Source organism: Cervus canadensis, chromosome 29, assembly GCF_019320065.1.
Source record: "Cervus canadensis isolate Bull #8, Minnesota chromosome 29, ASM1932006v1, whole genome shotgun sequence".
In the NCBI taxonomy this organism is placed as follows: Eukaryota; Metazoa; Chordata; class Mammalia; order Artiodactyla; family Cervidae; genus Cervus; species Cervus canadensis.
The window spans coordinates 27,196,548-27,337,907 of NC_057414.1; the positions used below are offsets into that span (position 1 = coordinate 27,196,548).

Sequence of the window (141,360 nt, forward strand, 5' to 3'; positions counted from 1 at the left end):
GATTAGATTTAAAGATACTAATGACTATTTCCAGTAGTATAGAGAGCAGTGACAGTCCATGCCAAGATCTGGAAATAGAGATAAGCAGTGTATCTCCACTCAATACTCCTAATCAGCCACTTTCAAGAAACAAGCATCAGATGACTGTGTCTTTATACTTTGAAACTTTTATGTGGAGATCTAACAATTAAGATTACCTAGTTACTCCCCGTGTCAGACAATGTGGTAAAAGGATGACTTTGGGGATTTGAAATTTCCAGCTCAAGAACCACATAAATGACTGGAAGCTTCTACGTGTGCCATGCAGACCTTTAGCTCCTCCTGGAGCTAAGGGCTGAAATTGCTGAAAACCAAACACAGAACCTCATACTGTGTATCTACAATTAGAAAAGAATAGGACACTATAAGATGGGATGATAATGTAGGGATGCGGAGCCTCTACATTCTGGAGTCTCCTTTGCTGGTGGAAGAGTCTTCCCATCCCCATAATAATTTAATTCAACAATACTTAATTTCATTATACACATAGCTTTGATAGTTGCGGTAAATAATACCAAATATGAGACATGTATGCATATACTGCCCTTAAAGAGCTGAATCTTCTTGGGAGGATAAGAAATACATACTTGGAAAAGTAATAAGAATAAAAAGCATGGTATGAGTACCAGGGCTTAGGATATAAATAAGAATGATTGGGAATAACATACTTGAGTTGGCCCTTTAAATAGATTTAAAATGAAAGGATTTGAGAACTGAAAGCAATTAACATAATATCTAATGTAATTCCATTTAATAACTGAGAAAACAAACACAGAGAAACTAACTTGTCCCAATTATGATAGCAACTTACTGGGAACAGAACTCTGGTCTCCTGATTTCTGACTCTTCACTGTTTCCTTTGCAACCACTGCCTTTGCGACTGCTAAAAAAAAAAGGAGAGAAAGAGAGGTGAGCAAAGAAGGCCCTATATAAGCACTAGGAGAAATGTACATCCTTGGCATACATACATATGGATGATGATATCATCCGTATCATCAGCATCCTTCACTGCTGATATGTGAATGCTCAGTAAGCAGACTGGTGAAGGGCTCCTATTATGAAGTATCAAAAAGTAAGACTAGAATGGAATGAGCACCTTGGGATGAAAAGATAAGATTAAACCAAACAGAATATTAACAGTCTCAGTCTAGGTATTTTAGATGTTAAATAAGAAATAAAAGTAAGTGCTATATGAATTTCAAAACAGGTCAGATTCCAAAGGCTGAAAGTAATCAGGGCTGACTTAGTGGAAGGGATAAATTGGCAATGAACATTCAAGAGGTATAGAATTTGAGAGAAGAGGATAATTTAGATAAGGTAAGGAAATCCTAGGACCTGAAAAATCAGGCTGAAAAGGCATGATGGCTCAAGAAGATGCAGAGTAAAGAAATCCAACAAACCAAGTAGCTTTGAGGGGACTGAAGAAACAAGACTAACCAGAATGGGAAGCTTGAGTAGAGGGTACCTGGGAAATCAGGCTGAAACGGCATGATGGCTCAAGATGGTACAGAGTCCCAGGGAGGCTGAATGTACTCTGACAAGAGACCACTGCAGGTGCTTAAGCAGAATAACTTAATTAACGTTTTAGACTCATATGGCAATGACATATAGGATGGACTGAGCCAAGAGAATAAAAGGGAAGGCCAAGAGCTATTTTTCTAATAAGAATAATAAAGAATTTTATATACTAAAGAATAATATACAATATTTATAATACAGTGAGCTATTATTTCATAGACACTATGCTAGCTTTTCTCATTTAATTCTCACAAAAACCATATGAAGGAAGTCAAATTATCATCTCCATTTTTAAAATGAGAAAACAGAATCTACATAACCTGCCCAGGTCACAAATCCAGGGAGTGGAGGAGTCAGAATTTGAGCCCAGATAACATGACCCCGTAGCTTACAGTCTTAGCTTCTATGCCATATCCTTCAGTATTATTAAATGTCTCTGAAAGAATCCAAGAACAAAATAATTAGGGCTGAACTAGTGATTAGGAGTGAAAAGAAAATGTAAGGAAGAGATGAGACTTTACAAGGGAACAAAACGACAGAACTTATATTTAAGAGATAGATGGGGATGAGAAAGAGTGAAAAATGATCATCCCATCAGGAGTGAAAATACAAGGAAATGATAATACCATTCACCCTTGGAAATCACACGGGTGAATCCAGAGGGGAAAGATGAGTAGGTTTCAGATATGTTGCATTTGGAAAGATGAAAAAATATCCATGTAGAAATTAGAGTATGCAGATAAGATACATTTTAAAAACTCAGGAGAGAGGTAGGATTGAAATTAAAGGTTTTTGAAATTATCTCACATAAAATGAATAGAGGAAGTAACAAAATTATTTAAGCTCTTTAAGGGGGGGTAGGCAGGGAAGAACCACTCTCTGGGGACCAGCAACGTTGAAAGGTAGGAAAGTGGCAGGAGCAGAAGCAGGATAGGGCAGCCTCCCAGAGTTCAACAGATGAGGCTTTGAAGAAGAGAGCAGCTGCCTTCTAATTCACTCTCTCTTCTCTCCTGGAAGATCTCATTCTCACTTATTCCTTACACTATTAGCCACATACATGCAAGTAAGAAGTAAGAGAGGGCTACACTGAAGGAGTTTGAATATGTCAACAAAGGGCTGAGGTAAGCAGAGATATCACAAAGGAGTGATTAACTTAAGCATAAGTATGTAACTAGTTGAAAGCAATATTTGAATGTACAAAGACACAGATGGGTTAATTAAACCAGTTAGGCTGAATCAGGGAAAGCATCTGGAAAAGGGCTGTGTTACCACCAAAAGGTAAGGAAGCTATGTTAATCTACATCACTTAAACACAATCAGCAAAATTCAGATTATGTGAAACACCACAGGACCAACAACCAGGCTCCTTCAAAGGAAATGCAAGGGAGAAATATGGAGGTGGACGTGTAGAATAAGAGAAGCTTGAACCAATTACAACCAATCACAACCAACCACAACTATCAACCAATCACAATGTGTGAACTGGATAGGATCCTAGGTTAAACAAGTACAGTAAAGGGGAAAAAAAACAAAACTATGCACAAGTAGAAACTAAGGAAATATATTAAATATTTTAGATATGATAAGATTGTGGTTATGCTTTTTAAAAGTCCTTTATGTTTTTAGAAATCATACTGATATATTTATAGATTTTTGATGCTTGATATGTGCTTCAAATAAATACGGGAGTTATATGGATAGTGATATAGAAGTGATGAGATTGCTATTCAATCTCTCAGTTTTGTCTGACTCCTTGCGACCCTATGGACTGCAGCACGCCAGACTTCCCTGTCCTTCACCATTTCCAGGAGCTTGCTCAAACTCATGTCCATTGAGTCGTGAGGCCATTCAACCATCTCATCCTCAGTCATCTCCTCCTCCTCCTGCCTTCAATCTTTCCCAGCATCAGGGTCTTTTCCAGTGAGTCAGCTCTTCGCCATCAGGTGGCCAAAGTACTGGAGCTTCAGCTTCAGCATCAGTTCTCCCAATGAATATTCAGGACTGATTTTCTTTAGGATTGACTGGTTTGATCTCTTTGCAGTCCAAGGGACTCTCAAGAGTCTTCTGCAACACCACAGTTCAAAAAGCATCAATTCTTCAGTGCTCAGCCTTCTTTATGGTCCAACTCTCACACCCATACGTAGATTGGCCAGAAGTTAATAATTGTTGGAGCTGGGCACTGAGGTCATGTAGCTGCATTTTTTCCATATGTTTGAAATTTTCCTCACTACATTTTTTTGAAGATGCAGTTTGCTTTGCCAGAATAGGATTTTCTTCCATTTACTGTAGTTTAGATGACCCTGGTTGTTTTCTTGGCCTGGGTTATGGATTTTAAGGAATCATGGGGATTATCAAATCAGATCTAGACAAAGCTAGAAAATGAAGTGGTCCATCAAAAAACAAGGACTTAGAAGACACGGTTCCACCTGAAATGCGACAGGAGATAGATGCTTCAAGTTATTAAAGGGTTTCAAAGATAAAATTCTAACAAAAAGGACAAGAAATTAATAAGGGATGTGTGTAAGGAGTTTGTTGAATGAGCAAAGCAATGGTTAAGAAAAATGATTCTGTCCACTCTTGTTTCTAAGACAAAGTAGAGATTCAATGCCAATGAAAAAGACATGCAGCGATGAGATGACCAAACCACAAAATGGGATATTTTGTTCATGAGAAAAGAATGTGCGCTAAAGCCGTGTTCAGACACTGGAGATCTAGGGGTAGGGTCATTCAGACCTTTGCAAAAGGACTTCTGCCATCTTCTCCTCTGTTTATTCCTTTTACCTCAACAATCCAAAGTGCACAGGTCCTAGGAAAAAGGTGGTAAGAGTAAGGGATAACTGAAGTTTGGAGGAAAAGGTTAAAGATCATATTCTCCCTCTCAATCCTGAATTTAAGAAATCGTGTAAATTAAATCTGTCACCTTTCTATTTGCATGAGGTGGGGTATAGAACGCTCAGGACTTGGAAGGACAAGTTGCTTTACACAGGTTGCAGGGAGGTGACTGGGACCTTGGGCTGTGAAGACCTCTACCCTTTTTCTCTTCTAGGCCTCACCCTCAAGAATTCCCAAAGCCCTAGAACGTTTTTTTCCCAGGTATGTAAACAAAACAGCACTTAAGGGTTAAGATTATGGGAAGGGAGTAGAAGGAAGCATTTGAGCTTAAGCGAGGGCTGCTTCTAGCAAGGAAGTCGGAGTGGCGGAATCATTTTGAGTCACGTTGGCAAGCGCTGGAGACACACAATGGGTCAAATCAGAGAGCCTAGGAAGCCAGGGAAAGGACTGCGCTTTATACGGGTCTTTATACGGAAACTGCGCTTGTCAGACTCCAGGGAGACTGCTGCGGAGTCGGGTGGGGTGAAGTGGGGAGGAGAGGGCTGTGGAAAAGGCGGAATCGGGGTAGAGGGCTCTAAAAGAGGGAAGAGATTGATTCCCCTGACGTAGACGGAACGTTCAGAACGCCTCTCCCAAAATCCAGCTATCTCGCTGTTCGGTAACCTCGAGAGTTAACCGAGCCTCAGAAGTCCGCCCCTCCCCTTCGGGTCACCTGCTTGGCGACGCCGCGGTGGTTCCGGGTTACGCGCTGGAGCTTGGCGGCGCGCGGACCTCGCCGAATCCGAGCCGCGAGTCCCAGGCCTCCTCCCGCCCGTGGGGGAGAGCCAAGAGAAGATACGCACCAATCAGGATGTAGACTTTGAAGACGTTAACTATGGGCCAATAAGAAGACGGAATGTGGGGCCTGGGGGGGCCGGACTGTTGGCTCTTCGGGTTTAAACCTGGGCGGCCGGACCGTTAACGGCAGCTTGGACGCGTTTGTGGCCGGTAGGCCTGTGTGAGCTGCGGGAAGCTAACTGAAACCTGCGGTGGTGAGATAGCCGCGCCGCGGGACTCGGTGCGGCCGACGGACATCGGCTGGGCAGGTAAGCGGGCACATAAGGGGAGAAGTGGTACACGGGGCCCCCCCAGGGCCTGCCGCCCGCCCACGGCTGTAGAGATGGGGCTCTGAGTAGCGAGGAGTTGGAGTCTCCCTCCTCTGGTTGCCGGTCCCCCGGGCGCTCAGTGCAGAGCCCAGGTGTGCGGCCTCTGGGGGCACGTGTGAGCGGTGCCGTGCGTGCCTCCGGCGCGCCCGAACCCCGAGGTCACGTTATGCTCCCACTGCCTGTCCACTGCCCGCCGGGCGGCTGCCGCGGCGAGGACCCCAGTGGTCCGTCCACCCGGCTCTGCGAGGGGACCGGGCTTTGGGGCGGCGGGACCCGTGCCCGCGGAGGAGTCAGCTTCCTCGGAGGCTGGCCCCGAGCGTGCGAGACGGTGACCACGCCCCGGGCCAGCTGGTGCAGACTCTGTGTTGTCATTGTGAAGGGAGAAACCTCTTCTCCCCTTCCAGTTGGTTTCACCTTTGTCAAATTCTGTATGTTACAGTGCGAGAAACTCTTTGCCTAGTGAGTTAGGATAGCGTGTAGAATTGAAGAACCCTTTAGTCTTGCCCAGAATGAAAAAAAAAAACAAAAAAACTTTCTTTTTCCTGGTTATAAAAGTTATACAGTTTCATTATTTTTAGAAATCCAAGCACTGGTAAATACATACTAAAAAAGGAAGAAAATACTCGCGATTCTGTCAGCCACAGATTAAAAATCAGTGTTCCTATTTGGGTTTACTTCAGATATTTACATGACTGTCAAGTGTATTTGTTTTGAATATAACAAAGCATTTTCACTTAAAAAGCAGATCATGCCTCAGTCCCTAGTATTTCAGGAATAAGACATTTGATCCATATCAAATGGAGACATGCATTATCATTTTTAATGGGGGCATAATATTTCTTGCTGTGGCTCTACTATGCCATATTATTTAACCTGTCCCCTAATGGATGGACATTTGTTCTTCTAACGCATCATCAGAAAACAATATGGTAGTGGTTACTTGCAGACGTATATGTTTGCATTCTTGTCCAGTTTATCTCCTTAGAATAATTTCTTGGAAATGGATTGTGGCTTCGAAATAATGGTACAGTTTAAATTCCGATTCAGGGTGGGAGGGAGGCTAAACAGGGAGGGGATACACACTTATGGCTGATTCCAATACAGCATGGCAGAAACCAATACAGCATTGTAAAACAATTAGAAATAAATTCTGGTTCATAATGCCAGAGTGCCCTCTAGAAAAACTGTCGGTTCCCCCTCCCCCACCCCCCTCAGCAGTACAGAGTGTAAGAGTAAATTTCTCCACACTCTGCCCTGCATTAAAAAATCTTACCAATCTAAAAGGATAACTTAATGTTTTTATTTGCATTATTGATGAGATGGAACTTTTTATGTTTATTAGTCATGATTTCTTTGATAAATCGTCTGTCTTTCGTCTATTCTGCTGGTGTGTGTCACTTTTAATAACTCTCTAAGAGGAATGTGAATTAGTGATTTTTGAACCTGTTATATAATTTCCACTAGTCTGTTGTTTCTTTGGATTATGGTTATCTTTTTTTAGGGTATTTTGTTTTCTTTTGTTCTAATATTGCCGTGCTTGAAGCTACACGCTTCACTTCCAAGAAGTAGAGGAATTTGTTCTAACTCAGCAAAGTTTAGAATCTTAACTAGTGACCCAGCCCCTCTTCCAATTTTAAACCCTTCCCTTCCACTCTTGAAATCCTTTGATTTGTAACTAACTCAATCGAATACTTAATCGCTTCAGGCTTTGACAAGATACTGCTGGATATTTTGGTGCAGATAATATCTGTATTTATCTACAAAATATAAGCTGTTCTAGCATCTGTGTGAAGGTTTCCCTTATAGGTAAGGAGAAAGGATTATCAGTTCTTTACATTAAAAAAGAGAAGAAACTGACAGCTACTTATGGATTTTGCTAAATTATATATTTTATTATTTGCAAACACTTGTCTTCATACACTCAAGAAAAAGTGTGCAATAATTTGACTGCAAAGAAAACATGCTAATCATAGTATAGTACACATGCCATTTAAAAAAAAAAAAATCACTTTGGGCTTTAGTATTGGAAATCCACCCAGCCCAGTGTCCTGTTCCATTTCTGTCCCTACTTTCCTCTGTTCTGTGTTTATCTCTTCGGTAGGTAGTTTTGTATTGCATGAACGTTGAAATGGATGGTGTAATAGTTCTCGCAAAGCACTGTTTTATTTATATATGTAACATATACTTGCATGTTATGTATATAAAATCTTGTTTAAACTTCACAACCTATTGAAATAATTGTTTTCCAAAATAAAAGCTAAGCCCTGCTTTACTTCTTACATTCATTTAGTCCTTACCATGGGTCAGACTTTGGAGTTTGTACATTGTATTATACAATACAGATAATTCTGCAAAGTTACATTTGGGGACTTCTGATTTGCTTCATTTGTGATGATTGTCCTGAGTTTTTTCTTTTTTTTTGTCTTGAGTTTTTCTGTGGCAACTACCAGAAATAGTGTCACTAAATCCTTATTCTCCTAGATTTGATAATACATCTATGTTAACCTTGAAAGGATTTCACTTAAGATCAAAGACCCTGATCCTTTCTCTTTTGCTTCTACTATAGACTCTCCTAAGCATGGCTTTTTAGTTAGTTGCTTTTTGTCTCATGTATCATTTTTTAGAGTGGATTTTTTTGATTCCCTAAACTCTGTTCTTTTACTAGGTTTTTGTTTTTGTTTTTTTCAATTGAAAATTAACGCCAGTGAAAGTACATTGAAATAAGGTAGAAAGTTGAAAAAAATAAAATGCTTTGGTTTGTTCTTATATGTTTAAGTGGGAATATTTTGCTACACTCCATGATTATGCTAAAAACAGAAGGATCTTTACCTCAAAATTAAAGGAGAAAGACCATTTGTGGCTCACATAGCGCTATTAATAGATGGATAAGCTTCGTAAAAGATGCTGTGTTTTATCTACTTAACTCATTTTCACTAAACCAGTTTATCAAATATATGTTTTGTTTTTAAGTTTTGATACTTGAGCAAAGCTCTTTATGAGAACTCAGATGAGTAGTGTCATTTGCTTTTAAAAAGAACAGCACAACAAATCAGATACTTGTGGGTTCTGGTTTTAATGAATTTGAACACAAGGCACAGGTTCCCAGGTGTATGTAAATACATGTCCATTTAAAAATTTCTTCTTGTCTCCGGCGTCGGCAGCGGTGTCGGCTGCGAGTGGGAAATGGCGGAGTACTTGGCTTCCATCTTCGGCACCGAGAAAGACAAAGTCAACTGTTCATTTTATTTCAAAATTGGAGCATGTCGTCATGGAGACAGATGTTCTCGGTTGCACAATAAACCGACCTTCAGCCAGACCATTGCCCTCTTGAACATTTACCGTAACCCTCAAAACTCTTCGCAGTCTGCTGACGGTTTGCGCTGTGCTGTGAGCGATGTAGAGATGCAAGAACGTTATGATGAATTCTTTGAGGAGGTTTTCACAGAAATGGAGGAGAAGTATGGGGAGGTGGAAGAGATGAACGTCTGTGACAACCTTGGAGACCACCTCGTGGGGAACGTGTATATCAAGTTTCGCCGTGAAGAAGACGCGGAAAAGGCTGTGATTGACTTGAACAACCGCTGGTTTAACGGCCAGCCGATCCACGCCGAGCTCTCCCCAGTGACCGACTTCAGAGAAGCCTGCTGCCGCCAGTACGAGATAGGAGAGTGCACGCGGGGCGGCTTCTGCAACTTCATGCACCTGAAGCCCATCTCCCGGGACCTGCGACGGGAGCTGTATGGGCGCCCGCGCAAGAAGCATAGATCGCGGTCCCGCTCCCAGGAGCATCGCTCTCGGTCCCAAGACCATGGTTGCCGCGGTGGAGGTGGCAGAGGGCAGGAGCGTGACAGGAGGCAGTCGAAAAACCGGAAAAGGTCCGGGCGATTCTGAGCCATGCCATTTCTACCGTATGTCTGCTAGAGAGTGTTGTAGTTGATTGACCAAACCAGTTCATAATGGGAATTAAAAAAAAAAAAAACCAAAAACAAAGATGGGTTTCTGAATAAAATTTGTAGTGATAAAATTAAAATTTAAAAAAATAAAATAAAAATTTCTTCTTGTTTCTCCTACCTCTAGTTCTCCTGGACAGGAATGACGGAATGTTTAAACTTCTTGTTCAAGAAAGACTTCTTTAGCCTAATGGTGCTTTGTTGCCTCCTAGATCTTGGTGAGTTTTCTGTGGTTAAATGATGCTTTTAAGTTCTGCATCAACACAAATTCTCTTCGTTGGCTTCTCAAAAACAGTATTTTCTTCCTCTAGTGTGTCACTACAGTCCCTTTTGGCTTTTGTTTCTTCCTCATGGGATAAATGTGGGTGTTCAATGCGTCCCCTACGTACAAAATGCTCGATCCGGGATTCTAATCCTTGGCATTTAGGACGATCCATTAGGGGCTTATAAGTGCGCATTTTCACTCCTTCTACAAAGGCACTGGTCTGCTTCATGACAGAGGGCTTAACATTTCTCCATTCTATCATTCCATCCATCTTTGGTCCTGTAATATATACAGTCAAGCATTATAGTGGATACTTTACCACAACAGAATCACTTCCAAACTCTGTGAATCTCCCTCCCCCACAACCCTGGATAACTTTGGTTCCCATCATACCTGTTCCACAGGGCAGTGCAACAGAGTCCAGTCCTTGCAGCATGCTATACAACATCTGAGTTTTCACAGCATGATTAGCCCATAGTTGCTGAAGGTGGGTAACATTGAACTCCTGAACTTCCCGGTCATAGATCCACTTAATATTTTCAAACTTACAGTCATACAAGACTAAAGGATATTCCACAGCCATGCTAGACAAGAAACAGGATGAGAATACACAGCAGCCATCCAGCAGGTCTTAAAAAACAGGATCAGCTGGCTTAAGAGGAGGGGCGAAATTTTGTCAATATGGAGTATGTAATAGTTGAGAAGATATGACACCATCCCTCATGTTGAACAACTTTATAACTAAAAAAAGAAAAACGCAGCAAACCATGGATCACTTAGTTAGGCTTGATCTACATTATGGAAAATTTCAATTGTAACAAGTCACCTAGAAGTGAGTTGACTTGGCCCCACCATAATGCTGTAAAACTATCTAAGGGGCCTGGTCCAGACACTTGTTACTTACTAAAGGGACAGAACAATGACAGAAGAAAATGAAAAGGTAATCACTGTTACATGTTCATAACGTTCTACAAGTTAGAGTAAAAGCCTCATGAAGGGAGAATCAGAAACTTAGTTTTTTAGACAATGGTGGGGAGAGGAAGAATATTTTAAAATATATTCTAATATATCTAAGGGCAATAGCTGTTTTTTTGGGGGGGGACGGTCTGGGTTTGTGTTTTTAACTTACCTATATTGAGGCTTCTGGGGATTTTTCTCTATGTTCAGCAGCTCATCAATAACCTCTGGCTTCTCCATTCCTTGGCCAATCAGAAAAAGAATAGCCATCATACAGCGGACTTGATGATAAAGGAACGCCTGACCAGTCACTTCAAACTGGCATAACTGAAAGGGTTCTTGCCATCCCTCCTCGGCCAGGTTCTGGCCCACTCGCTGTACTTGAGCAGACAGGATGGTCCTCTGAAAATTAATCACCCCATTGGCTACGTCCATTTTACATAAGTTCCTAAAATCATGTGTGCCAACATACTTCTGAGCTGCATAGTTCATGGTTACAATGTCTAAGTTAGCACAAGGGAAAAAATAGCGGTAGGTCCGCTCAAGACAGCTGAACCTAGCACTGAAGCTAGTTTCTACGGGAGCCCAGGCCAGCACTCGGATGTCTGGAGGCAATACCCGGTTGAGAATGTGGGTATAACGGATCTCTGTAGCCACATCATTGACTTCGTCTTTTAAGTTAAGATCCTCAGAATCCCTGCCCTTTGGAAAGTGAGAACGTAGGTCAAGAGAAATCACCTGTGGAATTAAGAGAACGATATTTAGAGATACAAATAATCTGAATCCTCAGTATGTACACCTAGAATGTATTAGGATTGCTTGCTTTGCAAAACAGGACAATGGCCCTTACCTGTCCAAAGGCACTAACTCCTTTGTCTGTTCGCCCACACCGGTGATAGTTGGATGTCTGCCTGTTTTCTACCAGTCGAGTCTTGGTTAGAGCCTCAAACAGTTTCTCTTCAATTGTATTGCTTGTGTTTTCCTGACTGGCAAAGCCCTGATATCCCCAGCCCAGATAGGCGATCTTTAGAGCTACATGTCTTTGACCGTGAGCACTGAAATCAAAGGCACGCTTAGCTTTCCCCCCAGCTCCTGAAGAATTCTCTCGAATGTTTGAGTCCTTGTTCGTGGCCTGTTCTTTTTTAAGTCGCTTTACCTCCTGCTCCAGTTCCTGTACTCTCTTTAGGAGTTTCTCAGTCTGGATTCTGTCTGCGTCATTTTCAGCCATGATATGACAACCTCGGGAATAAATACAAAGAGATCCACCCTATCTGAAAAGAGAGTAAAGAGACACAGTTTTAGTGCTGATTCCCTTGGTGATGTTGGTATCTATCATTCCATTATATTCAAACAGTATCTAAGATTTAATTTGAGGCCTAAGGGATATATAGACGTTGGATTCTGCCCAGGGATACAAGCCCTAGCTTCATTATTGTGGATCGATCATCTAGATATTATTCTTTTCCATCATGTCTGGTCAATTCACAGTGAAAAAGGAAGGTAGCATCAAACAAAAAATAAAAAAATCCAGCTAGCATTGTTAACATTTAAGTAGTCAGAATTTAGGGGAAATGTAGATTTCAATTGTCTATTATTCATGAGCCGAGATGGTGGAGGATTGATGTCATTGATATTTTTCCCCTAAAACATTTCCTTTTGATGTCTCATTATATTTGTGCTATCTTCCAATCATAAAATCTTTTTATATGGAGTATTATGTCTATGTCAAGTTTCTGCTGCTTTCTAATATTGCAGATAAAATTAGTGCTTGTGGTGGGTGGTGTGTTCTGTCATCTGAAACAGTTCTGTCTTAAAGGTGGTGCAGCTCAAGCTGGCCCAGTGGAAGAAACTTGTCAGTGATTGTACTTCATATTGGAAGTAGAATCTGGAATCAAGATTTTACCCCTTTAAGCAGCTTGATGGCACAAAGAAGGTAATTAAGCATTAAGATCTTTCTAAGTCAAATTTAATGCATGTTCTGATAAGAGATTTCTGTACCTCTAGTAGTTAAAATTGTCATGATGGAAAACTAAAGTCACTCTGGATAATATAATTTAGATATCAGTGTTGAAATTCCTGACGTATTGTAATAATCTGAGGACAACTGTACCTACATCTATAAACTGGGACACTACTAGACAATATTTGACTGATGGTTACTTTACGTCTAGGTAACTCATTTAGTTTTTTGCTCTTTGAGTTTCTATGACAGATACAAATTTAAATGTAAAAAACGAAACTATACAAGTATTAGGAGAAAACATGACATAACCATCTTACAATCTTGAAGTAGGGAAGGCATAAGTAAGGAGCTGCAGAAACCCAAAAAACTGCGACCACCTAAGAATATGTTTCTAACAGCCAAAGGTCAGAAGTTAGAACTGGAAGAAAACTGTAATGATAGTATGTATTTCATATATACTCAGCTTTCATATAAAGATCTATAAGGAAAATACCAGCAACCTGAGAGGTAAACGGAAACAAGCATATTTCATACAGAGGGAAAAAAATCTCACAAATGTATGCAAAGATGCTCAAATTTACTCAATTTAAATAAATGCCAGTATATAGGAGGGCTGTTTCATCAAACTGACTGCAAAGAGGAGAGTGTTTGATAGTATACCACCTTGAAGAGAGGAACGAGAAACAAGCTTTGGAATACACACTCAGTACTTCTTTAGAGGGAATCAGGCAACAGCTATGAAAATTGAGTGCACACATGCCTTTGACCCACCTATTCCATTTCTAGAAATTGAATGTACACATATGCTTGCACAAGTATGTAAAACTTAACAAGGTATTTGTTATAAGACTCGTTTTTAAGAACAAAAATGAAATCACTAAATTAAATCACTCTGGAACACGCTGAATAAATTATGGTATGTCCATACCTTGGACTTCTATATACCTTTAAACAATGAAGTCAGTCTCTTATTTCTGACACTGACACAGCTGGATCACTAAGACTGTTTAGGACTCAAAAGAGTTTCTTTATGGTATAAAAATGTGTATATGAATATGGAAAATTACTGGAGAAATGATAAGAAGCTGCCTTTGACAGTGAAACTTGCTTTGGGTGAGGGGGTGGGGAGTCCTTGCTTTAAACTACATGTATATGTATTAATTTTTCAGCCTGAGAAAAATATCAGAGATACAGGAAATAGTGGGCAGTAGTTACCCATTCTAGATCCAGTCAGGAAACTGGCATTGGGTGTTTGGTTTGGGTACTTAAAGGACTTAAGCATAAGGAGTGTGTGCTTGTGATGGTCTTTTGGATCAAATCACTCTCACAGTTAAAAGCATGGACTCTGAACCCAGACTGCCTGAGTTAGCATTCCAGCTCAACCACTTACTAGCGCTGTAACCTTAGGCTATTTAATCTGTCCATGCCTCATGCTACTCATCTGTGAAAAGGAGATACTAAAAGTACTTATCCCACAGCTGTGAGGATTACATGAGTTAATAAATGTAAAGCACACGAAAACAGTGCTGGGTCCATAAAGTGTCCCTCTAAAGTCCAAGTTAGATAATGTACATGAAGCATTATGCCCCATATCATTAATCTCTTGAGCTTTTCTTATGCCAGAACCCACCTATCCTAGGAGCTACTCAAGGTGGCAGACTTCCAGGCAGTAAAATTGGGAGTGATTAAGAAGAGCCTGGAAATGAAAGCGGGTAATAAACCCTGAGTTGAGTTAATGCCTGCAAAATGACTGCAGCCATGAAATCAAAAGACGCTTGCTTCTTGGAAGAAAAGCTATGACCAAAGTAGACAGCATATTAAAAAGCAGAGACATTACTTTGGCAACTAAGGTCTGCCTAGCCAAAGCTATGATTTTTCCAGTAGCCATGTATGGAAGTGAGAGTGGACTCTAAAGAAAGCTGAGAGCCTAAGAATTGATGCTTTTGAACTGTGGTGGTGGAAACGACTCTTAAGAGTCCGTTGGACTGCCTGGAGATCAAACCAGTCCATCCTAAAGGAAATGGGTCCTTAATATTCATTCGAAGGATTGATGTTGAAGCTGAAACTCCAATACTCTGGCCACCTGCTGGGAAGAACTGACTCATTGGAAAAGACCCTGATGCTGGGAAAGATTGAAGGCAGGAGGAGAAGGGACGACAGAGGATGAGATGGTTGGAGGCATCACCGACTCGATGGACCTGAGTGAGCAAGCTCCAGGAGTTGGTCATGGACAGGGAAGCCTGGTGTGCCACAGTCCATGGGGTCGCAAAGAGTCAAAGACGACAGAGCGACTGAACTAAACTGAGTTACTGCCCCTCCAAAGTGCTCCCTTACTGCCTGTACTAATCTGTATTTTACCACATACTTAACTGTTGTACTTATGACTGTTCTGTTTCACTGCTATAAAATAGTACATAGGAAGGGAATGGTGTTTGAGCTGGAAGTTTATTATCAGAGGTCTAATCAGTGATTTTCTCTTACAGAAGGTCCTTCAGTGTAGGAGAAGCAGTGGAGGAACTTGTGGGACCTGATGGACTAAAATGGGCTGATATGGATCCAGAAGAACGAATGCTAGTAGCCGCTAAAGCTTACACTCATATCTGTGCAGGCCACGGTGAGGGAGATGTCAGGAGAGAAGCCCAGTCCATCCTGTATGATCCCTACAGTAAAGCCTCAGTAACCTCAGGAAAGCGACCTGCTTTTCCTGCACAACTGCATTACCCACACATAGAAAGCAATGCCCCTTCAGAAGCAGTCTCAGAGACCTCCCAAAGACTCCGAAAGCCAGTTATGAAGAGAAAGGTGCTGCGTCGAAAGCCAGGTGGGGAAGTATTAGTGACAGATGAGTCAATGATCAGTGAATCAGAGTCTGGTACAGAAAGTGACATGGATGTCTGGGACTTAAGACAAAGGCTGATGAATCTGCACTTCCAGGAAGACAGGGAATCTCCAGTTGATATTTCACAAAAATTTAGTCTACCACGTGAATACCAAGGAATTTCTCAAGATCAGCTCATTTGCTATCTACGAAGAGAAGAAATAGGCCCTCCAGCTTATGAACAAGACCTGATTGTTGCCAGCCGGCCCAAGTCCTTTATCCTCCCAAGGCTGGACCAGTTGAGCCGAAACCGGGGCAAGATAGACCGGGTAGCCCGCTATTTTGAATATAAACGAGACTGGGACTCCATGCGGTTACCTGGTGAAGATCACAGGAAGGAATTACGCTGGGGTATCCGAGAGCAGATGCTTTGTCGTGCAGAAGCCCAGTCCAAGCCTCAGCATATATATGTTCCCAACAATTACCTAGTGCCAACTGAGAAGAAACGATCTGCCCTTCGCTGGGGTGTTCGTTGTGACCTTGCAAATGGTGTGATGCCCAAGAAACTTCCTTCCTTCCCTCTTTCTCCTTCTTAAGTCTTTTTTTTTTTTTTAAACTAGTCTCTCCTTTCACAGGATTGTTTGCAATAATCTGGTTCTTAGTATCTCTCCTTTTATTTAAATAGAAACAACTAACTCAAAATACCATGGAACACAGAGTAAGGACTTCACCCATCACTGGTCTTTCCTAGATATATGTCACATTGGTATCTACCACTTAACTTCCAAATGACCATCACATCTAGCAGTTGCAAGAAGAATCATGCCAGAAAAACAGACCTAGGCTTTCTGTTTTGTCTTAGTGAGCAAAGCCAGCACTATTTGTTTCATGAACTTGTTACTTTTGGCCAGTGTGAGTTGCTGTTTTTATCATTGTGTTTTTAAAGTTGCTGAGCAGTAAGCTTACCTATTAAAGACTTTTGGAAATTTGTGAACTTGACCTTATTTTCCCTTAAATATTTTCCAAAGGCAATCTCAAACCTAGGTTATGATTCTGCTTCCAATCATACTCTGCACACATACTCTCCGCACCTAAATGAGAGCCAAAGGGAATGAACAAAAACCTGGCCTTTACACACAATCCTACATGAAGGAAGAGCAAGATAACCTTTGTTACTAAAGGAATACAGTAATTCCACTAACCATGTTAAATGTTTTTTAATAGATGCTCAATAATAGCAAAATATCCCATGCAAAGTTCTAACCCAAGTTTTGTTTCACAATTATTTCAGTAATATGTTGCCCTCCGTTTGTCACTTCTGGAATGCCATACTTTTTATAATTTGCCTCTGAGATTTTCTTAGAGATCATGTCTGTCATTTGAAAGCTATTGCCACACTACAACAGAGCTTCAAACTTTTAGCAGCTGGAGCCAGATGCAGACATAACAACCAAAATAAATCTGGTTGTTGGGGTCAAATCACTAACTGAGCTCATCTGAACTCTTGGATCTGTTTGTTCTTCACTTCTGTTCCAATAATACCTAAAACCTGGGGGCTGTCAGGTTTAGCATTTAAGCCAGAAGAGTGACAGCAGAAATAGCTTGCTTGTTCAAGGGAAAAACAGCCATGTAACAAAAACGAATGACCTTGACCATTACTATCTGCTAAAATACATTTTCACTGTAATATTTAAGTTACATCATTCATTCACCCAGTTCCATTGTTAAGCATTCATCAGGGAGAGAAATAATCAGTGGCTCAAAGATACATGCAACATTCACTGCAAATAAGTAGAAACTGCCAACTGTCCAATAGTGAAGTAATTAGACATTAGTCATTGGAAATATATGGGAAGCTAATAGAAAAAGGAAAATTAGATCAAGCATACAGGCCGCACACACTGTCTGACTGCCCACACAAAGCACAAGGAAAGATCAACACACCTAACTCCAGGTAGTGGGATTCAAGGTAGTTTGTACCTCTTTTTAAAAGTTAACACAAACATAGCATTTTTTACATACAAATAGTTAAAAAAAAAAACTCTCAATGGTTTGCCTCTTCATATATTTTTCAAACCCCAATATTACCTACCTTATGAAACCAATTAACTAGACCAAAGGTATTAAACCGGTAGTAAAACATTTTTGGTAAAAGGGAACTGACTCAGTAGTTTTCCCCAGAACGCCAGCTCCCCTCAGGGTGAAGCGCAGTGGTTCTCAAGCAGCTGTGTAATAGGAGGAAGGGAAGTAAAAGTCGCTCAGTCGTGTCTGACTGCGACCCCATGGTATACGGTCCATGGAAATCTCCAGCCCAGAATACTGGAGTGGGTACCCTTTCTCATCTCCAGGGGATCCTCCCAACCCAGGAATCGAACCAGCTGTCCCGCATTGTGGGCAGATTCTTCATACCAGCTGAGCCACCACGGAAGTCCAGGAAAGGGGTCACCAAATTATCAAACCAATGTTCAAATTTGGGGGGAAACTGTTGCCACACCTCCCCACTCCACATACTACCGGAATCTCCACTTCTAACTAATATTTGGTTTCATGAGCAAACGAATTCTGAGGCAGAAGAGACTACACTCCGCGGTCCCAGGGGCCTCAAGAAATCGAAGTAAACAAGCTCCTAACTGCTGCACGTTTCTGACAACTGCTACAAGAAACACCAGACACAAAAACACAGGGTCTTTAGCGAGGTTCCACTTCCATACTCAAAAGAGTGCTCTCCTGAAAAGATCAAGGTACAGAAAAGGGAGCATAGGGGAAATGACAGAAACGTCCATCTGCTTGCCCATCTGTTCGTTCCTCTTTGTAGAACCCAGAAAATAATTCACCCCCCAACACCCGCACACTTACCTTCCGGTTGTCGGCCACGCCGCTTTCTTCGAGACAGGAAGCTGTCACTTTGCGCCGCGTCCTCATGGGAAATGTAGTCCACCTTTATGGGAAATGTAGTTCTAAGAGCCGGGAGTGCAGGTTTAACACTGAAATCTGCCTAATCTTTTGCAGTCCGGCCACCTTCTGGGCACCTCCAACAAGGCATGATCTGGGGCCTGCGCGAGGACAAGAATAAAAGAGAGGATAATTTCTCGTCCGCTAAAATAATAGAACGTTAAATTTAAAGAACCTGACCCGATTTTATTCGTAGTTAAATTAGTAGGAAGCTATCACTGACAGTCGAAACCATTTACAATTAGACTCCACATGAAGGGCTGAAAAGGAATGTGATCGTCCCATAACAAATGACCGAGATATCTGAGTGACCGAACAAGAACGGGGAGTCTTGCTTCAGCACCACGGAGAGATCATAACTAGGATTTTGCACTTTTTTCTAGAGATGCTGATTGAAATCTCAAGATTCCGGTTAGAAAACTCGAAGAAAAAGATATTCTGCTTCTTTTGTCCAGATGTAGCAGTCATTGGTGCAAGAATCTACCCCTGATTGTGCAGGTGAAGGTGGGAGGTGAAGGTTGTACGAAAGGGGAAACAGTTTTCTCCGCGTTGTTTCAGCACGAGGCACGTATCAGAAGTAAGATGAAAATAAGCCGGTATTTGGAAACATGACAGGTATCGAGTAACAGGGACAGTAGTTAGAATTTGAATAACTTTACTTCCTCTCTGTATCTTTCCCATTTGTCCAGTGAACCTCACTCGGTCTGGCTCCACTTTCCTATGCCATTCACCACTAGCCTTTCTGACATCTTGCAACGTAGCAGCAGAAATTTCGGGGGAAGGCGGACATGTGAGTTTGAAGCGGGGTGCGGGGGTCCTGCCCCACCACCTGGAGAATAGTCTGGGGAGAGGGTGGTGGGGGAGAAGAGGTAGGACTCTCGAATCAGTGCGGAGATTCCTGCCGCTTAGAGTCTCCCACGCGGCTGCTGCCTCAGCAGAGGTCCGCCTAACATTCTAACATTCACCACAGAAGCGCCAGTGCCGGATTTCTAACGCCTGGCGCGCACCTGCAGTCGGGTGAGGAAGCTACCGCCCGCCTCCTCCTCCCCGGACCACGCCCCCCGCCCCTGACTCCTCCCACCTCCCCAGAGCTAGGGCGCCTGCGCGCGGCGGGAGGTGGCTCTCCCCCCGCCCCCCACGCCCCGCCCGGCCCCAAGAAAGCCCATTGGTCGCTGCGTGGGGCCGCGTGCTGCCTCGCGCCTGTGACTGTCGCACGTGCTGGGGCCGGAAGCAGGCGTCGCAGCGATGGCGTCGTTATTTTGGGGAGGCGACGCGGGGGCCGCGGAGAGCGAGCGGCTGAACGGCCACGTAACCGCCACCGAGCCGGGGAGGGCCAGCGGGTGGGAGCTAGAACAGCACTCCGGAGGGCAATGTGCTGGGGAGGGGAAGGGGGAGCCCCGGTAGCGGTTGGAGTCGGGTGTCAGGTGGTAGAGAGGAGCTGTGGCAAGGACTTGGAAGAGGGCCACCGGAAGGGAGACTCCGAGAGGAACAAGACCTTGGGTTGGAAAGGGCAGAATGAAGACGCCTGCGCCGGGAGGGAACGCAGCTGGTGGCCCCAAGTAGACCCCGACTTTCCTATTCTTCCGGTTTGACCTCTGAGCCTCCGCTAACCTTCATCTTCATCTTAGCTACCGACACGCTTTCCGGTCTACTTTCCTTTGCTTGTCCTGTGACCCCCAAGGACCGTCCCATTTAGACAGAGGCTTAGGAAGAGAAATTTCACATGCAGGGGCGGCGGAAAGTCTCCTTCCAATCTTAGGGTAATTCATACAGGAGACCAGTTCCTCAAAGGAATCCATTTATACATGACATTGCAAGAGAAACAGTATTGGGAGGGGGAATCTTCCCTTTCTTCCTTCCAGTCTGTTAGGGGGCAGCACTGGGCTGCTTGATGGTTTGCTTCCTAATATTGATTGAAATTTGTATCTTTCAATAGTTTTCAAACCTCATCCACTCCCAGAAGAACCTTCTGGGTATCAAGAGTGCTACCATCCCAAACATAGGTGAGTGCTGTTAAAGGAGATTGGGCTCAGTTCCTTGAAAAAGTGCTGTTTTCCTCATATCCTAACTTTAGCTCCCTTAACACTGAGGGCCCTCCACTACCTTCCCAGTCTTTTTACCCTCTTCTCTGCTGCTTGACCGTTTGTGCATACTGTAGAGTCAGCAAGAGAAACTGGGATAATACGCTAGACGTTTCTGCTTGGCATTTATCTTCACAGTTTTTTTTCTCACATCCTTTTAGATGGTTCTGTTGATAGGATCGAAGAAGATGATGAAGATGATGTAGGTAGGAAATAAATCCATTTGTGGGTATTTACTGGCATTCTGGTTCATGTAATCATGACTTCACAATGTGAATGAATAATATCTTAAGTGGAAAAGAACCATCTTTGCTTCTGTTTTCTTTATGAATAGTGAATGTCAGAAAAAACACTGACTTCAGAGTGGGGATTACCTCTTTAGAGGAAAATTGAAATAGAATATGTAGGAATGGGTTAAGACTTTTCAGGTGGCAAGGACAAAGTAGGTCTGGTGGCAATGGATGTAGGCTTGCTTGAAGATAGAGTCTGGTGTAGGGCAGAGTCTCAGAAACAAAGAATTCTCAGTGCTGTGTCATTCTTTCTAGAACCTTCTTTTAGAAGAAAAATGACAGCAGGAGCAGTTGCTTGATATACAGTTACTGAATGGAAGGAAGCAACTTGTTAGATGTCATTCGGGAGGCTTGACTTTTCCCGTGCAATATCCCCTTTTTAATCCTTGCTTTTCTAGTGGATTTGGCAGCTAATTCACTGTTAAACAAGTTAATCCGGCAGTCCTTAGTAGAATCGAGTCACCGGGTTGAAGTCTTACAAAAGGATCCCAGCTCTCCACTCTACTCAGTGAAAACATTTGAAGAGCTTCGGCTGTGAGTATTTGTGCCTTAAGTGTGGGAAAATGCCAGAAAGTGTAGCACAGAACATACTAATATGCTAATAATGAACCCATCAGATTCTCCTTCATGTTTTAATAATCAGCATTCAACTGAGATGTGGACGTTTTGCCTGGAAATAAAATATTGCTCAAAGAGGAACACGAGGCTATCTGAGTTGTACAATGGCTTGAGAACCTTTCTGATGGTAAAATTTTTAACCTTGCTGTGCTATGGGGGATAGCTAAGCCAGACACAGCCACATTGCTACTCTCCATACCAGAATATAGGGCTTCCCTGGTGGCTCAGTGGTAAAGAATCTGCCTGTCAATGCAGGAGACACAGGTTTAATCCCTGGGCTGGGAAGATCCCCTGGAGAAGGACATGGCAACCCTCTCCAGTATTCTTGCCTGGGAAATCCCATGGACAGAGGAGCCTGATGGGCTGCAGTCCAGTCCGTGGGGCCGCAAAAGAGTTGGACGTGGCTTAGCCACTAAACAGCAATAATGATGCCAGAATACAGATAGCAGGAAATTTAGTGGCCCAAATATCCCTTGGGCTAAGTTACAAAGTTTTACCCCTTAACTTTTTGTCTCAAATTGTATGTAAATAACTTTCTCAAATTGGTTTGTATTTCCTAGGGATTTACCAGTTGGCATTAAGGAAATGTATTTTAACAGGGAGAGTTACTGATGTGGAGAAATCCAAAATCCTGATGCCCTCTTTCTAAATGGGGAGACGCTTGCCTATGATGAAAAGTTGGCTGCTAGTAATCTACCAGTTCATCTACCAATTAAACAGATCCAAACTATGCATGTCACTGTAGTGGAAGTATTCCAGCCTACTTCACTTTATTCTCTTCTGAACACTGGTCATGAGACCAGCCCGCGCCCCCACTCCCCAGGAAAGAGGCATTTAAAATACCAGCTTAGAAGAATGAGCTAATGTTGCATCTTCTTCTCCTAGATATAACTGATATAAGAATCACCTAAATTTAATTTTGTCTTCTCTGAAAATTTCAGTTAAAACAGAAGTTTGTTATTGATTAAAAGGAAATAAATGATAAATATCACTTTTCTTCTTGTATGGAAAGCAAAACACTCCTGGAAAATTGTACTTCTCTTAGATGAGTTTTCCCTTTTTTTTCTCTTTGTTCAAGAGAGAGTTCACCTTAAGGTGCTTGGTCTAAGCTAATAACATAACTTATTGCTTTAGTGCTCCAGATGGACAGGCATGATTGTATATGTTTGAGTGTTGAGATTTAGGTATATTATTAATACATTTCATACCCAGTTGCAAAGTGGCCTAATCATGTTTGTATTTCTGAGACTCCTGATGCATCATAGCCTTCAAGTATTTGATTTCTTTTTTTGACAGCAAGGAAGAGTTACTAAAAGGGATCTATGCAATGGGATTTAATAGACCATCCAAAATTCAAGAGATGGCTCTCCCCATGATGCTGGCACATCCGTGAGTTTCCAGGGAAATGGTGTTACAACGTGGTCATTTTTGGCCTCATACTCGGTTGATGCCCAGCGTCTGCTCTTTCCTACAGACCCCAGAACCTCATCGCCCAGAGCCAGTCTGGAACAGGAAAGACAGCTGCCTTTGTCTTGGCAATGCTCAGCAGAGTTAATGCCTTGAACTTGTTTCCACAGGTAAGGAAAGGCTGAGAGAGATGGGAATGCTTGCAGTGCCAGTGGTGTTTTAGTAATGGGCGGTAGTGCTGCCATGCTGTGATGATATTTAGAATAGATGTTCTTTCTTAGAATCATAGGATTATAGGCAGCAGTACAGGGTAGTGACTGAGAGCACAGTCTTCAGAGTTCGACTGGTTCCAATACCAGCCTCTCTACTTAGCAGCTGAAAACCTTAGGAGAGTTAGTGAATCTTTTGGAGTACATTTTCTTGTTAATAAAAGTAACATCTATAAAGGTGTGGATCACAGTTGTCCACTTTGCCCTTGAACCCTGACACCAAGCGCGGTGCTTGCCCTGTAGAAACCACTCTTTAAACATTGGATGAATGGGTATCTGCCTCACAGGATTGTCTTGCAGATTGAGTGAAATAATACACATTTTTAGCACGATGCTCAACATAAAGTGCGCATTCAGAAGTGATGGCTGTAAGGCTGTAGATGACCCAGTCCCTCCTACTTAATGCAGAAGGAAACAGCTTTGGAGAGGGAGAGGTCGCCTGTGAGGGCACAGTTGTCAGAGAGTGGCTGAGCAGGGGCTGGAACTGGAGCCACAGGAGACGCGGGTTCAGTCCCTGGGTCGAGAAGATCCCCTGGAGAAGGAAATGGCAATCCACTCCGGGATTTTTGCCTTGGCAGTGCCATGGGCAGAGGAGCCTGGTGGGCTCCAGTCCATGAGGCCAGAAAGAATCCTACCTGACGGAGCACCCCGACATGACGAGCAGACAGGAGGGTGGCTGCTTTACACAGTCGCGTTAGTTTCTGCTGTAGAGCAGCGTGAACCAGCCCCACGTGTACATCCATCCCCTCTCATCTGGATTCCTCCCCGTGTAGGTGACCACAGAGCGCTGATTCCCTGAGCTGTGTAGTGGGTTCTCAGTTATCTATTTCATACGTAATACCACTATCCCGCCACAAAGTTTCATTGTATTTCAGAATTGCATAATGGCCCTTATGAATCTTTCTCCTTCCCCCTTATCTTTCTGCCAGTGCCTCTGCTTGGCTCCTACTTATGAACTGGCTCTGCAAACTGGCCGTGTGGTCGAACGGATGGGGAAATTCTGTGTGGATGTTCAAGTGATGTATGCCATTCGAGGGAATCAAAGTATGTACCAGCGAGCCTGTCCTGGCTGAGATACACCTGTATATATTTAAGTCAACTCTTTTATTTATTTATTTTTAGCCAACTTTTAGGAGAAGGCAGTAGCAACCCACTGCAGTACTGTTGCCCGGTAAAACCCAATGACGGAGGAGTCTGATAGGCTTCAGTCCATGGGGTCATGAAGAGTCGGACACAACTGAGCGACTTCCCTTTCACTTTTCACCTTCATTCATTGGAGAAGGAAATGGCAACCCACTCCAGTGTTCTTGACTGGAGAATCTCAGGGACGGAGGAGCCTGGTAGGCTTGCCGCCTATGGAGTTGCACAGAGTTGGACACGACTGAATGACTTAGCAGCAGCGGCCAACTTTTAAATTTCATCTTTTCTTTTGGCTGAGCCCCTGACATGTGGGATCTTAGTTCTGTGACAGGGATCACACCTGCACTGCCTGCAGTGAAGTCTTAATGACTGGACTGCCACGGAAGTTACCCTGGCTCATATTTTAGATCCTGACTCCACCAACAATCATGGTATATTAATACCTTCTCTGCTTTCCCACCTCTAAAATGAGGACGTAATGGCACCTGTATCATAGAGTCATTAACTGGAATTTAATGAAATGATAGAGATGAAGCATGGTGTACACCTCCAGCATGTAATGAAGATCCAGTGCCTGTTAGCTGGTCACTCCCACAGCCAGAACAATGGCTCAGTGCTTTTGCCTGTTCTCTTCTGGGAGGCTCACTTGTTTAGTACAGAACAGCTATTACTGTTTTACTTCTTCATGAAAGTGCTGCATGCATATAGTTTAAAAAAAGTCTTTAAAACACAGAAAATTCAAAAGTAAAAGTTGTTCTTTCTCATCTTTCAAAAACCTATTTCCAAAGACAACTATGATTTTGTTATCAAATCTGTGGGCTTTTTTGTTTTTGAGTGTTGACAAAAAATGGGAGCATTTTTTTTCATACTGTTCCAAAATGTAAGAATCTTAAACATCTTTTTGTGTCAGTGTGTATAGCCTCACATCCTCCTTTGGACCAGCTGAATAACATTCCATCATTTTTTTCATGGGACCTCTTGATGGACATTGTGGTGGTTCTCCGTTTGGGGAGGGTCTGTAGGCCTTTCACTGCGGTGCCACTTTCCTGCAGGACCATGGAGGTGTTGCAGGCTGGCTTTTTAAATGACTGTGAGGCAGAATCAGTTACTCAGGACTGTTACCATTACTGTAAACCAAGAAACTCGGGGACTTCTCCTAAAACTCTGTAAAATCAGAAACCACAATGACCTTCAGGGTTTGCCCTTGGGAAACCAATAGGAAATGTGTTGCCTGACTTAGAATTCCAGAGAGTTAGAGTGGTTTCCAGCTTAGAAAGCCTTCCAACCCTTTTCTCCCTAGTTCCCTGAGGCATGGACGTCACCAAACAGATTGTAATTGGCACTCCTGGGACTGTCCTGGATTGGTGTTTCAAGCGAAAATTAATTGATTTGACTAAGATTCGTGTGTTTGTGCTGGATGAAGCCGATGTGATGATCGACACGCAGGGATTCGCAGACCAAAGCATTCGTATTCAAAGGTAACCTTCACATCCATCCTTTTCATCCTGGATCTTCTGTCCAGATAAGGGATTTCATTTGTCCACTGCTCTTCACTGTCTTTACTGCTTATTCCCCACTTCCTTCTCCTTTAAAGCAGATTGGGTTTTCCTGATTTTCAGGAGCTCAGTGAGCCTTCAACCTCCTGTAATTTCCCACTTCATCTTGTAATCTTGGTTTACTCTCGTGCCCTAGGCTAACAGATGGAATCCATATAGTGGGTCTGCACCAAATTTTGCCAGTAATCTTATATTTGAGCAAAATTCTAAAGAGAATTTATTAAAACCCCATAGTGCTATTGTAAAGACACAGTAACCTGGGGTCATCAGCCTAGTGGTCTAGTCCTGACCTTGCCTGTAAGTTGTTAAGTAAATCTTGTCATTTTGCTAGGCCTCTCTCCCAGGATCCCCATGGGGCTTAAAATTTCAGATTATCAGGCCTAACCTGAACCTTACAGAATCAGAATTTCTGAAGTGGGACTCTCTGTATCACTTATTTTTAAAGTACTTATGGTGATGGTGGTGTAGTCACTAAGTTGTGTCCGACTCTTGCGACCCCGTGGACTGTAGCCCACCAGGCTCCTCTGTCCATGAGATTTTCCAGGCAAGAATACTGGAGTGGGTTGCCATTTCCTTCTCCAGGGGATATTCCCAACCCAGGAATCGAACCTGGGTCTCCTGCATTGCAGGCAGATTCTTTCCCAACTGAGCTACAAGGGACTGTGTTAAATTCAGATAGGATATTGAAAGACTAATAATGAAAACCAGTAATCCCCTGGCCCCAAACCCTAGAGAACACTGTCCATTTGGGCATTAACTGTCATATCTTTAAATAGCAAGCTCGCATTGCTGCTTCTCATTGTATATTGTCTCTTCCGAAGTGGCTCAGTGGTAAGAATCTGCCAGTGTAAGAGACTTGGATTGAACCCTGGGTTGGGAAAATCCCCTGGAGAAGGAAATGGCAACCCACTCCAGTATTCTTGCCTGGGAAATGCTATGGACAGAGAAGCCTGGCGGGCTACAGTTCATGGAGTTGCAAAGAGTGGGACGTGACTGAGCAGCTAAACAACAGCGGACTTCCCATCAGAGAAAGTGGGCATTTAGTCCTTCTATACCACCCCCACGCTCACTTTCCTGTCCCCTCCATGGCCTCTCGGTGGTTGTGTCATAAGAGTTTGGTTACATTAATGGTCAGTATTAATATTATTATCACAACACAAGTATTGTTAACTGTGGAGCATTGAATTATTATATATGTGGGTTTGTTGTTGTATATTTTGGTTGCACTGGGTCTTTATTGAGTTTCATGGACTTTCTCTAGTTGCACTACATCTGCCCCAGGGCTTGCAGGCTCAGTAGTCATGGCTTGTGGGTATGTGGGATCTTAGTTCCCTGACCAGGGATCAATCCGTTGTCTCTCACGTTGCAAGGCAGATTCTTAATCACTGGACCACAAGGGAGTCTTAATTAAGTTTTTTTTGTGTGTAACTTTTCCCCCTGAAGATGCCTTTTTCCTTTTTTGGCTACTATCGTTATGTAGGAACCTTCAATTTTTTTCCCTACCTATTTCATCAGAGGTGTCATATGTCAGTGATATCTCTAGATAGTCAATTCCATCTTACAACTCCATTGGTTTCTTTTTTCCCAGACACTCTACCACACACACTGTCTCTGGTTCTGGCCTGGACTGGCTGCACGCCTGCAGCCAAGGTCATGTCACAGTTCCCCCGTCCTCGTTTACAGCTGTGAGTCTCCCGTCCTGTGGTCCTTTTGCTTGATTTACTGAATGTGCTGGGACATACAGTCCAGTGACTTCCTGCAAAAGGAGGTGGAGGAAGTCCATTTTCTAGCCCGTGCATGTCTGAAAATGTTTTTATTGTGCCTGTAAATTTGTCTCTGAGTTGACTTTTCCTGGATGTGGAGTCTTATCCTAGAAAGCTTTCTCCCTATAAATTCAGAAACAGTGTTGAAAACAGAAAACCTGTTGGTTTTTCTTGATTGTTTGTTTTTTGGTTTTTTTTACTATAGTTAATACTCTGTTTCTGGTGTTGCTACTGGAAAGTTTAATGTCATCCTTATCCCCAGACTTTTCTCTGTGACATTCTTTCTTCTCTAGAAGATTTTGGAATCTTTTTATCCACAGTATAATGAGACTTCTCGGCTTGATTCATATTTTTTTTCCTTCATTGTTCAACACAGATAGCATGTGCTTTTCATTTCCAGAATTTGTGTCGACCAGATCTGGGGAAATTTCTTATGTTACTTCTTTCCCGACAGTGACCAACTTTTTAGGAAGCCAACCCAGTCACAGCAGGGAAATACACACACACACATATATATATCATGTATATATAATAATATAATACAGGAGAACTAATCATGCACATGTGTCATTACTTTACATAAAAATATGTAAAATATATGTTTATTTGAAATTATATATCATTATCTACTTTTCTGTTTAAACAAAACAAACAGTTGAACTAAACTGTGGCAATTGGTAGTAATTCATAGGAGAATTAGTTAAATATGCATGAGAAAAATACAGTAATGTTCGATCTCTGATACAGCAGTATAATCTTATAAAACATGATTGGATGCTTCAATTTTGGAGGCTGTGCTGTTGTATATATTTTTTTCTTTTTGACTCCACCACACAGCTTGTGGGAGTTTAGTTCCCTGACCGGGAATCAGTCCTGGCCCTTGGCAGTGAGACCACAGAGTCCTACCCACTGGACCGCCAGGGAAGTCCCTACTGTATATTCTTAAAATACCGAATTACAGAACTTTTTGTGAAGAGACTGTAAATCCATTAGAACTAATTACACCTACTACCTGTATTTAATGACAGAAATAGTAATGACACTTCGCTTTGTGTCTGACAGTGCTGTTGGATGTTTCTCTTTTCCAGTGTCCTTGGGACTCCTTGCAGTCTTCTCTCCTTGTATGTGGCAGTAAAACAGAATATGGTCAAATGTAAAATTCACTTTGATTTGCAGCTCTGCCATCAGTAAGCCCACACTGATTCTTTTTTTAAAAACTTTTTGGAGTGTAGTACACATGCACAGTTCCTCTACAACGTTGTGTTGCTTTCTGCTGTAGAGCATAGTGAATCAGTTATACACATGGCCACTCTCTTTTAGATTCTTTTTCAATATATGTCATTACAGAGTTTTGAGAAAGAAGGTTGATATGTCCCTCGTAGTTCAGTCGGTAAAGAGTCTGCCTGCAGCGCAGGAGACCCGGGTTCGATCCCTGGGTCGGGAAGATCCCCGGGAGAAGGAACTGGCAAGCCACTCCAGTATTCTTGCCTGGAGAATCGCATGGACTGAGGAGCTGGGCAGGATACAGTCCATGGGGTTGCAAGAGTCAGACACGACTTCGTGACTAAACCAAAACCATGTGTTATTAACAATCGCAAGAGGGTCCTGGGTGTGAAACACGAAATGACTAGGTGGTGAGGGAAAAGCTCTGGAGTTGGCGCCATTGAGAGAAAGAAGGACGAATGTTTGTTCAGTGTGGAATAGTGGTTGGGAAGGATATGCAAAGATCCAAAGGCAAGTTAAAAGGGTATGTTTATTCAAGGAAATCAAGGAAGAAGAGGGCTGCAGATTAATGAGATGAGAAACCAGGGAGACTGACTTCCTTTAGTTGCTGTGGGAGGAACAGTTTAGAGAAGAAGTGAGAACGCTGATTAGGAGGTGCATGGGTGTAGTGTTTAGTATTAGAGTTTCAGTAGTAAAGACAGAAAAATGGAAGCATCTGCGATATACTTTGAGTGAAAATGTACTGACCTGCTAGGAGGGAGAGAGGACTGAATATCAAAGACTCCCAAGTACTTGCTATATGCCACTGGGTAGAAGTATCACTACTCACTGAGGAATCCTCGACGTGTGGCATGAAAAGGGGAGATGATTCAACTCACACATACTACATCTGAGAGTTAAGTGAGCCGTTCTCGTAAAGATGGCAAAAGGGCAGTAAATATGTGACTGTGTAGCTCAGGAGATAAGGCTGAGAAGTCACATTTGAGCAGGGGGAGGGGTGCATGTGGAAGATGACATGGTTTTTTGTGTCAGTCTGACTAGGCTAACCAGTGTCCAGCTAGCTGATAAAATGTTATTTCTGGGTGCATTTGCGAGGAGGATGTTTTCAGAAAAGATTAGCATTTGAGTCAGTAAACTGGGTAAAGAAGATCACTTTCACCAATGAGGGTGGGCATCATCTAATCCACTGAACAGAACAGAAATGTGGAAGAAGGGCAGATGTGCTCTCTGCTTGAGCCAGGGCAGGCACCCAGAATCCTAGTTCTCAGGCCTTTGGACTCAGACTGAACTTTACCAGACTTTCCTGGTCCTCCAGCTTGCAGACAGTTGACTGTGGGACCTCTGGGTGTCCATAATCACATTAACCAATTCAGTCAATCATTCAATCAACCAATCATCAATCCTACTGAATCTGTATCTCTAATACAAATTTTGGTACTGAGAATGGTTCTGCTTAGTCGCTCAGTCGTGTCCCACTCTTTGTGATCCCATGGACTGCAGTCTCCCAGGTTCCTCTGTGCCTGGAGATTCTCCAGGCAAGAATACTAGAGAGGGTTGTCATGCCCTCCTCGAGGGGATGTTTCCAATCCAGGAATCGAACCCAGGTCTCCCACACTGCAGGCAGATTCTTTACCAGCTGAGCTACCAGGGAAGCCTGAGAATGATTTCAGAGGAAGAGCATTTTAAAGATGAGTTTTCTGAATCAGTTCTGATGCTTCTGAATTGGCTCTCTAATTTGATTAGATTTAAAGATACTAATGACTATTTCCAGTAGTATAGAGAGCAGTGACAGTCCATGCCAAGATCTGGAAATAGAGATAAGCAGTGTATCTCCACTCAATACTCCTAATCAGCCGCTTTCAAGAAACAAGCATCAGATGACTGTGTCTTTATACTTTGAAACTTTTATGTGGAGATCTAACAATTAAGATTACCTAGTTACTCCCCGTGTCAGACTGTTGGGGTCCTTTAATGGACCAGAACCTTGTGGTACGGAGTCGATGATAGAAAGTGAAAGAGAGAAAGAGAGAGAGACAAAAAAGACCCGGGGACCTAAGCTCTGATGGAGCAAAGGTGCTTTAATGATTTTTCGATGAGTATATATAGTCTGCAGTACAAAAAACTTCTTTCAGGAATGATAGAGATCAGAAAACCAAATGTACAGCAACTGTTACCAAGGGAACAAGGGGTAATGTTAGTCACAAGGTCGGGAGACAATCCATATCTCAAGAAAGGGGAAGGAGATTAAGCTGTTTTGTCCTAAGGAGAATGTTTACTAAAGGAGACCCAAGCCTGCCTCACACAATGACCTCAGCCCCTGGGAGCAGTGCGCTGTTCCGCTTGAAGAGGGACAAAGGACTCATGAGAGACAGCATGTAGGCATCCTCCCGTCAAACATTCCCTGACAATTCCCCCTTATTTATTTATAATATTTGTAAGAGTTTTGACCATCAGAGTTTGTTTAGTTTTGACAATCTTTGTATGAAGGGAACGGTAGACAACAAATATAATTGTTAAGACAATCACCAAAATTATGGTTTTAGATCTAATGCTATGAGTAAGACTTTGAAACCATCTACGTGGGTCTAGCCCAGATAATTGATCAGCTAATTGTCTAGCTAAAGTTTTTATATCAATGGAAGAGGGCAGATTATTAGAAAAGGTTTTAAATATTTTTTTTGTAATAATTGTACATTCAGAGAGGCATTATCATGTATGTTTTGTAAATGAAACTTGATTTGTTTTCAGTTGTCGGCATTATTATTAAAATGAACAAGAGTAACACAAAATTGAGTAGAATTTCAGTTACATTTTAGCATCACCTGTTTTTGTACATCTGTTAATTGATCTCTAACCCATTTGATGGCTGTTTTTAGTTTTTGTATTTTTTTTTTAATTTTTTCATCTATCTGAGTCTGAGTGGCCCATATAGTATGGGCATCTTTAGTCCAATTTTGAATAAAATTATGTGTCTGAATAGAGGTTTGTAAAGCAACACCAGTGAGAGCAGCAGTGGTGCAAATGGCTATTAATCCCAAAATACTAAAAATCAGCCATCCAATGAATCATTTAGATCGCCGGAGCAATTTAGTAAGCAACCGGGAAGTAAGTCCAGCCATGGGACCTTTTTCTCAGGGCTGTTGGAGATTTATTCGTAACCATAGACTACTTCGAGATCGAAGAATTAAAAGAGAATCATATTTTAAGGAAATAGGGGAGTTAAGACAAGTACATAATCTGTAATTTATGTAAGTTACAGAACATATAGTCTTATTGAATTGTAAGTTTTTTATAGCTATAACAAAAGGAAATGGAACACAGGCTTGTATAAAATATGATTGATTATAGCAAAAGAAATAATTATTATAGCTATGATTGGTCCCTGTGGAATGTCTTATCTAAGTCCCAAGTTTTTCGGTGTTTGCAGCAAGTTTTTAGATGTCTCATTGTTTAGGCCCAATCTGTTTATTAAACATGATTCAAGGACAAGGTGGGGGCCATTTTATCATCAAGCTAGCCAAGAAGTCCTCTGTCATAATGTTTTATTGTAGTATTAGTAACCTTTTATGTTACTTGAGTAATATAATCATACATAGTATTGTTAATATTATCTGAATAGTTCAATAGCCACATACTATGGGGTCTCTAATTGACAATTGTATGATTAGCTATAAACATTAATTTTTTTAGTTTGGCCTGACATTTGTCTCAATGAACAGGAATATATTTAAAGTTTTTATTAGTAAACCTTGGCATGTTGTTTTTTGTTCTTTTTCTAATTCTTTTTCTAAAGTTTTAGTAGTATAAACATGGTTTACTGACAAAGAAAGGGCAGTAAATAATCTAAGTAGTGTCCGAAAATTTTTTTTGGAGGCAGGACGAAAGCCCAAGTTTGTCGACTAACGTTAATACATAATTTTGTTGGGCCCATACATAAAGGAAGGACTTCATAACCTAGAACGATATTAATTCGTTTTTCTTTTTTTTCAGGATGAGAGGGCCCCTCCAGTTCCAAGGAGGGGGCATATGTGTTGACTCATTAGTGGATGTGATTGGTTTTATATCTGTCTATTTTACAACCTACAATAAAAAAGGGGGGTTAGGTATATAAGCCCAGTAAGTGTGATCAATCAGGTCAGCCTGAGCGGGGGAAGCAAAAGCAAGCAAAGCAAGCATAGCGAAGAAAAATATTTTTAGGATTTTGAGGCATTCTCTGTTGAGAAATCAGGTTTTTAGTTTAATTAGTAAGGGTTTTTATCTGTCTCCAAGTAGGGAGATCATAAGGTCGATGACGTCGAGTGTGGCGTTTTTTGGAAATTTTTAATGTCGCCATGGCTTATATTGGAATTTTTTTTTTTTTTTGGGTTTTTTGTTGTTTCATTTCTAGTCTGAATGTGGGGGTTGAATCTTTTGAAGAGGAAGTCATGTGAGCTCGTTGGATCTATCTGGAGAAATAGAAGCATATCCTTTTTCTGTAAGATTAGTTTTTAGATTTTTATTGATTAGTTAACCCATCTTGATATCAAATGGGCAAAGGAAAGGAGGTGTCTTATAATGTTTTAAAACTTTTTTTTTGTTTGTTTTTGTCAAAACATCTCTTTGTGGTAAGTTTAAAAACTTTAAAACAAATAAGGCTATATTAACAATAGTTATAAAAAGAGAGGAAAGTGATAATGATGAAAACATTTTTAGGAAATATTTTCGTCTAAAAGAAAAAAAATCATTTAGAAATCTGTTTGGGACTGGTATTTGGCTGTGGTTTGTGTTATTTGGGGCAAAGGATTAGGAGTAACCATTCAAATATTTTTTCTTAAGTAAAATTATTGAAAAGGTGATGTAGAACAACTTGACAAATGAAATGTTGTTTACATCTAAATATATTTGACCTTGTCTTTGAAAAAGAAATGCAGCTTAGCAACTGTTGAATCTCACTGTTCAGTGTGTTAAAGAGGATGACTACACTTTTAAGACAGACCTGAAAAGAAGGCAAACATTTTACATTTCTGATATTTTTAGGAACAAATAATCTATTCGGGAAATGGTGTCTTTTTTTTTTTTTTTAAATGTCGTTTTCGCCCTCCTTTAAGAATCTTACACATTGGGAACAGAAATAGTCACACCAACAATAGTTATAGGCTTAAAGACTACATTACACCAGAATCTAGCAAAGTTTGCTCTGGACAAGGAAGACAAAAGTGTTCTTGTGTATTTTTTTTTATTTAATTTTTTATTTGTAGTTACAGTGTGTAATGTGTTTGTCTAATCATGTCTTGTGTTTGTGGACTATAAGGAATGTCTGTAATCTGTTTAATAGAGAATGAATGTAAAAATTGTTTGAACTGCTTAGAAATATAGGCAGAGTCATTGTCTGTTTTTATAGAATTAGGTGTTTTCATTATCGTAAAGTAAGTTGATAGGTGGGTTATAACATGTTGTGTAGTCTTACCTTAGAGAGGTGTTGTCCCTAGAAAAGAAGAATTTGTATTGATCGAGACATGTAAGAGGGAAGAGGAAGAAAGTTCAGGACAATGAGTTACATCAATTTGTCATAAAATTTTCTTTCATTTGTCATAAGCCTTTTTAAAATTTCAGCACTAAATATCTTTAAAAGTTAAAAGGCCAAAACAAAGTATGATAGCATAATAAACAAATATAATGTTTATTTTAAATAAACATACCATACTTTGTGGTTTTTATTGTGATCTACCCAGGCATTTCAACTGCATTTTTTAATATATTTGTAGTCTGAATGTATCTGTTGACCAAAGTTAATTTTGTTAAATATTGTTTTTTTAGAATTTTTTTCTTGTTTCTAATTTGGTTTAATTTGGAGAAAGAACATTTGCTGTAGCTAGAACGACAATGAAAAACTAGTCTAGTAAAGCTTATGTAAATACCACTTTATTTTATAATAAATGTTTTAACAATTAAAAAAATATTTTTGTATTCATCATTTTATTTGCCATTTTTTATATCTTTTTATTAAAAGCATATATTTTACTTTTTTATAGCAACCATGAAATGTCTTGTATGTTAGCATTTTATAGACTGTTGAACATATTTTTCAAATCATATTATATTATATATATCTATTTTTATATAAATATATATTTATATTCATTAACAGCTCAAAATCTCTTCAGCTCTTTTGCAAGAAAAGCCCCTTTTAAGAGTAAGCCAATGTTCAGCAATTAACGCTTTAGAATCTTACTTCATTTGGAAGTGACCCAGCCATTTAACAAACTTCTACTATTTAGTTCAGCACAACTCTACAAACCTAAGTCACTCTAATCTCAAGAGACGGCTCCAGATTATAGATAATAGATCATTTTATCAAAAATACAATTATTTTTAAGAGCTTATTTAAAAGTTTTTATCTCATCTATATATTTGTGTATATATAGATATAAAGAGTTACCTTTTTGTTGACAAACTTAGTTTACCTTAAACCAAGGCATAATAAAAGTATTATATAATGTTGATGACTCAAGACATGTCTCAACTAGATTAACAAATAATTATATTTAAATCACATTCACATTTAAATAAACATTATACCCAACATTGAACACCCTTTAGTTCATGTAAAGCTGAATCTAAATAGAGCTCATTAACTCCACACTATCTAAAAACAAAGACATACATTGAGACATAGATAATTTTAGATACATAGGCATAGTTTTCTGTTTGAAATTTAAAATATCTTTTTGTTTTATTTATTTATTTTGAGCTCCACCAATTTGTTAATGGCTGGAGTCCTAGATAGAGTGGGCTGTGTATCCCAAGGACATGATAAGAATTAACTTAAGGTTTTTTTTTGGCCTATTTTTGTTTCTCAGGCAGAACTGGAGCTCAAAAAAAAAAAAATATTTTAACAAGTTAACCTTTTCTTAACTGTACGTGCAAGAAGAACCGGTTTTGTAATTTTAAAAAGATTTTATTTTCATCAGTTTTTTTTGGAGTCTAAAGAATATCATAGCCATTCAGTGTCAAAAATATCATTTTTTTTGTAGCTATAGTATATTATTAATGATATATGTATGAGGGAATTGTTGTCACATAGGAAGTAAAGCCTTGGCTACAAAATTTTGACAAATACTAGGACTGTTAGGGAGACGGCAATGGCATCTTATGTCAGTACTCTTGTCTGGAGAATCCCAGGGACGGGGGAGCCTGGCGGGCTGACATCGATGGGGTCGCATGGATTAGGACACGACCGAAGTGACTTAGCAGCAGCAGTAGCAGGATTTTTAAGCATATCTTGAGGTAACATAGTCTATTGAAATCTTTTATGAGGCCCGGTATGATTAGGATAAGGGAGAGAGAAAGTGAATCTCTCCCGGTCTAAAGGGTGTAAAGGTATATTTAAAAAGCAATCTTGTGAATCAGTAATAATAATGTGTCAATTTTGAGGAATAGTAATAGGTGATGGGATCTCTGGTTGTAATGTACCCATAGGTTTCATAAAAGAATTAACTTTTCTAAACTCTGTTAAGAGACACCATTTGTTATGTTTTCTTTTTATAACAAAAATAGAGTTCTAAAAAGAGCAAGATTCTTCAATATGTTTCAATTTTAATTGTGTGTGTTTATAAGTTCTTTAGTAGCTTGTAATTTTTCTTTCGTAAGGGGCCATTGCTTTGTCTAAATAGGCTCATAATTTTTTTAGTTATTTTAATAATTGTTTTGTTTGTTAAATGAGCAGTGGCCCCTAGGAAATATGTGGAATGTATATCTGAGTTTGTCATTGTATAAGTAAGTTCTTTCCTATTACATTAAAGGGTACATTTATCACATAAGGTTTTAATGTTGTAGGTTGGCCTTCTGGTCTCTCACATGAGTATATTTGAACACTTTGATAAACTTTTTGTACTTTAGTTTGAGAAATTTTTGTAATTTGGCAAGAGACCTTTTGTACAGGCCAGGATTTGGGCCATAAATGTTTGGAAATAATAGTAATATCAGATTCAGTGTTGAGGAGACCAGAAAATCTTCTACCATTAATTTTGATATTTATATTTGGTCGGGCATACTCAGATACTAATGATGTCCACAAAGATTGTTTTTGATCTGTACTGTCAAACCCATCTGTGTACATTATTAGAGGAATTAATAGAAATGTAAGGTAAAAGAAGTAATTGAGCAATTTTGTCCCCCTTTTTGAATTGTCATAGAATCTGAGATGACATCAGAATTTGAATCTCTCTTTTATAATTTGAATCAATTATTTTAGGGTGAACAGTAATTTTTTTAGAAGTCAGACTAGATCGGCCAAGCAAAAGACCAAAAGTTTGTGGGGGCAGGGGTCCAAAAAGTCCGGTAGGCACTCTAGTAGGGACTGTTTGAGGGTAAAGGAAAAAATCATTTAGGGCTGGTATATTGATGGCAGCACTGCTAGATGTTGAGGGTTTGAGGGAAAAGATAGAATTTGCTCCTGTTTGGAGTTTCTTGGAATAGGTTTTCTATCAATATCAAATTTAAATTTACAACTTTTGGCCCAGTGCATTCTTTTACGGCAGCGAGGGCAAATTTTTTGGTATTTTATTAGCCTTCTTAGGGCAGTCCCTTTTTAAATGATTTTCATCTCCACAATTAAAGCATCCTTTATTTTCCTTTCTAAAGGTAGCAGCCATTGCCTCAACCAGCATTTGCATCTTTTGAGTTTTTGATTCTAGATTGCGACAAGCTTTCAAATAATCAATAATAATCTTAGTCTTACAAATTGCAGCTATAGCTCTTTGACATTTCTGATTTGCATTTTCATAAGCAAGTAATTTCTCTAGCTGCTTTTTGGTTTCTTCTCTGATTATAGTACGGGAAATAGCAGCTTCTAATCTAGTTTAAAAATTAGCATAACTTTTCATTAGGTTCTAACAAATGAGAGACTTCTGAAGTTGTGACTGTTGGCAGAGGAGAAGCATTTGGAGCAGCCGGGACAGGGCTAGTAAGAAAATTTTGAGATATTTTGTATTGTTTTAATTGGGCCTTTTGTAAAGTTTAATCATTTAATTTATATTTATGTAATAAGTGTTCTGTCTGTTGCTGAATATTGGAAGGGCGAGAATGTACCTTGAAATGGCAGAATTACAGCTTTAATAAGAGCCCATAGGGGCTAGAGATCAATTGGAATATTTTTTCTTTGTTTGGCTGCTCATTTAACATTTTTTTTGACCTGGAGCCAAATTTCTAAATCAAAACTGCATTTATCAGGAAACTAAGGATTATGTTCAACTACTGTTTCAAGGCAAGCCTCTATTCATTGCCATGAAGCCAGAAATCCCTGAAATTTAAACAAATGGTGAAGTAAAGTAGAAAAATAATGGGGCTGGCCAGCCGTTTAACCCATGCCTTAGTACTTACCGACCTCAATAGGTCCCTGAGTCACTCCGCCCGATATGCCACGTATACCAGAGTCCCTGTTAGGGCGCCATTTGTTGGGGTCCTTTAATGGACCGGAACGTTGTGGTACAGAGTCGACGATAAGAAAGTGAAAGAGAGAAAGAGAGAGAGAGAGACAAAAAAGATCCATGGACCTAAGCTCTGATGGAGCAAAGGTGCTTTAATGATTTTTCTATGAGTATATATAGGCTGCAGTACAAGAAACTTCTTTCGGGAATGATAGAGATGAGAAAACCAAATGTACAGCAACCATTACCAAGGGAACAAAGGGTAATGTTAGTCACAAGGTCAGGAGACAATCCATATCTCAAGAAAGGGGAAGGAGATTAAGCTGTTTTGTCCTAAAGAGAATGTTTACTAAAGGAGACCCAAGCCTGCCTCACACAATGACCTCAGTCCCTGGGAGCAGCGTGCTGTTCCGCTTGAAGAGGGACAAAGGACTCATGAGAGACAGCATGTAGGAATCCTCCCATCAAACATTCCCTGACATCAGACAATGTGGTAAAAGGATGACTTTGGGGATTTGAAATTTCCAGCTCAAGGACCACATAAATGACTGGAAGCTTCTACGTGTGCCATGCAGACCTTTAGCTCCTCCTGGAGCTAAGGGCTGAAATTGCTGAAAACCAAACACAGAACCTCATACTGTGTATCTACAATTAGAAAAGAATAGGACACTATAAGATGGGATGATAATGTAGGGATGCGGAGCCTCTACATTCTGGAGTCTCCTTTGCTGGTGGAAGAGTCTTCCCATCCCCATAATAATTTAATTCAACAATACTTAATTTCATTATACACATAGCTTTGATAGTTGCGGTAAATAATACCAAATATGAGACATGTATGCATATACTGCCCTTAAAGAGCTGAATCTTCTTGGGAGGATAAGAAATACATACTTGGAAAAGTAATAAGAATAAAAAGCGTGGTATGAGTACCAGGGCTTAGGATATAAATAAGAATGATTGGGAATAACATACTTGAGTTGGCCCTTTAAATAGATTTAAAATGAAAGGATTTGAGAACTGAAAGCAATTAACATAATATCTAATGTAATTCCATTTAATAACTGAGAAAACAAACACAGAGAAACTGACTTGTCCCAATTATGATAGCAACTTACTGGGAACAGAACTCTGGTCTCCTGATTTCTGACTCTTCACTGTTTCCTTTGCAACCACTGCCTTTGTGACTGCTAAAAAAAAAAGGAGAGAAAGAGAAGTGAGCAAAGAAGGCCCTATATAAGCACTAGGAGAAATGTACATCCTTGGCATACATACATATGGATGATGATATCATCCGTATCATCAGCATCCTTCACTGCTGATATGTGAATGCTCAGTAAGCAGACTGGTGAAGGGCTCCTATTATGAAGTATCAAAAAGTAAGACTAGAATGGAATGAGCACCTTGGGATGAAAAGATAAGATTAAACCAAACAGAATATTAACAGTCTCAGTCTAGGTATTTTAGATGTTAAATAAGAAATAAAAGTAAGTGCTTTATGAATTTAAAAACAGGTCAGATTCCAAAGGCTGAAAGTAATCAGGGCTGGCTTAGTGGAAGGGATAAATTGGAGATGAACATTCAAGAGGTATAGGATTTGAGAGAAGAGGATAATTTAGATAAGGTAAGGAAATCCTAGGACCTGGAAAATCAGGCTGAAAAGGCATGATGGCTCAAAATGATGCAGAGTAAGGAAATCCAAAGTTAAACAAACCAAGTAGCTTTGAGGAGAGTGAAGACAGAAGACTAACTAGAAGCTTGAGTAGAGGGTACCTGGGAAATAGGCTGAAAAGGCATAATGGCTCAATGGTGCAGAGTCCCAGGAAGGCTGACTGTACTCTGACAGAGACCACTGCAGGTGCTTAAGCAGAATAACTTAATTAACGTTTTAGACTCATATGGCAATGACATACAGGATGGACTGAGCCAAGAGAATAAAAGGGAAGGCCAAGAGCTATTTTTCTAATAATAAGGAATTTTATAGACTAAAGAATAATATACATTATTTATATACAGTGAGCTATTATTGCATAGACACTATGCTAGCTTTTCTCATTTAATTCTCACAAAAACCATATGAAGGAAGTCAAATTATCATCTCCATTTTAAAAATGAGAAAACAGAATCTACATAACCTGCCCAGGTCACAAATCCAGGGAGTGGAGGAGTCAGAATTTGAGCCCAGATAACATGACCCCGTAGCTTACAGTCTTAGCTTCTATGCCATATCCTTCAGTATTATTAAATGTCTCTGAAAGAATCCAAGAACAAAATAATTAGGGCTGAACTAGTAATTAGTGGGAAAAAGATATGTAAGGAAGAGATGAGACTTTACAAGGGAACAAAATGACAGAACTTATATTTAAGAGATAGATGGGGATGAGAAAGAGTGAAAAATGATCATCCCATCAGGAGTGAAAATACAAGGAGATGACAATACCATTCACCCTTGGAAATCACACGGGTGAATCCAGAGGGGAAAGATGAGTAGTGTTTCAGATATGTTGCATTTGGAAAGATGAAAAGATATCCACGTAGAAATTAGAATATGCATTTTAGAAACTCAGGAGAGAGGAAGGATTGAAATTGTAGGTTTTTGAAATTATCTCACATAAAATGAATAGAGGAAGTAACAAAATTATTTAAGCTCTTTAAGGGGGTGGGGGGGAAGAACCACTCTCCAGGGACCAGCAACGTTGAAAGGCAAGAAAGTGGCAGGAGCAGGAACAGGTTAGGTCAGTCTCCCAGAGTTCAACAGATGAGACTTTGAAGAAGAGAGCAGCTGCCTTCTAATTCACTCTCTCTTCTCTCCTGGAAGATCTCATTCTCACTTATTCCTTACACTATTAGCCACACACATGCAAGTAAGAATTAAGAGAGGGCTATGGTTGAAGGAGTTTGAATATGTCAACAAAGGGCTGAGGTAAGCAAAGATATCACAAAGGAGTGATTAACTTAAGCATGAGTATGTAACTAATTGAAAGCAATATTTGAATGTACAAAGACACAGATGGGTTAATTAAACCAGTTAGGCTGAATCAGGGAAAGCATCTGGAAAAGGGCTGTGTTACTACCAAAAGGTAAGGAAGCTATGTTAATCTCCATCACTTAAACACAATCAGCAAAATTCAGATTATGTGAAACACCACAGGACCAACAACCAGGCTCCTTCAAAGGAAATGCAAGGGAGAAATATGGAGGTGGAACGTGTAGAATGAGAGAAGCTTGAACCAATCACAACTATCAACCAGTCACAACGTCTGAACTGGATAGGATCCTAGGTTATACAAGCACAGTAAAGGAAAAAAAAAAAAAAACAACTATGCACAAGTAGAAAACAAGGAACTACATTAAATATTTTAGATATGATTAGATTGTGGTTATGCTTTTTAAAAGTCCTTTATGTTTTTAGAAATCATACTGATATATTTGTAGATTTTTGATGCTTGATATGTGCTTCAAATAAATACAGGAGTTATGTGGATAGTGATATAGAAGTAATGAGATTGCTATGCAGTCTCTCAGTTGTGTCCGACTCCTTGCAACCCTATGGACTGCAGCACGCCAGACTTCCCTGTCCTTCACCATTTCCAGGAGCTTGCTCAAACTCATGTCCATTGAGTCGTGAGGCCATTCAACCATCTCATCCTCAGTCATCTCCTCCTCCTCCTGTCTTCAATCTTCCCCAGCATCAGGATCTTTTCCAGTGAGTCAGCTCTTCGCATCAGGTGGCCAAAGTACTGGAGCTTCAGCTTTAGAATCAGTTCTTCCAATGAATATTCAGAACTGATCACCTTTAGGATTGACTGATTTGATCTCTTTGCAGTCCAAGGGACTCTCAAGAGTCTTCTGCAACACCACAGTTCAAAAAGCATCAATTCTTCAGTGCTCAGCCTTCTTTATGGTCCAACTGTCACACCCATACGTAGAATGGCCAGAAGTTAATAATTGCTGGAGCTGGGCATTGAGTTCATGTAGCTGCATTTTTTTCATATGTTTGAAATTTTCCTCACTACATTTTTTTGAAGATGCAGTTTGCTTTGCCAGAATAGGATTTTCTTCCATTTACTGTAGTTTAGATGACCCTGGTTAAGTTTTCTTGACCTGGGTTATGGATTTTAAGGAATCATGGGGATTATCAAATCAGATCTAGACAAAGCTAGAAAATGAAGTGGTCCATCAAAAAACAAGGACTTAGAACACACGGTTCCACCTGAAATGCGACAGGAGATAGATGCTTCAAGTTATTAAAGGGTTTCAAAGATAAAATTCTAACAAAAAGGACAAGAAATTAATAAGGGATGTGTGTAAGGAGTTTGCTGAATGAGCAAAGCAATGGTTAAGAAAAATGATTCTGTCCACTCTTGTTTCTAAGACAAAGTAGAGATTCAATGCCAATGAAAAAGACATGCAGCGATGAGATGACCAAACCACAAAATGGGATATTTTGTTCATGAGAAAAGAATGTGCGCTAAAGCCGTGTTCAGACACTGGAGATCTAGGGGTAGGGTCATTCAGACCTTTGCAAAAGGACTTCTGCCATCTTCTCCTCTGTTTATTCCTTTTACCTCAACAATCCAAAGTGCACAGGTCCTAGGAAAAAGGTGGTAAGAGTAAGGGATAACTGAAGTTTGGAGGAAAAGGTTAAAGATCATATTCTCCCTCTCAATCCTGAATTTAAGAAATCGTGTAAATTAAATCTGTCACCTTTCTATTTGCATGAGGTGGGGTATAGAACGCTCAGGACTTGGAAGGACAAGTTGCTTTACACAGGTTGCAGGGAGGTGACTGGGACCTTGGGCTGTGAAGACCTCTACCCTTTTTCTCTTCTAGGCCTCACCCTCAAGAATTCTCAAAGCCCTAGAACGTTTTTTTCCTAGGTATGTAAACAAAACAGCACTTAAGGGTTAAGATTATGGGAAGGGAGTAGAAGGAAGCATTTGAGCTTAAGCGAGGGCTGCTTCTAGCAAGGAAGTCGGAGTGGCGGAATCATTTTGAGTCACGTTGGCAAGCGCTGGAGACACACAATGGGTCAAATCAGAGAGCCTAGGAAGCCAGGGAAAGGACTGCGCTTTATACGGGTCTTTATACGGAAACTGCGCTTGTCAGACTCCAGGGAGACTGCTGCGGAGTCGGGTGGGGTGAAGTGGGGAGGAGAGGGCTGTGGAAGAGGCGGAATCGGGGTAGAGGGCTCTAAAAGAGGGAAGAGATTGATTCCCCTGACGTAGACGGAACGTTCAGAACGCCTCTCCCAAAATCCAGCTATCTCGTTGTTCGGTAACCTCGAGAGTTAACCGAGCCTCAGAAGTCCGCCCCTCCCCTTCGGGTCACCTGCTTGGCGACGCCGCGGTGGTTCCGGGTTACGCGCTGGAGCTTGGCGGCGCGCGGACCTCGCCGAATCCGAGCCGCGAGTCCCAGGCCTCCTCCCGCCCGTGGGGGAGGGCCAAGAGAAGATACGCACCAATCAGGATGTAGACTTTGAAGACGTTAACTATGGGCCAATAAGAAGACGGAATGTGGGGCCTGGGGGGGCCGGACTGTTGGCTCTTCGGGTTTAAACCTGGGCGGCCGGGCCGTTAACGGCAGCTTGGACGCGTTTGTGGCCGGTACGCCTGTGTGAGCTGCGGGAAGCTAACTGAAACCTGCGGTGGTGCGATAGCCGCGCCGCGGGACTCGGTGCGGCCGACGGAAATCGGCTGGGCAGGTAAGCGGGCACATAAGGGGAGAAGTGGTACACGGGCCCCCCCCAGGGCCTGCCGCCCGCCCACGGCTGTAGAGATGGGGCTCTGAGTAGCGAGGAGTTGGAGTCTCCCTCCTCTGGTTGCCGGTCCCCCGGGCGCTCAGTGCAGAGCCCAGGTGTGCGGCCTCTGGGGGCACGTGTGAGCGGCGCCGTGCGTGCCCCCGGTGCGCCCGAACCCTGAGGTCACGTTATGCTCCCACTGCCTGTCCACTGCCCGCCGGGCGGCTGCCGCGGCGAGGACCCCAGTGGTCCGTCCACCCGGCTCTGCGAGGGGACCGGGCTTTGGGGCGGCGGGACCCGTGCCCGCGGAGGAGTCAGCTTCCTCGGAGGCTGGCCCCGAGCGTGCGAGACGGTGACCACGCCCCGGGCCAGCTGGTGCAGACTCTGTGTTGTCATTGTGAAGGGAGAAACCTCTTCTCCCCTTCCAGTTGGTTTCACCTTTGTCAAATTCTGTATGTTACAGTGCGAGAAACTCTTTGCCTAGTGAGTTAGGATAGCGTGTAGAATTGAAGAACCCTTTAGTCTTGCCCAGAATGAAAAAAAAAAAAAAAACTTTTTTTTCCTGGTTATAAAAGTTACACAGTCTCATTATTTTTAGAAATCCAAGCACTGGTAAATACATACTAAAAAAGGAAGAAAATACTCGCGATTCTGTCAGCCACAGATTAAAAATCAGTGTTCCTATTTGGGTTTACTTCAGATATTTACATGACTGTCAAGTGTATTTATTTTGAATATAACAAAGCATTTTCATTTAAAAGGCAGATCATGCCTCAGTCCCTAGTATTTCAGGAATAAGACATTTGATCCATATCAAATGGAGACATGCATTATCATTTTTAATGGGGGCATAATATTTCTTGCTGTGGCTCTACTATGCCATATTATTTAACCTGTCCCCTAATGGATGGACATTTGTTTTTCTAATTTCTTCATCAGAAATATGGTAGTGGTTACTTGCAGACATATATGTTTGTATTCTTGTCCAGTTTATCTCCTTAGAATAATTTCTTGGAAATGGATGGTGTCTTCGAAAAAATGGTACAGTTTAAATTCCGATTCAGGGTGGGAGGGAGGCTAAACAGGGAGGGGATACACACTTATGGCTGATTCCAATACAGCATGGCAGAAACCAATACAGCATTGTAAAACAATTAGAAATAAATTCTGGTTCATGCCAGAGTGCCCTCTAGAAAAACTGTCGGTTCCCCCTCCCCCACCCCCCTCAGCAGTACAGAGTGTAAGAGTAGATATTTCTCCACACTCTGCCCTGCATTAAAAAATCTTGCCAATCTAAAAGGATAACTTAATGTTTTTGTTTGCATTATTAATGAGATGGAACTTTTTATGTTTATTAGTCATGATTTCTTTGATAAATCGTCTGTCTTTTGTCTATTCTGCCGCTGTGTGTCACTTAGCTCTCTAAGAGGAATGTGAATTAGTGATTTTTGAACCTGTTATATAATTTCCACTAGTCTGTTGTTTCTTTGGATTATGGTTATCTTTTTTTAGGGTATTTTGTTTTCTTTTGCTCTAATATTGCCGTGCTTGAAGCTACACGCTTCACTTCCAAGAAGTAGAGGAATTTGTTCTAACTCAGCAAAGTTTAGAATCTTAACTAGTGACCCAGCCCCTCTTCCAATTTTAAACCCTTCCCTTCCACTCTTGAAATCCTTTCATTTGTAACTAACTCAACTTGAGCACTTAATGGCTTCAGATTTTGACAAGATACTGCTGGGTATTTTGGTGCAGATAATATCTGTATTTATCTACAAAATATAAGCTGTTCTAGCATCTGTGTGAAGGTTTCCCTATAGGTAAGGAGAAAGGATTATCAGTTCTTCATATTAAAAAAGAAAGAGAAAAAACTGACAGCTACTTACGGATCTTGCTAAATTGTATATTTTATTATTTGCAAACACCTGTCTTCATACACTCAAGAAAAAGTGTGTAATAATTTGACTGCAAAGAAAATATGCTAATCATAGTATAGTACACATGCCATTAAAAAAAAAAAAAAGTCACTTTGGGCTTTAGTGTTGGAAATCCACCCAGCCCAGTGTCCTGTTCCATTTCTGTCCCTACTTTCCTACTTTCCACCTAGTTTTGTATTGCATGAACGTTGAAATGGATGGTATAATAGTTCTCACAAAGCACCATTTTATTTATATACGTAACATATACTTACATGTTATGTATATAAAATCTTGTTTAAACTTCATAACCTATTGAAATAATTGTTTTCCAAAGTAAAAGCTAAGCCCTGCTTTACTTACATTCATTTAGTCTCTTACCATGGGTCAGACTTTGGAGTTTGTACATTGTATTATACAATACAGATAATTCTGCAAAGTTACATTTGGGGACTTCTGATTTGCTTCATCTGTGATGATTGTCCTGAGTTTTTCTTTCTTTTTTTTTGTCCTGAGTTTTTCTATGGCAACTACCAGAAATAATGTCACTAAATCCTTATTCTAGATTTGATAATACATCTATGTTAACCTTGAAAGGATTTCACTTAAGATCAAAGACCCTAATCCTCTCTTTTGCTTCTACTAGACTCTTCTAAGCATGGCTTTTTAGTTAGTTGCTTTTCACTCATGTATCATTTTTTAGAGTTGATTTTTTTGATTCCCTAAACTCTGTTCTTTTACTAGGTTTTTTTTGTTTGTTTGTTTTTTTCAATTGAAAACTAACGCCAGTGCAAGTACATTGAAATAAGGTAGAAAGTTGAAAAAAATAAAATGCTTTGGTTTGTTCTTATATGTTTAAGTGGGAATATTTTGCTACACTCCATGATTATGCTAAAAACAGAAGGATCTTTACCTCAAAATTAAAGGAGAAAGACCATTTGTGGCTCACATAGCAGTGTTAATAGATGGATAAGCTTCCTGAAAGATGCTGTGTTTTATCTACTTAGGTCATTTTCACTAAACCAGTTTATCAAATATGTTTTATGTTTTTAAGTTTTGACATTTGGGCAAAGCTCTTTTATGAGAACTCAGATGAGTAGTGTCATTTGCTTTTAAAAAGAACAGCACAACAAATCAGATACTTGTGGGTTCTGGTTTTAATGAATTTGAACACAAGGCACAGGTTTCCAGGTGTATGTAAATACATGTCCATTTAAAAATTTCTTCTTGCTTGTCCCACCTCTAGTTCTCCTGGACAGGAAAGAAGGAATGTTTAAACTTCTTGTGCAAGACAGACTTCTTGGTGGCGGTCCTCTCCCAACTCAAGCTGTGGCTGCCTCCAGACGCTCTCAAGATGGCGATCTCTCTGTGTTCCAACACCTACAACAGGCAGAATTGGGAGGATGCGGACTTCCCTATTCTGTGCCAGACATGTCTTGGAGAAAACCCATATATCCGAATGACCAAAGAAAAGTATGGGAAGGAATGCAAAATCTGTGCCAGGCCATTCACAGTGTTTCGCTGGTGCCCTGGGGTCCGCATGCGTTTCAAGAAGACTGAAGTGTGTCAGACCTGCAGTAAATTGAAGAATGTCTGTCAGACCTGCCTCTTAGACCTAGAGTATGGCCTGCCTATCCAGGTTCGTGATGCAGGATTGTCTTTTAAGGATGACATGCCAAAGTCCGACGTCAACAAAGAGTACTACACGCAGAATATGGAGAGAGAGATTTCCAACTCTGATGGAACGCGGCCAGTTGGCATGTTGGGGAAAGCCACATCCACCAGTGACATGCTGCTCAAACTGGCCCGGACCACACCCTACTACAAAAGGAATCGACCACACATTTGCTCCTTCTGGGTGAAAGGAGAATGTAAGAGAGGAGAGGAGTGTCCATACAGACATGAAAAACCAACAGATCCGGATGACCCCCTTGCTGATCAGAACATTAAAGACCGATATTATGGAATCAATGACCCTGTGGCAGATAAACTCTTGAAGCGGGCTTCAACAATGCCACGTCTGGACCCACCAGAGGACAAGACTATCACCACACTGTATGTTGGTGGTCTGGGCGATACCATTACTGAGACCGATCTAAGGAATCACTTCTACCAGTTTGGAGAAATCCGGACCATCACTGTTGTGCAAAGACAGCAGTGTGCTTTCATCCAGTTTGCCACAAGGCAGGCTGCAGAAGTGGCTGCCGAGAAGTCCTTTAATAAGTTGATTGTCAATGGCCGCAGGCTCAACGTGAAATGGGGGAGGTCCCAGGCAGCCAGAGGGAAAGAAAAGGAGAAGGACGGAACCACAGACTCTGCAGTCAAGCTTGAGCCCGTTCCAGGGCTCCCAGGAGCTCTTCCTCCTCCTCCTGCCGCAGAAGAAGAAGCCTCTGCCAACTACTTCAACCTACCGCCCGGTGGTCCTCCGGCTGTGGTGAACATTGCCCTGCCACCCCCACCTGGTATTGTCCCGCCCACACCCCCAGGTTTTGGGCCACACATGTTCCACCCCATGGGACCACCCCCTCCTTTCATGAGGGCCCCAGGACCAATCCACTATCCTTCTCAGGACCCTCAGAGGATGGGAGCACATGCCGGGAAACACAGCAGCTCCTAGCACTCGTCACCGCTCTGGGGGCTCTACGGAAGAGAGGGCGCTTAAAAACCCTAGGAAATGAATCCCGGGATAAATCTATTTTTCCTTCCTTCGTAGTTTCCATGGTAGTGGAATGTATTCAGATGTGGGCAGTTGGAGAATGACAGCCATGATTTCCTCTATGTGTTCTCAAAGGATTGATGGACCTGAAATAAGCTGCCATTAACACATCTGGTTATTGCTATAACATTACTAATAAAACTTAATGCTTCTTCCCCTCTTCTGTATGGGGAACAAGCAACTGGGTGAATTGGAATGTCCAAGGGAGTTACCATCCCAACCATATGTTCATTTTATATCTTCTTTTGGTGGGTGGGGGGTGGGAAATGACCTGCAGTAAGAAAAACAAGCAAACAGTTTTTGACCTTTTTTATGTCCATTGGATGTTTTCCTTTTTATCGTCTAAAAAAAGATTACTAGTACTAACCATTGTAGTAGCAAGAGTGTGATTTAATGCTTCTAAAGTCACACTCTTGAAAGACAAGTAGAAACAGCACCCAGCACAACCCAGATTTTCTCTCTTCTTTCCTGATTTATTAAGGAATCTGGCTGATTCCAAAAAAGACAAAAATTACTTTTCATTCCTGTCAGATGGAGACACAGATTTCATGGAGCTGTGTATCACTGATTAAACCTGGTATTTGAGATGAAATTATTTTAAAGAACTTCCTGTAAAACACTTTAAGAAACTGTGAAAGGAAAAGAATTGAGTGTGTTTGAATGGAAGACTTGTGGCCTACAGCTGGAATGTCAATCTTCAGCATTCACCTTTGTGTGGCTTCAGCGTCTCATTTTAATTTCCTGCTCAGGGCCCGGGATTCTGTTTGGTCTTACAATATTTGGAAATAACTGAATTGTAGATGGAAAAAAAAAATTGTTGTCTTGTATTTTGGTTTTGCAAAATAAAAACAGGTCAATTTTTATAAAAAAAACTTCTGTAGCCTAATGGTGCTTTGTTGCCTCCTGGATCTTGGTGAGTTTTCTGTGGTTAAATGATGCTTTTAAGTTTTGCATCAACACAAATTCTCTTCGTTGGCTTCTCAAAAACAGTATTTTCTTCCTCTAGTGTGTCACTACAGTCCCTTTTGGCTTTTGTTTCTTCCTCATGGGATAAATGTGGGTGTTCAATGCGTCCCCTACGTACAAAATGCTCGATCCGGGATTCTAATCCTTGGCATTTAGGACGATCCATTAGGGGCTTATAAGTGCGCATTTTCACTCCTTCTACAAAGGCACTGGTCTGCTTCATGACAGAGGGCTTAACATTTCTCCATTCTATCATTCCATCCATCTTTGGTCCTGTAATATATACAGTCAAGCATTATAGTGGATACTTTACCACAACAGAATCACTTCCAAACTCTGTGAATCTCCCTCCCCCACAACCCTGGATAACTTTGGTTCCCATCATACCTGTTCCACAGGGCAGTGCAACAGAGTCCAGTCCTTGCAGCATGCTATACAACATCTGAGTTTTCACAGCATGATTAGCCCATAGTTGCTGAAGGTGGGTAACATTGAACTCCTGAACTTCCCGGTCATAGATCCACTTAATATTTTCAAACTTACAGTCATACAAGACTAAAGGATATTCCACAGCCATGCTAGACAAGAAACAGGATGAGAATACACAGCAGCCATCCAGCAGGTCTTAAAAAACAGGATCAGCTGGCTTAAGAGGAGGGGCGAAATTTTGTCAATATGGAGTATGTAATAGTTGAGAAGATATGACACCATCCCTCATGTTGAACAACTTTATAACTAAAAAAAGAAAAACGCAGCAAACCATGGATCACTTAGTTAGGCTTGATCTACATTATGGAAAATTTCAATTGTAACAAGTCACCTAGAAGTGAGTTGACTTGGCCCCACCATAATGCTGTAAAACTAACTAAGGGGCCTGGTCCAGACACTTGTTACTTACTAAAGGGACAGAACAATGACAGAAGAAAATGAAAAGGTAATCACTGTTACATGTTCATAACGTTCTACAAGTTAGAGTAAAAGCCTCATGAAGGGAGAATCAGAAACTTAGTTTTTTAGACAATGGTGGGGAGAGGAAGAATATTTTAAAATATATTCTAATATATCTAAGGGCAATAGCTGTTTTTTTGGGGGGGGACGGTCTGGGTTTGTGTTTTTAACTTACCTATATTGAGGCTTCTGGGGATTTTTCTCTATGTTCAGCAGCTCATCAATAACCTCTGGCTTCTCCATTCCTTGGCCAATCAGAAAAAGAATAGCCATCATACAGCGGACTTGATGATAAAGGAACGCCTGACCAGTCACTTCAAACTGGCATAACTGAAAGGGTTCTTGCCATCCCTCCTCGGCCAGGTTCTGGCCCACTCGCTGTACTTGAGCAGACAGGATGGTCCTCTGAAAATTAATCACCCCATTGGCTACGTCCATTTTACATAAGTTCCTAAAATCATGTGTGCCAACATACTTCTGAGCTGCATAGTTCATGGTTACAATGTCTAAGTTAGCACAAGGGAAAAAATAGCGGTAGGTCCGCTCAAGACAGCTGAACCTAGCACTGAAGCTAGTTTCTACGGGAGCCCAGGCCAGCACTCGGATGTCTGGAGGCAATACCCGGTTGAGAATGTGGGTATAACGGATCTCTGTAGCCACATCATTGACTTCGTCTTTTAAGTTAAGATCCTCAGAATCCCTGCCCTTTGGAAAGTGAGAACGTAGGTCAAGAGAAATCACCTGTGGAATTAAGAGAACGATATTTAGAGATACAAATAATCTGAATCCTCAGTATGTACACCTAGAATGTATTAGGATTGCTTGCTTTGCAAAACAGGACAATGGCCCTTACCTGTCCAAAGGCACTAACTCCTTTGTCTGTTCGCCCACACCGGTGATAGTTGGATGTCTGCCTGTTTTCTACCAGTCGAGTCTTGGTTAGAGCCTCAAACAGTTTCTCTTCAATTGTATTGCTTGTGTTTTCCTGACTGGCAAAGCCCTGATATCCCCAGCCCAGATAGGCGATCTTTAGAGCTACGTGTCTTTGACCGTGAGCACTGAAATCAAAGGCACGCTTAGCTTTCCCCCCAGCTCCTGAAGAATTCTCTCGAATGTTTGAGTCCTTGTTCGTGGCCTGTTCTTTTTTAAGTCGCTTTACCTCCTGCTCCAGTTCCTGTACTCTCTTTAGGAGTTTCTCAGTCTGGATTCTGTCTGCGTCATTTTCAGCCATGATATGACAACCTCGGGAATAAATACAAAGAGATCCACCCTATCTGAAAAGAGAGTAAAGAGACACAGTTTTAGTGCTGATTCCCTTGGTGATGTTGGTATCTATCATTCCATTATATTCAAACAGTATCTAAGATTTAATTTGAGGCCTAAGGGATATATAGACGTTGGATTCTGCCCAGGGATACAAGCCCTAGCTTCATTATTATGGATCGATCATCTAGATATTATTCTTTTCCATCATGTCTGGTCAATTCACAGTGAAAAAGGAAGGTAGCATCAAACAAAAAATAAAAAAATCCAGCTAGCATTGTTAACATTTAAGTAGTCAGAATTTAGGGGAAATGTAGATTTCAATTGTCTATTATTCATGAGCCGAGATGGTGGAGGATTGATGTTATTGATATTTTTCCCCTAAAACATTTCCTTTTGATGTCTCATTATATTTGTGCTATCTTCCAATCATAAAATCTTTTTATATGGAGTATTATGTCTATGTCAAGTTTCTGCTGCTTTCTAATATTGCAGATAAAATTAGTGCTTGTGGTGGGTGGTGTGTTCTGTCATCTGAAACAGTTCTGTCTTAAAGGTGGTGCAGCTCAAGCTGGCCCAGTGGAAGAAACTTGTCAGTGATTGTACTTCATATTGGAAGTAGAATCTGGAATCAAGATTTTACCCCTTTAAGCAGCTTGATGGCACAAAGAAGGTAATTAAGCATTAAGATCTTTCTAAGTCAAATTTAATGCATGTTCTGATAAGAGATTTCTGTACCTCTAGTAGTTAAAATTGTCATGATGGAAAACTAAAGTCACTCTGGATAATATAATTTAGATATCAGTGTTGAAATTCCTGACGTATTGCAATAATCTGAGGACAACTGTACCTACATCTGTAAACTGGGACGGTACTAGACAGTCTTTGACTGATGGTTACTTTACGTCTAGGTAACTCATTTAGTTTTTTGCTCTTTGAGTTTCTATGACAGATACAAATTTAAATGTAAAAAATGAAACTATACAAGTATTAGGAGAAAACATGACATAACCATCTTACAATCTTGAAGTAGGGAAGGCATAAGTAAGGAGCTGCAGAAACCCAAAAAACTGCGACCACCTAAGAATATGTTTCTAACAACCAAAAGTCAGAAGTTAGATAACAAACTGGAAGAAAACTGTAATGATAGTATGTATTTCATATATACTCAGCTTTCATATAAAGATCTATAAGGAAAATACCAGCAACCTGAGAGGTAAACGGAAACAAGCATATTTCATACAGAGGGAAAAAAATCTCACAAATGTATGCAAAGATGCTCAAATTTACTCAATTTAAATAAATGCCAGTATATAGGAGGGCTGTTTCATCAAACTGACTGCAAAGAGGAGAGTGTTTGATAGTATACCACCTTGAAGAGAGGAACGAGAAACAAGCTTTGGAATACACACTCAGTACTTCTTTAGAGGGAATCAGGCAACAGCTATGAAAATTGAGTGCACACATGCCTTTGACCCACCTATTCCATTTCTAGAAATTGAATGTACACATATGCTTGCACAAGTATGTAAAACTTAACAAGGTATTTGTTATAAGACTCGTTTTTAAGAACAAAAATGAAATCACTAAATTAAATCACTCTGGAACACGCTGAATAAATTATGGTATGTCCATACCTTGGACTTCTATATACCTTTAAACAATGAAGTCAGTCTCTTATTTCTGACACTGACACAGCTGGATCACTAAGACTGTTTAGGACTCAAAAGAGTTTCTTTATGGTATAAAAATGTGTATATGAATATGGAAAATTACTGGAGAAATGATAAGAAGCTGCCTTTGACAGTGAAACTTGCTTTGGGTGAGGGGGTGGGGAGTCCTTGCTTTAAACTACATGTACATGTACATGTATTAGTTTTTCAGCCTGAGAAAAATATCAGAGATACAGGAAATAGTGGGCAGTAGATACGCATTCTAGATCCAGTCAGGAAACTGGCATTGGGTGTTTGGTTTGGGTACTTAAAGGACTTAAGCATAAGGAGTGTGTGCTTGTGATGGTCTTTTGGATCAAATCACTCTCACAGTTAAAAGCATGGACTCTGAACCCAGACTGCCTGAGTTAGCATTCCAGCTCAACCACTTACTAGCGCTGTAACCTTAGGCTATTTAATCTGTCCATGCCTCATGCTACTCATCTGTGAAAAGGAGATACTAAAAGTACTTATCCCACAGCTGTGAGGATTACATGAGTTAATAAATGTAAAGCACATGAAAACAGTGCTGGGTCCATAAAGTGTCCCTCTAAAGTCCAAGTTAGATAATGTACATGAAGCATTATGCCCCATATCATTAATCTCTTGAGCTTTTCTTATGCCAGAACCCACCTATCCTAGGAGCTACTCAAGGTGGCAGACTTCCAGGCAGTAGAATTGGGAGTGATTTAAGAAGAGCCTGGAAATGAAAGTGGGTAATAAACCGTGAGTTGAGTTAATGCCTGCAAAATGACTGCAGCCATGAAATCAAAAGACGCTTGCTCCTTGGAAGAAAAACTGTGACCAACCTAGACAGCATATTAAAAAGCAGAGACATTACTTTGGCAACTAAGATCTGCCTAGCCAAAGGTATGGTTTTTCCAGTAGCCATGTATGGAAGTGAGAGTGGACTCTAAAGAAAGCTGAGCCCTGAAGAATTGATGCTTTTGAACTGTGGTCCAAGAGAAGACTCTTGAGAGTCCGTTGGACTGCCTGGAGATCAAACCAGTCCATCCTAAAAGAAATCAGTCGTGAATTTTCATTGGAAGGATTGATGTTGAAACTGAAACTCCAATACTCTGGCCACCTGCTGGGAAGAACTGACTCATTGGAAAAGACCCTGATGCTGGGAAAGATTGAAGGCAGGAGGAGAAGGGACGACAGAGGATGAGATGGTTGGAGGCATCACCGACTCGATGGACCTGAGTGAGCAAGCTCCAGGAGTTGGTGATGGACAGGGAAGCCTGGTGTGCTGCAGTCCATGGGGTCGCAAAGAGTCAAAGACGACAGGGCGACTGAACTGAACTGAGTTACTGCCCCTCCAAAGTGCTCCCTTACTGCCTGTACTAATCTGTATTTTACCATATACTTAACTGTTGTACTTATGACTGTTCTGTTTCACTGCTATAAAATAGTACATAGGAAGGGAATGGTGTTTGAGCTGGAAGTTTATTATCAGAGGTCTAATCAGTGATTTTCTCTTACAGAAGGTCCTTCAGTGTAGGAGAAGCAGTGGAGGAACTTGTGGGACCTGATGGACTAAAATGGGCTGATATGGATCCAGAAGAACGAATGCTAGTAGCCGCTAAAGCTTACACTCATATCTGTGCAGGCCACGGTGAGGGAGATGTCAGGAGAGAAGCCCAGTCCATCCTGTATGATCCCTACAGTAAAGCCTCAGTAACCTCAGGAAAGCGACCTGCTTTTCCTGCACAACTGCATTACCCACACATAGAAAGCAATGCCCCTTCAGAAGCAGTCTCAGAGACCTCCCAAAGACTCCGAAAGCCAGTTATGAAGAGAAAGGTGCTGCGTCGAAAGCCAGGTGGGGAAGTATTAGTGACAGATGAGTCAATGATCAGTGAATCAGAGTCTGGTACAGAAAGTGACATGGATGTCTGGGACTTAAGACAAAGGCTGATGAATCTGCACTTCCAGGAAGACAGGGAATCTCCAGTTGATATTTCACAAAAATTTAGTCTACCACGTGAATACCAAGGAATTTCTCAAGATCAGCTCATTTGCTATCTACGAAGAGAAGAAATAGGCCCTCCAGCTTATGAACAAGACCTGATTGTTGCCAGCCGGCCCAAGTCCTTTATCCTCCCAGGGCTGGACCAGTTGAGCCGAAACCGGGGCAAGATAGACCGGGTAGCCCGCTATTTTGAATATAAACGAGACTGGGACTCCATGCGGTTACCTGGTGAAGATCACAGGAAGGAATTACGCTGGGGTATCCGAGAGCAGATGCTTTGTCGTGCAGAAGCCCAGTCCAAGCCTCAGCATATATATGTTCCCAACAATTACCTAGTGCCAACTGAGAAGAAACGATCTGCCCTTCGCTGGGGTGTTCGTTGTGACCTTGCAAATGGTGTGATGCCCAAGAAACTTCCTTCCTTCCCTCTTTCTCCTTCTTAAGTCTTTTTTTTTTTAAACTAGTCTCTCCTTTCACAGGATTGTTTGCAATAATCTGGTTCTTAGTATCTCTCCTTTTATTTAAATAGAAACAACTAACTCAAAATACCATGGAACACAGAGTAAGGACTTCACCCATCACTGGTCTTTCCTAGATATATGTCACATTGGTATCTACCACTTAACTTCCAAATGACCATCACATCTAGCAGTTGCAAGAGGAATCATGCCAGAAAAACAGACCTAGGCTTTCTGTTTTGTCTTAGTGAGCAAAGCCAGCACTATTTGTTTCATGAACTTGTTACTTTTGGCCAGTGTGAGTTGCTGTTTTTATCATTGTGTTTTTAAAGTTGCTGAGCAGTAAGCTTACCTATTAAAGACTTTTGGAAATTTGTGAACTTGACCTTATTTTCCCTTAAATATTTTCCAAAGGCAATCTCAAACCTAGGTTATGATTCTGCTTCCAATCATACTCTGCATCATACTCTCCGCACCTAAATGAGAGCCACAGGGAATGAACAAAAACCTGGCCTTTACACACAATCCTACATAAAGGAAGAGCAAGATAACCTTTGTTACTAAAGGAATACAGTAATTCCACTAACCATGTTAAATGTTTTTTAATAGATGCTCAATAATAGCACGATATCCCATGCAAGGTTCTAACCCAAGTTTTGTTTCAGAATTATTTCAGTAATATGTTGCCCTCCGTTTGTCACTTCTGGAATGCCATACTTTTTATAATTTGCCTCTGAGATTTTCTTAGAGATCATGTCTGTCATTTGAAAGCTATTGCCACACTGCAACAGAGCTTCAAACTACTAGCAGCGGGAGCCAGATGCAGACATAACAACCAAAATGAATCTGGCCTGTTGGGGTCAAATCACTAACTGAGCTCATCTGAACTTTTGGATCTGTTTGTTCTTCACTTCTGTTCCAATAATACCTAAAACCTAGAGGCTGTTAGGTTTAGCATTTAAGCTAGAAGAGTGACAGCAGAAATAGCTTGCTTGTTCAAGGGAAAAACAGCCATGTAACAAAAATGAATGACCTTGACCATTACTTTCTGCTAAAATACATTTTCTCCATAATATTTTAAGTTACATCATTCATTCATTCACCCAGTTCCATTGTTAAGCGTTCATCAGGGAGAGAAATAATCAGTGGCTCAAAGATACATGTAAGGTAACATTCACTGCAAATAAATAAAAACTGCCAACTGTCCAACAACAGTGAAGTAATTAGACATTAGTCATTGGAAATATATGGGAAGCTAATAGAAAAAGGAAAATTAGATCAAGCATACAGGCCGCACACACTGTCTGACTGCCCACACAAAGCACAAGGAAAGATCAACACACCTAACTCCAGGTAGTGGGATTCAAGGTAGTTTGTACCTCTTTTTAAAAGTTAACACAAACATAGCATTTTTTACATACAAATCAGTTAAAAAAAAAACTCCCAGTGGTTTGCCTCTTCATCTATTTCTCAAAGCCCAATATTACCTACCTTATGAAACCAATTAACTAGACCAAAGGTATTAAACCGGTACTAAGACATTTTTGGCAAAAGGGAACTGAGTCAGTAGTTTTCCCCAGAACGCCAGCTCCCCTCAGGGTGAAGCGCAGTGGTTCTCAAGCAGCTGTGTAATAGGAGGAAGGGAAGTAAAAGTCGCTCAGTCGTGTCTGACTGCGACCCCATGGTATACGGTCCATGGAAATCTCCAGCCCAGAATACTGGAGTGGGTACCCTTTCTCATCTCCAGGGGATGCTCCCAACCCAGGAATCGAACCAGCTGTCCCGCATTGTGGGCAGATTCTTCATACCAGCTGAGCCACCACGGAAGTCCAGGAAAGGGGTCACCAAATTATCAAACCAATGTTCAAATTTGGGGGGAAACTGTTGCCACACCTCCCCACTCCACATACTACCGGAATCTCCACATCTAACTAATATTTGGTTTCATGAGCAAACGAATTCTGAGGCAGAAGAGACTACACTCCGCGGTCCCAGGGGCCTCAAGAAATCGAAGTAAACAAGCTCCTAACTGCTGCACGTTTCTGACAACTGCTACAAGAAACACCAGACACAAAAACACAGGGTCTTTAGCGAGGTTCCACTTCCATACTCAAAAGAGTGCTCTCCTGAAAAGATCAAGGTACAGAAAAGGGAGCATAGGGGAAATGACAGAAACGTCCATCTGCTTGCCCATCTGTTCGTTCCTCTTTGTAGAACCCAGAAAATAATTCACCCCCCAACACCCGCACACTTACCTTCCGGTTGTCGGCCACGCCGCTTTCTTCGAGACAGGAAGCTGTCACTTTGCGCCGCGTCCTCATGGGAAATGTAGTCCACCTTTATGGGAAATGTAGTTCTAAGAGCCGGGAGTGCAGGTTTAACACTGAAATCTGCCTAATCTTTTGCAGTCCGGCCACCTTCTGGGCACCTCCAACAAGGCATGATCTGGGGCCTGCGCGAGGACAAGAATAAAAGAGAGGATAATTTCTCGTCCGCTAAAATAATAGAACGTTAAATTTAAAGAACCTGACCCGATTTTATTCGTAGTTAAATTAGTAGGAAGCTATCACTGACAGTCGAAACCATTTACAATTAGACTCCACATGAAGGGCTGAAAAGGAATGTGATCGTTTCATAACAAATGACCGAGATATCTGAGTGACCGAACAAGAACGGGGAGTCTTGCTTCAGCACCACGGAGAGATCATAACTAGGATTTTGCACTTTTTTCTAGAGATGCTGATTGAAATCTCAAGATTCCGGTTAGAAAACTCGAAGAAAAAGATATTCTGCTTCTTTTGTCCAGATGTAGCAGTCATTGGTGCAAGAATCTACCCCTGATTGTGCAGGTGAAGGTGGGAGGTGAAGGTTGTACGAAAGGGGAAACAGTTTTCTCCGCGTTGTTTCAGCACGAGGCACGTATCAGAAGTAAGATGAAAATAAGCCGGTATTTGGAAACATGACAGGTATCGAGTAACAGGGACAGTAGTTAGAATTTGAATAACTTTACTTCCTCTCTGTATCTTTCCCATTTGTCCAGTGAACCTCACTCGGTCTGGCTCCACTTTCCTATGCCATTCACCACTAGCCTTTCTGACATCTTGCAACGTAGCAGCAGAAATTTCGGGGGAAGGCGGACATGTGAGTTTGAAGCGGGGTGCGGGGGTCCTGCCCCACCACCTGGAGAATAGTCTGGGGAGAGGGTGGTGGGGGAGAAGAGGTAGGACTCTCGAATCAGTGCGGAGATTCCTGCCGCTTAGAGTCTCCCACGCGGCTGCTGCCTCAGCAGAGGTCCGCCTAACATTCTAACATTCACCACAGAAGCGCCAGTGCCGGATTTCTAACGCCTGGCGCGCACCTGCAGTCGGGTGAGGAAGCTACCGCCCGCCTCCTCCTCCCCGGACCACGCCCCCCGCCCCTGACTCCTCCCACCTCCCCAGAGCTAGGGCGCCTGCGCGCGGCGGGAGGTGGCTCTCCCCCCGCCCCCCACGCCCCGCCCGGCCCCAAGAAAGCCCATTGGCCGCTGCGTGGGGCCGCGTGCTGCCTCGCGCCTGTGACTGTCGCACGTGCTGGGGCCGGAAGCAGGCGTCGCAGCGATGGCGTCGTTATTTTGGGGAGGCGACGCGGGGGCCGCGGAGAGCGAGCGGCTGAACGGCCACGTAACCGCCACCGAGCCGGGGAGGGCCAGCGGGTGGGAGCTAGAACAGCACTCCGGAGGGCAATGTGCTGGGGAGGGGAAGGGGGAGCCCCGGTAGCGGTTGGAGTCGGGTGTCAGGTGGTAGAGAGGAGCTGTGGCAAGGACTTGGAAGAGGGCCACCGGAAGGGAGACTCCGAGAGGAACAAGACCTTGGGTTGGAAAGGGCAGAATGAAGACGCCTGCGCCGGGAGGGAACGCAGCTGGTGGCCCCAAGTAGACCCCGACTTTCCTATTCTTCCGGTTTGACCTCTGAGCCTCCGCTAACCTTCATCTTCATCTTAGCTACCGACACGCTTTCCGGTCTACTTTCCTTTGCTTGTCCTGTGACCCCCAAGGACCGTCCCATTTAGACAGAGGCTTAGGAAGAGAAATTTCACATGCAGGGGCGGCGGAAAGTCTCCTTCCAATCTTAGGGTAATTCATACAGGAGACCAGTTCCTCAAAGGAATCCATTTATACATGACATTGCAAGAGAAACAGTATTGGGAGGGGGAATCTTCCCTTTCTTCCTTCCAGTCTGTTAGGGGGCAGCACTGGGCTGCTTGATGGTTTGCTTCCTAATATTGATTGAAATTTGTATCTTTCAATAGTTTTCAAACCTCATCCACTCCCAGAAGAACCTTCTGGGTATCAAGAGTGCTACCATCCCAAACATAGGTGAGTGCTGTTAAAGGAGATTGGGCTCAGTTCCTTGAAAAAGTGCTGTTTTCCTCATATCCTAACTTTAGCTCCCTTAACACTGAGGGCCCTCCACTACCTTCCCAGTCTTTTTACCCTCTTCTCTGCTGCTTGACCATTTGTGCATACTGTAGAGTCAGCAAGAGAAACTGGGATAATACGCTAGACGTTTCTGCTTGGCATTTATCTTCACAGTTTTTTTTCTCACATCCTTTTAGATGGTTCTGTTGATAGGATCGAAGAAGATGATGAAGATGATGTAGGTAGGAAATAAATCCATTTGTGGGTATTTACTGGCATTCTGGTTCATGTAATCATGACTTCACAATGTGAATGAATAATATCTTAAGTGGAAAAGAACCATCTTTGCTTCTGTTTTCTTTATGAATAGTGAATGTCAGAAAAAACACTGACTTCAGAGTGGGGATTACCTCTTTAGAGGAAAATTGAAATAGAATATGTAGGAATGGGTTAAGACTTTTCAGGTGGCAAGGACAAAGTAGGTCTGGTGGCAATGGATGTAGGCTTGCTTGAAGATAGAGTCTGGTGTAGGGCAGAGTCTCAGAAACAAAGAATTCTCAGTGCTGTGTCATTCTTTCTAGAACCTTCTTTTAGAAGAAAAATGACAGCAGGAGCAGTTGCTTGATGTACTGAATGGAAGGAAGCAACTTGTTAGATGTCATTCGGGAGGCTTGACTTTTCCCGTGCAATATCCCCTTTTTAATCCTTGCTTTTCTAGTGGATTTGGCAGCTAATTCACTGTTAAACAAGTTAATCCGGCAGTCCTTAGTAGAATCGAGTCACCGGGTTGAAGTCTTACAAAAGGATCCCAGCTCTCCACTCTACTCAGTGAAAACATTTGAAGAGCTTCGGCTGTGAGTATTTGTGCCTTAAGTGTGGGAAAATGCCAGAAAGTGTAGCACAGAACATACTAATATGCTAATAATGAACCCATCAGATTCTCCTTCATGTTTTAATAATCAGCATTCAACTGAGATGTGGACGTTTTGCCTGGAAATAAAATATTGCTCAAAGAGGAACACGAGGCTATCTGAGTTGTACAATGGCTTGAGAACCTTTCTGATGGTAAAATTTTTAACCTTGCTGTGCTATGGGGGATAGCTAAGCCAGACACAGCCACATTGCTACTCTCCATACCAGAATATAGGGCTTCCCTGGTGGCTCAGTGGTAAAGAATCTGCCTGTCAATGCAGGAGACACAGGTTTAATCCCTGGGCTGGGAAGATCCCCTGGAGAAGGACATGGCAACCCTCTCCAGTATTCTTGCCTGGGAAATCCCATGGACAGAGGAGCCTGATGGGCTGCAGTCCAGTCCGTGGGGCCGCAAAAGAGTTGGACGTGGCTTAGCCACTAAACAGCAATAATGATGCCAGAATACAGATAGCAGGAAATTTAGTGGCCCAAATATCCCTTGGGCTAAGTTACAAAGTTTTACCCCTTAACTTTTTGTCTCAAATTGTATGTAAATAACTTTCTCAAATTGGTTTGTATTTCCTAGGGATTTACCAGTTGGCATTAAGGAAATGTATTTTAACAGGGAGAGTTACTGATGTGGAGAAATCCAAAATCCTGATGCCCTCTTTCTAAATGGGGAGACGCTTGCCTATGATGAAAAGTTGGCTGCTAGTAATCTACCAGTTCATCTACCAATTAAACAGATCCAAACTATGCATGTCACTGTAGTGGAAGTATTCCAGCCTACTTCACTTTATTCTCTTCTGAACACTGGTCATGAGACCAGCCCGCGCCCCCACTCCCCAGGAAAGAGGCATTTAAAATACCAGCTTAGAAGAATGAGCTAATGTTGCATCTTCTTCTCCTAGATATAACTGATATAAGAATCACCTAAATTTAAATTTGTCTTCTCTGAAAATTTCAGTTAAAACAGAAGTTTGTTATTGATTAAAAGGAAATAAATGATAAATATCACTTTTCTTCTTGTATGGAAAGCAAAACACTCCTGGAAAATTGTACTTCTCTTAGATGAGTTTTCCCTTTTTTTTCTCTTTGTTCAAGAGAGAGTTCACCTTAAGGTGCTTGGTCTAAGCTAATAACATAACTTATTGCTTTAGTGCTCCAGATGGACAGGCATGATTGTATATGTTTGAGTGTTGAGATTTAGGTATATTATTAATACATTTCATACCCAGTTGCAAAGTGGCCTAATCATGTTTGTATTTCTGAGACTCCTGATGCATCATAGCCTTCAAGTATTTGATTTCTTTTTTTGACAGCAAGGAAGAGTTACTAAAAGGGATCTATGCAATGGGATTTAATAGACCATCCAAAATTCAAGAGATGGCTCTCCCCATGATGCTGGCACATCCGTGAGTTTCCAGGGAAATGGTGTTACAACGTGGTCATTTTTGGCCTCATACTCGGTTGATGCCCAGCGTCTGCTCTTTCCTACAGACCCCAGAACCTCATCGCCCAGAGCCAGTCTGGAACAGGAAAGACAGCTGCCTTTGTCTTGGCAATGCTCAGCAGAGTTAATGCCTTGAACTTGTTTCCACAGGTAAGGAAAGGCTGAGAGAGATGGGAATGCTTGCAGTGCCAGTGGTGTTTTAGTAATGGGCGGTAGTGCTGCCATGCTGTGATGATATTTAGAATAGATGTTCTTTCTTAGAATCATAGGATTATAGGCAGCAGTACAGGGTAGTGACTGAGAGCACAGTCTTCAGAGTTCGACTGGTTCCAATACCAGCCTCTCTACTTAGCAGCTGAAAACCTTAGGAGAGTTAGTGAATCTTTTGGAGTACATTTTCTTGTTAATAAAAGTAACATCTATAAAGGTGTGGATCACAGTTGTCCACTTTGCCCTTGAACCCTGACACCAAGCGCGGTGCTTGCCCTGTAGAAACCACTCTTTAAACATTGGATGAATGGGTATCTGCCTCACAGGATTGTCTTGCAGATTGAGTGAAATAATACACATTTTTAGCACGATGCTCAACATAAAGTGCGCATTCAGAAGTGATGGCTGTAAGGCTGTAGATGACCCAGTCCCTCCTACTTAATGCAGAAGGAAGCAGCTTTAGAGAGGGAGAGGTCGCCTGTGAGGGCACAGTTGTCAGAGAGTGGCTGAGCAGGGGCTGGAACTGGAGCCACAGGAGACGCGGGTTCAGTCCCTGGGTCGAGAAGATCCCCTGGAGAAGGAAATGGCAATCCACTCCAGGATTTTTGCCTTGGCAGTGCCGTGGGCTCCAGTCCATGAGGCCAGAAAGAATCCTACCTGACGGAGCACCCCCACATGACGAGCAGACAGGAGGGTGGCTGCTTTACACAGTCGCGTTAGTTTCTGCTGTAGAGCAGCGTGAACCAGCCCCACGTGTACATCCATCCCCTCTCATCTGGATTCCTCCCCGTGTAGGTGACCACAGAGCGCTGATTCCCTGAGCTGTGTAGTGGGTTCTCAGTTATCTATTTCATACGTAATACCACTATCCCGCCACAAAGTTTCATTGTATTTCAGAATTGCATAATGGCCCTTATGAATCTTTCTCCTTCCCCCTTATCTTTCTGCCAGTGCCTCTGCTTGGCTCCTACTTATGAACTGGCTCTGCAAACTGGCCGTGTGGTCGAACGGATGGGGAAATTCTGTGTGGATGTTCAAGTGATGTATGCCATTCGAGGGAATCAAAGTATGTACCAGCGAGCCTGTCCTGGCTGAGATACACCTGTATATATTTAAGTCAACTCTTTTATTTATTTATTTTTAGCCAACTTTTAGGAGAAGGCAGTAGCAACCCACTGCAGTACTGTTGCCTGGTAAAACCCAATGACGGAGGAGTCTGATAGGCTTCAGTCCATGGGGTCACAAAGAGTCGGACACAACTGAGCGACTTCCCTTTCACTTTTCACCTTCATTCATTGGAGAAGGAAATGGCAACCCACTCCAGTGTTCTTGACTGGAGAATCTCAGGGACGGAGGAGCCTGGTAGGCTTGCCGCCTATGGAGTTGCACAGAGTTGGACACGACTGAATGACTTAGCAGCAGCGGCCAACTTTTAAATTTCATCTTTTCTTTTGGCTGAGCCCCGTGACATGTGGGATCTTAGTTCTGTGACAGGGATCACACCTGCACTGCCTGCAGTGAAGTCTTAATGACTGGACTGCCACGGAAGTTACCCTGGCTCATATTTTAGATCCTGACTCCACCAACAATCATGGTATATTAATACCTTCTCTGCTTTCCCACCTCTAAAATGAGGACGTAATGGCACCTGTATCATAGAGTCATTAACTGGAATTTAATGAAATGATAGAGATGAAGCACGGTGTACACCTCCAGCATGTAATGAAGATCCAGTGCCTGTTAGCTGGTCACTCCCACAGCCAGAACAATGGCTCAGTGCTTTTGCCTGTTCTCTTCTGGGAGGCTCACTTGTTTAGTACAGAACAGCTATTACTGTTTTACTTCTTCATGAAAGTGCTACATGCATATAGTTTTAAAAAAGTCTTTAAAACACAGAAAATTCAAAAGTAAAAGTTGTTCTTTCTCATCTTTCAAAAACCTATTTCCAAAGACAACTATGATTTTGTTATCAAATCTGTGGGCTTTTTTGTTTTTGAGTGTTGACAAAAAATGGGAGCATTTTTTTTCATACTGTCCCAAAATGTAAGAATCTTAAACATCTTTTTGTGTCAGTGTGTATAGCCCCACATCCTCCTTTGGACCAGCTGAATAACATTCCATCATTTTTTTCATGGGACCTCTTGATGGACATTGTGGTGGTTCTCCGTTTAGGGAGGGTCTGTAGGCCTTTCACTGCGGTGCCACTTTCCTGCAGGACCATGGAGGTGTTGCAGGCTGGCTTTTTAAATGACTGTGAGGCAGAATCAGTTACTCAGGACTGTTACCATTACTGTAAACCAAGAAACTCAGGGACTTCTCCTAAAACTCTGTAAAATCAGAAACCACAATGACCTTCAGGGTTTGCCCTTGGGAAACCAATAGGAAATGTGTTGCCTGACTCAGAATTCCAGACAGTTAGAGTGGTTTCCAGCTTAGAAGGCCTTCCAACCCTTTTCTCCCTAGTTCCCAGAGGCGCGGACATCACCAAACAGATTGTAATTGGCACTCCTGGGACTGTCCTGGATTGGTGTTTCAAGCGAAAATTAATTGATTTGACTAAGATTCGTGTGTTTGTGCTGGATGAAGCCGATGTGATGATCGACACGCAGGGATTCGCAGACCAAAGCATTCGTATTCAAAGGTAACCTTCACATCCATCCTTTTCATCCTGGATCTTCTGTCCAGATAAGGGATTTCATTTGTCCACTGCTCTTCACTGTCTTTACTGCTTATTCCCCACTTCCTTCTCCTTTAAAGCAGATTGGGTTTTCCTGATTTTCAGGAGCTCAGTGAGCCTTCGACCTGTAATTTCCCACTTCATCTTGTAATCTTGGTTTACTCTTGTGCCCTAGGCTCACAGATGGAATCCATATAGTGGGTCTGCACCAAATTTTGCCAGTAATCTTATATTTGAGCAAAATTCTAAAGAGAATTTATTAAAACCCCATAGTGCTATTGTAAAGACACAGTAACCTGGGGTCATCAGCCTAGTGGTCTAGTCCTGACCTTGCCTGTAAGTTGTTAAGTAAATCTTGTCATTTTGCTAGGCCTCTCTCCCAGGATCCCCATGGGGCTTAAAATTTCAGATTATCAGGCCTAACCTGAACCTTACAGAATCAGAATTTCTGAAGTGGGACTCTCTGTATCACTTATTTTTAAAGTACTTATGGTGATGGTGGTGTAGTCACTAAGTTGTGTCCAACTCTTGCAACCCTGTGGACTGTAGCCCACCAGGCTCCTCTGTCCATGAGATTTTCCAGGCAAGAATACTGGAATGGGTTGTCATTTCCTTCTCCAGGGGATCTTCCTGACCCGGGAATCAAACCCTGGTCTTCTGCATTGCAGGCAGATTCTTTCCCAACTGAGCTACAAGGGACTGTGTTAAAATCAAATAGGATATTGAAAGACTAATAATGAAAACCAGTAATCCCCTGGCCCCAAACCCTAGAGAACACTGTCCATTTGGGCATTAACTGTCATATCTTTAAATAGCAAGCTCGCATTGCTGCTTCTCATTGTATATTGTCTCTTCCGAGGTGGCTCAGTGGTAAGAATCTGCCAGTGTAAGAGACTCGGATCGAACCCTGGGTTGGGAAAATCCCCTCGAGAAGGAAATGGCAACCCACTCCAGTATTCTTGCCTGGGAAATGCTATGGACAGAGAAGCCTGGCGGGCTACAGTTCATGGAGTTGCAAAGAGTTGGACGTGACTGAGCAGCTAAACAACAGCGGACTTCCTATCAGAGAAAGTGGGCATTTAGTCCTTCTATACCACCCCCACGCTCACTTTCCTGTCCCCTCCATGGCCTCTCGGTGGTTTGTCATAAGAGTTTGGTTACATTAATGGTCAGTATTAATATTATTATCACAACACAAGTATTGTTAACTGTGGAGCATTGAATTATTATAATGTGGATCATTGAATTATTATATTATAATATATATAGTATATATAATTATATATATTATATATATATTGAATTATTATATTATATATGTGGGTTTGTTGTTGTTTTGGCTGCACTGGGTCTGTATTGAATTTCATGGACTTTCTCTAGTTGCACTACATCTGCCCCAGGGCTTGCAGGCTCAGTATTCGTGGCTTGTGGGTATGTGGGATCTTAGTTCCCTGACCAGGGATCGATCCGTTGTCCCTCACACTGCAAGGCAGATTCTTAATCACTGGACCACAAGGGAGTCTCTAATTATGTTTTTTTGTGTGTAACTTTTCCCCCTGAAGTTGCCTTTTTCCTTTTTTAGCTACTATCATTATGTAGGAACCTTCAATTTTTTCCCTACCTATTTCATCAGAGGTGTCACATGTCAGTGATATCTCTAGATAGTCAATTCCATCTTACAACTCCATTGGTTTCTTTTTTCCCAGACACTCTCCCACACACACTGCCTCTGGTTCTGGCCTGGACTGGCTGCACACCTGCAGCCAAGGTCATGTCACAGTCCCCCCGTCCTCGTTTACAGCTGTGAGTCTCCCGTCCTGTGGTCCTTTTGCTTGGTTTACTGAATGTGCTGGGACATACAGTCCAGTGACTTCCTGCAAAAGGAGGTGGAGGAAGTCCATTTTCTAGCCCGTGCATGTCTGAAAATGTTTTTATTGTGCCTGTAAATTTGATCTCTCAGTTGGTTTTTTCTGGATGTGGAGTCTTATCCTAGAAAGCTTTCTCCCTATAAATTCAGAAACAGTGTTGAAAACAGAAAACCTGTTGGTTTTTTTTGATTGTTTGTTTTTTTTACTATAGTTAATACTCTGTTTCTGGTATTGCTACTGGAAAGTTTAATGTCATCCTTATCCCCAGACTTTTGTTCTTTCTTCTCTAGAAGATTTTGGAATATTTTTATCCACAGTATAATGAGACTTCTCGGTTGGTTCATAATTTTTTTCTTCATTGTTCAACACAGATAGCATGTGCTTTTCATTTCCAGAATTTGTGTCGACCAGATCTGGGGTAATTTCTTATGTTACTTCTTTCCCTACAGTGACCAACCTTTTAGGAAGCCAACCCTGTCACAGCAGGGAAATACACACACACACACATATATATATCATGTATATATAATAATATAATACAGGAGAACTAATCATGCACATGTGTCATTACTTTACATAAAAATATGTAAAATATATGTTTATTTGAAATTATATATCATTATCTACTTTTCTGTTTAAACAAAACAAACAGTTGAACTAAACTGTGGCAATTGGTAGTAATTCATAGGAGAATTAGTTAAATATGCATGAGAAAAATACAGTAATGTTCGATCTCTGATACAGCAGTATAATCTTATAAAACATGATTGGATGCTTCAATTTTGGAGGCTGTGCTGTTGTATATATTTTTTTCTTTTTGACTCCACCACACAGCTTGTGGGAGTTTAGTTCCCTGACCGGGAATCAATCCTGGCCCTTGGCAGTGAGACCACAGAGTCCTACCCACTGGACCGCCAGGGAAGTCCCTACTGTATATTCTTAAAATACCGAATTACAGAACTTTTTGTGAAGAGACTGTAAATCCATTAGAACTAATTACACCTACTACCTGTATTTAATGACAGAAATAGTAATGACACTTCGCTTTGTGTCTGACAGTGCTATTGGATGTTTCTCTTTTCCAGTGTCCTTGGGACTCCTTGCAGTCTTCTCTCCTTGTATGTGGCAGTAAAACAGAATATGGTCAAATGTAAAATTCACTTTGATTTGCAGCTCTGCCATCAGTAAACCCACACTGATTCTTTTTTTAAAAACTTTTTGGAGTGCAGTACACATGCACAGTTCCTCTACAACGTTGTGTTGCTTTCTGCTGTAGAGCATAGTGAATCAGTTATACACATGGCCACTCTCTTTTAGATTCTTTTTCAATATATGTCATTACAGAGTTTTGAGAAAGAAGGTTGATATGTCCCTCGTAGCTCAGTCGGTAAAGAGTCTGCCTGCAGCGCAGGAGACCCGGGTTCGATCCCTGGGTCGGGAAGATCCCCGGGAGAAGGAACTGGCAAGCCACTCCAGTATTCTTGCCTGGAGAATCGCATGGACTGAGGAGCTGGGCAGGATACAGTCCATGGGGTTGCAAGAGTCAGACACGACTTCGTGACTAAACCAAAACCATGTGTTATTAACAATCGCAAGAGGGTCCTGGGTGTGAAACACGAAATGACTAGGTGGTGAGGGAAAAGCTCTGGAGTTGGCGCCATTGAGAGAAAGAAGGACGAATGTTTGTTCAGTGTGGAATAGTGGTTGGGAAGGATATGCAAAGATCCAAAGGCAAGTTAAAAGGGTATGTTTATTCAAGGAAATCAAGGAAGAAGAGGGCTGCAGATTAATGAGATGAGAAACCAGGGAGACTGACTTCCTTTAGTTGCTGTGGGAGGAACAGTTTAGAGAAGAAGTGAGAATGCTGATTAGGAGGTGCATGGGTGTAGTGTTTAGTATTAGAGTTTCAGTAGTAAAGACAGAAAAATGGAAGCATCTGCAATATACTTTGAGTGAAAATGTACTGACCTGCTAGGAGGGAGAGAGGACTGAATATCAAAGACTCCCAAGTACTTGCTATATGCCACTGGGTAGAAGTATCACTACTCACTGAGGAATCCTCGACGTGTGGCATGAAAGGGGGAGATGATTCAACTCACACATATTACATCTGAGAGTTAAGTGAGCCGTTCTCGTAAAGATGGCAAAAGGGCAGTAAATATGTGACTGTGTAGCTCAGGAGATAAGGCGGAGAAGTCACATTTGAGCAGGGGGAGGGGTGCATGTGGAAGATGACATGGTTTTCTGTGTCAGTCTGACTAGGCTAGGTGGTGTCCAGCTAGCTGATAAAATGTTACTTCGGGGTGCATTTGTGAGGATGTTTTCAGAAAAGCTTAGCATTTGAGTCAGTAGACTGGGTAAAGAAGATCACTTTCACCAATGAGGGTGGGCATCATCTAATCCACTGAACAGAACAGAAATGTGGAAGAAGGGCAGATGTGCTCTCTGCTTGAGCCAGGGCAGGCACCCAGAATCCTGGTTCTCAGGCCTTTGGACTCAGACTGAACTTTACCAGATTTTCCTGGTCCTCCAGCTTGCAGACAGTTGACTGTGGGACCTCTGGGTGTCCATAATCACCTTAACAAATTCAGTGAATCATTCAATCAATCAATCATCAATCCTACTGAATCTGTATCTCTAATACAAATTTTGGTACTGAGAATGGTTCTGCTTAGTCGCTTAGTCGTGTCCTACTCTTTGTGATCCCATGGACTGCAGTCTTCCAGGTTCCTTTGTGCGTGGAGATTCTCCAGGCAAGAATACTAGAGAGGGTTGTCATGCCCTCCTCGAGGGGATATTTCCAATCCAGGAATCGAACCCAGGTCTCCCACCTGCAGGCAGATTCTTTACCAGCTGAGCTACCAGGGAAGCCTGAGAATGGTTTCAGATGAAGAGCATTTTAAAGATGAGTTTTCTGAATCAGTTCTGATGGTTCTGAATTGGCTCTCTAATTTGATTAGATTTAAAGATACTAATGACTATTTCCAGTAGTATAGAGAGCAGTGACAGTCCATGCCAAGATGTGGAAATAGAGATAAGCAGTGTATCTCCACTCAATACTCCTAATCAGCCGCTTTCAAGAAACAAGCATCAGATGACTGTGTCTTTATACTGTGAAACTTTTATGTGGAGATCTAACAATTAAGATTACCTAGTTACTCTCCGTATCAGACAATGTGGTAAAAGGATGACTTCGGGGATTTGAAATTTCCAGCTCAAGAACCACATAAATGACTGGAAGCTTCTACATGTGCCATGCAGACCTTTAGCTCCTCCTGCAGCTAAGGGCTGAAATTGCTGAAAACCAAACACAGAACCTCATACTGTGTATCTACAATTAGAAAAGAATAGGACACTATAAGATGGGATGATAATGTAGGGATGCAGAGCCTCTAAATTCTGAAGAGTCTTCTTTGCTGGTGGAAGAGTCTTCCCATCCCCATAATAATTTAATTCGACCATACTTAATTTCATTATACCCATAGCTTTGATAGTTGTGGTAAATAATACCAAATATGAGACATGTATGCATATACTGCCCTTAAAGAACTGAATCATCTTGGGAGGATAAGAAATACATACTTGGAAAAGTAATAAAATAAGAAGCATGGTGTGAGTACCAGGGCTTAGGATGTAAATAAGAATGATTGGGAATAACATACTTGAGTTGGCCCTTTAAATAGATTTAAAATGAAAGGATTTGAGAACTGAAAGCAATTAACATAATATCTAATGTAATTCCATTTAATAACTGAGAAAACAAACACAGAGAAACTGACTTGTCCCAATTATGATAGCAACTTACTGGGAACAGAATTCTGGTCTCCTGATTCCTGACTTTCGCTGTTTGCTTTGCAACTACTGCCTTTGTGACTGCTAAAAAAAAAAGGAGAGAAAGAGAAGTGAGCAAAGAAGGCCCTATATAAGCACTAGGAGAAATGTACATCCTTGGCATACATACATATGGATGATATCATCCGTATCATCAGCATCATATACATTACATATGTCATACATATATAAGCACTAGGAGAAATGTACATCCTTGGCATACATACATATGGATGATGATATCATCCGTATCATCAACATCCTTCACTGCTGATATGTGAATGCTCAGTAAGCAGACTGGTGAAGGGCTCCTATTATGAAGTATCAAAAAGTAAGACTAGAATGGAATGAGCACCTTGGGATGAAAAGATAAGATTAAACCAAACAGAATATTAACAGTCTCAGTCTAGGTATTTTAGATGTTAAATAAGAAATAAAAGTAAGTGCTTTATGAATTTAAAAACAGGTCAGATTCCAAAGGCTGAAAGTAATCAGGGCTGGCTTAGTGGAAGGGATAAATTGGAGATGAACATTCAAGAGGTATAGGATTTGAGAGAAGAGGATAATTTAGATAAGGTAAGGAAATCCTAGGACCTGGAAAAGCAGGCTGAAAAGGCATGATGGCTCAAAATGATGCAGAGTAAGGAAATCCAAAGTTAAACAAACCAAGTAGCTTTGAGGAGAGTGAAGACAGAAGACTAACTAGAAGCTTGAGTAGAGGGTACCTGGGAAATAGGCTGAAAAGGCATAATGGCTCAATGGTGCAGAGTCCCAGGAAGGCTGACTGTACTCTGACAGAGACCACTGCAGGTGCTTAAGCAGAATAACTTGATTAACGTTTTAGACTCATATGGCAATGACATACAGGATGGACTGAGCCAAGAGAATAAAAGGGAAGGCCAAGAGCTATTTTTCTAATAAGAATAATAAGGAATTTTATATACTAAAGAATACTATACAATATTTATATACAGTGAGCTATTATTGCATAGACACTATGCTAGCTTTTCTCATTTAATTCTCACAAAAACCAAATGAAGGAAGTCAAATTATTATCTCCCTCTCCATCTACTGTGCTATACAGTAGGTCCTTATTAGTTATCTGTTCTATACACACACACACAAACACACATATATATGTATATATATATATGAGAAGCCCACAGTGATTTTTGGTATCAGTCCAGTGAGATATCCTCTGAACAAAAGTGCCCAAGCATAGAATACTTAGGAGCTAGTAGCAGTGATTTTTAGACCTATAAGAATTTCCAGCTCCCTCGGAATGTTCTTCCACTGCATCCGCACACTTGTTTTGGTAGACCAACTATTTGTCATTCAGATCCTTTGCATCCATAAATCCATCATCTGGGTCATCCATGCCTAAAATGTCCATCATTTTCAAACACCCCAAAGTTTGTTAGATCTCATCATACGTGAAACCTCTCCTGCTCAGGAAAAAAGATTATAAACCACAGAAGTGACTTAGACTTGTGAAATTCAAAGATGGATTCCTTACAAATTAAGTAAAGAAATGAGAAAGTCCTCAACTTAGCTGGACTTCGGAAGCATTTTATTTCTATAAAAGGAAAAATAAGTCATTTTTTGCTGCAGGTTTTTTTTTTCCCCTTTTGAACTATTTATTTTGTTTGCAGTATAGCCAGTGAACAATATTGTGATAGTTTCAGGTGAAAAGCCAGGGGACTCAGTTCAGTGCAGTCGCTCAATCGTGTACGACTCTTTGTGACCCCACGTACTGCAGCATGCCAGGCTTCATGCCAATCACCAACTTTCAGAGCTTACTCAGACTCAGGTCTGTAGAGTCGGTGATGCCATCCAACCATCTCATCCTCTGTCATCCCCTTCTCCTGCCTTTAGTCTTTCGCAGCATCAGAGTCTTTTCCAATGAGTCAGTTCTTCTCATCAGGTGGCCAAATTATGAACTGGTTGGATCTCCTTGCAGTCCAAGGGACTCTCAAAAGTCTTCTCCAACACCACAGTTCAAAAGCAGCAATTCTTCAGCACTCAACTTTCTTTATGGTCCAACTCTCACATCCATACTTGACTCCTGGAAAAACCGTAGCTTTGACTAGACAGACCTTTGTTGGCAAAGTAATGTCTTTGCTTTTTAATATACAGGTATTCATTCTCCAAACCTCCCTCCCATCCAGACTGCTGCAGAACATTGAGCAAAGTTCCATGTGCTGTACAGTAGGTCCTTGTTAGTTCCCCATTTTAAATATTTGCTGTGAGTTTTGTTGCAGCCTTTACAGAACACCAGACAACTTGGGTGTAGTCAGTATACAACATCTTCATTGCGACTTCACTTTCATTTTTCACTTTCATGCGTTGGAGAAGGAAATGGCAACCCACTCCAGTGTTCTTCCCTGGAGAATCCCAGGGACGGAGGAGCCTGGTGGACTGTGATCTATGGGGTCGCACAGAGTCAGACACGACTGAAGTGACTTAGCAGCAGCAGCAGCAGCATTGGTCATCAGACCGTTTTGGAGATACAGTGTGTTAATTGTGTTTTACTATAATCTCTTTCTCATCCTTAATTTATTTCTAAATTAGAGATGGACATTGTTTTTGTCTCAAGCTTTGAAAATAGACTAACATTTTAAATCCTTTCACTGGCCAGCTACAATGGCTGGCATCTTGTAGAGACACATGCCCAAGGGAGCACACTGCTTCCATTTCTTCACAGAAAGAAATCTTATTGAAATAAAAGAGAAATCTTATAAGGCTTCTGCAAGTTTGACCTAACAAAGAGCCCCAAAACTTTGGTAGTGAACAGCTCAGTATCACAGGGAAGCAAATTGTATGCCTTTTTAGTAGTGTTGTGTACAAAGGCTGCAGACGTTTAGCTGGTAAGGGCTGTTCGTGTTCTTTGGTAAGGAGTTCACAAGTTGAATGGAATCTGCCAGAATTTATATTTGCTCTGTCTGCTGCCCCTGCCGGGGGTTGAACAGAGGCTGGTTTGTGTTTGGATACAACGTCTAGCAACCTTTTGTTTTATATTTTCTGTGTTGTATAAAAACTTCATAGAAGTCAAGATGTTTTTAAGACTCCAGTTTTTAGTTTTTCCTTCCTTTTGTTTAAAATAAATTAAACCACAGCACTGTCCAAAAGAAATACAATGCAAGCCACATGTGTAATTTAAAATTTTCTAATAGCTGCATTAAAAAAATAAACAGGTGAAATTCATGTTATGAAAAAAATCATTTTGTTTAATTTGACATATCAAAATGAGTGTCTTAACAAGTAACCAATGTTTTATCAGTATAAAAATTATTAATGAAATAGTTTGCATTTTTTTGCATACTAAGTCTTCAAAATCCAATGTGTTCTACAGAACACCCCATGGTTCTTTCCCTTAGGTAATTTGTATAAATTTACTTTTTGGAAGGAAATGGCCCCGGTCTTGGGGTACCAGTCCTGGGGCCGTCTTTTTTCAGATGAAAGATTGTAGTAGAACAGATGGCCAATGCAGATTCTCCTCCAGTCTCTTCTCAGTCCCCCACCCCCTGCCAGTCCTTCCTCTGAATTCTCTGGTCTCACAGGTCTTAGACCTCCCAGGGTTCTGAGACATCCACTGCCTTTCCATCAGCATTTCCCTCTGTAGCACACGTATCTTAGCTTCACCCACCTTCTCCATTGTCATGGATTTCCACCTTGCAAAAATATATTGAAATGTCTCTTCCACCCATTTGTCTTCTTGAATTGTTCACGTTTTGTGAGTTCATATCTTCATCCCTTTATAATCACAACAGTGTGATGTGGGGCACTGAGACCGTAACACGTGGAGTCAGTTTCCCACAATCAGCCCGAAATCAGTCCAGTTGTGTGAAAAGCTCCTGGGGATTCAGGTCCCAGGCTTGAAATAATGTTTGGGGCTGAGCTGTATGAACTCTCCTGTTTGCTTTTAGCACAAAGGACTTTTCCTCTTAAGTGCTCTGTTGTCTTCTCAAAGGCAGTGATTTCTCTCTGGTCTCTCTTCTGTTTTTTTGAAAACTAACTTTTTAATTGATGTTTAACGTATGTACAGAGAAATATCCAAATGGTACGTGTACACTGGGTGGATTATCACAGAGAGGCTATGCTCATGGGACAGTGGATCCAATCAAGACCGAGATCTTTCTCAGTGGTGCTCCAGAAGGTGCCCTGCAGGCCCTCTCCTGTCACCAGCCCTCTCTCCTCCTCAGACTTAGCTCTGTCCTAACTGCTGACTCTGTGGGTTCATCTTCACTGTTTTTGAACTGGGGTATCAATTGTCCTGTGTTCAGTGTGGGTTTAGTTTGCATTTTCCATGCAGCAGCATCTTCCCCTTCTGCACCCCTTTTATTTATATCCAGGTCTTCCCATTCCACATAGACTTCATGTGACTGTTCTTCCCCGCTCAGCAGATAGAACATCTGCCGTTGGGTGATGAGCCTCTGTGGCCTTAATCTGCATGGAGCTCGTGTGAGATGATTGCCATAAACGGCCCCTGGACTGACACCCTAGGCTCCATAAGCCATCTCTCCTAAGGAGAAGACAGGCTTGAAAACCCCCAAGCCCTCCAGATCTCTTAGCTTACCTTCACTCTGGAGCCCCATGTGCAGTTTATGCATTTCCCCAAACCCTGGGTGGGAAGGAGGGGCTGACACGTGGCACTCCGCAGCAGGTGTGGTTTTTGTGTCCACAACGCCCTTCACAGTGACCCTGGAGTAGGAGCAGGGGCGTGGGGGGCAGCTGATGACCGTGGGCGTCCGGTGCTGGAAGCTGCCCCCTGGAGTGGGACAGGCCTGGCAGTTGATGATGCCCTTTTCCCTTCTCTCTCCCAGAGCTTTACCCTCCAAGTGCCAGATGCTCTTGTTTTCAGCGACCTTTGAAGACTCTGTGTGGCAGTTTGCTGAGCGAATCATTCCTGACCCCAATGTTATCAAGTTACGAAAAGAGGAGCTGACCCTGAACAACATCCGACAGTACTACGTGTTGTGTGAGAACAGGAAAGACAAGTACCAGGCTCTCTGCAACATTTACGGCGGCATCACCATAGGCCAGGCCATCATCTTCTGCCAGGTAACTCCACTGGGACTCGCCTTCCTCCTGCCCAGACTTCCGAGCAGATGGGGGCAGGGGACAGTCAGGTGACTGAGAGCCAGGGAGCCGGGCCCTGTGTTCCACACTGTTTATTCATGATGTCGTTCAATTTTCAGAGCAACTTTGAATAGAGATTACTTGTATTTTATGGGTGACACTGAAGTAATGGAATAGGACTTCAATATGACATGAAACAGAGGTCCTCCTCCTTTTATGTTTATTTAAAAACTTTTTTCTTTTTTGGCTATGCCATGCAACTTGTAGGATCTCAGTTCCCGGACCAGGGATTGAACCTGGGCCATGGCATTGAAAGCCCAGAATCCTAACCACTGGAATTAGGATTAGGGCCTCCAGGGAACTCCCCAGGCATCCTTCTTTTAGAGGAACTGCTTCTAACATGTCCCCATTCAGGTCGATGTTTACTGTGGTATTTTCACAGATACCTTTTATCAGGTTAAGAATGTTCTCTTCGTTTCCAAACTTACTCTGAGCAAGGCAGCCACTCAGTTACTCACTGTTGATAGCCCCTTATTTTTCTTTTCATATTTACTTTTTCCCTCTGACGTTGTTCGTGTTCCTGTTCTTGATTGTATTTTTTCACCACTACATGAACACTGTCAGCTCCATGAGAGCAAAGTCTGTTCCACATACCTCCACGCCCCCATCCTGGAAGAGCCCCGCCCAGCAGTGACTGGCCTTGGAAACACACCTGTAAAGGAAAGTGCAGCCCTGCCACAGACTGGCCATGTAACCCTGGGCAGATCACTTAATGGTTTTACGTTTTAGGTTGATTTTTTAGTTTTTTCAAATGAGCTTAGACACCTACTTCATCAGATCATTATGAAAGCAGATGAGCGTGATGTAAGTAAAGGCTTTTGCAAGGTGCCTGGCACACACAACAACTTAATCATCACTGTTGTCGTTCAGTCACTGAGTCGCATCTGAGTCTTTGCAGACCCATGGACTGTAGCCTGCCAGGCTCATTTATCCATGAAATTTCTCAGGCAAGAATAGTGGAATGGATTGCCATTTCTTTCTCCAGGGGTCTTCCTGACCAAGGCATCAAACCCACATCTCCTGCTCTCTTGCACTGACAGGTGGATCCTTTACCACTGAGCCCGTCATCATTCTTAGGTTACCTCATTTTATCATCTGACCACCACAAGAGGTGGACAGAGCATTTTATTCTCTGTTTCAGGGCTGAGAAGCAGAGCTCTGACAGGTTGAGAGGGTTGTGCCCCTTAGAGGCCCGGGGGCAGGAGAACTCCCTGCCACATTCACAGATCTCTCTAGGCCTGAAAGGAAGGGGGAGCAAAACCCCTCTGCAACCCCCGTGCCCCCAGCTCCCATGCCCTGCAGACGTGAGTGCTGCACACACAGTGAGGCTGCTTCAACTTGGGTGTGGTGCTGGGCTTTGATTTTCCTGCAGACTCGTCGAAATGCCAAATGGTTGACTGTGGAGATGATGCAAGATGGCCACCAGGTGTCTCTGCTGAGCGGAGAGCTAACTGTGGATCAGCGAGCTTCCATCATCCAGAGGTTTCGGGACGGGAAGGAGAAAGTCCTTATAACCACCAACGTCTGCGCTCGAGGTGTGTATGTGTGTATTTAAAGTCAAGTTTATTGAGGTTATCATTTACATGTGATAAAATTCACTCTTTTTAAGGATGTGGTTCAGTGAGTTTTGACAAACGTGTAGTCATGTACCCATCACTATAATCAAAATGCAGAACAACTCCATCTCCCCTCAAAATTTCTCTGTGCTCCTTTGCAATCAGTCTCTGAAATTAATGGCCCCTCACCACTACTGAACCAGATCTCTGCCTCTGTATTTTTGTCTCTTCCAGAATGCCACGTAAGTTAAATCACTCAGTTGGTAGCCTCAGTGTCTGATTTATTTCTCTTGACATCATACTTTGGAATTCATCAGTGTTGTAACATGTATCAGTAGGTCATTCCTTTTCATTGCTGAGTAGTATTCCATTGAATGGGTGTACCGATTCACCAGCTGATGGACATTTGGATTGCTTACAGCTCAGGGCTGTTTTGACTGAAACTGTGATAAACATTCATGTATAGGGGTCATGCAGACGTACATTTTCTTTTCTCTTGAGTAAATACCTAGGAGTAAGATTTCTCAGTCATAGGTCAGTGTATATTTAGCTTTAGAGGCAACTGCAGAACTGTTTTCCAGAATAGCCATGGCATTTTGCATTTCTACCAGCAGTATAGGAGGGTTCTAGTTGTTCTCCATCCCTGTCATAAGTGGTTTTGACACTTTTTCATCTTAACTTTTCCAGGAGATGTATGTGATGTCTTGTGTTTCTTACTTGTGTTCCCTAATGGCTAATGATGTTGGTCATCTCTCAGGTGTTTTTAATTTTAAAACTATTGACTGCTGGGGGAAAAAACCTTTGGTTTTTTTTTTTTTTTTCCAAGCAAAGGGTCTTCCTACTTTCCTCACTTCCCCATTGTATCCTTGCCTATACCACATACTCAAACCCTGTTTCCTAGTTTATTACTGGTTCACCCGACAGAGCTGAAGACCTGCCATGAGGGCTGAGCCTGGCATTTTGGAGGAATAGCCGGAAAAAGAGCCTTCCCTTCGGGAACACACCACCTCCTGACCCTTTAGACCGGCGCTGTCCAATAGAAATGCTTGCACTGATAGAAATCTCCTATTCTCTGCTGTCCAAGCCATAGATAGTAGCTTTTGAGCACTGGGAGTGTGGCTAGTGTGGCTGAGGAACTGGATTTTTATTGTGAATTAATTTAAATAGCCTTGTGAAGCTAATGGTTACCATACTATACAGCACATCTGTAGAACCCCAGAGGAAAGGGGGCCCAGATAGCTCCAGAGTCAAAGCACAGTGCAGGGAGGACAAGGATCACGAGCCAGACAGCTTGTTAGTGCTGGGCGTGGAGGTCCCAGGTGAGCCCAGCAGTCTTCCTGGAAACATTAGGTGTGAGAGGTATGGATGGAAGGAGAGAACCCTTGGAAGTCTTGAGTTATTTGTACTTTATCCTGTACGGTTTGGGCAGCCAAGTTCTAAACACAAGTGCTCTGGACATTGCTGTGGCAACCATGGTGAGGATTAGAGGAGTAGGATGTGAGGGACTGGGGAGCCAGTCCAGAAATTATTGTAACAGTTGAGGCCATGGATAAAATTGATGAGAACAGTGGCTGTGGAATGGGGCGGAGCTGGGGCCCTGATGGGGAAGAGAACCTGCAGGGACTTAGCACAGCGGGAGCAGAGAGAGGGGGCTCTCTGGCTTGGTGAGAGCCCCCACCCCCCCCCCCGCCACACACACACACACACTTTGTACATAGTTACACCTCTGTAGAGTTCACTTCTACTGACACTCTTAACCTAGCATCGCAGACATACATACTTACAAACAAATATATGTCAAAGCAGACTTGATTCTAGACTGTCTGTGAAATGAGAATCCTCTCAGCAAATGTGGTTTTTGGATAGCTGGGTCCTCAGGTGTCCTTCCTCTCCCAGGGATTGATGTGAAGCAGATCACGATCGTCGTGAACTTTGACCTCCCTGTGAACCAAGCAGAGGAGCCAGACTACGAGACCTACCTCCACCGCATCGGGCGCACAGGCCGCTTCGGGAAAAAAGGCCTTGCCTTCAACATGATCGAGGTGGATAAGCTGCCTCTACTGAAGAAGATCCAGGACCACTTCAGTGAGTGGCACCCTCACAGTCAGAGCTGTGGACCTGCCCACACTGACAGCGACCGTGTGTCGTCAATGGGCCTCAGGCTCGGGGTTCATGATACAACAGGATGGGGTGGGAACCAGACAGTAGGAGGTGTCCACTTCTCAGTGTCAGAGCTCCTAACCTGAGACAGGTAGAGAAAGACCTGAAAACCAAGTGGAATTAATATAAGCTCAGATTTCTATTTTATTGCTCGTTCTGGGATCTGAAGCAGATTTCACATCCATAAAGAACCGCCGTAAGTAATGAGATCCTGTAAGATTATATTGTGTCCCCAGCTTCCTTTTTTGTCTACATTTTCCTCTTCCCTGTTGTCCCAGTGACCAACTTGGGCAATCCTAAATCCTGAGTCTTGCTGCTTTCCTCCAGCCCTTCTTCCCCTCATCTAAACAAGACAGGCTCTGATAACCTGCTGGGAAGATGGCTGGGGAGCAGGCAAAGAGGAACCCTCACAGGACTCCAAACGTTATTTTTCACCTTTAGGACAGTGGTACTTATCCTCTGTGGGAAGCAAAGTATACTGTCCCTGGAGGAGTGCACATAGGCACAGATGTGGAATTTGAAATATAATTTTAAAAAGTTTGCTTACTAAGCCATCAAGGGAAGTTGGTTAAGCGCTCCTGTGTTAGAATAACAGAGCAGGGATGGGTGTGGAGAAAGACCCATTGAGATTGCCATTGCTGTGGTGATCAATGCTCCCTGTTGCCATCCAGCAACGTCCCCCCCAGGCATGTACACACCCACTTCACTCCCCGTGAACTCGGCCAGGCCCCTTCCCGGGCTCCCCTCACTGAACTCTGGCCTTTTTTTCTGCCCCAAGGTATATAGACATGTATGTTCTCTTGTCTGGTGCATTTGATGCTGTTGTGGTTGGTGTGAATTGGTTATTTGGAAACCTGCCCGTCCTCACCTAATCTAGAAAATGTTCCTATCTTGAGAATTTCCATATGAGGTGTCACTATCTTTAGAAATGTAGTTGAATGGAGTGAAATTTCATTTGGGCCCTGGGATAAGACTGTTCCATTCTCTTTTGCTTTTTTAGACAGCAGTATTAAGCAACTCGACCCTGAAGACATGGATGAAATTGAAAAGATCGAATATTGAAGAAATAACTTTATCATTTAGCTGTATTTTGGTTTATGTGAGAATGTAGGTTTTGAAGGCAATTTTTTATGTTGAGCCTTTTTCAACATGAAGCTGTTACATATGGCAAAATAAATGTCATGGTAGCCTTGGTTTTAAGACCTGAGGTTTTTTTGAACCAAATTGATGTGACGCAGTTGATTCTTTTGAATAAAAAAGTGAGATAATTTCTTACTCCAGTCTCTTCACAGATAAACATCTTTGCGGGGCTGCTGGGATGTTGTGGGATTTAGTTCATATAAAGCACCTGAGTCGGTCGTGCCACCTGTGAACAGCTCAGGGCGCCACGAGATGGCAGTAGAATGTCACTGTTTTGGCATTTGAGTGGTTGACAAGAGCTGCGCCTCCCACCCCAGGGTCTCGCCCCCACCCTCACCCACTTCGTGCACACACCCCCAGGCACAGACATACACTCTTCCCTGTGAGTAGAGGGTAAAATCTTTACAAAGTAAAACAGTTTGAAAGAGAGAACATTTTGCTTCTTTCTTAATGTTTCAACTGACATAGAGAATTTCAAAATATTTTTCTATTTTAGTTCTTAATGTCTTCAAATGAGAGAAGATTTAATCCATCCTCAGTTATTTTATAGTCTATGAAAATGTGGTTTTATTATAGGCATTTCTTCAAGACAGGCAGTGGGGGTTGGGGGAGCCCACCTGCCGTATTAAAGAGGTGACATTTCAGGGAGCTGTTAGGTTTGTTTTTCAGACTCTCGAGGTGGATGTAAGAATCCTAGACATTTTCCTACAGGTCCTGTTGAGATGCTTCTCATTTCTCACATTTACTTCTCAAAAAAGGAAACAGTGGGCTTGAGTAAACAGGGTGGTGGCGGGGAATCAATACTCTCCCAGAAAGCCGGCGCAGGCTTTGCAATCCGCGGCCAGAGTCAGGCTGCCGTTCTGTCACACCAGGTGGCCGCCATCGCCCTTGGGGAGTGTGCCTGTCATCCCAGGTTGGAGGGTGGTTCCCGGCCTATCTCTTCTGGTATTCCACGTGCATGTCACCTGCCAATGTTTTATTCCTGTGGGCAGGGCTCAGACATGGATGAAAATCATCCAACATCCTCATCCTCCAACGTATTCATTGTGCGTCCTATAGGCCTACACACCAAGGAGGAGAGATGAGTAAGGTGTACCCGTCATTTGCGAATTCAGAGCCTCATGGCTGAGACTCCGAATAAGTCAGCTTTCTTTTAATAATGGTCTTTGCTTAAATAAGGGGCACAGAGGAGGGAGCCCCAGCACCATGGGGGCCAACTTCCCAGAGGAGAAGACACTGCATTTCCTTTTACCAGGGAGGACATAGGTTGCAAGATGCCTCCCGTCAAGTGGTACTTAGTACCATCTTGCTGTCACCTAACAGGTCCAGATCCAGTTCATCACCAGAATTACCTGGAGAACTTGGGAGAAAAATGCAGATTTCTTCCCCATACTGTACACAGAAATCCAGACTCTCTTAGAGTAGAGCCCAGAAACACAGTTACCTATCGTAGCCGAGAACAGGTAAAGCCACAGGTCCTTAAGACTGTGTTAGGAAGGGGATGCCAAGGCAAAGACAAATCCCAGGGACAGAATCTATAAAACGTGAAGCTTCTGCCTCTGAAGGTCCATGCATGTTCTCTTTTTACGTGTCTGCCTTCCTCACTGGGCCAAATCAGCTTGTCCACTCAGTACCCAACCCCCAGCACCTAATACGCACTCAGTGAATACTTGTTCTGTTGCATAAATATTCTCTTGCCATTTCTTCGTTCACTAACATCCTTCCCTGATACTTGCCATCTTAGTTTTGAACCCCAGTCCTGTAGCACAAGATGAATAACCATAGGAAGTGTGGTCCTATGGACCACAGGATCGCTAGACCTCTCACTATTTGAGGATTGAGTTGGACTTTGCATCACAGTCAGCTGAGCATTGGGGGTCTCCTAAACAAGACTCTACCACTTCCTCTTCTGGACCCGATCTCTAACGGAGTCTCTACCAGTTACCCTGGCAAACGCCTTCCATTGGGCAGCTGTTCCCACGGTGTCTGCCCGCAGTGCGCATCCTTCTCCTCCCGCTTTGCCCCTCTCCACACTTCCCTTTGTCTTGCCACCGAGGAGGAGGAGAGTCATCCCCGTTCTGTGTACATCTCAGCTGTCTGCACACTGTCAGGTTTGCAAGTCAACATTCCCAAGGCTTGTCTCGGGAGCAGCACCCTGCTCAGAACTGCCAGCAGTCTCGGCGTCCTCGTACCTGGCTGGGCCAGATCGTCTCTCTCCGTGGATGCCTGCCTGAGAGAAAGAGTCCATGGAGAAGCTGGGAATGGCCAGATGATTCCAGCGCATCTGGGAGCTGGGTTAATCAGCTGTGTATTACTTGGCACCAGATACTAAACCAGACCCATTCGGTTTATCTTGGCCAGCTTCAGACCGTGAGCATATTGAAATTCCCGATTACATACAGCAGGGCTGTGATTTCCAGTGGGAACTGTGAGTGAACACCTCACCGGCGGGGGCACAGGTCCTGGACGTTAGGTGATGGATCAGAGACAACCATGAATAACAGGAAAGACGAATGCATGGGTCCTGGTCTGGTAGGATGTCTGACAGCCCTTCCCAGAAGGTGTGATGGCTTTTGCCCTTGAGAAAATATTGATGCTCCCAGCAGAGCTCAGGCCCCAGGAGGGCTCTGGCCACGTCCACATGTGTCGTCAATGGTGGGAAGTCTGGAGGATTGCTGGGGAGATGAGTGGTACCTTTCCAGACAAGACCCTGGGAGAGGAGACAGTGTCCAACCTCGGTTCTGCTTTTGGTTCCCTGAGAGGCTCAGCCTCCTTCCCTTTGACTCAAGGCAGTGGGGGTGGGCAGGTCGGCTAGAGGACCCAGATTTAAATAGCACAACTACAGGCACGGATGCTGCAGTGGGGTCCAGGGCAAGGGGCTCCCCATGGGCCTGCTTGTCTTCACCCTCGAGCTCAGGGCCCTTCCTGCTGAACAGACAGCCCCGCAGGCTGGTGCAGAGGCCACGGTAGTTTCCCCCAAGGAACAACAGAACAGCTGGGTCCTCTTAGCTCCTCCCCCTGCTCCAGTCTCCAACACCTCCAGGGAGTCAGCCTGTATACTGAAGACCCTCATGACATGGTAACCCACAGACCAAGAAAAACCCCAGCCTTGTGCTATGCAGCAGGGAGCACCAGCGCTCAGCCTTGGGAGGAACTCCTGCAGAACTCCCCCTGGCATCTTTCTACGTGTTTTACTCAAGGGCTGAGAGAAGACTTGGGGCTCCCACTCCTCCCTTCCCTCTGCTGACTCCTCCTCCCCCACGGTGCTGCTCCCTCCTCAGGCCAACATTCTCCTTTTTGTTCTGGGCTCTAAGCATGGATGGGGCAGCCGGACCACTGTCAGAGACACTGCCCTCTTCCTCCATTTCCCTTCCTGCTTCCTGTCTCAGTGGGCCCGGGCTGCTGTGACAGAATGCCACCTAGAGTGAACCAAGTCAGAAAGAAGAAGACAAATATCACATATTAAAGCATATATAGCGCATCTAGAAAGAGGATACGATCCTACGTGCGGGGCAGCAAAGGAGACGCAGACATAAAGAACAGACTTTGGAACTCAGTGGGAGGAGAGGGTGGGATGATTTGAGAGAACAGCTTTCAAACATATACATAACCATATGTAAAACAGATAGCCAGTGGGAGTTTGATGTATGAGGTAGGGCGTCCAAAGCCAGTCTTCTTTGACAACCTGGAGGGGTGGGGTGGGGAGGGAGATGGGGGTTTCAGGAGGGAGGGGACACATGTATATCTATGTTCGATTAATGTTGCTGTATGACAAAATCCATCACAATGTTGTAATTATCCTCCACTTAAAATAAAATAATTTCTTTTTAAAAACAAGCTATATATATATATAAAAATACCACATAGATTGGGGGGTGTAAACAACAGAAATGTATTTCCTTAAATTTCTGGAGGCCGGGAAATTTGAGATCAAGGTCCGGCAGGGTCGGCTTCTGGTGAAGTGCAGACTGGTCTGCCTTCTCATGGTGTCCTCACGTGGCCGAGAGAAAGAGACATGCCTTCTACCTGGCGTCTCTAATCCCAGCGTCCCACCATGGGGGCCCCCTTCACTGCCTGATTACCTCCCCAAAGCCTCACCTGCAAATACCATCACGTGGTGAGGCAAGAGGCAGTTAAAGTTTCAACATATGAATTTGGAGTGGAGCACAGTAGGCTTTCCCGGTGGCTCAGATGGTAAAGAATCTGCCTACCATTCAGGAGACCTGGGTTCAATCTCTAGGACAGGAAGATCCCCTGGAGGAGGAAGTGGCTACCCGCTCCAGTATTCTTGCCTGGAAAATTGCATGGACAGAGAAGCCTGGTGGGCTACATACAGTCCATGGAGTCGCAAAAAGTCGGACACAACTGAGTGACTGACACACAGAAGCACCATTATCTCTTTTTGGTGTGGTCTTCCACCCCACCTTTAAACATGAAACTTTTGGACTCTTCTCACAAAATACAGGAAACACACGTGAAATGGGATGATTCCTGGTTAAGAGAAGCACTCGTGTGTCCTGCAAACCCGGGGCAGAGTTCCACTGCCCACGTGGGGCTGCCAGCCCTCCCTCCCCGCTCATCAGCCCTGTACTTCTGGTGCTGAGCTTAGACTCAACCAGAAGCGCTAGGAGAATGAGAAAGATGAGCACGGAAAAGATGGCCTTCCCCGTCTGGTATTCAGAACAACTGAAAGAATTTTCTAAATGAGAGTCTTTATAGATCTAAAAGTCTTTAGTTTCAGGACCTCCCTGGCTGTCTGGTGGTTAAGACTCCGCAGAGCTTCCATTGCAGAGGGCACAAGTTTGATCCCTGGTCGGGGAACTAAGATTCCACATGCTGCAAGCACGACCAAAACAAAGAAAGAAAAATAAAAGGCTTTAGTTTTTAGGGAGAAGCATAGGCAACTATCTGTTGCACTTTAGGGATTCATTTCTTTCTGATAACTTTTTTTTTCTATTCAGTAGAGTAGCCGTGGGTGTCTACATTCCCATTTCTACTATACATTTGACATGAATGGGGATCGTCTCATTTCGTGTTGGTTTTCCTTTTGTTAGGAAGGTGATGCGGTCTCACTCAGTCCCTGAGTTTGTGATTTGTGACTTGAAATCTCAGTGGAAGGAAGCGATTGGCAAGGGAGCCCCGCTTTGTGTGAGGGTTGGGGGTGTGTTTCTGCATAGCAGCCTTGGGTGTGGCTGAGAAGGCAGAACCTAATCAGGCTGCTCTGCGAGGTGGTGAGCTCCCCACTTGCGGGAATATTCAGTCATTCAGAAGCATCTGTCACACTTGTTTGCAATGGACACTGTAGTTCTGGTTCTTGAATTAGCTGGGAGTCAGATATAAAATGATCTCGGAGACTCTACCCATTTTAAAATGCTAAGTTTCCATGACCCCACACAGCAGACCTACACACACACACACACACACACACACACACACACACAGGAGAGTGTGAGCCATGGGAACTTGTACAGAGGAAGATTGTTTCCCATGAGCGAAAAGAAAATGGAGTGGCTAACTTTTCCTTTTAAAATGTATTTACTTATTTGGCTGCACCGAGTCTTAGTTGTGGCACACAAGCTCTTTAGTTGCTACATATGGGATCCAGTTCCCCCACCAGAGGTTGAACCTGGGTCCCCCAGGCATTGGGAGCATGGAGTCTTTGTCTCTGGACCACCAGAGAAGTCCCTGGAGTGAATAACTCTTACCTGCCTTATTATCAGATTTGCCAACTTCCCTGTGTAACCATCTTCCCTGTGTAACCATTATACCTATTTTCATCAGTTTATGCAGAATGTGGATGATTTTTATTTAATATTTATATTATAAAAGCAGACAGAGAAGGAAATGGCAACCCACTCCAGTATTCTTGCCTGGAGAATTCCATGGGCAGAGGAGCCTGGCTGTCTGCAGTCCATGGGGTCGTGAGAGTTGGACACAACTGAGTGACTAACACAACAAAAGCAATAAAACAGCAAACAAAAGTGATGGGGATAATTACCAAAATTATTATAACATTTACTGCCTGGAAATGGTCCTTTTCATCTTAATATGACTGTGGTTGATCATAGTGCATAGATGGTATTGTGTCCTTTTATTTGAAACATTCATTGGAAGGACTGATGTTGAAGATGAAACTCCAATACTTTGGCCACCTGATGCAAAGAGCTGACTCATTAGAAAAGACCCTGATGCTGGGAAAGATTGAGGGCAGAAGGAGAAGGGGACGACAGAGGATGAGATGGTTGGGTGGCATCACTGACTCAATGGACATGGGTTTGGGTAAACTCCGGGAGTTGGTGATGGACAGGGAGGCCTGGCGTGCTGCGGTTCATGGGGTCGCAAAGAGTTGGACACGACTGAGCGACTGAACTGAACTGATTTGAAACATTAAAGTGTTTTTTTCATGTTACTACATAGTCTTTGGAATTATTATAATAACACTGATTGATTAGATTATCCTATCAGGTGACTATAACGCAATGCATATTACTATCCTGGTTGAACATTTATGTGGCTGTCCAGCTTTTCAATATTATAAATAATGCTGGAAATTCCCTGGTGGTCCAGTGGTTAGGATTTCACACTTTCACTGACAAGGGCTCAGGTTTGATCCTAGGTTGGGAAACTAAGATCCTGCAAGCCATGCAACAAGGCAAAAAAAAAAAAAAAAAAGCTGCAGCAAATCTTTCCCATTATTTTGAATTATTTCTTAGAATTAGAGATGTTTATATTACTCCCACTCATTTCACCTCACCTACCCATTTTCATTTCAAAATTGCTTGGTAACTTTTTCTGGTTTACATCTCTTTTAATACAAAGTTCCTTTTTTTAAAATTTTTTTTTGGCATGTGGTTCACTGTTTGAAAAACATCTGTACTGTGCTTTGCCCATTTGTCTTACGAGATATTAATTTTGTCCTTATTAAGTTTGCGAAATACCTGTGTGACTTGGTTTTTCCAAATAAAGAGGTTAACTTTTTACTGAACATATGCTTTTCTAGTTTGCCCTTTTTATTTGTACTATGGCTTTTACACACGAAACTATCTCATTTTCATAGTGAAATAATTCAATAGTTGTATGGATTTTGTCTGCTGGTTCTAGAATGTTGACCCTGCTCTGGGAAACATTCAGTTTTATTCTTGAGTATTATTGTATGATTTTAGCTTTAAATTATTCGTATGATTTTAGCTTTAAAAAAGATATTGGCTGTATTTTCCCTTTTTAAAAAAAGCTAATAATTCCAATGCCTTTCAATGAGAAATCTTTCTTTTTTTCACTTTCTTCTGCTATTTCCTTTATCTTAATAAACTTCTATATACCTCCACACATACAGAAGGATTCTGGGTACTTAATTCCAGTTTATTCCTGTGCCAGTGCTATAATTTTAAGTATTATTGTTATATAATGCTTTAATGTAAGGGCTTGTTCCTCCTTTTGGCTATCTTAATTCTCATCTTTTTAAAAAAATATCATTACCAGTTTTATTCTTCAAGAGTAATTTTAGATCCATGTCCTCAACTTTCAAAAACCCTCTTAATTTTTATCCGTACCCACTTGGCAGTAATAATTTATTTACTCAGTCCATACATTAATTGGTGGAGAACTGATTTCTTTACAATACTGAATCACGAGGTAGATCTTTCCTGTCTCAAAAAGGTCAGGAAGGGCACCTGGAGCCAAGGCACAAGGGGATGGACAAGCATGGCCTGCCCAGGAGGCTGTGACCCCCAAGGGCGGGGAGGTGAGGAGTCTCTCCGAGTGTTCCCAGGCTGGGCCGGGCACGCCCTCCTGCTGACTTGTCTGCCTGAGGGAGCCCAGGTGAGAGACAGTGACACGTCTGGAGGGGTCAAGAGACCTGGCTTCTAGTCCCACCCCCCAAGGCCCCCCAGCTCTGAAATCCTTCTCATCGCTGCTTCGTGTGGGGTAAAACGTGGTGGTGCAGGAAGGTACCCTCTTAACCCATCTTGCACCCAGACCAGTGCCTGCTGCTCGCTCATGCCCCATTCCTACAGGAAGAGCAGGGAAGGAAGGAATGGCATCGCTCCAGCTTATAGAAGAGTTTAGACCCTGCCTGTGTGTTCAGAGTCCCCTCGCCCAGCCATGAGTGTAAACGAAACCGCCAAGAAGCATGTTAAGCTGGGGCCCTGAGATCCCAGGTCTGGGTGGCTATGATGCCCTTCACCTGCAGAGCACATTCTGAGTAATGAAATCCTAGAACACCGATCTAGGTAAGACGTCTTGGCTGAAAAAGGAGAGGTAGTGGACAGGAGGTTTGCCTGGAGTCTTAGTCACAATGATGCTTTAAAAGTTTGCGTGTAGACAAGAAACGTGGAAACAAAAGAGTTGGATACATCACAGCAGGGGTCCCCAACCTCTGGGATCTAATGCCTGATGATCTGAATTGGAGCTGATGCAATAATAATAGAAATAAAGAGCAAATAAATGTAATGCACTTGAATCATCCTGAAACTATCCTCTCCACCCACTGTCCGTGGAAAAGCTGTCTTCTCACGAAACCAGTCCTTGGTGCCAAAAGGGTTGAGGACCCCTGTATCATAGGGCTGGTGAGGTTGTGGGTGACTTTCAGGAATGTGTTTGTTGCTCTCAGTGTTTGCAAAGACTACAAACTCTAAGGACCTCTCCTGGTGCAGGAAAAGCAAAAGCGGTGGTTGGTCCCGTGGCGACTGGGGGTTGGCCAGGCCACATCATTCACTGTCCTTTTCCTGAGTGACTACACACGCCCCTGGAGGTAAGGTTGCTCTGTGGTTGGGGAGTTTTCAAAACATTTTCCAACAGCCTGCCTGAGTTTGCTCTAGTTTAGAAACGTTTGAGGCTGTACCCACAGCACTGAGGGTGAAGTGTGACCAGCCGCCCACCTCTGGTGCGGACACAGCCTTGATGGATGTAAGAAAACCCCCTGGTTCCCCCATTAGAGTTAACCCGCTCCCCGGCCAGATGACCAGCAATGCCTTCCACCCTACTCCCCTCCCCCGAAAGCCCGCTCAGGAAAATCTCTTGAGTTAAAAGTTTGCCTTTCTTACTGGAAGAATTTTTATTAGGCAAAAGCGTTGACAAGTTTGTCATTCCCAGAATCTGCTAACACCCTCCCCCGACTCCCTTCGATTTTTAGTACTTTTTCCCTCCTCATTTCTAAAAGGGGGGAAAACTGTCTCGAACAGGCAGAGAGTTTTATCCAAGGTGTTTGGCAGTGACTCCGTGAGCCGAGAGAGATTTATGTCTCCTCCGTTCTCTGGCACTGCCTGGTGTGAGCTCACTTAAAACAACCGAATAAATGAGTTCACTTTATCCCGTCAAAATGGAGCCGAGGGCGGCATGGTACCCAGCTGGGGTCCTGGGGGACCCTGAGGCAACGTTCCTGTCTCAGTCGCCTGTGCTGAGCTCAGCTGTTTTTATGTCTGTCTGAGATCATTAAAATGAGGTGGGCAGGGAACAGAAAGCCCCGTGGAATTGGGGGCAGGACGGGAACCCCACTTGGAGTCTGGAGGCCTCAGCCAAAAGCACGAACCCAGGGGGTTGGCTTAAAAGGCCACCTCTCCCCAGCTGGGTTTGGTCTGAGTTCCTTGAAGCGCCCCACCCCCAACAGCCCTCCGCCCCCCAGTGTGGTTTCTTCTTGCAGATAGTCCCAAGAATATTGGGTTTCCTGTCTCATGAAGTCATTTTTTTTTTCTTTCCTGCTGCCCTACTACCACTGACAGCAGGCTCATGAAGTCAGGGCCTTGTTGCTCTAAAAAGATGAACGTGGATTCTGTCCTGGGTGGGTTTTCTGGGCCAGGCCTGGGTCCTGCCCTCTCACGTGGGTTTGGGCTCAGGAGCAACCAAGCAGCTGTGTGATTAACCTGAGGCAGAGTGATTAGGAACAGAACAGCTGCCCCCGAGGGAAGGACTGTGGAGCAGAGGGAGGCTGGTCTGCCCATCCAGGAGGGGATGCCCATGTGGTCCCCACTCGCCCCCTAGGCTGGGCTTATGGCTCCTTCCAGAGTCCTGGGCTGCAGCCAGAGGGAGGGAGGGCTTTGGCTTCTGTCTTAGGATAAAGAATCAGGACTGTAACAAAGCCTATGATTTTTAAGCTTTTAAAGATGACAGAGTGTGTCTCCTAGACTGTTAGCAACCTAAAGCTGTGTCTGCCTCCTTAGGAAGGATGGGAAGGAGAGAGGGAGGGAGTAACTCGATCCTCACTAGTCCTGGGAAACCTAAAGATGCCATTTGACTATCAATAGATCAATGGAAAGGGCTTCCCAAGTGGCTCAGTGGTAAAACAAATATACCTGCCATTGCAGGATTGAACATGGGTTCAATCCCTGGATTGGGGGAGATCCCCAGGAGAAGGAAATGGCAACCCACACCTCTCCCATGGACAGAGGAGCCTAGTGGGCTACAGTGTATGGTCTATGAAGTTGCAATGAGTCAGAAACAACTTAGCGACCAAACAACAGCAAGATCAATGGAAAAGAAAGTATGGTGTATATAAATGAAATGAAATGTATCATTAAACCTTGAGAAAGAAGGCGTACCTGTCATTAGTAACAACGTGGATGAACCTGGAGAATATTATGCTAAGTAAAATAAGCCAGACAGAAAAAGAAATAAGAAAAGATCCCTTTTGATAAATGCGGCAGCTGAGAGGTTGTGGTTTCCATCCTGCAGCAGATCTGGCATTGGATAGAGGCCTGTCTGAATCCTTGTTCTTTGCCCTTCCCGCATCAGTATTGCCCAGACTTCAGTCACTCTTTGTTTTCACCTTCTTTGCCAATCTTCACATGACATAGATGTATAAATATATCCTTAAATCAATTTATTTTTACTTAAAAAAATATAACTAGGTAAGACCTACCTGGTGATTCAGTGGTAAAGAATCTGACTGCCAACGCAGGAGACACAGGTTTAATCTCTGATCCGGGAAGATCCCACATGCCTCGGAGCAACAAATCCTGTGTGTCACAACTATTGACCTTGAGCTCTAGAACCTGGGAGCTGCAACTACTGAACCCACAAGCCTCAACTACTGAAGACCACACACCCTAGAGTCTGTGCTCCACGGCAAGAGAAGCCACTGCGATGAGAAGCTGAGCACTGCAACTAGAAAGTAGGGCCTGCTCCCTGAAACTAGAGAAAAAGCCTGTCCAGCAGCAAAGACCCTGAACAGCCAATAAATAAATAAATAAATAAAAGTTATTAAAAATATAGCTAGTTTGACATGCTGGTTATGTTTTTCTAATACTCATCAAAGTACAAATAACTTTAAGATAACAATCATCATCCATGCATCACCTTACAAGCAGCTCAGAGTTCTCCCATGGTTCCAGAGCCGGGGCTCTCAGTGTGGTCCCCAGGTTGGCAGCATTAGCACCGTCTGAGAACTTCTTAACTCTCAGGTCCTACCACAGACCTCCTGCATCACAGAGTCATGGGTGGGGCTCAGCAAGGTCTTTTTTCACACCCTCCAGGTGATTCTGATGCTTCTTAAGCTCAGGAACTATTGCACTGGAGTGAGTGTTGGACCCCTCAGGAATATCCTGGTTGAGTCCCCTTTGCCCCCGTATCCTGGATCCTCATGGTGTCCCCAGGACCATAGAGCATAGGAAAGCCCTGGGTGAAGCACCATATACATGTTAACTCATTAGTTAGGAAAGACAGGAAGTGTGGTATGAAAGAACATCTGCGTCAAGGAAAACACCTTACCTTGAAACTTATACATAAGGATACAAAGAGCCAATGCTGGCTCATTTCCCAGTGGCAGAACTCAGAAGTGATCGGGAACTCCCAGCAAAGCAGCTGGCTCCCCATTGCTTAGAGCATCTCTGTCCAACAGAACTCTGCAGTGATGGAAATGTTGACTAACCACTGTAGGCTGGGAGACAGTTCTCTATGGGTCTTGTATTTCTGCACATTTGAAAGCAGAGGCACTGAATGCCTTTTTTCTGGACACCTTTCAAGAGCATTTATATAGCCAACAGCCTTGGAAGGAAAAGGTAGTGTCTTCCTCCAGAGCAAAGAACTTCGTCTTCCTGCCTGTTGGAAAAGATCCAGGTCTCCTAAACTCAGAGTTCTAGTCCTGTATTGTGATCCACTGCATGTCCACATAAGCAGGTATCTCCGACCCTCTTCACATTGCCCTGTGGGAGTTGGAACTCAGGAAACCAGAGAAAGAAAATGCTGATACTCTGACTGCTGATACTGCTATAAATAATAAAGTCCTTATCTCAAATCCTGAATTCTCATGTCTTCTGCTGGCATCCACGGAACTGGCAGATTAACTTCCTAGCTTGCCACTAGGGCAAGAGGTGAGAGTCCTTGAATTTCTTGACACATTGTATGACATGTGGCTGTTAAAAGCTGGATATGTTTCTAGTGTGACTAAGAAACTAAATTTTTAGTTTTAAATTTCTCCTAGTTTTATTAGATATAATTGACAAATACAATTGTATATATTTAAAGTATAGAAAGTGATGATTTGATCCATTGTGAAATGATGGCCACAATCAAGTGAATTAACATATGTTTATGTAACTTATAGTTGGGGCTTCCCAGGTGTCACTAGTGGTAAAGAATCCACCTGCCAATACAGGAGATGCAGGAGACTTGGGTTCAATCTGTGGGTCAGGGAGATCCCCTGGAGAAGGAAACGGCAGCCTACTTTAGTATTCTTGCCTGGGAAATCTCAAGAACAGAAGAGCATAGTGGGCTAAGTCCCATGAGGTTGCAAAGAGTCGGACACAACCGAACATCTGAGCACGGAGTCGCCTGAGGCCGGGGGCTGCCTTACTGGACCACATTGCTTAGAATGTTCAAGCATCAGCTGGTGTGGCCATTGGTCAAGGATACTATTGATAGAGTTTCTACACTGAGAGTAAGTTGAGACTTAGGCGGACTCTAAGTTAAACTCAACATTCAAAACACTAAGATCATGGCATCCGGTCCCATCACTTCATGGCAAATAGATGGGAAAACAATGGAAACAGTGACAGACTTTATTTTCTTGAGTTCCAAAATCACTGCAGATGGTGACCGCAGCCATGAAATTAAAAGACACTTGCTCCTTGGAAGAAAAGCTGTGACCAACCTAGACAGCATATTAAAAAGCAGAGACATTACTTTGCCAACAAAGGTCTGCCTAGACAAAGCTATGGTTTTTCCAGTAGTCATGTATGGAAGTGAGAGTTGGACTATAAAGAAAGCTGAGCACTGAAGAATTGATGCTTTTGAACTGTGATCCAGGAGAAGACTCTTGAGAGTCCCTTGGACAGCAAGGAGATCCAACCAGTCCATCCTAAAAGAAATCAGTCCTGAATTTTCATTGGAAGGACTGATGCTGAAGCTGAAACTCCAATACTTTGGTCACCTGATATGAAGAACTGACTCACTAGAAAAGACCTGGATGCTGGGAAAGATTGAAGGCAGGAGGAGAAGGGGACAACAGAGGATGAGATGGTTGGATGGCATCACCGACTCAATGGACTTGAGTTTGAGCAAGCTCCAGGAGTTGGTGATGGACAGGGAAGCCTGGTGTGCTGCAGTCCATGGGGTCACAAAGAGTTGAACATGACTGAGAAACTGCATGAACTCACTGAAGTTATTTTCAGTATTTGAGTTTCCCCAGCTTTGGGAAGAGTTGAACAGTGAAGAGCTATCTTTTCTTTTTTTTTATTATATCTAGGGGTGTTTCGTGGTACAAGTGAGAGATGAAAGGAAAGAGAAATTGGGCTGAGTTCAGAGCCTGGGGATGGGGAGATGGTCCTCCTGTAGGCTACATCTCTTGGAAGAGGCTTGGAGGCTAGAGGGAGCTTCCCTGGTGGCTCAGATAGTAAAGCATCTGCCTGCAACGCAGGAGACCCGGATTTGATCCCTGGGTCAGGAAGATCCTCTGGAGAAGGAAATGGCAACCCATTCCAGTACTCTTGCCTAGGAAATTCTGTGGACAGAAGAGTCTGGCAGGCTACAGTTCATAGGGTTACAAGAGTGGGACATGACTTAGCAACTAAACTTACCACCACGACACCTTAAACTTGGAGGCTAGAGAGAAAGAAGATATGGCCGGAGAAGAGGAGCAGACCAGGGGCCCTTAAAGAATTTTCTCAGCTTAGCCTCCCCTTCCCCTGAGCCTGAGAACACCTACATCTGCTCCAGGCTGGCTGAAGGCTCCTCAGGGCCCTTCTCAGCTCCCCAGGCTCCTGCCCCCTCACCTCCCAGCTCAGAACAATCTCCCCTTTGACTGGGGCTCAGGCCCTGCTGACAGGTCAGGTCATATGTACCTAATCAGGAGGAGCTAGGGCCTGAAGGATGATAAATGGGGCTTCTCCTTCAATAAAGTTTGTGCAGAATATTGGAAACAGCTGTGCCAGGTAGTGCCAGAGCCTGTGGGTACCTGAAGGGGGAGGGTTAAGATGGGGGAGCACCAGGGCAAAAGTCTAAAGGGTGCTTTGCTGCCCAAAGGCTGACAGAGCTAGTGAGCTTAATCCAATGCTAGTCTAGAATCCTGGGCTTTGAGAAGAGAGAATGCTCTGGAATCAGAGGACACGGGTCATGGCCAAGCAGATCTTGACTACCCAACAGACATTTATTTGCAATCATTGCTATTTATTTCATAAATATCACACCAACTTCTCTGCAAGTTGCTTTTCTCACCTAACCTCATGAAAGAAAGAAAGAAAGTGAAGTCACTCAGTTGTCCGACTCTTTGCAACTCCATGGACTGTGGCCTACCAGGCTCCTCAGTCCATGGAATTTTCCAGGCAAGAGTACTGGAGTGGGTTGCTATTTCCTTCTCCAGGGGATTTTCCCAACCCAGGGATTGAACCTGGGTCTCCCGCACTGCAGGCAGACGCTTGACTGTCTGAGCCACTAGGGAAGCCTGATGAAAATCCTTCTAATTTGTTTTTTCTTATATTGTGGTAAAATAGCTTCCCAGGTGGCTCAGTGGTAAAGAACCCACCTGCCAATGCAGGAGGTGCACGTGGAATTCCTGTATCTGGAAGATCCCCTGGAGAAAGAAATGTCAACTCACTCCGGTATTCTTGCCTGGAGAATCCCTTGGACAGAGGAGCCTGGTGGGCTACAATCCATGGGGTTGCAAAGAGCTGGGCACAACAGAACACACACACACACACATAGAACACAAAATTTATCATCTCAACCATTTTTAAGTGTAACTTTCAGTCATGTTAAAGTATTCGCATTGCTGTACATCCAACCTCCAGAACTTTTTCATTTTGCAAAACTGAACTTCCATACCCCTTAAACAATTCCCCATCCCGCCTCTACCCCAACCATGGACAACCACCATCCTTTCTATTTCTATGAGTTTGACCATTATAGAGGTATCTAAAGTGGACTCATACACCGTTTGTCTTTGTGCAATTATTATTTTGAATAGCTGCATAATGTTATAGGACTGGTGTGGTGGGAAAACCTACCACAAAAAATGTTATAAAGAATTTTTTGTATCCATAACCTTGTGTACTGGAGTTTGTCAGGGTTTTTTCCTACTCCCCTATAGGATAAACTCCAGAAATGACATGACTATATTAAAGAGATGCATATTTTTAATTTTTATAAATGTTACCAGATCACTTTCTCAGAAGTCCAAGGCAATTCACATACCTGCCGGCTGCATTTGAGCGTGTGTCTCTCCCACATCTTCACAAGCCCTGACCATCGTCATTCTTTCAAGCTTTGCTATTCCAATAAATGAAAGTGTGTCACATCTTAAAATCTGCATCTCCCTGACTATTAGAGATTGAGCATCTTCCCATAAATGTCCTGACCATTTGTTTTGTCCATTTTCAACTAGGTCATTTCTCTTTCTTATTGTGTATGAGTTCTTTGTGTATTATAGATGTTAACTCTTTACTGGTGGTAATTGAAATATTTGCTCCAGTATATAATTTGTCTTTTGATTTTGTATATGTTACCTTTTATTCTTCCAAAATTTAAACATTTAAAATTTTCCTCTATAGCTTCTGGACTTGCTGCTTTGTTTAGAAAAATCTCCTCAAACCCTAGATTGTATAAATATTCTCCTAATTTTTTCCTCATTAAATGGTTTTAAATATTTAAATTGTTTTAAATATTTCCTTGTGAAATTGTTTAAATATAAAAACCAATATTTAAATTGTTTTCAATGTTTAAATTTAAATACATTTAAATCTTTCATCTATTTGAAACTTGGTTTTAATAACTCATGGGGTAGAGAGCTTAACCTTGTTTTGTTTTTTCAGCCAGCCAGCCAGCCAGTTGTGTCTATACAATTTATTAAATAAACTATCCTTTTTCCCCACTGGTTTGAAATACCACCTTTATTCTTATACTATACTCCATATGTTCTTTATATTTCCCAACTGGTTTCTATTTCCATCCCCTGGATCTATTTATCTTGTCCTTTACCTTTAATGTATGATTTGATCACAGTGATTTATAGTTCATTTTCTTAAGGCCACTTTTACCTAAATACTTCTTCACTGATGTTGTTTTCATCTCTAACATTATACAAATTCCTTCCAGCTGTCAGAGCCTGTGAATGTCAGTAACTCTTCAAAACAAACCAGAGTCCATCCAGGGAAGGCTGGTCCATGTGCCCTTTCAGGAACCAAGACGGAGGCCAGACAGTGATATTAGATGCTGCTGCTGCTGCTAAGTAGCTTCAGCCGTGCCCAACTCTGTGCGACCCCATAGACGGCAGCCCACCAGGCTCCCCAGTCCCTGGGGTTCTCCAGGCAAGAACACTGGAGTGGGTTGCTCTTTCCTTCTCCAATGCATGAAAGTGAAAAGTGAAAATGGAGTCACTCAGTCGTGTCCGACTCTTAGCGACCCCGTGGACTGCAGCCTACCAGGCTCCTCCATCCATGGAATTTACCAGGCAAGAGTACTGGAGTGGGTTGCCATTGCCTTCTCTAGATATTAGATGAGTACCAACTATATGATCAGCATTGCTTAGCACTCTGCCTGGCCTTATTAAAAGTGCTTAATGCTAGGCATAGTTACCAATTTAACATTTATTGAGTACCAATTATAAGGCTGGGCCCTGCACTTTGTGTAAGAGATTCAACGAAGTGAAGATCTGGACACTGCTCTTTTTCTTCTCTCGTTTATTTAGTTATTTGGCTATGCTGGGTCTTCTTTGCAGCACATGGGATCTTCAGTCTACATTGAGACATTTGGATCTTTAGTTGCAGCATGTGAATTCAGTAGTGGTATGTGAGATCCAGTTCCATGACCAGGGATCAAATCCAGCCCCTGCATTAGGAGTGTGGAGTCTTAGCCACTGGACCACCAGGGAAGTCCCTACTCTAAGGGTCTCACGTCTTAGGTTCAGACCCATCCTCTGTCCACTGCTTTGCGATGCTGACCTTGGGCCCTGTGAACCCCACTTCTGCTTTGCTAGCTGTTTCTTCTCGGATTTCCCGGTAGGAGCCTCTAAAGGGAAGCTATGGGATGGACAAAGAAGGGTGGGCATCTCCTGCATCTCCTTGCGCCTGTGTGTTCCCCGTATGCCTCACTCCAATGACACTTCTCCACCCCAGCAGCAGCAGGCCCACCCTGAAGCAAACGGCTGAATGCAGTTTGCAGTTTTTCCAACACTGACAGCTTCATCATCCACCACCCACTCCCACACGCCTGCCCCAGAGCCCCAGCACCAGCTGGCAGGTGCCCCTTCCTGAGGTCTGGGCAGCAGCCAAGGGGTCCTTGCTTCCTGCTCAGAGTCTCCTCCTCAGGGGTCTGGGTCCCAGAATCTGGGTAGCGCTCCTTGCCATGTTGAAGGTTCAGTGATTCCAGCCTCTTCCTTTGTTTTCCCAGCCCCTGCCGTTGCCAGCTCCGTGACACCCAAGCATGCTCTTGTGTTACCTAATTAGCAACTTTATACCCAGTTACCAATTCTTTATAGTCAATTCTCTTTTCAAATGACTGATGTGGTTTCTGTCTCCCGCCTGGACCCCGACTGACACAGGTAATGAAGAACTGAAGTTTTCAGAAGGCCGGGGATCTGCTTCCCTTGGCCACCCTGCAGAGTGCTCCCCCCTCCTCCATTCCCAGAATTATTTGGCTGCCAGTTGCCAAGGAGACGGCTGACAATCTCCAGTTGCCAAGCCTCCCCCTGGAGCTCTACAGAGACATTCTGGAAACTCCCTTCTCCTTCCAGCTCCCCAGCCAGGGAACTTGGAGAATCGAGCCAGGTTGGGGAGCAGGGGATTGGGAGGGGGCGGCGGGGAGCAGCCCAGGTCTGAAGATGAAGAGAGAGGCAAAAGCTTTCCTTGAGCCCTGACTTTCTCTGCTGACCTTGGTGCCTGGATCCCCAGCAGCCCTGTCCAGACAGAAGCTTACTGGGTCCAGCCAAGGCTGAGTTCTCCAACCGGGCCCTCAGTCACAGAAAGCTGTCTTAGCACTGTCACTCCAGGCATGATAGAAGCCCCAGCACCAGCTGGGGCAGGGAAGGGCCTGGAACCTCTCTTGGAGAGGACCCTCTACCAAGAGCAGCATTCAAGATGCTCTTAAATCTGGTGTCCTGGCCCAGGCTCCAGGCTATTTCATAATAGCAATAACAGCAACACTGATGATAACAATAGCAGGCAGGGGGGTGTGAATTTCACTCCACAAACTTACATGTGCAAGAGTATCTGTTCCTTTATTTCACTAAAATCAGATAAAGTGGATTCCATTCTGGAGTCCTTGCCCCTCCCAGGGGTTCCCTGAGTTACCAAAAACAGAGAAGCTTCGAACCTCGGGTTCCTTGTGGTTGCTGCTGACCTTGTAGCCTGAGCCTCTGGGGGCCTCTCCACTTCTCCACCCCCAGCAGTCATGGCCCTGACCTTGATCCTTTTCCAGGGACCCGGGGACCTGTGACTGATCCTCAACTCAGGAAAATCTCTCCCTCTCCACTCTACCTCCAAATGCTTTTTCCTTTCTCCTACTCATCACTTCTCATCACTGAGAATACCTAACATGACTTTTCAGTGAATTTGGGCTTCACAAAATTGAGGAAATGCTTACTTTGGTGTCGGGCTTCCCTGGTGGCTCAATGGTAAAGAATCTGCCTGCCAGTGCAGGAGATGCAGGTTCTATCGCTGGGTTGGGAAGATCCCCTGGAGAAGGAAATGGCAACTCACTCTTGGGCAATCCCATGGGCAGAGGAGCCTGGTGGGCTAGTCCATGGGGTTACAGAAAGTCAGATTTTGACTTAGCGACTAAACAACAACTTTGGTATTAAGCAGGTTTTGCATCTGCCCTGTAAAAACCCCTGAATCAATGTGGAACTAAAGACTTGGTTGAAGATGCTTCACTGATTTTGTTTTCGTGTAGGTTTTTTTTCTTTCTTTCTTTCTCTTGATAGCGCGTGCATGCTCAGTTGTTAAGTCGTGTCTGACTCTTTGCAACCCCAAGGTTGCAAAGACTATAGCCCTCCAGGCTCCCTTGTCCATGGGATTTTCCAGGTAAGAATACTGGAGTGGGTTGCCGTTTCCTTCTCCAGGATTCTTAATAGTAGTTGTATTTAATACTTACTTTTTTATTGGGGTATAACTGCTTTACAAAGTTGGGTTAGTTTCTTCTGCACAACAAAGTGAATCAGCTGTATATATACATATATCTGGGGCTTCCCCCGGTGGCTCAGTGGTAAAGAACCTGCAATGCAGGAGAGGCAGGAGACATGGGTTCGATTCCTGGGTCAGGAAGATCCCTTGGAGGAGGGCATGCAACCCACCCCAGTGTTTTTGCCTGGAGAATCCCGTGGATAGAGGAACCTGGAGGGCTATAGTCCATAGAGTCACAAAGAATTGGACACAACTGAAGTGACTTAGCACTCACGCATGCATATAACACCTCCCTCTTGGAAGCCTCCTTCTCATCCCTCATCCAACCCCTCTAGGTTGACGAAGGTATTTTAGAGATACCATTACATCTCACCCCTGAATGTCTTAGTATTCACTAAAAGACAAACAGAAACATTGTCTTATATAAACACAAAACTATTATCACACATAACAAAACCAACAATTTTTCTAAGAGTAGCCTCCTTTTATAGGGGAAAAACCGAGACTTGGAGTTAAGTGACTTGTTTGCTGTTGCCCGGCTAGTGGATGATGGAGCCAGGATCTGAACGCTGATCTGACTCCAAGGTCTGCCCTGGTCGCACGCCCCCTTCTGTACAGTGGTTTTTATGCTTTTTACAGTCCTCTCCTCCTTCACCACACTGTCACAACAACCCCGAGAAGCAGCTGGTGGGCATGACAACCACACTGTTAATCCATCAGGAAATGGAGGCCAGGAGAACGGGGTGTCCTGGGCATAGCAGCCCAGGAAGGGACCACTGAGCGTGGACAAGCAGATGGGAGGATGGCTTGTTACCAGGCAGAGCAGGCAGGGACCCCAGGCCCCAAGAAGCCTCTGTCTTCAGGGTCACACCTCGGCCTCTGCCTCCCCTCCCTTCCTCCCTTGCTCTGTGGTTCTTCCTCTCCACCTAGCCTTGTTCATTTCCTCTCCGGCCTCCAAGGAGCAGTTTACAAAGTGACTAAGCGGTGACCCCTGCTGGACCCTCTGTCCCTCCGGCCCCCCCGCCCCCTCCTCTCAGCCGTGAACTCAGCGGGAGCCGTGTGGACCGCAAAGCCTCTGGCCCATTTCCTCTCCAGCCCTCGGCTCATCTCCTGCGGGGGTCCCCAGGGCCTATAGTTGGCCTCCAACAAAGCCCACGTGGACACACATGGAAAAGCCGTTTATTTCTAGGAGCATCTGCTTTCTCTGCTCCAGCCCAGCTGTCCCCATCCTTCCACACTCTGCTCCTTCCAAGTGAGGCCTGGGGCTTCAACATCAGATTCAAGATGGTCGTGGCAGGCTGGCGAGCTGGCTTAAAACCACAGCACAGAATGAGGGGCCTACAGGTTGGCTCAGAGAAGCAGAGATGTGAGGGAAAGACGGGAAGAGACCAGGCATGAGAGTCCCGTAGCCCCAAAGTTGAACAAGTGTCCCAGTCTGGCGTGATGCTGCCCACAGCAATGCAGAGGTTCCTGGAAAGTGAGGCAGTGGCCAGAAACCTGGAGAGCGGCTGCAGCCACATCACTCCCTCGTCCAGAGCTTGGGGAATGCCATGGAGCTGCCGTGTCCTCTCAGAATGCTGAGTTCCAACCAGCCTTGCTCATGAGCCTGGGTGTGGGCCCCGCAAAGCAGTGGAATCAACACACCCTGGTACATGGTGGCCAGGAAATCAATGTTTACTAGATGGATAAGCAGTGGCAGATTTTATTTTCTTGGGTTCCAGAATCACCGCTGATGGTGACTTGTAGCCATCAAATTAAAAGATGCTTGCTCCTTGAAAAAAAAGCTTTGATAAACCTAGACAGTGTATTAAAAAGCAGAGACATCATTTTGCTGACAAAACTATGGTTTTCCCAATAGTCCTGTATGGATGTGAGAGGTGGACCATAAACAAGGCTGAGCACAGAAGAATTGATGCTTTTGAACTGTGGTCCTGGAGAAGACTCTTGAGAGTCCCTTGGACTGCAAGATCAAACCAGTCAATTCTAAAAGGAAACCAACCCTAAATATTCACTGGAAGAACTGATGCTGAAGCTCCAATACTTTGGCCACCTGATGCAAAGAGCCAACTTACTAGAAAAGAACCTGATCCTGGGACAGATTGAGGGCAGGAGGAGAAGGGAGTAACAGAGGAAAAGATGGTTGGATAGCATCACCAACTCAATGGACATGAGTTTGAGCAAACTCTGGGAGATAGCAAAGGACAGGGAAGCCTGGCATGCTGTAGTCCGTAGGATCACAAAGAGTCGGACATGACTGAGCGACTGAATAACAACAAGATGGATAAGCAAAACCCTAACAGTACATCACTGAGAGAGATATTGAGTCTTCTTGCCAGGGAGAAGAGACTTATCAGTTCCATGGACCCCTAGCCAGCCCAGACGGGACAGAGACCTAGGTGGGCGGGGACCAACTGAAGAAGGCCCAGAGGCAGGGAGCCAGGTGGGAAATGAAGGCACTGGAGGCGGGGGACATGGAGAGAATTCGAGCTCACTCGTGTAATGCAAACAGCAGTGCTATTTCCTGGCGTGCAGATAACACCCGGCACATCCAGCACAGGCCTGTCAATGGACAGGAACTCTGATTACCACTCAGGTGCAGAAGAGGAGGGCTGGATATGCTGTTGTAAATATTGGATGTCTTTCACAGAAATACAGAACAGACTTTTGAACTCTGTGGGAGAAGGTGAGGGTGGGATGTTTCAAAAGAACAGCATGTATACTATCTATGGTGAAACAGATCACCAGCCCAGGTGGGATGCATGAGACAAGTGCTCGGGCCTGGTGCACTGGGAAGACCCAGAGGAATCGGGTGGAGAGGGAGGTGGGAGGGGGGATCGGGATGGGGAATAAGTGTAAATCTATGGCTGATTCATATCAATGTATGACAAAACCCACTGAAATGTTGTGAAGTAATTAGCCTCCAACTAATAAAAAAATTAAAAAAAAAATAAATAAAGTTAGCAGGAAATAAAAAAAAAAAAAAGAAAGAGGGATTCAAAGAGTTTTGCAAAGTTTCATCGGAAGAACTCAACCCTAAGGACAGATGTGTCAGAAAAGCAGATTCCAGTTCAACCCAAACACAAAGAGGGCAAGAAAGAGGCATTGACTGGACCTGCACTGTGGGCTGGGGGTTTACCAGATGCTGGATGTGTGTGTGTGTGTGTGTGTTGGGGGCTGGTTTGGGGAAGATTCAAGTGCATCAATTATACTGGGCAATTCATTTCTGTTAGTTTCACATCAGCTCCACCTCAGATCTTCAGGCATTAGATCCCAGAGGTTGGGGACGCCTACTTTAAGGGTCTCTGATTCACCCTGTCTGGATCCTCACGTTTTCTCTGGATACAGGGGGTACCAGCCACCCTGGGGTCGGTGGCAAGCCCAGATCCCTATTCTCTGCTCCCCAAAGAATGGCTAATGGACGTTCTAATGCTCCCCCAGTTAGGATGGGGGCATCAGAATGGAAGGGCCATAAGCCAACAGGGGAGGGCAAACAGGGGACAGTACCCCATTTGCCCTACCTATCCCCACTACATGGGACCCCGATCCCCAGGAACCATCTACCATTCTACTCAGCTGCATTAGGAGCAAATGGAGGCTGAAGACCCTGTGGAAGACAGGGAGGAACCTCGGCTATGGGTTGAGTGAAGGACAGGGGTCCTTCCACTGTCCTCCGGCCACTGAGAGGCTAAGAGTACCACAGCCAACATCTCTGGGACCAGCGATGCCCTGCCTGGCATCAGCTCTGACAGCCCCGTCCCGGCTGAGCCCGAAGGAACCTAACACCCGACATCAGAGCTCATCTCACTGGGGTCCAGGAATCTCACCCTCCCTCCAACCCTGCCATCAGATAATGGAAAACTCTGACCTTACGTTAGGTTGTCACTCAGAGACAGCTACAGCAGCAGGACATGCTGAGAACAAGATGGGGGAGAGAGAGAGAGCTGGGATTCAGAGAGGCCAGCCTGGCAAGCTGGTGTCCATTCCATCTCCAGGGCCCTGACTTTGCAGGCCAGATCTAGCCAGGAGCTTGAATGTTGGTGCACCGACTATGTGCACCATTCACACGTGTGTGTGTGTGTGTGTGTAAATTGTATCAAGCATATGTACAAAATGAATGTATAGCTTGATGAATTGTAACTCTTACCCAAGACAAGAAATAGGACATTACAAGCACCCAAGAAGCCCCCGAGATGCTAGTGTAAGTTTTTCGTTTATAGTCACAATAATCTTTACAAGAAAGGAGGTATTATTATCCCCCTTTATCTGTGAAGAAACTAACACTCAGAGGCTCAGAAATGTCCTAAAATTTTTCAGTTCATCAGTCAAACCTAAACTCTGGAGTGTGTTCGACTCCAGGGCTCCTGCCAACATTCCACCAGCGTCTCCCCCTGGAACATGAGGAAGACACGAGGGGGCACAGAGGACGTGAACCTCCTGATCCCCGTGGTCTGGAGGGCTGCATGCAGGGGTCCCGCACCGGATGGGTGGTTGGACCTGACGATGTTGGGGCCTCTGCCACATCCATGCTCAGACTCTCTGATTTCATATTACTGAAATCAGGTTTTGGGGAGCGCAGGTCCTCCCCCGGCCTGGTCTCGCCCTCCCCAACTCTGCATTATGGATGGAGTGAATCACCTGGTAAATAATTCACCTGTACTCAGGATGGTGAAGGTAACGGGAGATCTGGGGTGGATGTGTCAGGAGGGCCCCCAATGGCAACCTGAGCCAACTGCCTCCCATCCTTCCAGGGCTGGGCTTTGCTCTGGAGAGAGGGAGCCTGAGAGGCTGGCAGGAACCTCTGCAGGGCGTCCACGCAGGGAGACGGGGCCATGGTGGGTCAGGGGGCCCTGCACAGCCCACTCGGCCTCCTGCTGCTGGCACCCCTCTGCCTTCTGCATCCAGGGGCCTCAGGTGAGTGACGCTCAGTCCGCCCTCCACAGGAGCCCACCCCTACTCACATCCCATTATTTCTTCCCCTTTCTTCCTCAGGATCCTCTTTTGGTCTTGGGTAGCCTTTCAGTGAAGTCCATTGACTTCATCCACCAGCCAGATATCAGCCAGTGTGCACTGAGTGACCTCTCGTGCCAGGTCGGGGCGGCAGGACAGGAGCACCAAGAGTGCTCCACTCTTCTGAACTTTGAAAAGCCACAAGAGCTTGTGCTGAGGGCCACTGTCGGGGTGTAAGCATGATGTGACGTGGTCAGACCTGGGTTTCAGGACGTCCCCTCCAAAGCTGACAGTTTTCAGGGAGCTGGAGGCAGTGGGGAGATCTTTGCAATAGTTCAGATGGGGGATGCTCTTAGTGTCCAAAATAACATCCACGGGGTTGGAAAGAACCAGTTTCTGGATTGAATGCCTTTCTCCTTGACCAGCTGAATGTCAGAATCTTGACTCTGATCCCGTCCCTCCAACTCCACGCCTGTCTCTCCTCTTCTCTCTCTGGGGAAGCCGACAGCAGCGGGGAGAATCTGAGGTCAGGGATTAGGCAGGGCTCCAACCCCAGCTCCTCCACGTACCGTGTGGTTTTAGACGAAGTGATTTCATGTTTCTGAGTCTGGGGAGAGTATGCCGTGGTTGTTATGGTGAAGATCAGTAGGTGATCAGCAGGGGAAGAATTCAGGGCAGGCACGGTACAGGGGGCACTCAGTCAGCAGAAGCTTGTGTGAGGGAGCCCTGGGGCTCGGTCATTCTCCGAGGCACTTATCTTTCCTAAGTTTGCTGAGGCTCTTTGCAGCATGCTGACCACCAGGGACAGAAGAAGAGGGTGCCCAGGCAGGTGTGAGGTTGCCTGCTGGATCTGCCTTACCCATCACTGCTGTCTACTGCCTGGTGGACCGGAAGCTCCATGAGGGCAGAGATGGAGGGCTCGTTTGTCACGGTAGCCCATGCCTGGCCCGGCGCAGGCGCTCCAGATTAACAGCTGATGAATGAATGGGTGCTGGGTGGGCTGACGGCAGGCTGGGATCATCTTCCCTTTGCTGCAGTGGGTCTGGAATCCCCTGGAGTCCTTACGCAGACATCTCCAGAGCCTGCGTCACCAGTGGCCACTTATACCTCCTGATCTTCGGGGGTCATTGTCTGGCCGGTCATCAGACTGACTTCCAGATGGTTGTTAAAATACAGATTCCTGGGCCCTGACACCCTTCTCCCAGCTCCGGGATTCTGACAGTCTTCCGAGATGAGGCCCAGGAATCTATATCTTTATCAAGCTTTCCGAAAGGCCTAATGGGAACCTCTGCTCCAATCCATTCCCTGATTTCAAGAAATCGCCTAACCCACCCACCCGTACAGCACAGACAGACAGGAAGCTCTGTGGGCCCCTCGGAAACCGTCTTCTTGTCCTCCAAGTCCAGAAGGGCTTATGCTGCCTTATCAAACTCTGCCCAGACGGCCCGCCCTGCAGACCACCGATAACAGAGATTCTGGGCGAGGAAGGGGAGCAGGAGACCTCAGACCGGCCCCGACAGTCTGCGTTGCCTCTGTCTCCAGGGCAGCCCCATCTGACCTGAGGAGCCCCCGAGGAGACCTCCTCCATCCAGGGAGAGCGAGGCAGTTCAGTGGAGCTGGCCTGTGGAGCCCAGCCTGCCCCCCTGGGGGTCTTCTGGAGCTTCACTCCCCTGATCTTGATGATCCCCCAGCCCGCGGCCGTCTCCAGTGGAGGGGAGTGCAAGGTGGAGGCCAGCGCCTCAGCTCTGGGGGCCGTGAGTCTGTGAAACAGCAGCTTGGTGCCGTGGGAGCTGCAGGAGGGGGCCCGCGGCCACTTCCCGTGCCAGGCCCTGCGTGCGGCCAGCGGCCAGCTCCACGCCACCGACTCCCCCCTCGCTCTGGCCGGGCTGGGTGAGGGGCCTGGCCATGCTGGGTGAGGGGCGTGGCCGGGCGTGAGCTGCTGTGCGTGCTGCTTGGAGTCTATTTGCTCGTGCTGCCCATTGTGTTCTGCTGGGCTCAGGTTCTATGGGGCCCTCCTCTTGGGAGCAGGGGCACCTGGGATCATGGGAAGGGATGCTCAGGGGCCTGCCAGCAAGTGCTGGGCCACTGGGCATGGCTGGGCATGGCCTGGGTCTGCAATAACAAACACAGGGCCTCTCTTGCCTCTGGCCAGTGCCCGTATCGAAGCCTCAGGTGCGGCTGAGTGACCCATCCCCAGTGGAGGGGGCCTCCTTAATGGCCACGCGTGCAGTACGGGAGGGCACGGAGCCTGTGACCTTTGCCTGGCAGCATCAGGCACCCCGAGGCTCTGCAGAGGCTCTCATGGGGGTCACGAAGCGTCTGATCCAGCTGGACCCCATCAACCGGACACACCTGGGCTGGTACACGTGTACTGCCCACAATGGCGTCAACCAGCTGAGCAGTGACGGAGCCTTCCTGGATGTCATCTCAGCCACAATGGCCGAGGGGGAGGGGTCAGGGCTGGCACCTACCTACCCACCTGGGCTTGGCCTCCTGACACATCTCGGGACCCCCAGGAGTACCCTAGCCCTCCAAGAGGCTCCAGTAGGCGGGAGTCAAGGCATTGTACCCACTGTTGTCAAAGATGGCTCTAGTAAAAGGCATTTTCACCTTTTCAAGGTTGAGGGTCCCTCTTCCCAGGAAAATGTGCATATTTTCATAGTCAGTTTACCCTAATTTCAGAAGTGGCTCAGAAATTCTGCTTTTGACCAACTGAACCCTGAAGAAACAGGGAGGGAATTTCAGTGAAGAAAGAGGGTGGCAATTTGATCCTAAGTCTGAGGCTGAGAGGTTGCAATTAGAAATCAGAAACTTGTCTTGAAAGCGCACATAGCAAACAAAGGATTAGAAAGATCTCCAAAACAAGTGAGGAAAGAAGCAGCAATCTGTACATAAGTGGACCGAAGACAAAAATAGTTATATCAGTAAAGAGAACACATGTAGCTAATTAACTTCTAAAAATTTTTTTCAAAAGATTTTTTTAAATTTAAAAATGAAATCAGTGGTTTGTGTGAAAGATGAAGACTAGGATAGTTAGCGCTATACTGTCCAATAGGGTAGCCACTGTGTGACTTTGATCTCCTGGGATGTGGCTGAACCTGAGACGTGCTCTGAGTGTAAAATGCACACTAGACTTTGAAGATTTAATCTAAAAATAAGTATGTATATCTTTGCATATATATGGGCTTCCCCAGTGGCTCAGACAGTAAAAAATCTGCCTGCAATGCAGGAGACCTGGGTTTGATCCCTGGGTCAGGAAGATCCCCTGGAGAAGGGAATGGCAACCCACTCCAGCATTCTTGCCTGAGAAATCCCATGGAGAGAGGAGCCTAGCGGTCTACAATCCATAAGGTTGCAAAGAGTCAGACACGACTGAGTGACTAACACACACACACATCCATATATATATTTATATATACATATATTTATATATTCATCAATACTTTTTAAAAATGATTTTTGAATAATTGTACATTATTTATTGATTTATTTTTAAAAAATTTTGGCCATGCCACATGACATGCAGGATCTTAGTTCCCCAATCAGGGATCAAATCCATGCTCCCTGCAGCAGACGCACAGAGTCTTAACCACTGGACAGCCAGGGAGGTCCCAATATTTTTTATGTTGATTGTGCATTAAAACTATAATATTCTGCGTGTATGTGGTTCAACAAAATATTATTAAAATTGGTGGTTTTTTTCACTTGGTTGGGTTTAGTTATTTTTCCTTTCTAAGATTTGGAAAATTTAACACATGTGAGGCTCACATATACCTATTGGACAGTGCTGGTCTAGCATGTTTAAGGAGTTAGGACTCTGCCTAAGGATGTCCACTAATGATAGTGGCCTGTGGAGATTGTCAGCAGAAGAGCATGGGGGAGACAAGTGAGAAGTTCTTGGGAAAGAATTAGGAGCAGAATGAAACAGGCAGAGAATTCAGTCCTTTCTGGGAATCAGGGAGAGAGAGGACCCAGGAGACAGGGGAAGGGAGGAGGGCTGGCTGCTAGGGTCATGCTCAGGGCATCTTCTCACCCTGTTTTCATCCCTTTCCAGTCTAAAAGGATCAACTGCCCCAGTTCCAAGAAACCCCTCAATCCCGGGCAGATGGGAAGGACTGGGCGCCCTGCCTCTTCTCTGCCCAGCTGGGTCTTGCCCATCCCTCCACCCCAATTCAACCACCAGTCCCTCCGGGAAGCCACACCACAGTCAGGGCTGCCCCCCTGAGCTCCCCCTGCCCAGCGTGCTCACCTCCACCAACCCTGGTCCCCTGTGCCGCAGGCCCCTGCTCCGTGAGTTCCTGCGGGCCTAGCACAGTGGTCGACCCAGCTGGTACATCACAGATACCAGCTGGGTAGGGAGTGAATTCAGCGACCACTAGACGAGTGACTGAAGGAATGAAGGCTGGGAGGTATGACCAGCCTTCCTTGCCCTCCAGATGGTCCAGATAATCCTGTGATCACCGTGGAGCCACTGGGCTTCAGTGAGGAGGGGTTTGGGGCCGGTGAGAGGGAAGAGGTGACCCCGAGCTGCCTGGCTGCATCCAACCCCCCAGCCTCTATGTGTGGCTCCATGACCACACTCAGGTGCATGCTGGGCCCACACAGGCCGGTACACCTGCCTGGCCCACAACAGCCGCCTGGACACCCACACGCAGACCAGCGTCCAGCTCAGCATCCACTGTGAGTGTGTGGGGAGGGGCCCCTTGCAACAGGAGGCCCCCCGACCTGTGCTCTGGCACAGTCCAGGGGCCCTGGTGCAGACGTGGATTGGGAGGGGGGACTAGGGAAACCAGATGGAGTTGCTAGGTGATCAGAGAGGGGTCTATGAAAGCCCTCCAAAGTGGGAAGGGGCGGGAAGAGGGGATGCCCATATGTAGACCCCTCCCCAGGGAATTGTTCTTTCGTCCTGGGGACTGAACTGAGGCACAGAGAAGGGTAAAGACAGCAAGGCAGAGCAGAGAAAGGCAGACTTCCCAGGTGGGGGCCTAGGGGGGCTCTGGGATTCCTCAAGGACTCTGAATACCCACCCCTCTCCCAGCCTCTGCCCTTGGCCTGAGAACTCTGCCTTTCCCTTATCTGCCCCACCCCTTGGACAGATCACTCTTTCCCAGCTCACCAACTTCTCCCTACTTCCTCCACTCTTGACACCTCAGGCCTCCAGGCTCCTAGGTCGGTGGGGGGTGGCGGGGGGGTTGTGGAGCACTGCCGTGGGGCTGCTCCAGCCCTGCCCTCACACGCTTCTCACCCAGATCCCCCCAAGGCGCAGCCCTCCTGTGCTGTTCTCCCTGCCCCCGGGGCACTGAGTCTGGTCTGCACCTGGCCTGGGGGGCTTCCAGCTGCCCAGCTGCAGTGGGCCGGACCCCAGGGAGCTGGCCCCACTGCGCTCAGCAATGTCACCTGGAGTTACGCGGCCACCCAGCTTCCCAACAGCAGTGCCTTCACCTGCACCGGCAGGCATCCAGCTCTGGCTCTGCCCGTGCTCGTCAGGATCACCCTGTGTGAGTGGACATGGTGGATGGCAGGGTATGCCAGTCCAGGCAGAGGAGTGGGCAGGGAGCCGGAGGCCAGACCACTGGGGCCATGGGATCCGAGAAGGGGCTGCAGGCCACAGTCTCCCAGACCTGCCGCTTAATGGGGAGGTGGCAGCATGGCTCAGTCCCCACCTCCAGCTTTTCTCTCCTCTCCAGCCCCAGTCTTCACCCCCACGGTGGCTTAAGTCTGGCTTAGAGCCCCGTGACACCCTCCTTACCATCTCCCAGCCCCTAGGGAGGACCTTATTTTTACTGGGCTATTCTTGCGACTCGATGGACAACTCTGGGAGTTGGTGATGGACAGGGAGGCCTGGCATGCTGCGATTCATGGGGTCGCAAAGAGTTGGACATGACTGAGCGACTGAACTGAACTGAACTGAACTGATTCTTGCATACTTGCATTATCCATAGGGTCTTGAAGATTTGGACATGACTTAGTGACTAAACAGTGAACAATTGTTGCATGTTGGCCTTGAGATTTGCCTTTAGTTTTCTTTCTACCTTGGAAACTCCTACCCATCTACCAAGGCCAAGTTCATATGTCATCCTGTCTTCAGTCCTCCTCCCTGAAAGGCCCAGAGACTTTGTCTTTCTACCTATGCTCTAGCACACATCAGATTATATTGCTCTGTGTTCCCACTATTTCCCAGGCACATGGTCAGCCCTCAATAAATATCAAATGAATGAATGAATGAGTGACTGTGTACGCGGAGGCATGAGTGAGTGAAGCAATTAATGAAGAGTGAAGAGATGGGTAGGCCTGCCAGCCCTTCCTCCTCCTGTAGCGCCGTGCTGAGCTGTGATTCCCTACCCAGGGGAACCGCTGTGGAGCCCCACTTGCTGGACCTTGGCCACAGTCAGAGACCAGTTCATCACGCTGAGCTGTGAGTGGCCGGGAGGTGAGCCCCCTGCCGTGCTGAGTTGGCTTGATGAGCAAGAATAGCCTCTGGGCAACAGCAGCTCCTCCCTGGCCGTCTACCTCCTGCAGGCCCAGGAAGACCTGGCTGGCAGAGAGTTCACGTGCTGGGGCACTCACCCACTCAGGGTCCCTGACCCCCTCTGCTGGCTCTGGCTAGGTGAGTCAGAGCTAGAGGCTTGGTTCTGGAGCGGTGGGGGAGAAGAGGCTCTCTGGAATCAGGGTGAGGGGCTCTGGGGGTCGGCGGCTGAGCAGAAATGCAAAGTGAGTCAAGACCCTGTGTCACCTCCCCTCCCAGGGACTCAAGTTTTTTGATGCATAAAATCAGGGGGCTTGGTCTAAGGTCTGTGTTGTCCAACAAAAATATGATGTGAGCCATAGATAGAACTTAACATTTTCTAGTAACCACATTTTAAAAAAGTAAAAAGAAACAGTGGAACATTTTATTTAGCTTGATATACCCAACACATCAGGCTTCCCTGGTGGCTCAGACGGTAAAGAATCTGCCTACAGTGCGGGAGACCTGGGTTTGGTGCCTTGGTCAGGAAGATCCCCTGGAGAAGGGAATGGCAACCCACTCTAGTATTCTTGCCTGGAGAATTCCATGGACAGGGAAGCTTGGCAGGCTACAGTCCAAGGGGTCACAAAGAGTTGGCACGACCAAGCGACTAACACAACATAACACTGATATACTAATTTCAACATGTCATAATAAAACAATTAGTGATATTTACATTCTTTTTTGTTTTCATACTGCCTTCAAAATCTAATGTGTGTGTTTCCAGTGGCAGAACATCTCAATGTGGACTGGCCACATTTCAAGTTCTAAATCGTCACATGTGGCCGGGGAGTGGGGGAGGGAGGCTGTTATTGGACAGCAAGGTCTAGACCTGGAGGGATTCTGTTGCCCTCATTTGCATCAATTTGCTCAAGGTGCCTAATTGTGTTCTTGATTTGCATTAATGATTCAGGCACCAGAAGTCCTCCTCTGCTTCTCCCACTCCCTCTATTTGTTTCTGATCTGATTTCTTTCTCTGCCTTCATCTGGCCCTGCCAGTCCTACTTATCACCAACTCATGAACAAAGCATTAAACATTGAAGTAAAAATTTGAGAAAAGCGAATGGCAGAGCCGTCACCTAGAACGGTTCTCACAAAATGCTTCACGTCTTGGTCTGCAAAGGCCGAGTGACTACCATGGTTTTCAGGGAGGTCCACCACTCAACATATTTCTTTCCCTTATTACTCAGCCTCAGGACTGGAAATTCCATCATAGGAGAGTCACGAACACCTGAAACCCTGGGTCTTTAGGAGTCAATTTATAAAAACAGCACCTGTTGTGGGCCCGGCCCTGTGCCCGGGGTGGAGGTGTTGTGGGCCTTTGGGGGGTTTGGGGTTAGGAGGCCCTGGGCCAGGTGCTGGGAGGGGGTGATTAATGCAGAGGTAAATAGGGCGGGGGCCCACCTGTAGGAGCTGCTCTGGGGTCGGGAGGGAGAGAGCATCATGAAATACAACTACTGTCAGTAAAACTTGGAGCAGGTGCTGCTGGGGTGCTGGGAATTCGGCATAGAATGAGAGCCTGAAAGAGGGGCAGACCAGGCCAAGGTGGGCTTCACTGTCAACTCCACAGCCCTCCCATCTCCTTTCTCCCCTCCCTACTCCCTCCACCACTGGCCAGCACCTCCCCTCTGAGCATCCCCACCAGCCCAGGGGGCACCTTCTCACCTTATCCTCTCTGTCCCTATAGAAGCCCCTCAACTGGCAGTGGCTGGACCCCGGGTGTCAGTGCTGGAGGGGGATGAGGCCTGGCTGGGATGTGCCCTCCTGGGGGGCATGCCACCCGCCCAGCTCCTCTGGCTGGGACCTCAGCAATGGCAGGTGGAGCCGGGCACTTTGGGATTCACACTGCACCCCGAGGGGGCCCAGCTGGGCCTGAGTGTCCAAGCTGCCGACCCAGCCCGTCACGGGGGCCCCCACCAGTGCGTGGCCTGACACGCCTTGGGCAACAGCAGGCGGAGCATATCCTGCTGGAGGCCCTGAGTGAGTGAGGGGTGGTGTGCAGGTGTGCGTGTGCGTGCGGAGGGAATGGGGAGCCTCCAGCCACTGCTCTTTAGGTGGAAAGGCACATGGATTCCCTGCTTCACATCTTGGATGCGTTATCTTTCTCAGGCACAGATGGGCCCTCAAAAAGCATAAACCCCACGTGAACGTGAATCAGATATCCTCAAGTTCGGGCAAACAGAACTCCATGTAGTCAGAAGAACCTCCTTTTCCTCCATTTATAAGGGGCTTCCCTGGTGGCTCAGATGGTAAAGAATCTGCCTGCAAAGCAGGAGACCCTGGTTTAATCACTGGGTTGGGAAGATTCCCTTAGAGAAGGGAGTGGCACCCACTCCAGTATTCTTGCCTGGAGAATCCCATGGACAGATCATGAAGCCACAGAGTCGGACATGACTGAGTGATTAACACACACCTCCATTTACAGAGGAGGAAACTGAGGCCCGTGTGTAAGTCTAGGGTAACACAGACCAAAACTACACAGACGTGGTCGAGGCTCAACCCCCACCTCCACATCCCCACACCACCAGCTGTATCTCGACAAAACCCTAATCAGCCCTCGAGCACACACATGCATGCACACGCATGCCTGTGTGTGTCCCCGCCTTCACCCCAGGATACCCAGCTCCCCGCAACGTCACCATCAGCCGCCTGACCTACGGGAGACGCCGGAGCGAGGTGCAGCTGCAATGGGCCGTCCGAGGCCCCGGCAATCTGACGGGCTTCCTGGTGCAGCGAAGGGCCAGCGTCCCAGGCCTGGGGGCAGGGGCTTGGGAGACCGTGGCTGGTGACATCCAGCCAGAGAGCAGGGGCCAGTGGCTGGGGCGCTTGGACCTGGGGATCCTCTACGCCTTCTGCATCCTGGCTCTGAATCATCGCACGGCTGGACATCCCTCTGAGGTGAAGACACCCGGTGCTGGGGCTTTGCGCCATGTAGGGACTTCGCTTTTCTCCACTGAACCTAACCCGGATCATTTTCTTCTCCCCAGGGCATACATTCCTTTGTTCCTTCCTCCTGAGCCCCTCCACCCCCAGTCTCTGTCCTCTCCTCCACCCTCCCCTCTCAAATAACCCCACTCCTGTCTTTCCGTCCCTCCCAGAGTCTCTGGAGACCTGGGCCTAGGGGCGGGAACCATAGTCCAGCTAAGATCAGAAGAAATAGTGAAGGGGAGGTGTAGGTGCTGGTAGTTGAATTAGGGTGAGGGCCCAGCTCTGCGCCTCAGTCTCACCTCCTGCGGCACAGGTGGGCTCTCGGCTTCCTGCTGCTCATTCTCCATCCTGGGTATTCCTTCCCTCCCTCCCCAGGCTGCCGAAATAACCAGCCTACTGCCTGCTCTGCCAGATAGAGGGGACTTGGCTGGGGACTCAACACCCCAGGAGCCCAGGCAGGCCGAGCACCCCCTCCTGGGGAGAGACCTGGTCTCCCGACTCTCTAGGTCAAGGCTTGCTCTTGATTGCAGCCCCCACCCCCCCCAAGTGGAGGGCCAGCCGGAGGAGCAGGGCATAGCCTGCATGATGCCCTAAAGCCACTGTTGCCGAGTTCAGCAATGGCTCTAAACCTACCCTGTAGACCCTCTCCTCGCGGAGGCCCCCTTCAGCGCCTGTGCGGCAGTGCTGGGCGCGGCAGGCGCAGGAAAGGTGGTGGCGACTGTGGCCTCCCTGCTGGCATTCCAGGATGCTGCCCGGCACCCGGACACCTTCCCCTGTGAGTGGGAAGCTCAAGGACAGGGCTGTTGACCCCAAGAGGCAGCCCCATATTAGACAGGCTTCCCTGGTGGCTCAGATGGTAAAGACCCCACCTGCCAGTGCAGGAGATGTTAGAGAGTCGGGTTTGATCCCTGGGTGGGGAAGATCCCCTGGAGGAGGAAGTGGCAACCCACTCCAGTATTCTTGCCTGGAGAATCCCATGGACAGAGGAGCCTGGACGGCTATGGTCCACAGGGTCGCAAAGAGTTGGACACAACTTAGCACACAATACGTAGACTTCCCTGGGCAAAGAATCTAGGTTCTTCCTTAGTTGTGACCTCCTCCCAAAGCTAGAAGTCCATCAGGGCTCCAACCGCCAACCTTGGGCAGCTAGGGCCACCCCCTTCCAGGGTCCTGAGTCTAGGGACAGGAGGGTTATTCTCCCAGGACCTAGGCTGGTTGCTCAGAAATGCCTCTTCCTTTTCTTTCTCCAGGCCTTGGGTACTTGCTCCTTCCCAGGTGGGTGTGGAAGCCCAGTCATTCTGGAGGTCAGGGTTTTCTTCTAACTGGACAGGAAGGCTGGGAAAGGGTAACTTTACTCACCTACTTCACCCTCAGGGAGCAAAGTGACCAACATCAGGGGTCAAGGGTGGCCCCGTGGCAACGCCAGGTAAGCCCAGTTTTACCCCCAAACTCGGGAGAATAGTCATGAGTCACCCATGATGCTCTGTTTCCCTTGCCTTCTGGGAACAACCTAGATGCCCCCAGGCATCTCTCTTTCCTTTGCTTGGGTCCACCCTCTGTAGGCACCCAACCATCACCCACCACCCCAGGTTCAGATCCTGCACAAGAAACCACAGAGCCCCCAGTAAATGTCACCAACACAGTGACGGCCACACCATGAGGCCCCAAGAGGAAGGTGCCAACAGACTTAGGGGAGACGGTGGGGTGATGGGAACATCCCCTTGTCACAAGGGAGCTAAGACCCCCAACTATCCCTTCCCGCTGAATAAGCAGCTTTTTACAACCAGCGCAAGGCTCAGCTGCAGGGCCTTTAATGACTTGGTTACAAGACCAGTCCTGGCCCAGTTAATGGCAGACAGAGGTGGAACAACCAGGAAGACACGTGATTGCAGAGAAGATCGCCGGCTGTCCAAGGGCAAGTGAGAACCACGGTGCTGGGAACGGTGTCTGGAGCCATATGACCCAGCTTCCTGCCTCCAGCCTGAGTTCGAGCACTGAGCAATTTCTCAATAAATCACACATGACGCTCTCACTGGTGGAGGGTTATTCCACTTGCAGCTCCCACGGGGGAGAGGCTGCCCAGCTTCAGTCGGGACCCAGGTTTCCCTACTGGGAGGAAGCTAGGAGATGGGAAATGAGATAGGTAGGGGTGTGTGTGTGCCCTTCATGCAACTGTCGAAGGAAATGTGCTCTTCTCCCATCCAAGTACTAACCAGGCCTGACCCTGCTTAGCTTCTGAAAGTAGATAAAATCCGGCGCCTTCAGGATGGTAGGGCCGCAGAGATGTGATCTTCTGGCTCTTTCCCAATTGCCAGCTCCTTCCCCCTCAAACACAAGCTGCACCAGGGCTGCGAGCAGAGCCAGGTGCCCGGAGCCCTTGTCTTCCTTTCACCTCTCGTGCAGGCACAGAGCCTGCCGTGGTCTAAAGGCCTCACAGTCGCTGGACTCGAGAGTCTGTGCCAACAAGACGGGACAGGGGTTCCTGCCACCAGGATGGGGGAGCTGGCTGCCAGGGGCCCGGGGCTGGCCAAAGTCACACTCTGTCAGCCGCCGGCATGACTCACTGGCTCCGAGCGTGTGTGTCTGACATCTGGGTGAGACACAAATGCGTGCTTGTTCCTCTGCCTGCGCGAGTCAGGCAGGCCTGCCTCCGCGGGGGACGCAGAGGAGAACAAACAGCCAGACGGCCAAGGGATGGTCCTGCCAGGAATCGGGAAAGTGGCGCCTGAGCGGAAACGCAACGCTGACAGAAACGGAGCTCTCCTAGGTTTCTCACGGACTCAGTCTCTGCGAGAAGAGGGCTTTCAGGTTCCCTCAGAGCTGTCAGGGCTGAGGTTCAAGGAAGGCCCGTTTAAATCTGGGGAACACTGTGTGACAGGGCCCCGCCCCATGCAAAAAGCCCTGGTGGCTTTCTGGTCGAAGCAGCCCAGACACTGGGTGTTTTTTTTTTTGTTTGCTTTTGGCTGTGCTGGATCTTGTTTAGTTGCTAAGCTGTGTCCAACTCTTTGAGACCCCATAGACTGGAGCCCCCAGGCTCCTCTGTCCGTGAGATTCTCCAGGCAAGAATACTGGAGTGGCTTGCCATTTCCTTCTCCAGGGGCTCTTCCTGACCCAGGGATCGAACCCGTGTCTCCTGCACTGGCAGGCAGGTTCTTGACTCTCTGAGCCACCAGAAAAGCCACTCGGGAAGTGCCAGACCTTAGTTGTGGCACGCAGGATCTAGTTCCCTGACCAGAGATTGAACCTGGGCCCCCTGGATTGGGAGCATGGAGTCTTAACCACTGGACATTAAGGGAAGTCCCACCCCAGACACTTTTTTTTTTAGGGCAGTAAAGCTAAGCTGTTTCTTAAGACTAAATTTCTGGGGTTCACATGGACATGGCTCTAGGTTAACGGTAAAAATAGACAAGGTCTGAGAAGGGATCCCTCTTTTCTCACTCTCCTCTGCCCTCATTTCCTTCCAAAGAAATGCTAAGCCCCCTAAGAGGCTGCATCTGCTTTGACAGAGCTCCTTGCTGCAGGTATTTTCCGAGCCGCCCCATAATGTATTTGTCCCAGATCCTTTTTCTTCAGGGCCTCGATCTCTGCAGTCAGATCAGAAGGGATTAACTCACTTGATTCTAAGTTGTGCAGAGGAGGTTTTCAAGGAAGGACAGGTCCAAAACTTTTCAAAGACGTACACCCACCCCCGCCACAAGCTATAAGCGGCTTCACACAGACAGGGAGCATCAGAGAAATGCATCTTCACGAGCTACTCTACATGAAAGCAGCATTGTCTTTTAATAGAAAATCATATCGACCAGATAAAACCTGTCAAAGCTACATCATTTAAAATATATACAATTTCAAACATAATATTACAACTTTAAGGAAAATAAAACATACTTTTCAATATGGTACAAAAACATGCATCTGAAAATCACTGCTTTAAGAGAGAGCAACACAGGTGAAATTCAGTTAGAAGGTTGGCAGTCCTGTAGCTGGAATGAGACTTACGTCACGATCAGCTTAGTAATCTGTATCCATCCTCGCGGACTCTTTTGACAAAAACCAAACCCAGAAAGAAATGCCTTTTGTTTTTAAAGACCACTTCAAGAGGTTTAAAACACTGCCATTTCACTTACATTCTGTACAGCACCCATCATCAGAGGATCAGTGCACAACCAAAAGAAGAAAAAAAAAAGGAGCTACAGAAATGATATAGCCGAAGAGGCAGTTTGATGCTAAAACAAAGACTCACAGAGTTCTCAGAGGAGAAGGGATGTGAAGAGGTCTGAAGGATTACAGGATCACTATCACGCTGAGAGAAGGTCAAATTTCCGGGGAAGGGGTAGTAGCAAGGGGGGTCACAAGGAGAAATGAGGGCTCCTGGGAGACCAGGTAATAAGCTCAGAGCTCTGCCCATGGGGGACAGCCTCTTTAGTTGTGGCGCTAGAGCATCAGAGGAATTCTGCAGTGGGGAGGACCGGGGGCTTACAGGAATGGGTTCCATCAGCAGAGTGAACCGCAATGGTTTTGGAAAGCAGTCTGGAAAAACAGGAGCTCAGATTACTGCTCCAGATAAGTTCAGATTCAGGCTCTGTGGCTCACCCGTGTGACCTGGGGACTTTATCACCTACTTAGTAGATGTGTCATAACAGGAAGGTTTGAGATAGTAGTAGCAAGCACCAGTCTGGTACATAACAGTTATTCCACAAATGTTAGAGCCATCGCCCATGCTGTCCTGTCCTCTGACTTCCTGGCAAATAACATTAGGTAGGACTGTTTTGGGTAAATGTGCAGAGCATAAAAGTTCAGAACAACTCATAGTCAGAGAGCACTCGTAACTCCTAAACATGAAGGCAATTATATATATATATATATATATTTATATTTATATATCTCAATATATAAAAGCATTTTTTATAAATAAAAATACAATTAAAGGGATAACACTTAAAACAGCGTTACTAATAATATAAATAAAGCAGTCCACAATGAGATTGCCCTACAGGTAAAGTCATTTTTCTCTTCCTAGTGGACAAATCCCATATTCAAACTCAATCTTTAAAAGCAGTTTATGACCTAAGGCTCACGCTAATACACCTCTGTTTCCTGAATCAAAATGACTGCTTACAAACACGTAGTCCCCAGTTTTCTAAAACTCCCTTTGTGAGTGTAGCCCTAGAACCTGACTGGCAGACACAGGGTATGTTTTCATATTCCGTGCGCTAGGACTTTGTCCTTTGCTGGCCACAGAAGTAAAGGATGCAGACAACTCCCTCCAAAGCTAACTGCATCTAGGCAACAATGAAGAATAAATCCAGTACACTATAGGTGGGGATGTCTGGAACGGAGAACTTGACTGGAGCATCCGTGACACCTGACTATGAAATTGTATCCACTACATTCTACTCCAAGTAATCCTTGCATAGTGACCCAGCTCACATGGCACATTCCACTAACAGTTCTATTTCTAAAATATATAGACATATGTAAGGGAATATGGATGCATTTACACAGAAAGTTGATTAATACAGTATTCTACTCTATTTCACTGCAACTGTTGGGAAACTGTAAAAATATTTTCATTTATGCTGGAATCGCTTGACTCTCCATAAAGAGACTTGTTTTCTGTTTTGTGTTTTTTTTTCCCCAAAGGGATGCACAATCCAAAAAAGAGCAGTGATCCATAAAGCTTGAGTCAAGCTATCAAATACACTCAGAGTGCTGTGTTGTTTTGTTTCAGACGTGGAGAAGAAAAGCCTTTCAACGGCAGCTGCAAATGTCCTTGTCACTCAGAGGCAGCAATAACTGTGATTTACGAGCTCTGCCAGTCAAAGCTATAGGTGCCTGTTACAATGACGACATTCAGGAAAAACGTCCGGAAACTTCAAACCTCCAGATTCTTTTCTAACACTCACATCTTTCAGGTATTGCCCAAGCTGGAACTTAGAAAATACAGATTTTTCAGGGGTGGGGCACCATGATACTTCCTATACTAATGGGAGAGCTTCCGCCAAGATGATCCACCTGGAACCTTCCCTTTCTTCTTAAAATATGGATCTTTCTCTTCTAGTCACCACTTGAAAGTCTTATTTTTCTTAGAAACAGTCAAAAAGAGCCCCATGGTAACCATGTTATAAATAAATGTAATTTTAAATGATACTGGATCTGAAGGCATTCTTTTTCTCTCTGGTCCTGGCTCCCTTTCTGCCTTCTGCAATAACCCAACCAGGCCGCCTTAACCTCCACCACGTCCACAATACTGTGATTACTGCCTAGATAACTGGACGTAACCTGTGCCCATATGCAGACAGCCTACAGGTCAACTATCACTTCCGTGGAAGGCACTCATCAAATTCACAAGACATCTATTATAAACATCAGGTGTTACAACTGTGGGTGGTTTCAAATGTTCTCAGACAGTCTGATAACACAACAGTGAAAGACAACTTTCCATCTGAAAATTCCCAATGGCCTGTGCAATCCCAACTTAGCTGACTCAGCCAACAGGTAGGATCCTTGCAGGAGGGGCTCTTACTATCGCTGAGGCTCTTGGACAACATGGTCTCAGGTGTTTCAACTGTGCCAAACTAGGTTGTTTACTGATGAGGGAGAGGAAGGAAGAGGGAGGGAAACTTTTAAGGCATAAATAACATAAAAGGGCACACATTTTAAGATACATTCATATGACATCACTACAACAAAAAATAAATAACGCTCTTTCTCTGAACTGAATTAACGTCCTTCACACAGTCCACCCTCAGGGTTGTTTCGTGCAGTTACTGGCTTGCAGTGGGAACGTGACCGGGCACTGCCGCATCCTCAGGTTTCCTGGGGTTGCTGAAGGACGCCTGGAGGACTGTCTACAGGAGTGCCAGGAGGAGACCATGGTGTCTTTTCAGTACAGTCCTTTGAGACAGGTGGCAAAATAAGAGGATTCCAACTTAAAATGTTGTTCTCAGCTTCTGAGGGCACACAGCTGTCTCCTGAAAAACAAAGGTTTGGAAGCATTATGAAATGAGAAAGGCTGATTTTTATCAAAGCAGTCTAAAAACACTACCTTCAGCAATAAAGAAAGAACCATGAGCAAAATTAGAGACCAGTTAAGTTTACGTTTGAATCTGAGGGAGGCACAGGTTTAAAATAAAGTTGAGCTCTCATGAACAGTTATATGATTCATCTGAGGGTTACAGCAAACCCCTTAAAAGCCCCAAAATAACCGTGTTCAAGAACCACTACAACTCCAGAATCAACTCAGATGAGAAAAGAAGCCTAGGATCACAAAATGCATCCTTCTAGCAAGTCTGTGGTTCAGGTACAAACTGAATTAAAGCCTATTTGGATTTATTTTCCAGAATGTAATAGAATGAACAATCAGAGATGAAGGATGTGTATCACAGAATTTCAGGGACTTCCCTGGCAATCCAGTGATTAAGATTCCCTGTATTGGGAGTATAGGTTCAATCCCTGGCTGGGGAACAAGATCCTATATGCTGTGGCCAAAAAATTAAAAAACGGCAAAAAAAAGAACATCCCCAAGCACCCAAGAATTTCAAAGAATCCTTTACAGAGTCAACTTTTGTTGACATATCCAATACCCCCACCCAATAATCTAAGAAATATGAGTTGATCACAGAACAGTCTGAAAGCATCATCTCTCCTGATACAGTTCTTAGTTAACTGAAGACTACCGAGAAACTTGAGATTTATAATGTCTTGCTGTACCTCTGTGGAACTCTGCTGTATCTTCCACACAATCAGAGTTGGTCCCATCTCTACTGTCTTGACAGCAAATCGGCTGAGCAGATGTTGGTGTCATGTCCTCCTTGATGCCCTCCTCGGGTGACTGAACACAGTCGGGGACCGTGGAAGCCAGACACACAGGCATCTTCATGTGACTGAAGGGCTTCATTTCCAAACCATCTTGAGGATAAGGTGCTATCACTGGGACCACAGGAAGGGGGCTGCTGCTGAAAGTGCTGCTAGCTTTGGTGAAACACCTACAAAGGGTAAACCAAAAGAGACAGAATTGTCTCTAGAGGGATCAATAACTAAAATTCACTTATTCTGAAATATTATTTGGTATTTTGTATTCACAGATTCTTAAGGAAGACTGGTGCTTAAAAATAACTAAGTGATTCACTATGATTTGAATTATCAAGATCTCAAAAATTATAGTTAAAGTGAAATACAAAGGAGAATGCATCAAAATGCAAACCAGTGAATAATGGAACAGTACACAATGACTTATCATATGCATCCTTTGCCTCAGTCCACTGTTAGAAATTGTCTTTCATAATAAACTAGCTCCTGAATATAGTACACAGAAGGAAGAGGCCATTCATGCTGGAAGGAGTGAAACAGAAAAAGAGGAAAAGGACAGAAAGCTAAGAAACTTACAGCCACGTGAGAGAAATGACCTTACGAAAGCCAACAAAAATACAGTTTTGAAACCAGGTATGTTCCCTTTCACTCTAGGAAGAAATACTACAAGAACTAGACATTCAAAATCCAAGTTTTGTTTATTTTTCAATTTTTTTTCTTTGCAGAATTAATTGCTAGAATTTATTAGTACTAAACATTCACTTCAATTCTGCCCTACTTTTATTTCCTGTCTTCATCCAAGATATGTGATTTCCTCTAATTTTTTCTTCCTGTTCTTCAGATTGGATAATCTCTATTGATCTTTTAGTTTATTGACTCTTTCTTCTGTTGTCTTCAATCTGATATTAAGCCCAAACAGTAAATTCTCCATTCCAGTTATTTATGCTTTTCAGCTTTGGAACTTCCATTTGATCTTTATAGGTTCTATTTCTAAGATGAAATTCCCAACGTGAAGGCATTGTTCATTGAGTCCTTGAGCATATTTGTTAAAGGGTCTGTTTCTATTGACAATTTTTTTCCCTTGAGTAAGTATCACTTTTTCCTATTTTTTACATGTATAGTAACTTTTTTTTTAAACTGGATTTTTCCCTCTGATTTTCTGGTTATTCTGTTGACCTCAAACTCTATCTTTCAATACCTTCCGTTTGTGTTCTTGATCCAAGATTGAAGAATGTCCTCAGGCAAAAACATATAGACAAATGTTACCCATTGTCTTTCAAGGTTAGATTTATTCAGTTTCTGCCTGTTTCTAGTTACTCTACAATACTTTCAGATTGTCCAGATTCCATCATTATTACCCTGGATGATAAGCCATTCCATCATTAACAGAAACTAGAGACTGGAGACCCAGAAGTATTTACATATAAAATAAAAATATTTTTTATTTATAAAATTAGGAGTGAGAAAAGTGAAGACATTTCATGTGACTTTGGTCGGGAAGGTTAGGTAGGAAATACACAAGTATACTGGAGGGAAGCACGTTAGGGAATAAAGATAAGAATTCTTTCGACTTCCAGCCTTCTAACATGGGGTAGTATGTTTCTGGAACATAAAATCAGTAAAGGGAAGTCCACACAACTGTTACCAGCATCTCTGTTGGTTCAAGTTATAAGAAATAACAACTGTTAAGCTTGAAGCCTTGGAACCTGAAAGAGAGTAAGATATCTGTCAGTAAATCAAATCCTTAATTTAAATAAGTTCAACTTAAATTTCAAAGAGAGAAATATATTGACTATACACTTAGTAGAATTCAGATACCAGTCATCTGGAATGAAAGCAAAGTATGTTTGTCAGGTATTCATCTGCACAGAAAATTATGACCACAGCATAATCTAATATGACTGTAATCCTAACTTTTAACACTATCAGAAAAAATATATACCTGATTCAAAGAAAATCTGCATTCCGATGCAAGTGTTAAGGCAATAAAAAGCAGAGGAAGAAAAAAAAAAAGAAAAAAAAAAGCAGAGGAAGCACTGGTATGGAAGAAAGTTTGCTGGAGTCAGAATCAAAGCACTGGGATAGCAGACCAAGGCTCCAGGAGAGCAAGGCATTCCTCATGGGTCTGCTGGACATTTCATTCAACTCTGAACTTAAAATTTTTTCTGGGATGCTGGGATGCCAACAAAGGTAAACACAGATCTCTTGACATCCATTTAAAAGTGTCCATGTTATCAGTCTCTTTTCATGAGTCTCTTCCGCTGTCTCAATACCCAGGGAATCTGAAATCCCTCTTGAATGTATTCAATTCATAAGAAACTACAGATTCTAAACAGGGTACTCACCCGAAATGTGTGGCAAGGGCGGGGGAAAACTTTTTAGTTTCTTTTTCTGGCCCTGCCATGTAGATTACAGGATCTTAGGTCCCTGACCAGGAAATGAACTCAGGGCCATGAGAGTGAAAAGTGCTGAGTCCTACCCACTGGGTCACCAGGGAACTCCTGGAAAAATCTTTTTGCATTCAAATTACTTCTAGTGAGAATTTACTATTATATATCTATATAAAAAAACATACTTAGAAGAACCCTTTATTCCAAAAGCATGTGACATGTGAATACCTTCTAAATGTCAGACACTGCGGTAGACACTGAAAATATAAAGATAAATACAACAGGTTCCAGCTCCCAGTCTAGCATAGGAGAGTAAGTAAACAAACGGTTACACTATAGTGTAGTAAGTATAACGTAAGAAGATATAAGACACTGGGAGCACTCAGCTTTGAGATGGGTTAGGGCTGTATGGCTGATGAGAATAGGGTACTTTCTGCATTCCAACTAGGGACTAGTGTGTATCCTTCCATGCTCTTTCAGACTCAAGTGTCTTATAATTGAGGAAATTACATTAGATGACAATTAGAGAGTAAGAAAGATTCTGATTTCCAAAACCCAGAAATATCTCTGGTCAAGGGAATCTATATGACTACCATGATTTGTTGAAAATAATTCTTAAAACTTATGTTCCTGGCTTCTGGCTATGACTGATTAGTTTATATCAGAACAACTCTCCTGCCAAGAGCAACTAAAAAAAAAAACAAAAAAAGATGGAGACATTGGAGTTTAAATCTGTTGGAATCATCAGAGAGCTACCCAGCACTTAAGTGGCTAAGATTCCAGAAAGAAGGTAAAGGTGAGTTTCAGCACCACTTGTCCTCACAAAGCATCTGCCCAGCTCAATGCAGGATGGAACACTGAGGCGTCAGGCAGGCAGTGGAAGCTGAGGAACTGAGAACTTCTGGCACTTTCATGGGGCTGGGAAGACAGAAATTAAGAGTTCAGAGGCTGCCAAAGAGAAAAGGCCCCGTAAACAGCCCAGGCTTTTAACTGGGACCCTTGAAGAGTTACGCTGTAAAAATAACGGTGAAGCAGAAGAGACAAGGCTTTTAAAAAGACTTGAAACTCAGCATTAAATCATTTAAGTGGGTTAAAATGATCTGCTCCTTGCCTAATTGCCTGCCAAAAGCAAACGCAAATCCTTTCTGGGGGAAGAAAACATCTTCCAGAGCCTCTAGGAGTTTTTATATGCAACGTCTAGAATTCCATAAAAAATCACCAGGCATTTCTGAAGACAGAAATAAAAGAAAAATAAGTGATGCTTATATTGAGTTAGGAGACAATGACTTTAAAAGAACTGGATGATTATATTCAAGAAAAAAGGTGACAAGACGGAGAATTTTAACAGAAACTGAGCATCTAATAATAATTATTATTTGGAATTTCTAAACTAATAAGTAGAATATCCTAAATGAAGAACTCAGTTCATGGAGTTAAGTGGAAATTGAGCACAGATGACCAAAGGTTTACTGAACATGAAGTGTGTTCAGACTGGACACAAAAGTGTGGAAAATATAGAAAGAAGCGTAAGAGACATAAGGGGCATACAGAAAAGCTCATACATAGAATGAAATATTACTCAGCCATAAAAAGAAACAAAATAATGCCACTTGCAGCAACATAGATGGACACAGAGATTGTCATACTGAGTGAAGTAAGTCAGAGAAAGACAGATATAATATGATATCACTTATGTGTGGAATCTAAAAATTAAAAAAATGGTACCAATGAACTTATATGCAAAAGAGAAACAGACTCACAGATGTAGAAAACAAGCTTTCAGTTACCAAAGGGGAAAGGGACAGGGAGGGAGGGGTGAATTGGGAGTTTGGGCCTGACATACACACACTATTATATATAAAACAGAGAACTGGTAAGGACCTACTGTATGGCACAAGGAACTCTGCTCAGGACTCTGCAGTGACCTATAGGGGAAAAGAATCTGAAAAAGAGCGGATATATGTATATGTATAACTGATTCACTTTGCTGTACCCCTAAAACTAACACAACGTTGTAAATCAACTACACTCCAATAAAAATTACCTGTAAAAAAGAAAGGGGACAACAGCAACAAAGATAATGTTGGGAACTGTGAATAAACATTGACTGCTAAAAAACCGAACCTGTATTGTCTTAAAAGATTTTCAATATTTATAGAATTAAACTATATGACAAAAATAACAAAGCACTGGAGAAGAGACTAGAGTTAAAACGACTCTAAAATATTTTGCTGTTCTAGGAAGTAATAAAAGTACTAATGCATGTTAGACTCCAATTAAGGCCATAATGTCCAGTGCCAAGCACATAGTAAATGGCATATCATAGGACTTCAAAAATGGTGAATATGGATACAATAAACATTGAACATCGAACTTTTTAAATAAGCTTTTCTATAAGCAAGTAAAATTATTATCAAAGAGCAACAACTAAACTAATTGGTCAAGATATCTTATAATAGATCACACCCAAAACTAAGACACATAGATTAAAAATGAGAATGAACCATATACTTACCTCTGAAGATTTTTGTACCACAATAGAAGCTATCTCTGCCCTCATTCATATTGGCTCTGTTGTTTAGCTTTCATTCCAACTGTTGGCTTCAAAGTTATCTGACTTAAATGTCAGTCTTCTGGAGGATGGGCACTGCCTGTCCTCGGTGTCAGAGAAAGCTCTGAGATCAGTGAGACACAGGGCAGAGTCAGGCACTTAATGAAACCCCCAATCATGATGTGAAACAAACAAAATGAGCTTCTGGCTTAATGTCCCATTTCTCTGCAGGAATCTGGAAGTAATACAAAGGTACCTGAAACCTGAAAGACAAAAAAAAAAAGGATCAGGTCAGAAAGAGACATTTTCATTTAAAGAAGTAAAGTTAAGGTGTAAGAAAAAAATATACTTGCCAGAATTTGAAACACCAGGGCAGTTCCCTAAAAAACAAGATACTGTAAGTTAATAACTGGCTTTCACAGAGCTAACAGGAGTGAAATTTGATAATGTTAACAAAAATAATGAAGACTCACCAGATTAGATGCCTTCAATTCTTCTGTTGTCTTCTTTCCCCTCTTTCATTTCTTTTTTGTCCTGCTCGTTTCTTTAATTTAAAGCAATGGATGAGATTTTTAAAGGACCTCTAAGGGCAGTCTAACAATATGAGTGTAGAGCACTTTTGCGAACATTTTATTTCACAGATGTTTGATCACAACACTGGCTGCCAGCCTTAGAGCTGTTACAATATGGCAGGTGTGATTCTGATACTGCTTTCATTGATGAAAACAAGTGGCAAGGCTTCACATTTTCCAAGTGAATACATTAGTTTCTTTCATAGTGGAAAAAAAAATACAGCACTATTGTGATAATGAAGGTGAACGATATGGATGGGACAGGACCAAAGGATGGTGAGGATAGAGGCGCCAGGGCCAATTACAGTGAATAGTATCTAGAGAGCTGATACTGTCATCTGGCTTTATAAGCTGGGGTTAACAAGTAAATACATATGTTTTAAAAGAAATTACAGATATTTAGCAGGAGAAAAGTGCAATTTCCTACTGGATATTCTTTAGCATCTATCTTTCAGGTAAGTGATATAGAAAATTACTGCAGTGCATACTTTTATTCCAAACTTTGAGTTTCAATTAACAGGGTGGTGTTGACAGTAAAATCATCATGTGCGTTAGACTGGTAAAGTGATGATTACCCAAATTTCAACCTGATAAACCAAACTGGTTTAAAATGTTCTAGTACAGTGAACCCTAACTCATAATTATTAGTAATTAACCACATACAGCAGGGCCTCCAATCACCGTGTTCTAATGCCTGATAATCTGCAGTGGAGCTAATGTAATAGCAATAGAAAGAAAGTGCACAATAAACGTCATGCACTTGAATCATCCTAAAACCATCCCCCCCCCGGGTCCATGGAAAAACTGTCTTCCACGGGGACCACTGATGTAGAAAACCAAATATAAGTAATTGAGTCACATTACTTCTAGTTCATTTTTGGATGTCTGCATGGGTCAGCATAAAAACGGCTTTAACCTGGGGGTTACATGCTAAGATATAAACAGAGGATATAGTCTATAGAAAAGAAACATGATACCTGTTCTGAATGTAATTAAGCTTGTAACAAGTGAACCAATTCTTTTACTGATGCTTTAATTAAAATTTCTAAAGCAACCAGATAACTACAAAAATAGTACCTGTATATACGTAAGAGACTCAAATCTACAGGTACTGAGAGAGAGAAAAGGGCAAATGTCTGCATATTTATGACATTATTAACATGCTCTCACAATGCACATCTCACAGTTTATATGATACAAATAATTTGTAATTTCTTTTTTTTTTTTTTGTAATTTCTTATCTATCTTTGGCTTCTCAAATGACCTTTCAGTTGCAGTTATTATTGGCTTAAGGTGGAGTGACAGTTTTCAATGGGTTGTCTCTGGCTCAATGAAATGACTTTGCCTAACTTTGAAAGCACTGAGTAAACGGAACTCTGTGCATCTTGCCACATACGAAGATTTGTGCTGCTCTGCAAGAATTCAGGTGGTCTGGGACCTGTTAGTTTATTACTAAGGTATCTTTCAGGAAACAGGAGAGGGCTGTCTGACCAAGGTAGAAGATAGGAGAATGACTATTACAGTGTCATAAAAAATAAAATATTCTTGAAGCAGCCACCTGAATAGCACACGCTAAGAAATAAGAAACGGGAATAGTAGCGCAGCATCGTGTTTGGAAGAATACGTTGCATTAGTATTTGACTAAACATATTTTGGACACTCCAGCAAAACTACATAGCACCTCTGAAATGTTTTGCAGAGAAGTATCCCATTTCTGATTACATAGTTGAACATTTGTTAAGGATGATTATATACAGAATTTCTGTGATTAGATAATTGTATACATTTTGCCTTAAGTTTCCTCTTCTGATTATCCCTGGAGGGCAGGGACTAACTACCCACGAACCTCTTGGATGCATGATACTTATTTTCATGAATGTGTTCCATGAATATCCTCTGAAACCGTCTCATCTTGGTGGTGGTTCGCTTTGACGTTCACCTCACCCTTGCTGTTTCTTCTTGCCACTGTGTCTGTCACTTTGCTGACCTAGCCCTTATCTTGAGGAGGTCATCAGTTACCCTGCAACAGAACCCTGATGACATTCCTCTAGGGCCATGGAGGTCCTCCGTTCTCACCATACACTCTTTGCTACAGGCTGCAGTGACCCAAGCCATGCAGTGGGCGTTTCCTTTTGGGAATTAGTTTATTCGTGGCTGTCACACAACAGGCAACAATACATGTTGGTGTTAGTCACTCAGCCATCTCCGGCTTCCCTGGTGGCTCGGACGGTAAAGAATCTGCCTGCAATGCAGGAGTTGGAGGTTTGATCCCTGAGTTGGGAAGATCCCCTAGAGAAGGAAATGGCAACCCACTCCAGTATTCTTGCCTGGAGAATTCCATGGACGGAGGAACCTGGTAGGCTATGGTCCACGGGACTGCAAAGAGTCAAGCACGACTAAGCAACTAACACTCCCTTTAAATACATGTTGGGTGACTATAAATGATGCAATGCATTATTGAACGTGGCAAGCTCACGCGCTCTCTCTCTCACACACACAATCTTACAAATAAAAGACCAAAAGCATGTACTGTTCTAACCACATGACTCCTTGACAACAGGATCAGGGCTCCATATCAAAAGTAGAATATAAGTAACTTCCCCCAGAAAGGAAGGTACCAATCAATTAAAGAAATTAGACCCAGTTTTTTGAATATTTTTCTTAGAGAATCAGGGAGATTACCATAGATGGAAGAGAATCCAAATCTTGGGCTCTGTGTATTTCCTTCCTTTGGTTTTATGGCTAGTTTTGAAGTAGCTGAGTGGTTAGGGATAGGAGATGGGTTGAATCATAACCAATTAACCTGCTGGAGCAGAGTCTAATTGTCTTTATTTTTTTTTTTCATTTATTTTTATTAGTTGGAGGCTAATTACTTACAATATTGTAGTGGTTTTTGTCATACATTGACATGAATCAGCCATGGATTTACATGTATTCCCCATCCCGATCCCTCCTCCCACCTCCCTCTTTACCCAATCCCTCTGGGTCTTCCCAGTGCACCAGGCCCGAGCATTTGTCTCATGCATCCAACCTGGGCTGGTGATCTGATTCACCCTAGATAATATACATGTTTCGATGCTGTTCTCTCGAAACATCCCACCCTCGCCTTCTCCCACAGAGTCCAAAAGTCTGTTCTGTACATCTGTGTCTCTTTTTCTGTTCTACATATAGGGTTATCATTACCATCTTTCTAAATTCCATATATATGTGTTAGTATACTGTAATGGTCTTTATCTTTCTGGCTTACTTCACAAAAATATGGAACGCTTCACGAATTTGTGTGTCATCCTTGCGCAGGGGCCATGCTAATCTTCTCTGTATTGTTCCAATTTTAGTATATGTGCTGCCGAAGCGAGCACCTAATTGTCTTTAGATAAGCAGTTGTTTTCATATTTCACAAACCAATTGGGTAAACCAAACCGTCCACCTAAAAGATCTACTATTATAATGGAATGTTTTCATATTCATCTCTACACACTTATGTTTATCTGAGTATATCTGACTCAGTGGAAGGTTTCAAGTTGGTGAAGGAGTACCTTCAAACCCAACAATACCCAGACTTTTAAGGTGATCATTACAGAAAAACCTGGAGGTCATTTATAATACCTACATTTTCTAAAGCACTATTCCCAATAGTTTTATTTCTCCTCTTGACCACCAGCCATGTATAGCTCATACTTTTTTCCCCAGATGGATTATATACATTTTTCCAAGTTGATTTTTACTTGGCAACTTCCTGCCCATTTCCAATCTCTTTAGGACACTTAAAGTTAATTTTGTTCCTTCCTGATGGGACCTCTCAGTTCATTCATCTGTGAATTTCATCAGTGTCCTCTCTTACAAATTATCAAGACTGATGGTAAACAGAGCAGATTTAATGTCAATCCCTTCCCATTAAACTAGCCAAGCAACTGACAAACCCCATTTAATGACATATCCAGAACTGCACTACTGTTTTCTGAATTGAGGAGAGAAGGGTAGAAAGCTATTGATTTATTTGATTAAAATCTGTTTAACTCTTGCAATGCACAAGGATTTCTCAACTGAGTCTTTCATGCAGGGGGCTGGCTCCCCCAAAGCTACATTAAATATGTTTCTTTCCAGCTGTTCGTAGTGAGTCGTTACATGCAACTCTTAAACCTGAAAAACATTCAAATGGACTGAACTGCATAGAGGCAGGCAGTCCTCTACAAATGCTACAAAAGCCCTGCTGCTGCTGCTGCTAAGTCACTTCAGTCGTGTCCGACTCTGTGCGACCCCACAGATGGCAGCCCACCAGGCTCCCCTGGTCCCTGGGGTTCTCCAGGCAAGAACACTGGAGTGGGTTGCCATTTCCTTCTCCAATGCATGAAAGTGAAAAGTGAAAGTGAAGTCACTCAGTTGTGTCTGACTCTTCGCAACCCCATGGACTACAGCCTACCAGGCTCCTCCATCCATGGGATTTTCCAGGCAAGAGTACTGGAGTGGGTGCCATTGCTTTCTCTGACAAAAGCCCTAGCAGCAAATAAAACTCTAGATTGCTAGAGTGTGCACTCCCCTTTTGTTATTGTTCGGTTGCCACATTGTATCCAACTCTTTGTGACCCCATGGACTGCAACACACCAGGCTTCCCAGTCCTTCACTATCTCCCAGAGTTTGCTCAAATGCATATCTGTTGAGTCCACTCCCCTTTGACCTGTTCTCAAATTTTCACGTCAATATGCCAGTTTGGACAAGAAAGGCAAAGTCTTCTATTACTGAAATACAAAGATGATAAAAGGACCTTAAGGTTGGCAATGACTTGCTTTTAAAAAGGCCACTCCAAGAAATACATTCGAGTTTAAATCTAAAAAGGCAGGGGAAAAAAAAAAAAACCTAGGGTGGCAAGATACAGGGCAGGTAGATTCCAAGGGGAAAGGCCTTCGTCAATTCTTCACTCATCAGTAATCTGTACAGTAAGAGCCCTGCCCTGGGTCAAGGTGGGTTTGATGAGGCACCACTGGGGTTGAAGGGGATGACTCCCAGGTGTGTGGGGGTGGACGGGCATAAGCGCATTCCTGCAGTGTTTCCCTGTTCAGTGATTACACCCAATTACTTGGACACCATCCTTGACATCTTCCCCTCTGCGGGCCTCCTCAAACAGTTACCCATATCTTTTACAAAAATTGCACCTTCTAAATCTCTCCAAACCACCTACCTCTCTCTGCATCTACTGTAGCTATCTTAGTGCACTATTTCTCATCTGGATCACTGCCACGGCCATCCAATGGATCCCCTGTCTCCTTTTTAGTGCCATCCAACGGAGTCTCCAAACTCTATCCTCCAGAGAGCTCTATCATGCTAGCTTTCGCTGACTCACTATGGCTCCATATGGTCTTAATTCACTCATCTATCATCTATCTCTGACCCTGTCCCGTACTACATTCCTGCCACATTAGCCTTCTTTGATTCTGTAAGAATTCCAGCATTCTTTTTATAGCTTATAGTATCTATTACCAATGATTTTAAGATTTTTTTTTTTTTGATGTGGATCATTTTTAAAGTCTTTATTGAATTTGTTGCAATATTGCTTCTGTCTTATGTTTTGGTTTTTTGGCCACGAGGCATGTGGGATCCTAGCTACCCAACCAGGCTTCAAACCCATGCCCCTTACTCCCTTAACCATTGGTTCACCAGGGCAGTCCCTTTTTATTTACTTATTTATTTATTTTTAGAAATATTTATTCATTTGACTGTGCTGGGTCTCAGTTGGGGCACACGGGATCTTTTAGTATGGCATGTGGGATCTAGTTCCCTGACCAGGGATTGAACTGGGCCCCCCTGCATCGGGAGTGCAGTCTTAACCACTGGACCACCAGGAAAGTCCCAGGATTTCAGTATTCTGCTTTAAAGGTTTTGCATAAACAGTACCTTGCCTTTGCTTGGAAAGCTTTAAACCTATCCCCATTCTCTTTGACCTAATTTTACAAATTCTTCACGTAAAGTGTCACTTGCTTAGTGAAGTCTTTCCTTTCTAATGCATTCTTTATACTGTCTTTAAAGGACCCAGTTTGAATTATTTATTCATTTTTATGATTTACTTATGCCATTTTGAAAAAAGATGTGTCTCCCCATCAAATTATAAGCTCAGTGAAGGCAAGGACAATGCCTGTTTTGTTTACAACTGTAGCCTTGGGACCTAGCTTGGCACCTGGTCCACAAAAGACTTTCAAAAAATATCTGTTGAGTGAATGATGAATGATTGGATCCTCTTTTAATTTTCGCTCTCCTGATTTTATCACACCCCTTGCCTCACCTCTTTGAAAATATATCAAGGCAGTAAGGAAAATACGAGGGGATTATGAAAAAGATGTCTAATTACTTCAAATACTTAAGATATAAAAGCCTTTAAAAATTAAATATATAAAAATAATCAATCAGCCAAGGTTACTGTCTCCATTAGTATTCCCACTTATTTTTATTTTTCTTTCAAACTTAGTTTTATTAGGCAATATGGAATTGGTGATATTCAAACTTTTTATCCTACAAAAATAGCAAATTTCTGTATATATGTGTGTATACATATACACATACTTATGCATTTCCAAATAAATGTTTTATTGATAAAACAAAAATCTGCACCCCCCACCAAATATCTTTAAAATGGTCAACTCTTACAGGCAGGTAGAGAACTTCAAAATGTCCAACCCATCTTTAAGTTCTATTACTTTGATACAAATGACTTGTAAATACAGAGATCATTGTCCCAATCTACTCCCTGAACCCAAGACCAGCATTTTCATCTGTCTGCTTGACTTAGATGTTTAACTGGCACTTGAAACTCTAAATTAAACATCCAACCGATATCATCACCTTCCCTCAATATATCATTTCATTAAGTTTCTTGTTTCTATGACTATCACCATAGTGACTACCAGGCCATTCACATTTGAAATTCTCTATTCATTTGAACCTTTTTCTAGATTCCTATCAGTGCATTCCAGTCAACGGCCAAGTCCCCCAAATTCTAACTCTAGAATCTAACTCAGCTCTCCCTTTCTAGCCCCATTCCTTTCATGAAGCTGAGGCCTTCATTACACAAGTCGTCACACTGGTCTCCTCCCTCCAATCCTACCACCATTAAGTAGCCTAAACACATCTCTGCAGAGCTGGCTCCCTTTCTCAAACATCTTCAAAAGAATCATGATGCCACTAAGCCCAGAGTGTCTCAACATTTAACCCAGGTCCCCTGCTTTTTGATTAACGCAAAAATCTCATCTCTCTCCTACATTTTATATTACAGAAACAATAGGGGCTTTTCCTATTCCTTAAATATAAAACCATGAGATTCAATGTGCTTCTTCAAACTCCACTCACCATACTTCAAACTCTGTCTGTGAATCCCTCTTATTAACTGTCGGCTCTCTGGAGGGAAGCCTAGTACGTGATGGGCACTCAATAAATGTTGATTAAATGAACTACTAAACCCTGACAGTAAGGATGATCCATGATAGAAACTCAGTCTGGTTTTCCAGTTTTATGACCTGCTATGGGCTTCCCAGGTGGCTTAGTGGCGAAGAATCTGCCTGCTAATTCAGGAGACGCAGGTTTGATCCCTGGAGGAGGAAATGGCAACCCACCCCAGCCTGAAAATTTCCATGGGCAGAGGAACCTGGCCGGCTACAGTCCATGGGGTGGCAAAGGGTCGGACATGATTGCGCACGAGTACTGTACTTTATTGAGAGGTTGAATTTCAGCCCCTGATGTGGAGCATGTGCTTAGCAGCTCAGTCGTGTCTGACTCTTTGTGACCCCGTGGACTGCAGCCCACCAGGCTCCTATGTCCATGGGGATTCTCCAGGCAAGGATACTGGAGTGGGTTGCCATACCCTCCTCCAGAGGATCTTCCCAACCCAGAGATTGAACCCAGGTCTCCTGCAATGTAGGGGTATTCTTTAGAGGCTCATAAAATGAGTTAGGGGTTCACGAGTACTCTCTACTTGGCTACTCCAGCCAAATTATGCCAGCGGTTCTCAAAGCATGATCCTACAAGCAGAGACATCAGCACCCCTGGAATGCACTAGAAAAGCAAATTCTCAGTCCTCACCTTAGCTCTACTGAGCCAGAAACTCTAGAGATAGAGCTTTGTAATTTGGTTTTTACAAGTGCTCCAAGCAATTCTAGAGCATGCTAAAGTTTGATAACCCCTGAACTAGACTATTTACCCTCAGGTAAGTGTTATCTTTCCTCCTTCCATGACTTGATTCCTTCTGTCTGGAAACTCCAGTGCCAGGCTAGTACTCAATAAATGTTCATTTTGCCCGAATAGCCAAAAACTCTAAAATGCCTCCTTGATAGCCCTCATATATCTGAACTGAAATTATGCCTCTTTTTGTGTACATAACTCTTTTCAGTTGGCATGAGGAAATGCAAGCTTATTCTTAGCAATAATGTCAATATTTTAGAAGTGTAAATTGTCTAAAATTGTGCATATTTGGGGGAGTAAATGATATATCATCTACTTTTCAGTATTCAAAGCTTATTACAAATTTTGCCATCTTGAGGATCTTGAGAGGAGATGCCTGTTTTCAATTACAATGTTAAAAAGAGTCAGAAACCTTTAGATTTAATGATTCCAATTTTGCAGAGCTGAAGATAGGTACTTATTGATGTTAATCTGCGTCAAAATCACATAAGTGTTCCAAGAAGCCAGGTAAGCCACTTGGCTAACCTTGGAGCCCAGGCAGGAAACTGAAGGTTTGCCCTAAATAGGTAGACTGTGAGGTAGGAAGAATATTTGGGCCAGGGAGAAACTGAAGCTGGCTTCCTAAGGCTGCAGAGAATTCATCTATGTTTCCAGATAAAAGTAACACCCCAAACATGAAATACAAGAGGTCGCTAACTTGAAAATCAATAGAAATACTGATTGTCTTAAAGGAGAAAACCATGTATAATAAAACCCCAAAGACCACACACACACACCAAGCTCACACAAACAAACATGGCAGTGAACACAAGATGGCAGAAGTCATTCAAATTCTTTTAAGGAAACGGGATGTATTTCTGGTACTAGGATATGGTACCTCATTATAAAGATGATTAGCAGCAAATTACCAAAAGCTATAATCAGAGTACATTGCGAGCAATTTTACACTATCTAGGACAATTCACCATTTTTCAGATAAGGAACAGCCTCAGAGAGATTACATTAACTTTCCCAAGAGCATAGATTTAATCAACAGCAAAGCCTATGTTGATTTCTTCTTAGACCTGAGGTTCTCTTGCTACATCATTCTAATGTCTGGGTTGAATCATATTTGCTGCTGGCCACAGGAGCCACAGACGATGTGCTTTAATTAAATCCATCTGATTACTTACCGGGTGTATGAACTATCTTTACCAATTCTTTAGCATGTTCCTAACAAGTTGTGATAAAGCCTTTGACAAACTCAGGACAAAAATGTGGCTTTACTGTTACAAGCATCTTAAAATTTAGTTAAGGTGATACAGCATTTTAAAATATAACAAGCAAATCTTGGTACACAAAACATGCAGATGGCTGTTGCTAATACAGAAACCCTAAAATGGGTTAAGCAAATGATGAAAAAAAAATCTCTAGGAAGCTTCATTGCTTTTGTTCAGCAACTCTCAAAACACAAGATGAAACAATGTAATTTTAATTCAATGACTGACTGGATCCTTCTTTAAGTTCTGGCTTTGATAGCTCCCAGATGCAACTTGTAATTTCATAATTCATTTTTAAAATATGGGTCAAATCCCATTTCAATAATGAAATACCCAAACTCTAGTCCAATACTCCAGGTATTTTATGTACTAACTGTAATATGATTTCTAAATTGCAGAGTTTTAGAGCTGAGAAGGACTTTTGAGACCATGTAATCAAACACCATCATTATGTAAAAGAAAGAACTGAGATTTCCAAGAGACATAACTTTAGTACAACAAAATATCTGATAATCCTTCAGGATTAATACATAAAAAAGCAGCATGAAAGCTTTCTGACTATTCTGTCAAAAATTAAATGTATATATCACTCTACACATTCCCATCTTGTTTGAAAAATTATGAGCACATAAAATTCTTAATTTAAAAAAACAGAAATTAAAAGAAAGCAAGCTTGTGCTACTTAATTATCTTAAGGTTTTAAGATTTTTTTAAAAAATTGAACAACCTGATAAGAAATTTTCAGTAATGTTACCATGAAAAAACATTACCATACACACAGGGTTTTTCCTCCCTAACATTCAAACAGGCTGTCATCTACAATATAGATTAGAAAATACCATACAGCATAGAAAAGAAAATTCTACTGAAAATAGAATAAGTGAGAAAAGATAAAGTCTATCTAAAGAGAAAGGCACTGATTTAAAGGTTTCAAAAACATCAAACCTTCTAACAGGATCTCAGTGAGAAACAAAGCCTTTAATATTGTCAATATATCAAAAGAAACCAAAGCACGAAGCTTTAAAAATTGTAAAGCTGGGGCAAAAACTGAGTAACAACCTTAAACTTAAGACTCCATACTCGGAGATTTATACATAACTTAGGTAAAACTGCAAGAACTTTCTCTGCTGAACACAGAATAACAAACGGAGTTGCACACCTATTCACAACTCGCAAATACACACCAACATACCTATTGTTGTTCCGACAATTTCGACAGTTAATGCACTCCATCGGGTCAGTCGGAGGTACCGCTGTGTACAGGCCACCACCCTTGTCAGGAAAGAAGCAGAGGGAAAAAGGAAAAACGGAGTGCTGAAGGTGTCACAGATAGTAATCAGATCATCTCAAATGTTAAATAAAGCCACACCAACAATAAATGGTTATGTGGTATATTTTAACCATCTCCTTGAGCCATGTTATGTTTATCACTATCTACCTATACGCACACAGGAGTTGTGTACAATAGTAAAACTGTTCTCCCCAAACTCAACTACCATGGGTTTTCGCATGTATGTTTATACTGGAAAGAGGGAAATAAATGAAGGGAGAAGTTTAGTCATTTCCCTTCAGTGTTTCAAATCTAATGGGCCCAAAATACACTATACGTTATAACCTCCTATTCATTTTTACTTTCCTAGCAGTCATGGAAAATTTTTATGGGATGCTAGCTGGAGAAACAGGGTGGAAATCTGTTTGAATGATGTCACAAGATAAACCCATCTTCATTTTCCTGTAATTATTTCGATTAGGTTTGTTCACTTGATTCCATGAAGTCTTAAAACATGTTATATTTTTCCAGATGGAGTAGATTCTCAGCCAGCGATGACCTGGAGGGGAGTATTAATATTGTGCTGTTGCTTTTGGCGGAAACTGCCCAGCAATTAAGAAAAATGCCCAGATTAACACATACCTCACTGTAAAATGTTCACTTGACATATACAATGGCAAGAGTTCTTGAAAATGGGTTACGACTTGAATCAGCCTTATGGTCACAGTCAAAATTCTGCTTTCAGAAGCAAAACAGCAGAGCTGAATTTGATAAGGGTGGAGGAGGCTGTTACACTGCTCCCCAAGCTCAGAACAGGCCCTCAAGGTTAGGAAAAGTTCAGGCAATTGTTTTTCCCAGAATACTTTCCATTTCCATTCATCTCATAACAACAGCCAGAATCTAAGCAAACCAAAAGTACTGAAAATTTCTTGCAACATTCCTGATCCAACTAGCAACAGGAGCTTTTGAGAAAACATTGAAAGAATATTCCTATGCTATATTCAGTCCAGGAGGATAAACTCCAAAGCTTTAGAAGAAACTGAAGTTAAGAACCTACAGGATAGCGTATTTATTGGACTCACTAAACATATTAAAGTTAATTCAATCATTTTATGATCAAAAGCATTTTTAAAATGTCCTTATTTCCACATATCCAGAAGAGTAAGAAAATGAATGAGCTAAGATCACAGGGGATAACACCTAAAACCGCATACTTACTGGGGCAGCTATTATTTAAAGAGCAACTCATTGTTCAAAAAACACAAAGTGCTGTGTTCAAACACTAAAGCAAACATCAGACTTATTTTTTTTTCTTATGGAAACAGCCTGTGCTATACAAACGGTAATGCTCTCTCCTTCAGTTTCTTGGACAATGTTAGTAGTTTGGACCAGGAATGGTGACAAAAAAAAGTTTAGAAAGTCTGAATATAAGCCATGTCTTTCCATACAAAATAATGAAATCATTATTCACTTTTGGTAATGATGCACTAAAGCAAATTAAGTATTTTTTCTACAACATATTAAAGCTAGATCACAGGAAAGCCATTAGATTTCCAGCTTTAAGATACAAATATATATTATAGTTTTGGTCTCCAAAGGTAAGATTTTAATAAATTTAATAATTTTTAATTTTATTTAAAAATATTTTAAATATTTTATTATTTTATATAAATATTTTAATATTTAAAACTATTTTAATTTAATAATAATTAAATAATATTTAATAGTTTAATAAATTAATAAAGAGTTAATAAATCTTTACTACTGTTTAAGATTTTTTTAAAAATCTCTATAAACTTCTTCATTTCTAGCACACTGTAGGCTATGGCAAATTTATCTGTAATTGAAACAATGACAAAAATGTAAATGAGTGTTTAATTTGATCAACTAAACATTTTATTTATGTGACTGAAAATAAAGTGGCTGACTATCCAAACAATGTAATAAATCAAGTTTCCTGGTGCAGAGAATCTCTTAAACCAGTACAAATCTAAAATACACTAGTCATTCTATTCCCATTTCAAAAATGAAAGTATTATCAGCTGGTTGAAAGTGAAAGTGTTAGTCACTCAGTCGTGTCAGACTCTTTGCAACCCCATGGACTGTAGCCCGTCAGGCTCCTCTATCCATGGGATTCTCCAGGCAAGAATACTGGAGTGGGCTGCCATTCCCTTCTCCAAGGGATCTTCCCGACCTAG

General features: G+C 43.6%; 10 protein-coding genes and 1 non-coding gene across 20 annotated transcripts in view; 7 read left to right on the forward strand and 4 right to left on the reverse strand.

The window, feature by feature from the left end:
• Positions 1-5,405: 5,405 nt before the first annotated feature.
• LOC122430558 (pre-mRNA-splicing factor RBM22-like) lies at positions 5,406-49,435 on the forward strand. 2 transcript variants are annotated; one of them, XM_043451190.1, is made up of 2 exons: positions 5,406-5,474; positions 47,094-49,435. In XM_043451190.1, exon 2 carries the CDS (start codon positions 47,202-47,204, stop codon positions 48,462-48,464), a length of 1,263 nt encoding a protein of 420 aa, XP_043307125.1. In that variant the 5' UTR covers positions 5,406-5,474; positions 47,094-47,201; the 3' UTR covers positions 48,465-49,435. The 2 variants fall into 2 exon arrangements, with proteins under 2 accessions (XP_043307125.1, XP_043307124.1); XM_043451189.1 differs by lacking the exon at positions 5,406-5,474 and adding an exon at positions 43,566-43,898.
• Positions 5,425-16,478, forward strand: LOC122430559 (hydrolethalus syndrome protein 1 homolog). 3 transcript variants are annotated; one of them, XM_043451193.1, is made up of 5 exons: positions 5,431-5,474; positions 9,612-9,702; positions 10,154-10,236; positions 12,523-12,639; positions 15,153-16,478. In XM_043451193.1, exons 4-5 carry the CDS (start codon positions 12,626-12,628, stop codon positions 16,081-16,083), a joined length of 945 nt encoding a protein of 314 aa, XP_043307128.1. In that variant the 5' UTR covers positions 5,431-5,474; positions 9,612-9,702; positions 10,154-10,236; positions 12,523-12,625; the 3' UTR covers positions 16,084-16,478. The 3 variants fall into 3 exon arrangements, with proteins under 3 accessions (XP_043307127.1, XP_043307128.1, XP_043307129.1); XM_043451192.1 differs by lacking the exon at positions 10,154-10,236 and having other exon boundaries at positions 5,425-5,474; XM_043451194.1 differs by lacking the exon at positions 5,431-5,474 and having other exon boundaries at positions 9,573-9,702.
• On the forward strand, positions 6,770-9,555 carry LOC122430561 (splicing factor U2AF 35 kDa subunit-like). Its single transcript, XM_043451196.1, has one exon. It carries the CDS (start codon positions 8,718-8,720, stop codon positions 9,423-9,425), a length of 708 nt encoding a protein of 235 aa, XP_043307131.1. The 5' UTR covers positions 6,770-8,717; the 3' UTR covers positions 9,426-9,555.
• Positions 9,718-18,389, reverse strand: PUS3 (pseudouridine synthase 3). Of its 2 annotated transcripts, none has more exons than XM_043451188.1 (5): positions 18,344-18,389; positions 11,557-11,977; positions 10,879-11,444; positions 10,143-10,333; positions 9,718-10,028 (listed from the first exon to the last, which is right to left on the reverse strand). In XM_043451188.1, exons 2-5 carry the CDS (start codon positions 11,932-11,934, stop codon positions 9,718-9,720), a joined length of 1,446 nt encoding a protein of 481 aa, XP_043307123.1. In that variant the 5' UTR covers positions 11,935-11,977; positions 18,344-18,389. The 2 variants fall into 2 exon arrangements, with proteins under 2 accessions (XP_043307123.1, XP_043307122.1); XM_043451187.1 differs by lacking the exon at positions 18,344-18,389 and adding an exon at positions 16,454-16,477.
• Positions 18,529-43,669, forward strand: LOC122430715 (probable ATP-dependent RNA helicase DDX59). The gene is made up of 10 exons (XM_043451548.1): positions 18,529-18,578; positions 19,410-20,025; positions 20,376-20,442; positions 20,682-20,726; positions 21,209-21,344; positions 22,725-22,817; positions 22,903-23,005; positions 24,034-24,148; positions 43,028-43,061; positions 43,423-43,669. Exons 1-10 carry the CDS (start codon positions 18,529-18,531, stop codon positions 43,667-43,669), a joined length of 1,506 nt encoding a protein of 501 aa, XP_043307483.1.
• Positions 49,409-58,186, reverse strand: LOC122430556 (tRNA pseudouridine(38/39) synthase-like). Of its 2 annotated transcripts, none has more exons than XM_043451186.1 (5): positions 58,141-58,186; positions 51,331-51,751; positions 50,653-51,218; positions 49,917-50,107; positions 49,409-49,802 (listed from the first exon to the last, which is right to left on the reverse strand). In XM_043451186.1, exons 2-5 carry the CDS (start codon positions 51,706-51,708, stop codon positions 49,492-49,494), a joined length of 1,446 nt encoding a protein of 481 aa, XP_043307121.1. In that variant the 5' UTR covers positions 51,709-51,751; positions 58,141-58,186; the 3' UTR covers positions 49,409-49,491. The 2 variants fall into 2 exon arrangements, with proteins under 2 accessions (XP_043307121.1, XP_043307120.1); XM_043451185.1 differs by lacking the exon at positions 58,141-58,186 and adding an exon at positions 56,238-57,302.
• LOC122430560 (hydrolethalus syndrome protein 1 homolog) lies at positions 52,295-56,270 on the forward strand. The gene is made up of 2 exons (XM_043451195.1): positions 52,295-52,413; positions 54,940-56,270. The coding sequence occupies exons 1-2, from the start codon at positions 52,400-52,402 to the stop codon at positions 55,868-55,870; spliced, it is 945 nt and encodes a 314-aa protein (XP_043307130.1). The 5' UTR covers positions 52,295-52,399; the 3' UTR covers positions 55,871-56,270.
• A 739-nt stretch (positions 58,187-58,925) lies between the features above and the next one.
• On the forward strand, positions 58,926-81,365 carry LOC122430555 (ATP-dependent RNA helicase DDX25). Of its 5 annotated transcripts, none has more exons than XM_043451182.1 (12): positions 58,926-59,026; positions 60,173-60,239; positions 60,479-60,523; positions 61,000-61,135; positions 62,516-62,608; positions 62,694-62,796; positions 63,808-63,922; positions 65,320-65,497; positions 76,056-76,293; positions 77,744-77,906; positions 79,824-80,012; positions 81,088-81,365. In XM_043451182.1, exons 5-12 carry the CDS (start codon positions 62,547-62,549, stop codon positions 81,147-81,149), a joined length of 1,110 nt encoding a protein of 369 aa, XP_043307117.1. In that variant the 5' UTR covers positions 58,926-59,026; positions 60,173-60,239; positions 60,479-60,523; positions 61,000-61,135; positions 62,516-62,546; the 3' UTR covers positions 81,150-81,365. The 5 variants fall into 5 exon arrangements, with proteins under 5 accessions (XP_043307117.1, XP_043307118.1, XP_043307119.1 ...); XM_043451183.1 differs by lacking the exon at positions 58,926-59,026 and adding an exon at positions 59,057-59,544; XM_043451184.1 differs by lacking the exon at positions 58,926-59,026 and adding an exon at positions 59,558-59,576.
• A 24,232-nt stretch (positions 81,366-105,597) lies between these two features.
• On the forward strand, positions 105,598-116,808 carry VSIG10L2 (V-set and immunoglobulin domain containing 10 like 2). Its single transcript, XM_043451549.1, is given in 13 exon segments — positions 105,598-105,679; positions 107,258-107,605; positions 107,868-108,143; positions 110,152-110,268; positions 110,271-110,309; positions 110,312-110,395; positions 110,965-111,213; positions 112,062-112,322; positions 113,908-114,179; positions 114,182-114,200; positions 114,835-115,131; positions 115,789-115,923; positions 116,711-116,808. Coding segments are annotated over 13 exon segments (2,277 nt in total).
• A 2,066-nt stretch (positions 116,809-118,874) lies between these two features.
• The window catches only part of CDON (cell adhesion associated, oncogene regulated), a 103,163-nt gene continuing 80,677 nt past the window's right edge, over positions 118,875-141,360 (reverse strand). Inside the window, exons 19-21 of the mRNA XM_043451390.1 lie at positions 139,085-139,164; positions 122,859-123,133; positions 118,875-122,119 (exon numbers count right to left, since the gene is read on the reverse strand). Of these exons, the coding sequence (XP_043307325.1) occupies positions 121,956-122,119; positions 122,859-123,133; positions 139,085-139,164 (519 nt within the window). The 3' untranslated portion in view covers positions 118,875-121,955. The remainder of the gene's footprint in view (positions 122,120-122,858; positions 123,134-139,084; positions 139,165-141,360) is intronic.
• On the reverse strand, positions 131,723-131,829 carry LOC122431534. Its single transcript, XR_006266551.1, has one exon. It is a non-coding gene; the product is annotated as a U6 spliceosomal RNA (small nuclear RNA).

Excerpts from the sequence above, each read along its gene's own strand:
- LOC122430561 (XM_043451196.1), top strand. The coding sequence starts at position 8,718 with ATGGCGGAGTACTTGGCTTCCATCTTCGGCACCGAGAAAGACAAAGTC.
- PUS3 (XM_043451188.1), bottom strand. The coding sequence starts at position 11,934 with ATGGCTGAAAATGACGCAGACAGAATCCAGACTGAGAAACTCCTAAAG. Across the intron at positions 10,334-10,878 it reads CCCCAGAAGCCTCAATATAG|CATGGCTGTGGAATATCCTT; the intron begins GTAAGTTAAAAA and ends TTTCTTGTCTAG. Across the intron at positions 10,029-10,142 it reads TGCACTGCCCTGTGGAACAG|GACCAAAGATGGATGGAATG; the intron begins GTATGATGGGAA and ends TATATATTACAG.
- LOC122430715 (XM_043451548.1), top strand. The coding sequence starts at position 18,529 with ATGATCTGGGGCCTGCGCGAGGACAAGAATAAAAGAGAGGATAATTTC. Across the intron at positions 20,026-20,375 it reads CCGACTTTCCTATTCTTCCG|TTTTCAAACCTCATCCACTC; the intron begins GTTTGACCTCTG and ends ATCTTTCAATAG. Across the intron at positions 20,727-21,208 it reads AGATGATGAAGATGATGTAG|TGGATTTGGCAGCTAATTCA; the intron begins GTAGGAAATAAA and ends TTGCTTTTCTAG.
- LOC122430558 (XM_043451190.1), top strand. The coding sequence starts at position 47,202 with ATGGCGATCTCTCTGTGTTCCAACACCTACAACAGGCAGAATTGGGAG.
- LOC122430556 (XM_043451186.1), bottom strand. The coding sequence starts at position 51,708 with ATGGCTGAAAATGACGCAGACAGAATCCAGACTGAGAAACTCCTAAAG. Across the intron at positions 51,219-51,330 it reads GAGTTAGTGCCTTTGGACAG|GTGATTTCTCTTGACCTACG; the intron begins GTAAGGGCCATT and ends TTAATTCCACAG. Across the intron at positions 49,803-49,916 it reads TGCACTGCCCTGTGGAACAG|GACCAAAGATGGATGGAATG; the intron begins GTATGATGGGAA and ends TATATATTACAG.
- LOC122430555 (XM_043451179.1), top strand. The coding sequence starts at position 59,607 with ATGTGCTGGGGAGGGGAAGGGGGAGCCCCGGTAGCGGTTGGAGTCGGG. Across the intron at positions 63,923-65,319 it reads TGCCATTCGAGGGAATCAAA|TTCCCAGAGGCGCGGACATC; the intron begins GTATGTACCAGC and ends TTTTCTCCCTAG. Across the intron at positions 65,498-76,055 it reads CAAAGCATTCGTATTCAAAG|AGCTTTACCCTCCAAGTGCC; the intron begins GTAACCTTCACA and ends TCTCTCTCCCAG.